The 144179-nt window shown below is 42.5% G+C and overlaps 2 protein-coding genes across 2 annotated transcripts; both read right to left on the bottom strand.

Annotated features, from left to right (window-relative positions):
- Positions 1-34605: 34605 nt before the first annotated feature.
- On the bottom strand, positions 34606-66922 carry LOC124802947. The gene is made up of 4 exons (XM_047264035.1): positions 66814-66922; positions 40162-40248; positions 39197-39255; positions 34606-34823 (listed from the first exon to the last, which is right to left on the bottom strand). The coding sequence occupies exons 1-4, from the start codon at positions 66857-66859 to the stop codon at positions 34701-34703; spliced, it is 315 nt and encodes a 104-aa protein (XP_047119991.1). The 5' UTR covers positions 66860-66922; the 3' UTR covers positions 34606-34700.
- A 40747-nt stretch (positions 66923-107669) lies between these two features.
- LOC124803080 lies at positions 107670-132455 on the bottom strand. The gene is made up of 4 exons (XM_047264211.1): positions 132357-132455; positions 113728-113814; positions 112764-112822; positions 107670-107890 (listed from the first exon to the last, which is right to left on the bottom strand). The coding sequence occupies exons 1-4, from the start codon at positions 132400-132402 to the stop codon at positions 107768-107770; spliced, it is 315 nt and encodes a 104-aa protein (XP_047120167.1). The 5' UTR covers positions 132403-132455; the 3' UTR covers positions 107670-107767.
- Positions 132456-144179: the final 11724 nt, after the last annotated feature.

The following is a 144179-nucleotide window of genomic DNA, read 5'->3' as shown; positions in this document are numbered from 1 at the left end:
GTATGGTGTTTAACTATTGAATTGATTGTAATTTATCAGAGAAATGCACCAGCGGTATCTTCTGCCTTGTAGCCGTTAACATTCCAGTTACCTGCCCTGGTCGTTAGCGTAGTTTTCCGGCAGTGTGTATTACTCGCCGTGTTGATGCTGTTCGGCACGGCGTGTAGTTCGACAGCGTTGGTGTTGTTCCTTTTTTTTTTAGTGGTTATTGTGCCTTGTCTGTATTTAGACGCCAATTGTCAAGACCTAGTGCTGCTGATGTCTTTCTCCTCACTGATATTTTCGGTTGTCATGCTGTTGGTCAGGTGGAAGGGAATTGATTAGGTTGTTGGTTGATTCTTCAGCCATCCCTAGGCTGTGTTGCCATCTGATTATTTAGTATTACGCTTGGCTGCCTGTCTCACCTAAACTTATATTAGAGTTTCCTCCACAGGCCGACACTTGGAACACTTCTGAGCACCACTGCTCTGTTGTTTTGGATTGTGATTTTTTTTAAGTCTCAAGTAGTGCTCGAGGCCTTCAGCTGTGTGTTAATTTAGTTTGTTTTAATGTTCAGTATGTGGGCTTCTGCCGAACTTCTATGTGAAATATTTTAAGATAAGGCCTTCAGCCAAATTAAATTAAAATTCGAAAAATCACTTGAAAATTTGAGCATTTTCCTTTCTATCTTAAGTTTGATATCCAAACCTTAAGCCTTGAGTTGTTCTATAATCAGTATATGTCCTTCAGCCGAACCTTATGTGAAATATTTTAAGATAAGGCCTTCAGCCATCTTAAATTAAAATTTGAAAAATTATTTGAAAATTTGAAAATTTTCCTTTCTATCTTAATTTTTGTTGCCCAGGGCTTAAGCCTTGAGTTGTTCTAGGTTCAGTATATGGCCTTCAGCCAAACCTTATGTGAAATATTTTAAGATAAGGCCTTCAGCTCCTTCAGCTGTCTTAAATTAAAATTTGAAAGGTCATTGGTTTAAAACCTTTTAAAATTTTCTTACTGAAATTCTTGTTATCCAGGCCTTAAGCCCTTAGTTTTCTATTTTGTAACTAAGGCCTTCAGCCGTGTGTATTCCTTAAGGCAATTTTAATAACTTGTGTTCTGACTTTCAGCCGTATTATATCTGAATTATTTTAAGGGCATGTGTGATTCAGTGTTTTAGCAAAATAATGTTTGTATGTTTGTGCAACTTACAGCAACTGATTGGGCCCCTTCCCACAACCTGATCCGCTCTATCCTGTGAACCCAGATTTCATGAACATACTCTTGAATCATTGGTCTACACTATTATAGGTGTTGATACATTGTGAAATTTCTAATAGGTCTCGTACCATTAACCCATTAATTGTTACACTATGGGGAGGCCGAAGGGAATTAATTATCACACACTAGGGCATAACCTTTCCATGCGTCGACAGGCTGAAGTACACAGCCAATAATTACGCAAAATGCCGCTATTATACAAACTAAAGCGAAGGCGCATCGCGCAGAGCTGGGAACTTACCCTCAGAGATGTCTGAGCACACAATAATCAACTGCGCTCGTGAGATGAGCCAAAGAAGGGGCGTTGGTTCGCGAATTTCTTCTGTGATGATACTGCATTTTACTACAGCTTTCCACCCGTCAAACGGAGCACCTCCACACTGCCTCCTCTCCTCAGCACATCCCGGCTACACGCCCACAGATGACTCTACCGACCGACCACCACAGCCGTTGTTCGAACTGCCACGTTTCTATTGGCTGAGGGCCAACATCAGCCCTCTATGCTCCTCAGAACAGATCTTTCAGAAGTCTCTCAAGCAGTCCCAGTATTTAGCTTCCCTATTTTCTTTTTCGGGAAGCCTACTGGATGTAATGACAATCTTTGAAACAGACCTGCGCCTTTCTAAGACCATCAGATTCACACAATATGCCCTCATACATACTGCAAATGTACAGAGAGAATGAGGAAGTGTGACATCGATATCACACGAAAAGTCTGTGAGGCAAATTCAAGCAAAACCTTTTTTGATGTGTGTGTATATACACACATATGTGTACATAAGATTGTACAGAGTCCCACTCGCATTTGGCAAGTTTTTATTCGTGTGAAATGGTTACTTCGAAGGAACTTTTGCTTCCATTCTGCTGCTCTCTGAACATTTTCTTTCCCAGAACGAGTCACATTTGCCAACGAGCAGAAAAACGTAAGAACTCTGTTCGAAATTTGTTGTGAAATGGGTCCACAGTCTTCACGGCACTATGAAACATTACATTCACCGCTCACTGCTCTCAAAAATATTTATTTATAGTGATTGCAATATCGAGAGCTCTCATTTTCAGGCAAAGGCCGCTGTGCGCTGTGTGCATATTTGTCTTTGGGTTCATTTGTTTGAATACGAGGAATATTCTAAGTTGTCATTGCAATAAATAAAAAATTTTTGATAGCCGTTAACAAGAATACAGCGTTTATTTTTCTTAAGTTTTAAGCAGTTCCAGTCATACGAATATGTTACGTCAAATGATGTAAAACATTGGTAACAACCTGTCCATTCTGTTACTCGATGAAGCTTTTATCATCGATCACAGCACAGTGCGACACAGCTTCCAGCTTACCAGCAATAGAACATTTCGAAGCACGGGGTTGGAAATGAGATAGACTGTAATTATGTCATCAATGGCACATAACTGACGGGAATCGTGTCGTTCAAATGCCTTGCGCTAATGATGCGGAACAATATGCGAGAGGCGGACACACAAATCCAATACAGGAACATACAAAGGCCGGTTAGGAGAGAGAACGTGAGGTAGTTGTAACAGACCTTCGAAACACATCGACAAATCGGTTGCTTGCAGCTCGTTATGACAGAATCTGTTTTCCACATTTGTTGTACCAATAAGCTGCATGCTGGAAACACGTCACAAGTCTACGAAAGCCGTTCAAACTCTCAGTTACAACTGACAGTGAATGTTCTACAAACTATTAAAAACCCCTGGTACGAACGTAACTTTAAGTACCAAAGCTAAGAATCTATCTCTTCTGAAAGAAAAAAAAAACAATACCTGCCACGTGATGTGAAAGAAGGAAATAAATTCAGGAAGTTAAGAATTAACAAATAATATGTCACTGGTAAGCGCTGTGAGTGTCTGTCGTGCAACCACATCTTTCCAGCTCTCCAACAGCGTGGGTGTGTGGATGGGATCATTTTTATGCAAGATGGCGCACCTCCGCACATTGCAAATCCAATTAAGCAGCTGCTGAAGCGTCATTTCGGTTCAAATGGTTCAAATGGCTCTGAGCGCTATGGGACTCAACAGCTGTGGTCATCAGTCCCCGAGAACTTAGAACTACTTAAACCTAACTAACCTAAGGACATCACACACATCCATGCCCGAGGCAGGATTCGAACCTGCGACCGTAGCAGTCGCACGGTTCCGGACTGCGCGCCTAGAAACGCGAGACCACCGCGGCCGGCCGCCATTTCGGAAATGCTAAAATTATCAACCGCCATTTCCCTACAGCCCGGCCGTCCTGATCACCTGATCTTAATCCGAGTGACTTCTGGCTGTGGGGATGTTGCGTTCAGTGTTCCAATTGCAAACTCAGCTGCATTGAAGGCACGCATTGCTCCATGTTTTGCGCCAGTCACATGGAAATTAATAATCCGATTTGGTTTTGATTGATGCTTTCTATGCGGTTTCGGCCACGGGACAATTAAAAACCGATGTCGGATGCTTTTTATGTGGTTTTTGGCCTCAGGACAATTAAAAATCGATTTTTCCATCTGATGTGATATGACCTTGCCGTAGTGGATGGGCGTATGTAACTGACAGTATCACACCTGTACACCCATGCACATTGAGTAGTACAGTTTGTTTAACATCAAACATACACCTTTGGCATTTTTGTATGATTCATTTGTCATTTGTAGTCGACAACTATTAAATTATGATGCTAACAGCGTCATCTAGTGCTACATTTTGTAACTTGTGTTTTTCTTCTAACATACATTTTTCCCCTTCTCCGATAATATTCCGTTGCAGTTTGACGTCATTTTGATCAGTGGTGCTAGTTCTACAGAGTTTTGAAAGTTTAACTTTAATTTTACTCATCCTGTACATTTCGATGCACTCTAATCAAAAAGCTCTTCCGTCTTATTTTAAACTTATTTTCCACACCACAACAACAGCAACGAACTGTGAACACAATAATATCCACAGTATGCGAGAGACTGGCAAGGACATTGTCAGTATTGATCACAGACGTAGCAGTATATTTAAAAAGTTTTTGACGTTCGTAGTATTATTGCGCAACCTCTCACTCTCATCCCTGAACGTTCAATATTACTGCGCATGATGAAATATTGTGCAATATCATTGACCTCTAGCGAGCGCTTATAGAGGACGGTAAGCTGCCAATAAAGCTGTTCAACGTCTGACTGTCAGAGCACTCCCTGGTCTCGCTGCCGCCACGGACTCCACATTAATCGTTCGGTGAGGCTACGCAAATTCAACATCCTGGAGGCCAGGTAGACATCCTGCTATCCTTGGGTTACTACGTAGTGGTCAGCAACCAGGATCACCACAAAGTGAAAGCATGGTAAATGTAACCCAGCCAGTATTGCAGAGTCATTCACATTAGGATCACTCTCTCCTGAAACGTACTCCTACATAATAAAAATTAACGCATGGGTTTTGTCACTGCAGCTGGTTACATTTAATAAAAAGATTTATTTTCCGTAAATGTCGCCTTAATATCTTAACTCTTACGTCCACTACCAGTTTCTGCCCATATGCCCATTCTCAAGATCAGGTCATTCAACTGCTACATGGTCCAAGTTTAAAACTATCCACTCACATGATCTTATCTGTAGTGACAGAGACTGTTTCCTTCTCTACACGTTTTACCGGGAGAGGTGGCACATTGGTTGACGCTCTGGGTTCGCATTCGGATGGATTTAAGTTAACATCCTCATCTGGCCAACCAGATTTATGTTTCCCATGGTTTCAGAAAATTATTTAAGATGAATGTCTCGATACTTCATTTTAAAAGGACATAACGGGTTTCTTTGCTCAGCCTACTCCTACGAATTTCTGCTATGTCGCAAATGACCTCGTCTTGGACGGGGCATTAAAGCATGTCCTTCCTTTCTTCCGCAGGTTTCATATGTTTCCAGTCTATACAATACTTTTATCCTTCTCACATCTATCACAGGTTCGTTGATGATATGCTACATTCAGTAAAAGTGAGCAAGAATTATATGACCAACTGAATGTAATGAACAGTCTAATGCGCACAAAATTTGGGCTGGGAGTACACCAAAGAAAGACGAAACTAATGAGGAGTAGCAGAAATCAGATTAACGGTAACTTCACGTTAAAACTGGGGACCATGTAGCTGAAAAATTTAGGGAAATGTGCTACCGTGAAGCAAAATAAAGCATAATAGACGAAGTAAGGAGGACGTATAGGGTTGCAAGTATAAACTATATGAAAAAAACGTAAATTAGTTAAAAAATACTGCGTACACACACTTTATTCAACATGTAAACCTTACTACAAATATTCGGATTCAGGTTGTGGCACGTTCGATATACCTTCATTATTGGCGATGATGTGGGGCTGACGAATAGCGAAATTATGTATGATCCGCTGAAGTTTCGGAACATCAATGCTGTCAATGACCTCCTGAATAGCTGTTTTCAGCTCAGCAATGATTTTGGGGCTATTGCTGTACACCTTGTCTTTAAAACAGCCCCACAAAACAGAGTTCCATGTGTTCAGAACCGGAGAATTTGGCGGCCAACCGAGGCCCATGCCAGTAGCCTCTGGGTACCACAGAGCCAAAATGCGGTCCCCAAAGTGCTCCTCCAGTACATCACTCTCCTGCTTCGATGGGCTCGAGCTCCGTCTTGCATGAAATCGGGATAGCTTTGGATAATGCGGATGAAATCATCTTACAAAACATTTACGTACCGTTCGCTAGCCACCGTTCCATTAAGCCATATCGCACCGATTATTCCGTGACTGGACATTGCACACCTCACAATTACCTGTTGCGAGTGAAGAGACTTCCCGATCGCGAAATGCGGTGTCTCAGTCCCCCAAATGCACCAATTTTGCTTATTGACGAACCCATCACTAAACCAAACCGTAAAGCGCATACTAATTCCCATCATGCCCCGCAGTCAGCCGTTCTGTTTGAATGTCCTAACGCAAACGGTTCAGAAGTTATGACGATTTTATTTCATACAGTTCAGTAATTGTCACCCTGTAAGAAGCAGATTAGCACAGACAAAGAGGACATTCCTGGCCAAAAGAAGTCAACACATGTATCAAATACTGCTTTTAATTTGAGAAAGAAATTTCTGAGAATGAAGTTAGTAGCAGGGACATGTATGGAAATGAATCAGGAACTAAGGAAAAATCGAAAGAGAACGAAATCTAAACGTCTCAAATGTGGCGTTGCAGATGGATGGTGAAAATTAATTGGACTGCTAAAATAAGAAAATACGGGGTTCTCCACAGAATCGGTGAGGAAACGAAAACTGACTGAAGGAAGGTTCAAATGGCTCTGAGCACTATGGGACTCAACTGTTGTGGTCATTAGTCCCCTAGAACTTAGAACTACTTAAACCTAACTAACCTAAGGACATTACACACACCCATACCCGAGGCAGGATTCGAACCTGCGACCGTAGCAGCAGCGCGGCTCCGGACTGGAGCGCCTAGAACCGCACGGCCACCGCAGCCGGCGACTGAAGGAAGGGGCAGCACGACATGACATGTATGAAGAGCATAGGAATGCATTCCATGGTACTAGAGTGAGCTGTGGAGGGAAAAACCATCGGGTAAGATGGAGATTTAACACACCTAACAAATAATTGAAGACGTATAGTGCAAGTGCTACTCCGAACAAAGACGTTGGCACAGGAGAGGAAGTCGTTGGGGGCCGCATTAAACCAATCAGAAGACTGATGAGGAAAAACAAAACAAATAAGTTTTTAAACTACCTTTAATTGCTTTACCTGTGGGAATCAAACTCAACAAGTTCAAGTCAGCAGTCAACTACGCTAATCACCAGGCTCATATTTGGCAATGGCGTTACGAACCGTGTTTTTGGCCTCTCTGGAACCATCTTCATTTATCGCCATCCATATGTGTTAGTGGAGCTGCAAGTGAATGTGCAAAGCGGCATGCGGAAATTTATCTCAAAGTATCAGCAGCTCCAGTCTACGAGACGGGTGTTTGTTTATAGTACTGTAGAGTGCTACCCGCATTCCGTCCCGACCCATCGGCAGTCTTACCCTAGGCCAATGGAGTCGACTGCAGATCAGAGACCAACCTGCAAGTGTGACACTGATGAGGCACGCTTCGCTTACATCAACACCGACGAGCGGTGGCAATAACGCGGCCGCCGGCACATCGGAAACCTCGCAGCAGTGGGAGGGAGAATGAAAACATACACTCGGCAACAGTGGGTCCAAACAAACAGCCTCTGCAGCGACAGCGGACGAGATATCGTCTGCAGCTCAGTGGAATGGGAGGCAGTACAGTGTTTATCCAGCAGGCCAGAACCATGCAGTTAACCGCTGTTGCATTCAGCGCCCTGTGTATATATGCTGCCGTGTGCTAGAAGAAATCTGGGCCGAACGAACAAAGCGGCCAGAACGAGGCTGTTATGGAGGTGTAATCCACTAAATTACAGGCCCATATCGTTAACGTCGATATGCAGCATGATTTTAGAACACGTTCTGTGTTCCAACATTATGAATTTCCTCGGAAGAAACGGTCTATTGACACTCAGTCAACATTGGTTTAGAAAACATCGTTCCTGTGAAACATAACTAGCTCTTTATTCATATGAAGTGCTGAGTGCTATTGACAAGGGATTTCAGATCGATTCCGTATTCCTGGATTTCCGGAAGGCTTTTGACACTCTGCCACACAAGCGACTCGTAGTAAAATTGCGTGCATATGGTATATAGTCTCAGTTATATGACTGGATTTGTGATTTCCTGTCAAAGAGGTCACAGTTCGTAGTAATTGACGGAAAGTCATCGTGTAAAACAGAAGTGATTTCTGGCGTTCCACTTTGCTGTTCCTTATCTATATAAACGATTTGGGAGACAATCTGAGCAGCCGTCTTTGGTTGTTTGCAGATGACGCTGTCATTTATCGACTAATAAAGTCATCAGAAGATCAAAACAAATTGCAAAACGATCTAGAAAAAATATCTGAATGGTGCGAAAAGTGGCAGTTGACCCTAAATAACGAAAAGTGTGAGGTCATCCACATGAGTACTAAAAGGAACTCGTTAAACTTCGGTTACACGATAAATCGGTCTAATCTAAAAGCCGTAAATTCAACTAAATACCTAGGTATTACAATTACGAACAACTTAAATTGGAAACAACACATAGAAAATGTTGTGGGGGAGGCTAACCAAAGTCTGCGTTTTATTGGCAGGACACTTAGGAAATGTAACAGACCTACTAAGGAGACTGCCTACACTAGCCTGTCCGTCCTCTTTTAGAATATGTAAGTAGGCTGTTTATGTTATCTTTATGTAAGTAGGCTGTTGAGGTTCTTATGTAAGTAGGCTGTTTAGGATTTCTTATTGGTAACGCCACCTCTGTATGAAAATCACTGGCTGTGCTGTGTGCAGTCTGTGGCTGCTTTGCATTGTTGTAATACTCGCCATTGTAGTGTTAGGCAGCTGGCTGTGAACAGCGCGTAGCGTTGCGCAGTTGGAGGTGAGCCGCCAGCAGTGGTGGATGTGGGGAGAGAGATGGCGGAGGTTTGTAATGTGTCATGAACTGATATATATATATTATGACTTGTGATGATATCAAGGTAAATACATTGTTCGTTCTCTATTAATATCTTTCATTTGCTAACTATCCCTATCAGTAGTTAGTGCCTTCCATAGTTTGAATCTTTTATTTAGCTGGCAGTAGTGGCGCTCGCTGTATTGCAGTAGCTTGAGCAGCGAAGATTTTTGTGAGGTAAGTGATTTGTGAAAGGTATAGTTTAATGTTAGTCAGGGCCATTCTTTTGTAGGGAATTTTGAAAGTCAGATTGCGTTGCGCTAACAAAATATTGTGTGTCAGTTTAAGGACAGTCGTGTAAGAATTGTTCAAAAGGGGACGTTTCATATGTCGACCCTTAGCCGAGGATACCTCACTGGAATCTTCTGATTTTTTCTTGTAGTTTGTGTAATTGGTGTAGCTATTGTTTATTGGTAGCGCGTAATCATAGAGAGAATTTCCTTTGTAGTTGTAGTTTTTCATTGTTGTACAGTAAAACAGTTGTGGCATGCATGTAGATTTGCACCAAGTATTTCGCAGCTGCGCTTGCAATTAACTAGATATTATTTTCAGTGCTATGTTAATGTGTTCTCTTATTTTTGATCTTCAAATTGTGTTTTTCTGTGTTGTCGTGTGAAATACTGTGACAATAATGGCGTGTGAAAAACGTAATACTAGGCTCCAAAGTAAACTGAGAAATGACAGTGAAAATGAAAGCAGTGTGTTAGCGCCACCGAGTAATGAATTAGCTGATGTTCAAAGTAGTAATTTGGTAACTGTTCATAGGGAAATGGAGCAGGCGGCAAACAATGGCGTGGACAGTGAAACAATTAGTGAAGAGGGACGCATTATCGATCGATCGGTCGGCAACAGCTTGCCTCAGGAATCGGGAATGTCAGGACACAATTTTGCAAATACTGTAGATTCAGGTTTTGCGTCCTCACCGTTTTCTCAAATGAGTCAAGACACATTTTCCGCTTGTCAAAATGTGAATGTTGCCGGTGCAAATTCACTGCCGAAAAGCACTGAGGAACATGTTTCAGACACCAGTGCATTGTTATTACAGTTAATGCAACAAATGGGACAAAAGCTTGAAAAGTTAGACACAATGGAACAAAATCTTCAAAAGTTAGACACTACACTTGAACAAACACGTGTAGATTTAACCACTGAGTTACATAACATCGAATCGAAATGTCAAAAGGTCTGTAATGACGTAAAAACTCAAATTTGTGAGCATTTTCAACCTATTTTTTCGCGGCATGAAAATGCATTACGGAATCACGAAGCAGCCATAAAAGAACTGCAAACTATTGTTCATGAAAATCATGAGACCTTGCAAGCTAAATTTGACTCAGTTGCATCTACCGATTCGGTTACGCAACTTGCAAAAACTCAGGAAAACTTAAAGGACACAGTAGATACTCTGAAACTTGGTTCAGAAAAACACACTGAGGAAATAAGTACACTATCGGATAAAGTAGCCGAACTTTCAGATCAGTTCACTAACTTATCTACAAAGGTAGATGATGATCTGAATGATACAACACCTGTAGCCTTCACTGACACAGAAGAGTATGAACAAATTAGGAAATTCAAACAAAATCAGAATCAAATTAATACGCAACACCAAAGAGAAATCCGGGAAGTACAAGATCAGCTGACACAGGTAATACAAGAATTACGTATTTCAGAGGACACTCGCGCCCCAACACGGGAAGAGGGACTTAGAAATACGGAAAAGACGCAAAATAATAACACAGGGCATTTCGGAAGTTATGAAAGAAACTGGCAATGTGCACCGAATTTCGAGATGGAACGGCCGACACGACCTAACAATGACCGATATGCGACTCGCCGACATGATGATTTTGACTATAAGCTGTTCATTACTACACGTAAATTCAAAACATTTAAGAATTCTGGCAACGACATTCATCCACAAGCATGGCTCCATCAATTCTCTCATTGTTTTCCTCCCAACTGGTCATTGGAGCACAGATTAGAATTTATGTGTGGCTACTTAGAGAATGAACCAGCTGTAAGAATGCGATCGGTCATTCACGATTGCCACAGTGAAGGAGAATTTTACCATGCCTTCCTCTCAGCATATTGGTCTCAAGCCACACAAGACCGCGTAAAACATGGCATCATAATGATGAAACATTTCGAACAATCTGAATTTTCCAGTCTTGTGAAATATTTTGAAGACATGTTGCACAAGAATCAGTACCTGTCAAACCCATACAGCCCCTCAGAACTCATCCGCATTTGCTTAATCAAATTACCTGAACATTTACGACACATTATTTTGGCAGGGCGTTGCAAAGACGACATTGAAGCATTTCAGGGACTGTTACAAGAATTAGAAATTGACACTGACAATCGCGGAACGCGAAACCAGGAACACAACAATTACAGGTCACATCCGTCGCAATTCCGCGATGAAAGAAGTAATAACTTGACACGACAAGGCTATTCTCACAACACAAATCGTGACCAAACCAGACACCACCCGTATGACAACCGTTGGCAGAGTAGTAATAACTACAGGGAAAGATCACCTCTCCGTGGTAATGACTATCACAGAGACAATAAGAGAAACAGACAATATGGGAACCAAAATAAATACTATCAAGGGAGGCAGAATAACTTCAGACGCAACAGTTCGGCGCACAGTCACGATTCAGGGAGAAATTCTCCACCACGTGACGGACAAGGAAGAAACTACGGAATCTACCGACATGATGGCAGACGATATATTCGTAACGACAGACCTGAATTTCATCAGAACTGGCGGGACTCTAACAGAGCTGGGCCCTCTCGGCAAGGCGAATTTGTAGAAGTTAGGTCTCCTAATCCCGATAACGACGCGCGCCAACAAAGAGACAGACAATGACTCGCACAGCAGGCAGCCGCGTGCGCCCGCTGGCTCCAAGAAAAATAACATAAGACGCTAGCCTTGAGAAAAATTTTAGCATTCTTTACCGATGTATACCGCATGATAATTGCGTTGAAGTTGAAACTCTGCGTACTAGGAAGAGTAAAGGTTTACACCACATTTCTCATGTAAAACCATTTATTGACAGATAATCTGCTTTTTAACTTTGTCATTGCCATAAAACTTTTCGCTTCACATTACTAATATGCTTTGTCAGATTTAGAATCTGTTAACATGTAACAATGTTTGAAGTTAAATATCCAGTCTAGAACCTAGGGAACATTTTTAAACAGAAATTACGAATGCATTGTTATAGTGAACAGACGACACAGTGCTGTATTTGTACATTCTTGCTTGTTAGTTGCACGATTACGTAACGACTATCAGGCTTACATACTTAGGACACATACTATATTGGTACTGCTAATGAGATTTTAATGCAACATTTTGGTTTACTTGAAAATACATTCTGGGTTTAAAGTACTTTCTGTGAGATACCAGACGACAGAGTGATTAGTTTATGTGACAGCTACACGATTTTTATCACGACGCTACTAATGAGTGACAATTTACAATGTTGATTTTGCGGTGTTTCTGTTTTATATCTGCACAGTTTTTCTGTATTATTCCGGAAAGTAAAACATGTTTTAGTAGTAACTTTTATGGTGTAGCTACAAGGAGACAGCCTTTTCTGTAGCACAACAATACGTTACAGCACAGTACTTTCTTCATCACAACAATAAGCGTAATAATTACGATATCTATACACAAAGCATTTTACTTTTGTTTATCATGAGGTAAGTACACTGACTTTAGCAGAACTTTGCTTACAGAGGACGATAACTACGACAGTTCCACAGAATTATCTTACAGCAAGACGCGCATTTAGCGCTACAGGACACGCATTTGAGTGATCAATTTTATACTTAAAACATTTATTTTTAAAGATTTTTGAATTACAAAGAAAGTTTTCCGTGATACATTTCATTCCATTGTTGTAATCTGTAACACCTGAGGGTATAATTACATTAATCCTCAGGGGGGTACACGCCTACTTTGTGTACCATGTGTTTGGCAAGCACAAGGAACCCTAGCTAATATGGTATTTGCTTATACAACTTTACACATCGGTACCATATTTCTCTAACACACAAATTACACAGCTATCTGATCATTTAACTGAGAGAGACAAACATTTATTTTTACTATATCAGTGACACATGTTTACGCAATTACACAGTTGGATAACTTCACACTTATGAAACTGTATTTTGTCTGTACTTTGTAAACTGTTCATATTTTTTCGGAATCACTGTGATACTATGAGAGCTTTGAATGATATATTGGGTATGAGATCATGATTTTTAAAGTATGTTTGAGGTAGATGACACTATTTAAATGAGCAGAGAATTCTTTTTAGGCTTAGAAATTATTGGAGGAAGCTACGACGATTTTGAGATTTGACTGAGGTGTTATGATGTTATTATTACGACGACGATGTGTATTATGTTGTTGAGGAATGTTTATTATGCTACGTATTTCTTATGATGAAATACTGAAGAAGTGTCGACGAATAAGGTAAGGAATAATGAGTAGTGTTTAGGGACTCTGATTTGTGGAAAAGGTTGTTGGAAACCAAGAATCGTACTTTAAGAGTTATGAAATGTGTGTGTATATTCGTGAATGTATTACAATGCAGACGAAAATTTTTTTGGACACTGTTAATGTGGTGTCACCGCCAGACACCACACTTGCTAGGTGGTAGCTTAAATCGGCCGCGGTCCATGTAGTACATGTCGGACCCGCGTGTCGCCACTGTGATCGCAGACCTAGCGCCACCACCAAGGCAGGTCTCGTGATACGAAAGAGGACTCGACCCCAGTTGTACGCGAACCTAGCTATCGCCCAGTTGTACGAGAACCTAGCTACCGCCCAGTTGTACGAGAACCTAGCTACCGACCAGATGTACGAAGCCTTTCTCTCTCATTAGCCGAGAGACAGAATAGCCATCAGCTAAGTTAATGGCTACGAACTAGCAAGGCGCCATTTGTATCAGTGCCTATAGCTTACGAGTATTCAAGAGAGATGTATTCCAAGGACTATTAAAAAGATAAGTAAGAAGCATCTACATACTTTTCTTCTTATTCATTTATAAGTTTTCATGTTCCAGATTTCACGCCCGTCTGCTTTAGCCTTGCGTGCCCTATCGGCCACAGCGTTAGTCTAGCATTCATTTTCAGCCATCAACTTCACGGTGTCGGCCCAGCTACCGACACAACATTTATATCAATAGCATTTTGTTTCTACAGATTTGCAACGCTAATTCTTGACCTGTGAAATATTTCTATGTGAGACGGTAGCAGAAACTGCTGTCGTAAATATTTCCGTACGAAAGTTAAGTGACCACCTGCACGTAATGCGTCGCGGGCACCCAGCTGTGTCAGACGCCTGGAGAACAAGCCATTAGTGTGAGTGCCTCGTCAGAAGCACAGGTAGAAAAAAAAAAAAGAAAGGGAAGGCCATTGTCCGCACTACTGACATCTCCTTGTTGAAAGCATACTGTGGAGCTCGTAATTTATGATATTTTACTGAAATGCCTAATGAAACGATGAGAAACATTTCACAGCTATTGTCTTGCTAGTTAAGAAAAATGCCATATGGCTTGCTTTATGTATTTATTTACACATTTTGTTTAATATCAAGTTTCTAGCTGCACTGCAGCATTGGTTAAAATAAAATTTAATATATGTACTAATATAGTTATTTTATGCCTACAGATCCAGTCAATAAGAAATTTATGATCTACTTACAAGAAAACGAGGGCACATAAATAGACATTTCCCTTCACAGGAATTGCATAAATAATTTCTTTACGATTTGGTAACTTATCTGCTAGTGTAAGTTCTCGTGATGCATCACTCTAGTGTTAAGATGTGACATAGGTTTTAGACATGGCCATTTTAGTGTAATATTTTTTCTGCTTGAGCTATGTCATGTCTAGGTATAAGTTGCTGCTGTTTGCCAGGCGTAGTGCTACTGAATTTTAATTTGTGTTACTCTGCTAAGCCAGGTTTAATGCTGCTTGCTTTGCAAATTTGAATTTTTTTCGTCATTGATGTTTGTGTTAATTGTTTTGTGCTGCTGCATTGCCTCGTCCCTTAGTTTAGCATCTGAGCTCAGTAGATTTAAGTTAGCTTAAGAGGGGGTAGACTATAGAAGAGAATGAGTTGCGATGAATTGGAAGAAATGCATTGAGAATCTATACGAAAAACGTACAGAAAGCAGGTATAGGTAGGATTTTCTAGGAAATAAATGATGAGGTAAGATAATGGAAAATAAAAATGAGGTAAGAAATGTGTGAACATATAAATACAGAAAGCATGCTTAGATCGAATTTTTTTGGTGGAAACAAAGGATGAAATAAGAAGAACGATATATGAAGTTTTGGGTTGGACTGCAGTACCAAATGTTACACTGAAAACGTACCCTGTCCTTTCCTATTGGTGTTATCCCACTATGTGTGTGTGTACTCTTGTGTATTTGTTTTCTTCCTGTCTCTGTGTAGTTTCATAGAATTTTTTCTTCTATTAATATTAAGCTACATTCACTATGATGAGGAATACTGTTATCCTCAAATATAATTGGCATTAATAATATGTTATTTACTTTGTAAAGATATTAGACATTATTCATTCTGTTTAAATGCTCATGTGTGAAGTTGATGTTTCAAAAGTTATTGTGATCTTTTATGTATGTACTCATGTCATAATTCCACTGATGTATATGTTAGTTCGATTCTTTTGTAAAGCCTGTACTACAAATGTTATCTGTATTATTATGTTTTTAATGATGTGTTTTGTACCTTTGTTATTGTATTCTTATGTTATAAAATTGTAATTGTCACCAGTTCATGATATTATTAACTTGTTAGTTACATTTCACTGCACACGTTTCTGTTGGTCATAGTATATGGACAATATGTGAGAAGTAGGGACTGTCAGTGTTTGCAAGTGTATTAATAATTCAGCAAGGGACCGGATAACAGCATTGCTGGTTCTAAGGACAATTCCAGAAACTTTGTGAGTGCACAAGTGGTGGTTTATGGACTTGCTACATTATCCGCAAGACTCTTCAGTGGTGATTGTGCACCTGCACAGTCACAACAGATGGCTGCTGGCCATCTCTTCAAGGACTACAGTGGGTCTACATCTTTGATGATCCATCAATACCATTATTTCTACAAGGACTGCAGTGGGTCTGCACCTCTGGTGGCCCACCAGTATCGTAATCTCTACCAGGACTACGGTGGGTCTGCTCTGTGATGACCTACCTCCAATGTTCTTCAAAACGTCGAATGACTCTGCTGTGGGTTTGCTATATTGTGGCCCATTACCTGTCAGCATGTCAAGAGTCAGCACTGTCTTTCCGTTGGAAGGACAACACTGCTTCTTCAAGACTCCATGGAAATCCACTACTTCCGTGTGCATTTTCTTTTACTGCTCAGACTTTGAGAAAAACACTGAAATTTTACAGTGATGAACAATCTGGACTGTCTTTATGGACTGTGACAAAAATTTTAGCTTTTGACCAGCATTGTATAAATAAGTGTGTGCATTTGATATCTTTGTTATTGTAATTATGAAAAATTTTTTCAAATCGTTATTGGCCACTGCCCAAAAAAAATTTGTAAAATTTTTGTGGGGAGCATGGGGGCTATGTAAGTAGGCTGTTTATGTTATCTTTATGTAAGTAGGCTGTTGAGGTTCTTATGTAAGTAGGCTGTTTAGGATTTCTTATTGGTAACGCCACCTCTGTATGAAAATCACTGGCTGTGCTGTGTGCAGTCTGTGGCTGCTTTGCATTGTTGTAATACTCGCCATTGTAGTGTTAGGCAGCTGGCTGTGAACAGCGCGTAGCGTTGCGCAGTTGGAGGTGAGCCGCCAGCAGTGGTGGATGTGGGGAGAGAGATGGCGGAGGTTTGTAATGTGTCATGAACTGATATATATATTATGACTTGTGATGATATCAAGGTAAATACATTGTTCGTTCTCTATTAATATCTTTCATTTGCTAACTATCCCTATCAGTAGTTAGTGCCTTCCATAGTTTGAATCTTTTATTTAGCTGGCAGTAGTGGCGCTCGCTGTATTGCAGTAGCTTGAGCAGCGAAGATTTTTGTGAGGTAAGTGATTTGTGAAAGGTATAGTTTAATGTTAGTCAGGGCCATTCTTTTGTAGGGAATTTTGAAAGTCAGATTGCGTTGCGCTAACAAAATATTGTGTGTCAGTTTAAGGACAGTCGTGTAAGAATTGTTCAAAAGGGGACGTTTCAAATACTGCTGCATGGTGTGCGATCCTTACCAGATAGGACTGACGAAGTACATAGTAAAAGTTCAAAGAAAGGCAGCACGTTTTGTATTATCGCGAAATAAGGGAGAGAGTGTCACAAAAATGATACAGGGTTTGGGTTGGAAATCATTAAGAGAAAGGCGTTTTTCGTTGCGACGGAATCTTCTCACGAAATTCCAATCACCAACTTTCTCCTCCGAATGCGAAAATATTTTGTTGACACCGACCTACATAGGGCTGAACGATCACCACGATAAAATAAGGGAAAGATATAGGTGTCCATTCTTTCCGCGCGCTATACAAGATTGGAATAACAGAGAAATGTGAAGGTGGTTCGATTAACCCTCTGCCAGGCCTTTTTTAAATGTGATTTGCAGAGTACCCATGTAGATGTAGATGTAGATGGCAGTAATGTCACCTAAACACCCAAGTCAGCGGGAAGAAGAAGAGAGTAATAAAGAACTTAATTCTTCAGATAACTTACGGGAATGCAGCCGGGTGACGTCATCGACAACCGCTGGTATTTCGATGGATGCACAACCGCCATTTCCAAGGCCACAGTGCAGCATGTATGCGCTGGGCAAGGGACTACAAAACCTCGGTTTGCAGAGAAATTCCGGAAATATAAAATTAAACTAAAATCACCACCTCTGTTTTTAAGTTTATTTTTAAAATTTGATTTCGAGTGCTTCCTTAATAACACAATTTCTGTAATTGGAAGTGCATGCCAGAATCTCCGTGCTGTTATATTCCATAGGATGGCCGGTGTCAAGACAAGGTTCTGCAATGACGGATTAGCTCGGCTGCTGTAAGCGTTTGTGCCGCTTATGCCCAGTACACCAGTCCTCCACAGTCCTAATGTTGTTGTTGTGGTCTTCAGTCCAGAGACTGATTTGATGCTGCTCTCCATGCTACTCTATCCTGTGCAAGCTTCTTCATCTCCGAGAAATTACTGGAACCTACATCCTTCTGAATCTGCTAGTGTATTCATCTACGATTTTTAACCCTCCACATTTCCCTCAAATACTAAGTTGGTGATCCCTTGATGCCTCAGAATGTGTCCTGCCAACCGATCCCTTCTTCTAGCCAAGTTCTGCCAGAAATTCCTCTTCTCCCCTATTCTATTCAGTACTTCCTCATTAGTTACGTGATCTACCGACATAATCTTCAGTCCTGATAGTCTGACCAATATATTACATGCTACAACTGCAACAAATATAGTAGACATCGGCCTTATGTAAACCGAGATTATACTTTAGGGAAGTTAAAAGGACACTGATCTTAGATGGTGGACGAAAATCATACCATTCATGATGTTATAACGCCTCGGAATGGACTTATAAATTTCTCTACAAAATCATAGTTTAAGAGTACTGCATTGGACACTGATAATTATTAGTTTTTTTATTTCTCGCAACCATGAACTGCAATTCTATCAAAATCGAAGTAAGGATGTAATTAATCTAGTATCATTGAACTCCGTAATAACGTTGATGGACTATAAAAAGCGGCTACCGAATATCATTCTCTTCCCTTATCTTGAGCCAAGCATGTAACTCCATTAGTGTAATTTCATCAGTTGAATAATAATTAACTCAAATAGTAACTTTTTTTATTTCAAGGAGTTTGACGCTGTATCCTATAGATAAATGTTAACAGGACTCTCCTTGTAGCTCGGCAAAATTTGGTACCATTACCTCGACTACTCGTACATTCGATCAGACGCCAACTGCCACAGATCGAATCTTCTTGTTCTAATGGTAAATCTACTTTTTGTGCAGCAGATTATAATCAAATCTTTTCTAAGTCAGTGTTCATTCAGCGCGGCGGTTTAAATTACCCGTGCGTAGTCAATAATTGACTTACTGCTAACGATGTATTTTACGCCCGAGCAAGAAGAGCTAGATAAAAATCATACAGAGTTTTCATTCTAACTTTCAGTGAAAAATATCAGTTGAGGAATTATTTCAAATTTTAGCAGTTCTGTGTCTAACTGAAGCCCCATCAGGTACTTTGAACTTACGTAACGGGACTGCTAACCATATAACGTTTTGCCCTCTACGTCTTACATACAAATTGAAACTTTAATCAGAGCAAATCTTGTTTCCCCACTCTCCTATTTACGGAAACGTTAAAAGTGGTGCCCAAACGCATAGCTCAATGCTCGTAGCTAATTTTAAGTAATTATGTACGTACTAATACATTGCCCAATTTTTCATGCTCTGCGAATACTACATGGTAACAGCTTCATGCTGGCCTTACCCAACAGCAAGAAAATAAAAGAACCATATCCCTTTCAGGATCTTAAGAGATATTGCCCAAATATAGTGTTAAGCAATCGAGGCTACTTAGTCTTATGTATTATAACTGTATTTTTTCAGTGATTTACTTTATTCCATGTGAACAGTTTACCTAATCTAGTAAGGAATGGTGTAGCACACATATGCCTTAACATGTAAATATTCTTTCTAGACTAGATATTTTTTATTATGTATATAATAGAAGTCTCTTTAGTTTTAAGATTTGTTTGTAACAGTACACCAAGGATCAGGGGAATCGTGGCCCTCACTGGACCTTGCATTTAGTAATTTTAAGAAGAAGTCATAGATTTGACTGTAATTTAAACTACCTACGTCGTAGAAATCAATGTTCCATGAAAAGTAGAAAATAAAAGGTTGTTGTGTATGCTTGGACTAGACTCTTGAGTATTCAGTAGAGGATACGCACTTGAGAGACTTAGAGAAAGAGCGCTATAATATTACAGAGATGTAGTTGTAGATACCTTGAAAATGTATATATGACTAAAGTAACGTGAGGTAGATGAAGAGATGTGTCTTGTTCCGAAGAACTGCTCCAAAGTGCTGTGTGCAGAGGTCTGCAGTTATTTCCCATAATTGAAACTGATAGACGCGCAGCAATATGGGCACGGTCCATGCTTAGCATAATTGTGATGAGAAGAATTACTTTATGTCGTAGTTCCTTGGTCCGTGGTAGACAGCTCATGTTTGTAAGTAAACACCTGAGGGTAAAAGGGTCACAAGCGAATGCGTGTACACTCTTGGGGATATCAGGATGAAGTTATTCTTGTCTTTCGCCAGCGAAGACCATGATTATTACCGTATAAATTAAATGTAAACCTGGCGTAAAATATACCGATTAAAGTGATGAGTTTGATGATCGTTAATGACCTCTGTGAAGCAAATGTAACAGAGAAATATGAATAACAACTGATCGCCGTGTACAGCGCGAAATCGTATGTAAATGTTGTAAATATTGTTCATATGTAGGATTTTGCTTACTGCTTGGCCACATATATATAGACAGTGAACTAGAAAGATACTAAACAGTAAACGATCTGGACCACTGTATGAGTGTGAGTGAAGCGGGACACTGTAAACGCGCTAAACAGACAGTAATAGGTGAGTAGTGAACACGCCCTGTTAGTCCGACACGGGATAAAATTATTAGTGTGGATGTGAGAATTCCGTTCCGATATATCAATGACTGTGTTATTTATAGTGGTGATTGTGGTTAGCTACACTTCTGACGCGGCCTGTGATGGATGTGTGCAGACGGTGGCGAAGCGCAGTGAGGTTAAAGTGATTATTGGCAAATTGTTTTCGGAGAGCGCCAGCAACAATAACTCAAATTTCCCGGCCAGCCCTTGGGAGGCCGAATAACAACATACCGCATAACCTGATCTACGTACGTGTCCTCATGAGCATGCATGTTAACATGAAACGAACTATTCGTAACGCATAATTACAGGGTGACATTTATTGAACTATATGAAAAAAAACATAAATTAGTTACAAATTGCGGCTGCACACACTTTATTCGACATCTAAACGTTACTACAGATATTGGGATTTCGCTTATGGCATGTTCGATATGGCTGCCATCATTGGCGATGATGTGGCGCAAACGAGTAGAGAAATTCTGCGCGACTGGTTGAAGTGACGGAAGATCGATGCTGTCGATGACCTCCTGAAAGGCTGTTTTCAGCTCAGCAATGGTTTTGGAGCTATTGCTGTACACCTTGTCTTTAATATAGCCACAGAAAAAGGAGTCACATGTGTTCATATCCGCAGAATATGGCGGCCAATCGAGACCCATGCCAGTGGCCTCTGGGTACCCCAGAGCCAGAATGCGGTCCCCAAAGTGTTCCTCCAGAACATCAAACACCCTCCCGCTTCGACAGGGTCGACCTCGGTCTTGCATGAACCACGTCTTGTCGAAATCAGGGTCACTTTGGATAAAAGGGATGAAATCATCTTCCAAAACCTTCACGTACCGTTTGGTAGTCACCGAGCCATCAAGCAATATCGCACCAATTACCCAATGACTGAGCATTGTACACCAAACATTCACCCGTTGAGGACGAAGAAACCTCCCTATCGCGAAATGTGCATTCTAAGTCCCCCACATGGGCCAACCAATTTTGCTTGTTGACGAACCCATCCAACTGAAAGTGGGCTTCGTCGCTAAACCAAATCATGCATGCGCATAATAATTCCCATCATGCCCCGCGGCCAACCGTGCAGTTTGAACGTCCTAAAGCAGACTGTTCCAAAGTTATGACTATTTCATTTCATTTAGTACAGTAAGTGTCACGCTGCATATGTGTGACGCAATTTAAAATACAGACGACTAAAATCTTCACTCTAGCATAGACAGTGCCAGGAATTACATAAATTAATGATGTCATGTGCAGTGTCTACGTGACTTGGTGTGATAGCACATGTTCTTTTTCAGGCAATAATATATTGTAAAAATGCAGTATATTAATGAAAGCCCTTGTGTAATCTTATATGTACTACACGGCTGATGGCGAATGGTGACGGCAACTAGTCATAATCCGGCTAAATCTACTGAGACGAGATAAATTATCGGCAGTTCCAACAGCACACAGCTCTAATAGACCAACCACCTGCTCCATCCATTTACCTGAGAGGCCTTCCGTCAAATTCAACACATTTCATAAATGTAAACTTCATCTGCTAAAACTAATTATCACTGTATATACTGAAAGGTGGCTACACTGAGCCACTGCGCCAGAGATTGCGCCGAAGAGTATTATTCAGCCGCCTCCACTGGCAGTGCTTGGGGAGAACTCGTGGTAGTCAGTGCTTGTTGAGAACTCGTGGGAGTCAGTGCTTGTTGAGATGTGCTAGTGATGAATGCTTGTCGAGAGGTCGTGGTGGAGAGTTCTTGTTGAGCTGTGGTAGTAGAGAGTCGGTGTGGAGATATAGTGTAATGATTAGAGTGATTTTCGTCAATGTATGAAGGTAAAAGAAAAAAAAAAATTTTCCTTTTCTTTTTATTATCTCAATGTCTTAAATAATGTGTCATTACAGGTTCAGTCAACAAAGCATCTGGCGTGTGTTCTTGTATTAGAGTGTAATTCTGGGTTTCTTGCGCAATTATAGTATTTCTAATTTTTTTTATCACGTCAGTATAAATGGTATTTGAAATTTCTTGTCTTGTTGAAGAAGAACCGTGCCAGATGTGTACGTTGAGTCACACTCCCACACACAGAACAGTTATACTTGTGCTTTGGTTTCGTAGGTTTTATAGTTGCTGGGGACTTAATTAATTAATTGTGTTAACGGAAAATTTCATTTCATTCTTTGTTGTTGTTCCATGTAGTCAGATTGCGGACAAAAACTAGTCAGGGCCAACCGTTTACGAACCAGCGTAATCGGACCTACAGCTACTAAAAAAAAAATAAAAAAATTATTTTTATTATATATAAATAATTAAGCCCCCACGCACGTGGCGACCGCTGCTTCGGATCGTCCCTTGGAATTCTTCTGATTGTAAAAATAGTAGACAGTAGTATTGTTGTAGTAATTTGTAGTTTAGTAATTGTAGTCTATATTGCATGTGTAGATTTGGTAATTGGCATTTTTCTAATGGTATTTTTCAAAATTTATTTTTTTGTTGTCTTGTCTACGGGTTTGATAATTTAGTGCAATTATTTCAATTGTTCGTTAATCGTGTTTGAGGGAAGCATATCGTGTGAATGATATTGTTGATGATAAAGAGTCATTGTGTGTAATTTTCGTACAGTGACGAGTTTTGTATGATTTGTAAATGATTACGCTATCCATGAAAAAGGCAAAAATGATGAATAGCCAGAATAACGAAATTGTTGACATGGCGAACTCGCCAACACAGGAGAACAGTATGATGAATAATGAAGTGGAAAACAATGTAATAAGTCGGGAAAATAGTCCGGAACCATTTCAAAATTTTTCTCAATCAGAAAATTCACAGAATACGAGATTAACGATAGAAGATTCTGAAATAGTATCGAACACAGATAGCTTTATGGCTATGCAGAAAGAAGTTAGTTTTGCGGGAAATGTTAGGAGCGGAAAGAATTTCGAACCGGGTAATATGGAGCAGTTGATGGGTGCAATATTAAATTTGGGATCACGGTTAGACTCACTGGGATCACAGTTGCGATCTGAATTTAAAACAGAGATAGGAACAATTAAAACAGAGATAGAAACAATTAAAACAGAGATGGGAACTTTGGGATCTGAATTAAAAAATGATATGGGAACAATGGAAACACAGTTTAGATCTGAATTAAAAACACAGATGGGGACAATGGAAACACGGTTAGGATCTGAATTAAAAACAGTGGCTACGCATTTAGAAACAGAGATGGAAACAATGGAAACACGGTTAGACTCACGAATAGGGACATGTTTCAAAAACATGGAAGATGTGTTAAAGAAAGAGATCAGAGAAGAAGTACAACCGATTTTGAATTCTCACAATAATAGATTAATTGCAGTAGAGATTAGACAAAGGGAACAGGATAGAGAATAGGAAGAAAGAGATCGCGTGATAATACAGAAATTTTCAGAGTTAAATTTACAACGTGCAAAAGATAAGGAAGAAATATTTGAGAGAATCGAGGAATCCGTACCAAATGACAGATTAAATAACCTAACACAACAATATGAACAGTTAACTACCAAATGTGTCAATACTGTAACCCGAGTCACGACACTTACGGAAGACGTAAATAAACAGAAAGAACAAATAGGTGACTTATCGGAAAGAGTTGAGGAGATTTCAGACAAATTGACAAATCTTAGTTTTCATGGGGACAGAGATTCGGATGATACAGCTCCATTACCATTTGCAGAAACCGAAGAGTATCAGAACATAAATAAGCATGTTGAAAATCAGGGAAAATTTAATGAACGCGTGAAAAGGGAATTTGAGGCATTAAAAAAGCAAGTCAAACAAATTGAAGGCGAAATCGCAGGAAAAGACGGCAAAGGAAATTTAGAATCACAGATACCAGAGAGGTTTGAAGAAAATAATTTGTTTCATTTACGGGATGCAACAAGAGAGCGCCAGGCGCGCGAACTTTACAATAATCGACATTCGGACTGGGACAGACGCGGTAGGTCTTTGTCGCCACGAGGCGAAAACTTTGACTATAAACACTTTTTGACTGTTCGGAAATTTAAGATCTTCCGCAATTCTATGAATGACATACATCCATGTGCATGGTTAGATCAATTTATGTACGCACTTCCACCAAATTGGCCACTAAGTCACAAACTGGAATTTATGTGTGGATATTTAGAAAACGAACCGGCGACGCGGATGCGCGCACTCATTAGAGATTGTAATAATCTGAATGATTTTTATCATGCATTTCTATCGGCATATTGGTCCGAAAACACACAAGACAGAGTCAAACATAGTCTTATTATGCAGCGTAATTTCAGACAGTCTGAGTTCCGCACGCCAGCAGAATATTTTGAAGACATGATTCGAAAGAATCAGTTCCTTATAGCCCGACAGAATTAATTCGCATTTGTTTAACTAAGCTGCCACAATCCATAAGACAAATTGCTTTAGCCGGAAGATGTAAAGACGACATTGAGACTTTTAAGACTTTGTTGCAAGAACTTGAGTATGACAACGACGACGGGACTTCTTGTAACTTTTTCAGTAACAGTAATTACAATAGATTTTCAGAGAAAAGGGATAGTGATCGGAACGGGCGTTATATGGGTAACTTTGAGAATGACAGACGTAACAGACAGGACAATAGATACCAGCCTTATGACAATAACAGACGTTCTAACAGAAATTACACATACAATTATAATAACGGTAATTCCTACCGGAATGATCAATCATACGGAAACAGTAATCGGTATCATCAAGACAGAAATTATTCATACAGTAATAGAAATTCTTACTACAGAAGCAACCAGGGTAGTAGATACAACAATAATTTCAGAAGTGACAGTCGCAATTACACAAGAAGTAGTTATGCAGACAGACAGCAAAACAGAAATTTTAATAACAGACACAACCAAGAATTTGCATCTAACAGACAGGAGGGACCTAATTGGCATCCTCCACGTGACAGAACTTCAGAGAGACAACTGCAAATAGTAGAAATTGATCCGCGAAATGACGCGAATAATCAAAGACGTGACGCAAACAATCGACAATGACTTGCAGCTTCGGCTTCTGGCAGCAATATAGACGGTTCAGAAAGTAATGACACTACGACTTTACACTACGTGCGCCTGGAAGACATGAGAGACATTTTGTTAGACGAAAAGGAAAATAATGTAGACGCATTTTTACATCCTGTTATTGAAGTATGTGTGGGTAAGAATAAGTTCACTGCAGTTTTAGATTCAGGGAGCCCATTGAATGTCATTAGTGAATCAGTTTTTCGTATATGTGAAAGAACTATTGCCTGTCCTGTGTTACCTATTTCTAAAACTACAATTCGAGGAGCGATTTCTGGAAAAAGTGTGGAAGTTAAACAACAGACCAGCTTAAATTTCATTTGTCAAGGATACGAATTTTCTGCTAATTTTATTATTGTTCCATTACTCAGTACACAAATTATATTAGGTATGGAGTTTCTTAACGCACATAAGGCAATTTTGAACTTTAAAGAAGGAAGTGTGAATTTGACTGTTGTCGGAATGCCGAAATGTTTGAAATTTTTCGAGTGTTTAACAAGATCTGAATCAGATACAAAATGTTTAAGGTTTCTTACTTCTGATGTTTTCGTTGAGCATTATGACAACAGTGTGTTTATTCATGACAATGACAATAGATACAGAGACGCGATGGATGATATAATTAATAGCGAAGAATTAATTAATGAAAAGGTTAAGAAAGCTGAAGTGCCAGATGACGTTGCAAGAGAAGAGCTGCACCACATTTTGACTTCACATGCTACAGTGTTTAGTCATCACACAGGAACTATACAAGGCTTACAATATTTATTTAAAGTAAAAGAACACACACCATTTCGCGGGAAAACGTACGCTATTCCTTTGACTTACAGAGATAAGGTTAAGAGTGAACTTCAATACATGATAGATCAGGGCATTATTGAGCCTGCAGTCAGTCCTTATACTAGCCCATTACACGTTGTTCTTAAAAAGGATGGGTCAATTCGTTTGGTTCTGGATTCCAGACAGATAAATAATATCATCATTCCTGAAACTGACCGTCCACAAAATTTAGATGAACTTCAACATTTTCATGGAATTAAAGTTTTATCCACGATTGATATGCGCGCAAGTTTTTGGCAAATAGAACTCCACCCTGACTGTAGAAAATACACTGCCTTTTTAGCCTTTGGTAGCTGTTAACAATTTCGGAAATTACCGTTTGGACTTACTGTATCTTCATCAGCATTCATTCGTAGCTTAAACGAAATTTTACCTGTTTATCTTCGTAACAATATTACTTTATATGTTAACGATATTCTTATTGCTAAACTTTCTGGGAGTGAGCACAACAAAATTTTGGATTCATTATTACGTATTTTTGCAAGAGTTGGCATTACAGTGAACTTAGAAAAATCTGAATTTGGTCGTTCTCAGGTGAAATTTCTCGGTCACATTATATCTACAGAAGGTATTCTTCCTGATCCAGAGAAACTAGATGCTATTCAGTTCGCAATGACATTCTTTTTAAACGAAAATCGGTCGACAACTCTGTTTGGTTAGTTTGTATTCCTGATGAGTGGGTTAATAAGCTGATTTGGTATACGCATTTCAGTTATGCACACTTTGGTCCCAGAAAATGTTTTCATAAATTACGGGAAAATTGCTACTTCAGTAATATGAAGAAACGTATTCGATCTGTTCTTGCCAAATGCAAATTATGTCAAAAGGCTAAGCCGCCAACAATTTCTAACAGAGCACCGTTGTTTCCTATCATTCCAGCGAAATTAAAGGACATGGCTGCAGTCGATTTGTTCGGTCCAGTGGTTCGTTCTACTAATGGTTTTGCGTACATTTTCGTAGCAGTGGAGTTGACATCAAAATATGTGTGTCTTACACCTTTACGCAAAGCAACAGCTCGTTCAGTATCTAATGCTTTCATTTACCATTTTCTTAAAGAAGTTGGTCATGTTGATAAGGTTATATCAGATAATGGATCACAGTTTCGTTCTAAAATTTGGCTTCGTACTCTACGGCGTCGTAAAATTAAACCAATTTTCATTTCACTCGTTCACCCTCAATCTAACGCTTCAGAGAGATGGATGAAGGAAATCAATAAATTGTGTCGTCTGTATTGTCATCAGAATCACAGAACGTGGGATCAGTATCTTCATATTTTTCAAAACATTCTGAATGAACTTCCTAATGACTCAACTTCTTTACCGCCTATACTGATATTAAAAAACAGAACACCGACAAATCGCATATCTGAAATCGTTCCTTTTCCACCTACACGGAAACTGCGGCATTCTGAAGTTGTCAACCTGGCTCTACGAAATATTGCATCTGCGGCTGCTAGAAGAGAGAAATCAGCTAAACATCCTGGTCGTTTAAAAATTTTGTCAGTTGGTCAGAAGGTGTTAATTAAGTTTCATCGTTTGTCTCACAAAGGAAAAGGCTTGTGTCGCAACTTTTTTCCGCTTTATAACGGTCCATATAGAATTCGCAAAATTATACATGATAACACTGTTGAAGTAGAAACTCTTAAATCACGACGCTCTAAGGGAATACATCATATATCAAACGTTAAAATTTTTGTGGAATGACATACTTGTGAGAAACTAACAGCTACATGTAAACACGCAGAGAGTACAAGGATACCGCGCTGTGTTTTGGCGGCGGCATATACTCAAAGCAACAGTCAAGTCTGCGCGCCGCACAAGGCAGTCGTTGACCGCAAACAATTGCTTCCTACGTCACGCGCCTACAGCTGATCGAGCGCTCAGTGCGAATGCACTGACAGCCGTAAACAAATACACAGTCTAATTTCTCCGATTAAATTCAGTATAGAGCTATAGTGACTTGATGAATTATGTTATTAACGTTCAGTATTTTTCAGGATACGGTTGTATAAAATATTTAAGAACTTCAGGTAAATTCTGTGTGTCTCCGACGTTAAGAGGACTTGCTATCGAGAAAATTTCAGAAAGAATGTAATTTCCAAGAGGAAACTAATAAACTAAAAAGGTAACTATTAATTAAGTTTATTTTTCCAGGTAACATATTTCCACTTAGGTACGTACTTTAGACGTAATTTGCTGCTCGCAATTACGTGATTCATACTTTGTGCTAATTTCATGTTCTATGAATTTACTTGTGAAGCGATGTGCTTGCGTACATTTGCTGATTTTTGTCAATGATTATTAATGAACATAGTTGTTATTTGTATATATTATGCATCGCTTGGCTGCACTGCTTTTTCACTGATGTCATATTTTTTTAATTATGTGCCTGCTGTGCTTATTTATTTAAATTATAATTGTCACTTGATTAGTTGTGCTGATATGTATGTAAGTTATACTTTGTGATTTATCTGCTTGCGCCTTCATGTTTGCTCGTTGAGATGACATATGAACATTTATTTGCTTATGCTGATATGATGCTAATGACCTGTTTATTATGTTAGATAACATATTTGCTGCCTTGCTTATGGATTGCATATTTACACATTTCTGTTTTGTTGTCATAACTACTCTTTAATTTGGTATATAGAAATGCTGATATACTGTGTATGAACATAGAGTTTAGGTCACATTATTGTATTAATTATAGATTGTTCGCTTGGCAGAGCCTCGTTGTAGGAATTGTGCTGCATTCAATGGTTGACATTATGTTCTCCACTGGTATATTTACTCGCTATTGCTTGTTTTGCTTACGCTCAGTGCCTTATATTTTTAAGATAAGAAATTGAACTGCTATAATTCGACGAACAACATTAGTACAAGAAACTTCATAGAAGTCACATGAGCTGAGGTTTTATGGAAGCTGTATAAATGTATGCTAATAGGAAGGAAGCTAACGACATGACATACCAACACTAGGTTTAGACCATTTACAGTCATTACACTGCATTTTTCGTGAGCAATTGAAATAGTAAGTGACACTTGACACAAGAAATACTCCACATGTTTGCTTCTGTTTGCCATAATTCTTGAAGTGGTGTACACACTGTGAAATATTATGATCATTCACACTCTGTAATCGTACTTAATTACTGAGAGTTATTCGAACTAAGTCTGTTAGAGGTCATGTATGCATTTCTTTTGTTTATAATTCATAATGAGTAGAAGATTTGGGTCAGATGGATTACACAGAGGTTGTGTGTTGACAGTGTGTCTTCGGATTGTATAGGATGATGAGGTTTGCATTAGGATTTTATCTGTACTTGTTCGGGGAGACTGATTAGAGGAAAGAGTTGTTATGGAAGTGAAATGATATTGGTAATAAGGTTTATATGTGTCGACGTATTGAAGATGTATTATTGAGGTATTGAGATTATGTGAAGTTGATGATTATTGGAGTTTTAGCGGACAAGAGGTAAGGTAAATGATATTGATGATAAGATTTATATGTATCGACGTAAGAGGTATTATTGAAGTATTGAGATTATGTGATGCTGATGATTATTGGAGTTTTGGTGGATAAGAGGTAAAGTAAGTGAGGAGCATATTTTTTTTGTTGGTCTATATGGAACAAGGAGGATGAAGATAGCAGACTAGAACACTAAAGTGGAAGGAAGATTGTCTACACACACTTTGTTAAATCAATAAGCAGTACATACTTTTTTTGAAGAGAGGAAGTAATTGCATATCTTGGCTCACTGACAGTTGTTCAGCAACCGTACATTTTGATCTGGCTTGGCAAACATTGGTCTTGACATGATGACTATGACGTTGACTAACTATTATTGACTGTAATACATTGCTGCCACTACTACTTGATACACATGATGAACATCAAATTTTGACAGAATTGCATTTACACAGTTAACACTATTCAATTACACAGTAGTACTTAATGTGGATGAAAGATGAGTGAGTGTGTTTTGTGTGTTTTCCTTTCCTAATCCTACCCACCTATCTCCTAAATATTATTTTACTTGCTTGTAGTGGCTTGCGCTGACACCCATAAATATTATAGGTTTACTGATATTTGAGTATGTGTAATAGTTAATATGACAATTATCTGACATCATTTGTGTGTTTGTTATGATTTGTATGTTTAGTGTAAAAGCATTTGTATGTGAATTCAAACTATTGTTCATGCCTGAACTGACTGATTAGTGATAGTGAATATTATGAACTGTTACCTGCACTTGTTCAACATTGATGTGTGACACTTGGAAATGTTTAATTTCTGCTGGTGAACTGTGTGATTAGTGATGGTGAATATTATGAACTGTTACCTGCACTTTTTCAACATAATGGGTGCCACATAGAAATGTTTAATTTCTACTGATGAACTGTGTGATCAGTGATAGTAAATATTATGGACTGTTACTTGTACTTTTTCTACATGATTGGTGCCACTAGGACATGTTTAATTTCTGCTTATAAACTCTGATGAGCAGTGTGATCAGTGATAGTGAATATTATGGACTGTTACTTGTACTTTTTCTACATGATTGGTGCCACTAGGACATGTTTAATTTCTGCTTATAAACTCTGATGAACAGTGTGATCAGTGATAGGGAATATTATGGACTGCTCTCTGCACCTGCTCAACATTACCGGGTGCCACTGATGGACTGCTTGTACTGAAATAATGTCACTTGTTGGTTTCTGCACCTGTTCAACATTGCTGGGTGCCACTAATGGAACTACTTCTACTGACTTAATGTCACTTGTTGGTGTCTGCACCTGTTCAACATTACTGGGTGCCACTGATGAACTGCTTCTACTGACATAATGTCACTTGTTGGTGTCTGCACCTGCTCAACATTGCTAGGTGTCACTATTGGACTGATTCTACTGAAATAATGTCACTTGTTGCTGTCTGCACCTGTTCAACATTGCTGGGTGCCACTGATGGAACTGCTTCTACTGAAATAATGTCACTTGTTGGTGGCTGCGCCTGTTCAACATTGCTGAGTGCCACTGATGGAACTGCTTCTACTAAAATAATGTCACTTGTTGGTGTCTGCACCTGTCAACATTACTGGGTGCCACTGATGAACTGCTTCTACTGAAATAATGTCACTTGTTGGTGTCTGCACCTGCTCAACATTGCTGGGTGCCACTGATGGACTGCTTCTATTGAAATGATGTCACTTGTTGGTGTCTGCACCTGTTCAACATTGTTGGGTGCCACAGATGGAACTGCTTCTACTGAATAATGTCACTTGTTGGTGTCTGCACTTGTTCAACATTGCTGGGTGCCACTGTTGGAACTGTTTCTACTGAAATGATGTCACTTCTTGCTGTCTGCACCTACTCATCATTGCTGGGTGCCACTGATGGTTTGCTTCTACTGAAATAAGTCACTTGTTGGTGTCTGCACCTGTTCAACAATGCTGGGTGCCACTGATGGACTGCTTCTACTGAAAAGATGTCACCTGTTGGTGTCTGTACTTGCTCAACATTGCTGAGTGCCACTAATGGAACTGCTTCTACTAAAATGATGTCACTTGTTGGTATTTGCATCTGTTGACCATTGCTGGGTGCTACTGCTGGAACTATCAACTACTTGTTTTTTTTTAATCATTGAAAGCATTTTATGTGAACATTTGTATAAACTGATTTTTTGTGTATTGTGTAAACTATTATGTAAAGTCACATGTATGAAAGAATTTGTATTACTTACTGTAATTCATATATTAGGTTATTGGAAGGTCAGTGCAAAGCCAAAATTTTAACTAATTATGTGATATTTAGGTATTAATATTATCTTTTATTTTTGTCTGTATTTTGTGGACGAATTTGGTGGTATTTTCACCACCAATGCTGGCAAAAATACCATCAAATTTGGCCCGTGGAGGAGGGTCATATGAAAGGTGGCTACACTGAGCCACTGCGCCAGAGATTGCGCCAAAGAGTATTATTCAGCCGCCTCCACTGGCAGTGCTTGGGGAGAACTCGTGGTAGTCAGTGCTTGTTGAGAACTCGTGGGAGTCAGTGCTTGTTGAGATGTGCTAGTGAAGAGTGCTTGTCGAGAGGTCGTGGTGGAGAGTTCTTGTTGAGATGTGGTAGTAGAGAGTCGGTGTGGAGATATATTGTAATGATTAGTGTGATTTTCGTCAATATATGAAGGTAAAAGAAAAAAAAAATTCCTTTTCTTTTTATTATCTCAATGTCTTAAATAATGTGCCATTACAGGTTCAGTCAACAAAGCATATGGCGTGTGTTCTTGTATTAGAGTGTAATTCTGGGTTTCTTGCGCAATTATAGTATTTCTAATTTTTTTTTATCACGTCAGTATAAATGGTATTTGAAATTTCTTGTCTTGTTGAAGAAGAACCGTGCCAGATGTGTACGTTGAGTCACACTCCCACACACAGAACAGTTATACTTGTGCTTTGGTTTCGTAGGTTTTATAGTTGCTGGGGACTTAATTAATTAATTGTGTTAACAGAAAATTTCATTTCATTCTTTGTTGTTGTTCCATGTAGTCAGATTGCGGACACAAACTAGTCAGGGCCAACCGTTTACGAAACAGCGTAATCGGACCTACAGCTACTAAAAAAAAAATAAAAGAATTATTTTTATTATATATAAATAATTAAGCCCCCATGCAATACTTCAACAGAACATGTTAGAGGATCGTTAAAATCACACAGATCTTAGCGAAAACCTTCTGAACACTTCACTGAAACATAAATTTGATCTGTTTGCTGAGCGAAAATTGTAAACATCTGTGTTAAATGTGGTCTTACATAACCATGTTATTAAAGCAAATTACTTAACGTTGAATTTCAGAAAGTTCTAATCAACACAGACCAATGAGGCGAATTAACATGACTTTGTTTTTAGCAAGGTAAACTGATGAATGTGTAACGAATGATATTATTACTATCATAACTGGAAGAAACGTCATCGCCCTGTAAAAAAATCTGTAAATCTACATGCCTTCGTCGGTGAAAGTCGAAACTGTATAATATTCCTACAGTGTACAAGCATAGTTATTGTGTGAAACTGGGTCAAAATTCTCTGATTTCTGTATGTTGCCTTTATTATAAATGCACTAACTTGCCCTGTGTAATCTAACAATTGGTGACGCATTGTTGCGACTCAGAGATATCTTTTTTTTTGTCTCATATCGACTGATTTATTAATTTTTTGATACTTTTATTTTCGTGATTTACGATCGAACACTATTGTGGTACATGTACTTCGCTTTTGTAGAAGCGAAATAATTTCTTCCTGCTTCACATATTACAGCCATAGTGATAAACAGAAGTTATTTTCGCAGCACTTTTTATATACCTGCTACAGAGTACTAGCACGAGATGTCGGACGCTTCCAGAGCTGATAAACATACCCCATGAACGTTTTAAAAAAAGTTGTTCAAATGGCTCTGAGCACTATGGGACTCAACTGCTGAGGTTATTAGTCCCCTAGAACTTAGAACTAGTTAAACCTAACTAACCTAAGGACATCACAAACATCCATGCCCGAGGCAGGATTCGAACCTGCGACCGTAGCAGTCTTGCGGTTCCAGACTGCAGCGCCTTTAACCGCACGGCCACTTCGGCCGGCCATGAACGTTTTAAAACCACTACGTTGATGGCAGGTATGCTTCAGAAAGTCCAAATAAGAAACATTAATTTTATGGTGTCCCATAGACAAACTACATTGGTTATAAGCAAATTCCCAATATGTCTTTAAAACAACGTGTTTTTGCCCCAGATGCTATATTTCACAACAATCAGAAATTACAGCTGGTGCCACAGTCTACTAGCAGTTGTCAGGAGCTTACAGAAGTGGTGCAGCCTACTCCCATGAACGCCGTAAATAAATTCAGTCACTAGTAAGTATACTTTCCAGTCCGTGAAAGGGTACATTAATAGCAGATAACTAGTGTTGTTGTTATAAAAAAACTTTCTCTGTCCATTGTGACTGAACTTGCGTCAAATCGGCGATATTTTGCTGTTGAAGAAATGGTACTTGTTACGGCTAATGTGGCTGTAAATAAATATGTGAAAGGAGGAGCTCCTTCAGTGAAATTGCTTTTCTGAAACCAAATAGTGTAAATCAAGACATGGTGAGGAAAGGAAATTGTTAATTTACAAGTAATTTGTGGAAGTTCTTTAATTGTTGTGCAGATTATTTCTGTATATGGTGCTGATATTACTCAAGGTATAGAAACATCATACAAGCCACTTCTGCCTCTAGTGGTGATTACTGCGGCGGTGCAGAGGAGCATGTCTGGAACGATGTGCGGCCAATTTACGCGAGTGGGATCGCGCGTTGATGCGAGCCGATCCGCCTTCCTCTGTTGAAGCAGACGTAGACTGGAGAGCAGGAGAAGAAATAACTGTTTGGTTACGTTGTTTCAATGAAATTTGGTACCAACATCATATTTCACGATTAACATCACACTACTGCTAATGTGCCATACAAATTGTAGATAATAAACCACCTTGAATTCATGCTGTTACGATATGTTTGTGACAATGTGCGATTTGTGCTTTTACCAGGGGGGGGGGGGGGGGATATGTCTTACGGGGTTAGTATAATTATGTATGTTACTAGCTTCGACCGTGGCGTTACCCATGGTTAAACAGTTATTTATAAATAGATGTCAATGCCGAAACTCACTGTTTACGCGTATGCAGTATCAGAAAAGCCATCCCTTGTTGTATCTTTAAAAGTACATTATAGGTGAAGCTTATTTACAAAATCATCTACATACAGGTATACGAGGAGAATTCAAAAAGTAAAGGCACATTTGTGAAAAGCTGTACTTATTCTGATGACAGAAAACTGAAACATGCGTTATTTTTCTACGTAACCTACCTGGACTTCAATGGCAGTTTTCTCGACGTTTTACAAGTTTTTTTATTTCATCAGAAAATACGTCTATCGGTTGCATGTGTAACCAATTTTGCACCGCAGCAATGACGTCTTCATCACTTTCAAATCTTCTTGCCTGTAGTGCTTCCGTTAAGGGTCCAAACATGTGAAAATCGCTTGGAGCCAGGTCTGGACTGTTTGCTGGGTGTTCAACCACCTCGAATCTCAACTCCTTTATTGCGCCGGCTGTCCGTTTGGCAGAATGTGGGTGAGCGTTATCTTGCTGCAGGATGACACCTCTTCACAGTTTTCCACGACGTTTGGATCTGATTGCGGGTTTTAGTTTCGTACGCAACACATCACATTCCTCATACAATACAGACCTGGCTGTAAACCTCGTTTACGCTGGGGCGACGTCTTGCAACATTGTGGCATGCTATGGAAATGTGGCGTACATTGTCCTGCCATTTAGTTCAAAATGTTTTGAAATGATTAACTACTGCACAACACTTTTTCAAAATTAATAAGCAAACACATTAATAGTAAACTTTCAGTGTTCGGCTCCACAAATTTAAATTATATGTAAAGTCTTACTCCAGTGCGTGGGAAATAAACATCCCAGGTTGGGATGCATAAACTAAAACCAGAGCAGGGGATGGTCTGATGCAGAGTGGGGGAAATCCCCCCCCATCCCCCCCCCCCTCTGCAAATCGCACACTGGTTTGCGACGTCGACAGAGAGTACGTTGTCAGATTTGACAGTTGCTGTGCATACCTGTCACCGCCTATGTTCGACGGCAACGTGCAGTTACCACTCACAGATAGCAGGTGGCAGCACGAGTGGGGGTATATAAAGCATGTCGGAGGGACGCGGAATACAGTGCAGTCGTTGTCATAATGCGGAAACGGAGCGATTTATCAGACGTCCAAACGGTCATACTCATTGGCTTTCTAAGAGCGGAAGCGTATCAGAAATGGCTAAGTTTGCAAACTGTTCACGTGCCTTGGGTAAAGTACACCGTGCATAGGAAAAGTGCACTATCCAAATGACGCGCCGAGGCAACTGTGGTACACCACAGGACATAGATGACAGGATTGGAGATATGTATGGGCGAATACGCGTGCAAACTGTTGAGCACCTGATCGTCCGGATGAACCATTGGGTTAATAGCAGTGTCTTCTCCATGACTATTCAGTGAATGTTGCTGGTAGCACGCATGGACTGCCGGATGGAAGGCCTGTGGTCACGACGGTGCACGACCTTGTCGTAAAGAGGATCAGCAAGCTTTAAGATGAGTGCATTTCAATCCAAGTAGAGCGGAGTCAGTCACCCGTGTGGGCCTTGTATTACGTATGTGATGTTGTGACAGATTATCATATCACCGTCATGTGCAGTTTAGTGGATCTGCATACCGCTTAGTACTTGAAGACCCAACTGTGTTAAAAGCACTCGGCTCAGTGATTAGACGGTGTGGTTGCACAACTGTCAATTAATAAAGCAGTGAAGAGATTTGTTTCATTCTGCCAACCATCGTCAGAGTTGCCACAGTGAGTTCATTGTGTATTTGTGTACCTACCAAATTTGATGTCAGTCTTTTGGTTCAAGACAACACGTTAAATAAGAGTAGCTTGTTGCACATGAATAACGTTTACTGCTCCCCCAAAAAAGTTAAGAAACTGGCAAGAACTCTTCTTGGTTCATGTCAAGACACATTAATAATATAGTAGTCCTAATTACGGACAAAATATTGAATGGTCCAAACCATAAATTAAGACACAGTTCACCTAGAGATAGCTGAAATACTAAAAATCATGAGAAATGACGAGACCAGCCCAGACAGGGGCAGCTGACATTGCTTTCAAGGAAACAAAATACGATTCTCTTATCAAACGTTTGGCGTACATGTTGTCGTGTCGCGTCGACATTATTACGGATTAGCCGGCCGCTATGACCGAGTGGTTCTAGGCGCTTCAGTCCGGAACTGCGCTGCTGCTATGGTCGCAGGTGCGAATCCTGCCTCGAGGATGGCTGTGTGTGATGTCCTTAGGATAGTTTAAGTAGTTCTAAGTCTAGGGGACTGATGACATCAGATGTTAAGTCCCATAGTGCTTAGAGCCACTTCAACCGTTTGAATTACCGATTAGCACGCGGAAACTGATTTCTGACCATACTGTATTGTGTTGCGGGATCAATGGCCGGTACCGATGTACCTAGCATGCACATTTGTGCATAATGGCGGCAACTCACTCGCGGACGATGGTCGTGAACTTGCACTTAATAAGAACTGGCTTCTACTGGCTTGTCGTGAGAGCCTCCTGTCACTTCCGTGTCCCAAGACCCAACGACAGTGTCTGCCTCCGCCGACAGGAAGAGGATCTCCGTGACCATCTAACAGCTCGTTAGACACCCTGAAGGCGGTATCGGCACCCTCACAGTTGGGACACCTGAAATAGCGGGTCCTCCCCAAAAACGACGGAGAGGTCTGTGTTCCTCCGCCGCCGATGACACAGACCTGGTGAACACCAGAGTGTAACAGTTCGTTGGTCACTGTGGTGAAAACTACTGCTCAAATTGTTGCTGTAGATGCAGTACGATGTCCCAGAGCCATACGCTGAACATTCTATCAGCAGTCGTTTACAGTGGCTACATTCCTGCCAAGTCTTTCTGCAATGTAACTGAAGCACATCTCGTAGCCCTGTTGCATGGCCTCATTAAAATTCGGTGAGGTGTTAACAAGGGTGTCTTTGTCGCCCGAAGGGCATTCCTAACTAACATCAATTCGCCACGTCCAATCTCAAAGGTAACCAACTCTCACGACCACTGCAGCGTGTATTTAAAGCAAACCTGATTTGCATCGTCATAGTGGCACTACTGTTATGCAACTGGTGAGTAGTTTCAACAGACGTCATCTTTCAAATGTAGAAACACGCCTACAACCTTTAGTTCGTGTCGCGCAACTCGTTCTTGGTGTTTCGATTCTTTTTTCCGCCAGTTTACTATCGTTTGGTGTTTGAACTGCACAGTTCAGACACTGTGCTCTAAGGTCAAGTACTAATATTGGAAAGAGCACATTTATTTTGACCGATTGTTTCTTTGTGAATGGAATTTGTATTGACTGATTTGATTCAGTGTGAAACAGTTAAGCAAATTTTGTGTAATAATTATTATACGTTATTATGCTGTTCAAGAACTTTACCTGTGACGAAACTTTTTTTTAACTTAAATTTTTATCTCATTCGTCAGTTTGGCTGCGAGTTTGAATTTTATATTATAAGGGGTTTGTAACATATATTACAAAACGTTGTGCATGTAATCCACCCAGTCCTACCACTCTCGTGCTGCTCCACAACAAAGATTTGTTAAGTCTTTGTTGATCCATTATGGAATGTGGGACAACGGCTGGCATGTATTTCTTGATGCAATCATTTATCAACAGCCTGCCCACTAAGAGCTGTTGCATAACGATTTGATTCACGGATCCAGTTATATGGCTCCTTCCGTGTATAGCGATTTTACAACTATGACGTGTGGGGCCTCAAGATGGCATCAATGTAATGCCGAAACTGGTAGCACATAAGAGGTTCATAAAAAGCCGGCCGGTGTGGCCGTGCGGTTCTAGGCGCTTCAGTCTGGAACCGCGTGACCGCTACGGTCGCAGGTTCGAATGCTGCCTCTGGCATGGATGTGTGCGATGTCCTTAGATTAGTTAGGTTTAAGTAGTTGTAAGTTCTAGGGGACTGACGACCACAGATGTTAAGTCCAATAGTGCTCAGAGCCATTTGAACCATTTGAACCAACTTCTACAATACATACGGCTGTTGGTATTTTATTGCATGAAGAAAGATTTATTTCGTTCGTTTCTTAATCTTACCTGATACAGCAGGCAATGGTCTTCGCAGCCAGCCTTCGTATATTCAGCAACTATGTAATCTGTCCAAGAAAAACAAAACGTTTTACAAGATATTTGGCTGACGCCAGTTATATGGTACGTAGGTAAGAATACTAAAAGTAATTCCAGACGTAAAGTATAATTAATCCAACAAAAGCAAGTATGGCAGTGAGAAGTGGCTAAAATATTCCGTCCAGCTATCTAGTGCCGAGTGCCCCACATGTTCAAATATTAAAATACAAAATTGTTTCTATTAATTCCTACTGCAAACAATACTACCCACGAGGGCATCAAAAGCTGCCTACCATCGCAGTCTAAATGACATAACGCAGTGAAACATCGGACACTGAAATGACAGTGAGTGTTCATTACATGTTGATACTTCATCATGGAGATTGGTTTTAAAGTTTCATGACCACATTAAATGACTGGAATACATGTGTAGATGTATGTTGTTGCGCTTATTTTATTTTCATTAAATTTTTCCTGTCGATACCCGAAGTTCTTAAATATTCCTTTCGTACGAGTCAATACTTTCCCCTTTTGCAAAATGTGTATCTCATCAATTTATAAGAATACTTTCAAGGGCATTTATTGCGTTTTAGTAATTGTGAATGTGTTCTTTAATTAATAGTATTCCAAGTGTGCAGACTTACATAACCATCAATCAAAAATAGAATATAAACTTAAAATAAAGTAAATATTTATACTTTTTCATTCTAAGAATGGTAAATCAAAAGCACTTTTAAAGCCTAACGCTAAATTTTTGATACTTTTGTAAGAATCAACAAATTCAGATGCCCTTAATGACAGATGCATGAGTGATCAAGAAGTGAAAAGATTATGGCCATCAAAAATCGTGAAACTTTTAGAACGCTATTATTCTCAATTGACTGAAAACATTTCGCTCATCAAGTGTTCAGATAAATGTAAGAGTATATACAAACCACACGTAAGGGGGTCTTGTTCAGAATTAGCCTGTTTTGCCAGCTCTAGGCACTCATCAGAACATGTCACTTCTGCAGAGCTGGCACCTGCAAAAAGATGCAATGTTATAGTGCAAATGTGAGTTATATATGTATTCTCTAGGTTATTAATGTTACACGAGAGAGCCGCGCGGGGTAGCTGCGCGGTGCAAGGCGCCTTGCCACGGTTCGCGCGGCTCCCCCCTGTCGGAGCTTCGAGTCCTCCCTCGAGCATGAGTGTGTCTGTTGTCCTTAGCGTAAGTTAATTTAAGTTAGATTAAGTAGCGTGTAGGCTTAGGGACCGATGACCTCAGCAGTTTGGTCCCACAACAACTTACGACAAATTTCCAAATTTACACCACAGAAAAAGAGACTTGGCTTGTCTGAAAGACCTAAAGGATAGTACAGTTTTTACTGTCCGATTGAAAAAGTTCACATGCGACAACTCGGTGACGTGCCTGTACTTACCATTATCATTTGACCCTCCAGCTAAGTGAGTATAGTTCCGTCAGCTGCAAAAACTTAGCGCATTAACATCGTACCTATAGAAATTACATTCACTCGCGTGTAATACGAGTACATCGTTGTAAATGTGACACACTTTGTACACAACAAGAAGATTATTCAGTTTCACCAACACGAGCGTTCTTCCATTACACCCCACACACCTCACTGCATACCGTCACATTCTTATAGATGTAAATACGCTAGAGGAGAGAAGCAGTGTGTGACATATCGGTAAAACTTGAGCTCCAGACTTCTAATTGGACGTCGTAACATCCATGGTCCATTCCTCCCAGCCCTCAGAGCTCAAATTTCGTCACACAGCTTGTAGGAACGTTAATCATGTTAACCGTCTCTCTCTAAAATAAAGTCCCCAATAACCGAGTGGTGTCAAATAATCTGTGAATCAACAATGGAGGCAAAATTCAGAAACTTGTTGCTAAGCTCAGTTTGCTCAACAACAACATATTCCTACACGAACAGCGCAAAATGCAGAATTACGTGAAACATTGAACGACAGGTATGTCAAGTCAAACACGGTCAGTGAACGCTACGAAGAATTCAGAAACCTGTTGAAACTGGGAAGGGCAATACGTCTGCAATGCCTAAATGAGGCATGCTCATTCGACTGTATTCAACGATACGAGACCCGAAGTTCTGTAGCTCGGGTTCTAACAACCCTACCACAACAAAGATCATAAATTAAATGTGATTGTAGTGTTGCTCACGCTGCTAAATATTGCATTTCCGGGCAACAACCAAGTTATATTATGTGGCAGGTGTCATTAGAGCACAGTCAATAAAGTCATTTCTTGAAATAATGGATAAACTAGGCACTCATCTTTTCGTGTTTCACACGCTGGTCTCATTGTGAACTCATGGCCCAATCGTCGAAAATCTAGGTAGTGATGATTCCAAGCTCGGATGCAAAGAGGCCTAGGTGTTATTCCGCAATATTCAAAAGTTTTATAGATGTGTATCATAAACCATTCTTGAAGGTTAAACTTTTGCAAAGTTATGACAATGGTGATGTAAAAAAGTAATCAGCACTCCGAATTTAAGTTACACTTCTTTTTTATTACTTTTGTTGCAATATCACGTAACTCGTTCCAAAACATCACTTCACAATATAAAACATACTCGAAAATATCTTCCTCGCTGTTAAAGTTCACATTTCATAAACTGACTACAATTTGCGTCTTTTTAACACGACGACCAAAGTTTGACTCTCCAATAAACCCTTACGCGCCCAAAAATCAGAGTTACAAGAACGTCAATGATCATACTGACAAAAGAAAGAATACACATAAGAATGATATCATTGCAATATATACATATCGATGTATCGAAGTACCTCTACATTAATGAAATCAAATCTGAATGTTGTCACAGAAATATGTTAACTATTTTACAGAAACACAGTAGAATATTGCTGGTATCGAGAGGTTGAGGTGAGGTGCCGTATTGGTTACGTAATTCAAGTACCATTACAGAATCAGATGACGACGAGAATGAATTTTTTTCAGCTCTAGTCAGCCCCCATGCTGAGGAGAATCATCACCTGCAAGAAGTCCAAGATTGAATAATTCTCATACAAGGCCTGTAAGGAAAGTAAGGTCCGATCGGTCGCGAAATGAAAACCACGGTGAAAATAAAAAAAAATTGTAATCGCAGCAGTTAGCCACACCTTCCAGCTACCTCTCTAAATAGTCGCCGCTCCGACTTAGACATTTGTCGTGACGTTGTACAAACTTTCCAGTAACCTTGTCACGGGAAGCAGCCGCCTGTGTTTTCCGCCAATTCTCTAAGCTAGTCTTCCTTTCGTTGTTTATGCCAAAATATCTTCGTAGCCAGCGGTTCATATGTGCAAAGATGACGAACGCAAGGAGCCTATTAAGGCCTGTATTATGGGTGATCAAACACTTCCGAACTAAAATGCTTCAGGGGCGTCTTCATTGCCCCTGCAGAATGCGGCTGAAAATTGTCTTGAAGAAAGAAACGCATGACATTTATATTATGTGGGCTCCATAGCTTCAGATCCACATACTTGGCGGGAGGCATTGCTACGTGATCACTTTGCGCTCTGAACTGAAAAGGGTGACGTGAAGCGATCAACAGTTACACTAGAGACAGTGCCAAACACATCTGTTCAAAGCTCCATCGGATACTAAAATGTAGACTTTCACGGGCGGAAATGTCCTGTCCATTATAATTTCCGGGTTGTTATGCCGTGGTCGGTTGATGAATTCTGTGTCAATTCCCAACGTTTCGTCCCCGTCTGCGGGAGACATCTTCAAGGGGATCTGTAGCTCGATGGAAGGTCCAACACACCCGCTGGCTCGCTATTGACTGCCGCTAAATTCCGTGTCCGCGCGCTCCCGCGCCGCAGCGTGACGTCACGTGTTTTGAAAACGTCAGTGCAATTGGCCGCAGTCCGTTAGCTTACTTTCCGAATACGCCTCGTATTACCACATAGCTACGTTACAATAAACACAATAAGGAAAACAATAATGATAATCTCTTCTGAAGAGATGGGCAACAACGGTATTAGCATTATCACAGCCACGAACGTCCCTGATGGCAACCTTGATAAACATGTTTCATATTTCTCTCGTGGATGGGGTGCACCCTGTGGCACCACCAGAGTTCGCAGTGCCATACCAAAGTCGGCAACGCGAATCGATACCACAGACACAGACCGCAGAGGGCTCGCTGCCATCCGCAACAACCAATGGAAGGCAGTCCAAAGACATGCCTTCCCTCTCAGTACAGTAGCGCCCTTGCGCTGTCTTTTATTGTATCGACCATACAAGAGCTCTGTCCCAGTTTGAGGCCTACGCTGCAGCAGTCAGTATACGTATACGACAGCGACATTTCTAATGAAATGCACTTTCGTAAATGTTGCATTTTGAGCTGCAAGGCAACAGTTTGTTAATCCGTGCATCAAGTGATTCTTTCATAGTCAGTGACCGTTGTAAATTTCAAGCCATTCTGTGGCAGAGAACTGTGTCAAGGTTAAATAAGTCTTTTATTCATTTACGTAATAAAGTGAACTAATGTTTCATGTGTTTTAGTCTTATAAGCCTTTCTGCCAGAGCAATCACAGAATCCACCAATTATGGCTGGACAAAAGTGGTTTCGTCCGGTCACAACATATCCCTTTCAATAGAAAAGGAGTATAGTCCGACATATTCATAAAAATCGATAACCCACAATCATCTAGTCATAAACCGATCACCTGCTGTACCCAAAATATTCCGTTTGCGTAGATGAGCTGCCAGCGCCGCTGATTCTTATGCAGGAGACCCGCGTTCCATCTCCTGTCAGGTCGGAGATTTTATCCGCCCAGGTAATGGGTGCTGTATTGTCCTAGCCATCACTTCACCAACATTGACACGCAACTCACCGAAGTGGCGTCAAACAAAACGTTTTGCTCTAGGTGGCCGAACAACCCCAGAGAGGGCCAGCCGCCCAAAAATGCCACACGATCATTTCGTTTTACGCAAATTCAGCACTTATCTTAAAGATGAGTGCGGTTTTCGTAAAAACCGTAGCACAAAATCTGCGCAAATTCAGGTAGCTGATGAGCTAAATTAAGTCACACTTAACTGCGCGGGCACAGTGTTCACACTATCAAACATCATTAATGCATTTGATACCATCAAAATTGGTATATTGCCGAGGCAGTTAAAATATTCATATAATGTGCTTGTGAATTACAAGGTACCTGAGAACCAGAGAGCAGCGTGCGGTCTGAGAGGGCGAAAAGTCTTGCAAGAAACATTCATTGATCAGCTAGAACATTATGACCACCGAACTACCATCGATATAAACCCGTCCACGTGGTAGCAGCGTCACCTGGCGAGGAATGGCTACTAGTCAGATACGCCCACGGTGCACATAGTATCAGAGTGCGTGCTGTCCCTGTGTACAATGGAGAAGGCGCGCGATCTATCTGAGTTTGATCAAGGGTAGATTGTTGCGGTAGAGCATTGCATGGTCTGACAAATCCCGCTATCTTCTTCATTATGCGGATGGGAGGGCGCGAATCGGTCGACTTCCAGGGAAACAGCTCCTTGACACCTGTACTGTGAGACGGAGACAAGCTGGCGGTGGCTCCATTATGCTATAAGGAATATTCACGTGGGCATCCATGGATCCAGTGCAGTTCGTGCAAGGCACCGTGGTGGCCAAAGAGTATCGTACTCTGGTAGCAGACCACATACGCCCCTCCATGGCGATGATGTTTCCCGACGGTAATGGCATTTTTCATCAAGATAATGCGTCTTGTCACAAGACCAGGAGTGTGATGGAGTGGTTCGAGGAACACAGTGGCGAGTTCCAGTTGTTGTGCTGGCACCCAACTCGCCAGATCTGAATCCGATCGAACACATCCGGGATTTGATTGATCGTGGCGTCAGAGGTCATCACCCGGAATTTAAGGGGTGACTTGTGTGTGCAGATGTGATGCCAACTCCCTCCAGCGACTGATCAAGACCTCATTGCTTCCATGCCACGCCGCGTCGCTGCCAAATCCGTGACAAAGGCGGACATACCGGCTGTTAGGTAGGTGACCATAATGTTCTGGCTGATCAGTGTATTTTCGCAGAAGTGCCCCATGGTTCAGTCTTCGTTTCACTTTTTTTCTCTTTGTGTGTCACCGCATTTTCGTAGATTCTGCCCTGTAATTTTCGTTGCTATGATGACTAGCCCCAGCTTTACTCAAGTGTCTCACTGTTGTGTACACAGTTCCGCGTAGTCTGCGCGTACACAACTTTCGTACTAGAGCGCGGCCCGCTAAGCACAACAGCGCAGGCGCAGCGCTCGTCCGTCTCCGCACTACGAGATTGCGCTGCCATAGAGACGGACCAAATTCTGCTTCCGCCGATCCGCGTATTAATATGTAACGCAGCCAATGAGATTGCTGCTAACGTAGAACCTTTTCTCCTCGCGGATCACACTCGCGCAGTGATACATGAACGCGCGAGGTATTATAACGAGTGTACAGACCTCCGATTAGTCAGTCTGCATTTGTCCGCACCAGTCTGTACCAGTCTGCATTATTCTGTACCAGTCTATAGTCAAGTTTCAGTCTGCACCTAATAAGATTATTATATTCCTGTACATAGCCATGAAGATAAATGAATAGACACTTTGTCAAGTATCAGAGATGTATGTGAGAATAAGATTAACGTACCAATACAAAAGGAACTTCAGATTGTCAATTGTAAATAGCATCCAGAACCAAGTTAAGTAACTTTATGCTTATTATTTTAATAAATGTGTGTGAAAATTAATCAACTTCTGTTTAAAGTTGGTCACAGTCAATCTGCTACACTAAGCATGCAAGTGGCATTTCTATCGTCTGACCTAACGGCAGAAGATAAACACGCCACGATAAAACCACGGGACATATTGCTGACACTCGCCTACTTCGTTAGAGCGACAAGTCAAATAATCTGATGGTGTGTGTACTGAAGGTCTTACAGTACGCACACCACACTCACCAAGAGCCGTTGTCCAAGCGCATAACCTAGAACTTAAACTAAATATGATGACGTACTGACTGTCTTCAGTATCCCAGCAGAAATTTACTAGTTCTAAATTTCACGTGCAATTCCTTTTCGTTCGTCTTAACGGTGTCCAACAGCATGTCAGTAAACGACCAAGTTCAAGGGTGAGACTTCGGATGAGTAACTCAAGTGGGCACTAAACACTGTTGCAACATGTAGGAATACTGACACTTGCCTTTACACCTTCTAGAAGTTTTGAAATTTATTTGCACACGATGTGAAACGAAAGTTTGTGCAGTCACACGTTCTGCCGAACCTGCAGTATGGCGATGAAATACGACCGACAAGAGTAGCAAGAGCGATAGACGGTTGCAGCAAACCGTGAATAACTATGCGCGTTACATCTGCAACATCCGGCAGTACCCATACCATTGCCTTGTACTCTGGAATAGCACTATTATGGCTAGACAAGTCATGAGAATACCGAAACTTATGCCTACATCATCAACTCTTCAAAGCGGATGAATCCCAGTTTTTCTTAGCATCAAAGGTCACATCCTGTCATCTCGTCATACCCATAATTCAAGGAATCACTTATCGACAATAAAATAATTTTGCAAGATACATAGCGACTAACTGCTGCAAATCCTTCCACAGTAATAATGAGATTAACAATAACAAAACAGGAAGAAGACATCTCTTCCTAATTATTTGCTTCTCTTCGTCCCTGAAACTGATCCATTTGTGAAAGTAATGTACGCCTTCAACAAGACGGCTACTACACTACTGGCCATTAAAATTGCTACAGCACGAAGATGACGTGCTACAGACGCGAAATTTAACTGACAGGAAGAAGATGCTGTGATATGCAAATGATTAGCTTTTCAGAGCATTCACACAAGGATGGTGCCGGTAGCGACACCTATAAAGTGCTGACATGAGGGAAGTTTCCAACCGATTTCTCATACACAGCAGCAGTTGACCGGCGTTGCCTGGTGAAACGTTGTTGTGATGCCTCGTGTAAGGAGGAGAAATGCGTATCATCACGTTTCAGACTTTGATAAGGGTCGGATTCTAGCCTATCGCGACTGCGGTTTCTCGTATCGCGACATTGCTGCTCGCGTTGGTCGAGATCCAATGACTCTTAGCAGAATATGGAATCGGTGCGTTCAGTAGGGTAATACGGAACGCCGTGCTCGATCCCAAAGGCTTCGTTTATCACTAGCAGTCGAGATGACAGGCATCTTATCCGCATGGCTGTAACGGATCGTGCAGCCAAGTCTCGATCCCTGAGTCAAGAGGTGGGGACGTTTGCAAGACAGTAACCATCCGCACGAACAGTTCGACGACGTTTGCAGCAGCATGGACTATCAGCTCGGAGACCATGGCTGCGGTTACCCTCGACGCTGCATCACAGACAGGAGCACCTGCGATGGTGTACTCAACGACGAACCTGGGTGCACGAATGGCAAAACGTCATTTTTTCGGATGAATCCAGGTTCTGTTTACAGCATCATGATGGTCGCATCCGTGTTTGGCGACATCGCGGTGAACGCACATTGGAAGTGTGTATTCGTCATCGCCAAAGTGGCGTATCACCCGGTGTGACGGTATGGCGTGCCATTGGTTACGCGTCTCGGCCACCTCTTGTTCGCACTGACGGCACTTTGAGTAGCGGACGTTACTTTTCAGATGTGTTACGACTCGTGCTCTACCCTTCATTCGATCCCTGCGAAACCATACATTTCAGCAGGATAATGCACGACCGCATGTACGGGCCTTTCTGGATACAGAAAATGTTCGACTGCTGTCCTCGCCAGCACATTGTCCAGATCTCTCACCAACTGAATACGTCTGGTCTATAGTGGCCGAGCATTTGGCTCGTCACGATACCCCAGTCACTACCCTCGATGAACTGTGGTATCGTGTTGAAGCTGCATGGGCAGCTGTACCTACACACGCCATCAAAGCTCTGTTTTGAGTCTTTTGTGGCGGCGTTCGTAGCGACAAGCAATTCGCTGTAGAAACGGCTTACGAAGTCACCGCCACACTTTCAATAGCGGGCCGACCGGTCCGCTGGAACAGTGAACAGAAAGATGAAAACCCAAACACTCTGATTAAATAAAAGTCGGTACTTATCTTTATTAACGAAGATACAGGAACACAGTAGTGAACTCCGTGTCTACAGAGATCTGTCTAGTTCGAGTCGGAGCGGCTAGGTCAGCGTCGGCTGACGACAAACAACAACTCTGCTGCGATGAACACACAACTGACTAGCAAGTACACAATTCGGTGGCGAGTATACAACTGAGCGGCGAATACAGAACTGTCCTAGCGCTCGCGACTCCAGCGCTTAAGAAACCAGAAGCCAGCGGTGGCGCGCGCCGACTTGCGGCGATTTCCTGTCTCGCTGGTGCTGCTTATGCGGACGGCGTCCGGACTTTGATGCTGCCAACCTTTTGGCAGCGGGCTCGGGTGGCATTACTGGCTAGGATATAACACTCCTCCCCCCCCAAATCGCCGCACCGTCGTTGAGTAATGACGTGGCGAGCGTCGACGGCGGGGGAGGGGTCTGGCCGCAGGCGTAGCAGAAGAGACCGGGGCGGAGACTGTTGTCGGTGGCAGTCCCCGGTCCGCACCCCAGCATTGGCTGCGCGGGGCCTCGGGAAACACCGACTGAAAACCGAGGTCAGGGTGCACGCCTGTGACCACGGGCGCAGCTTCTGGTACTGGACGCGACGCGGCGTCGGGACCCACGAAGAGAGGCAGCGTCTCCGGACGCTGCGTCGACGGCTGCTGAGTGGGCGCCGGACAAGGCGCTGCGGGGTCAGACTCCTTGGGGGTGCCTAAGGAAAGCGGCTGCAGGACAGGCTGCACAGCCACCGCTTGGGAAGGCGGCCCGGCTGAGGGGTCGACGTCCATCAGCTCCGAAGGCGGTGGCGACTGAAGAGGGACCGCAGGCGCCGGAGCGACCACCTGGGGCGCTCCCGGATGAAGCTGCGCGGGAGGCATCAACGGGACGGGCTGTCGGCGTGGTAGCGGCGACGGCTGCTGCTGCTGCCCTGGGGGCGGCAGCGAAGTCGGAAGGCGCGGCTGGAACCCGCCGCGGACCAAATCTGTGGACAAAGAACGAGCGGCAGAATCCGTGCGGCCAGCGTGGCGCAACTGGTTCTGATGCCTCCTGTGCACCCCAGTAGCACCTTGAACAGTATAAAAACAGCGACCCTGGACACTTATCACGGTACCACGTTCCCAACGTCGGCGACCGTGATAAACTCTGAAAAAAACGGCGTCGTTGCGCTGAAAACGCGTGCGATGCTCAGAAGCGGCGGGTCGATCCGGGGGGTGCAACAACCGTAGTAGGGTGCGATGACGACGGCCGTGGAGAAGCTCCGCAGGCGATGGGCCGTCGCGGGGCGTGGTCCGGTACGACGACAGGAACGTGATGAGGGCCTGCTGACGAGAGTGCGTAGCACAAAGGCGGTCCATATGATCCTTGAATGTGCGTACAAAACGTTCCGCTGCACCATTCGATTGAGGGTGGAACGGCGGAGTAAGAACATGGCGGATGCCATTGGCAGAACAAAAACTTTCAAATTCAGCAGAGGTAAATTGTGGACCATTGTCAGACACTAAAACTTCTGGAAGACCCTCAATACAAAAAATTGAAGTCAACGCCTGTATAGTTTGTGCAGACGTTGTAGACTGCATGGGCACAACAAACGGAAAATTACTAAATGCATATATCACGATGAGCCAACGAGAATTCCAATATGGACCAGCGAAATCAATATGTACTCGCTGCCAGGGACCGGCAGGGCGTGCCCACTCAAAATAGCGTGGAGGCGGAGCAGCTTGGTGTTCGGCACACGTCGAACAATCTGTAGACATCTGCGTAATCTGCTTATCAATGCCGATCCATGTACAATGACGGCGGGCAAGCTGCTTGGTGCGGACCACTCCCCAATGACCTTGATGCAACAAGTCGAGGACCTTGGATTGGAGCACTTGGGGAACCACTACACGAAGCTGGTCATTCTCAGTGCGTAACAGCAAAACTCCGTGCGAAACAGACAACAGATGGCGTTGCGGATAATAGCGACGAACCACAGGATCCGATATGTCCTTTGCCTTGGACGGCCAACCACGTTGAACAAAACGTAATAGTAAACTCAGATGAGGATCCGTAGCTGTCTGACGTGCCACCTGACGATAATCAATCGGAAAATCCCGGAGGGATTGATGCTCATCGGCGTCAATCTGATGGCAAGAGTCGTCAGAGGAATCGAAGACATCATCCGCAGCAATCGGCAATCTAGAAAGCGCGTCAGCGTTTGCATGCTGAGCTGTAGGGCGATACAGTATCTCATACTGGTATTGTGATAACAAAAGAGCCCAACGTTGTAGTTTCTGAGCTGTCCGCTGAGGAACTGGTTTAGACGGATGAAACAGTGACGTCAGGGGCTTGTGATCTGTTACTAAATAGAATGGTCTACCATAGAGGTAGTGATGGAATTTTGTGACACCGAACACAATAGCCAATGCTTCCTTGTCCAATTGGCTATAATTACACTGAGCTTTGTTTAGCAATTTAGATGCGAACGCAATAGGACGTTCGGTGTTACCGACTCGGTGAGACAACACAGCACCGAGGCTGAAAGAAGAGGCATCACAAGCTAACACCAGAGGCTTGTTAGGGTCGTAATGGACCAGACAACGATCATTCAATAAAGCCTCTTTAAGCTGCTGAAAGGCTGATTGGCAATCAGCTGACCACACAAACGGAACATTCTTACGGCGGAGACGATGCAACGGTGCAGCAATCTGTGATGCATTAGGTATAAACCTAATATAATACGTCAATTTGCCAAGAACTGCTTGCAATTCATGCAGATTGCAAGGGGCGGGCAAATCACGAACAGCTGCTAAATGTGACTGGGAGGGATGAATGCCTTGAGCATTAATAACATGTCCCAGATACTCCATCTCCGTAAGGAAAAATGAACATTTATCGATGTTGCAACGTAGGCCTGCCTGAGACAACACATTAAACAAACACTCCAAATTACGGAAATGTTCAGCAGGCGTCCGACCGGACACAACAATATCGTCTAAATAGTTGCAACACGATGGCACATTAGCCAGAAGTTGTGACAAAAAACGCTGAAAAACAGCTGGAGCTGACGCACAACCAAAAGGCAAACGCAGAAAACGGAACAACCCCAACGACGTGTTTATGACAAAATACTGTTGTGATTGCTCGTCGAGGGGCAATTGCAAATATGCTTCACGGAGATCAATTTTGGAAAAGAAACGAGCTTCCCCTAACTTATCCATCAGCTCGTCCGGTCCAGGCAAAGGAAAAGAATCAATGACAGTCTGAGGATTAACTGTCGACTTAAAATCAGCACACAAACGTAACTTGCCAGACGGTTTCTTTATAATAACTAAGGGAGAAGCCCACTGGCTCGCTGAAACGGGTTGAATAACACCGTTGTTTTGCCAACGACGAAGTTCATCTGCTACAGGTGCCCGGAGGGCGTGAGGCACTGGACGAGCACGAAAAAATCGAGGCTGAGCATTATCTTTTAACGTAATATGAGCGGCAAAGTTCGCAGCACAACCTAGTTCGTCTTTAAATATGTCACTGTATTGTTTACACAAATCGGTTATGCGGTCTTGAGGAACAACAACAGAATTCATTTGCAACACATTGTCTTGGATAGACAGGCCAAACAAGTCAAAACAGTCTAATCCGAAAATGTTTACACTGTCTGTAGCGCGGAGCACTGTGAATGAAACTGTTTTTGTATTGCCACGGAATGTGGCTGGCACGCTACATACACCTAACACAGGAATTTGTTCTCCACTATAAGTAGCCAAAGAATGTTTTGCCGCTGAAAGTTTAGGGCGGCCGATAGCCGCATACGTAGCACTATTTATGAGAGTCACAGACACACCAGTGTCTAATTGAAATTTGAAGGTCTTATCCTGGATGGGTAGCTTCACAAATAGTTTATTACACTGTCTCTGGATCGGTGCAGTGGAGGCGGAAGACACAAAATCAGCGCGTTTAGCGCGTGTTCGCTGCTTACGACAACTCGTGGGTTGGCGGGTGGAACAACAACTCCCGTTTCACTTGCAGTCTGTACATTACTTTTTACAGCGTTTGAATTACGCTTGGGTCGCATAGCAGAGGGCTGGGTGGGTGGCTTATTGCGAACAAGTTTATTACCCACACGAACCGTGGAAGAGTCTTTAAACGCGACCTTCTGGGCGGGCTGGCTTTGAAGAACATGAATATCCATGGGCTGGGCAGCACTAGAATCGTTCTTACGTTTACGCAAACAAACAGTCTGGATGTGTCCTTTCCTTTGACAAAAGGATGACGATGAGCAAGAACACACTTAGGGCAAGACTTAACTCTATCATTTTGCACACGCGGCTGACGAACGTGTTTAACATGACGCGGCTTGCTAGTGTTTACAGTCTGACTCTGCCGGTGGGGCCGCGGGCGTGACATAACTTGCTTAGCACAGGCAATTTGAGAAATACAAGGCTGATCTAACTCACACTCAGCATAGTCAAAAGTATCTTGGGCTTCAATGATGTTCATCACAGTCTCTAATGACGGGTCAGGCAACTTTAAGATAGCAGCACGAATACGAGAATCTGCAATGTTTTGAGTAATAGCGTCTCGTAACATGACATCACTGTAGGAAGCTCCACAAACACAATTAAATCGGCACTGACGGGTGAGGCCCCGTAAATCTGTTAACCACTGTTTATTAGATTGATGTGGCAGTTTCTTTAATCTGAAGAACTTGAATCTGGCTGCTGCCACATGAACTCGCGACTCGAAATACTCAGCAAGCTTGTTAACAACAACGTCATAGTCTGAAGCTTCTGGCTGGGATTCCGGGAACAACTTACAAAGTAGTCGATAGACTTCCACGCCTGCAGTGGAAATTAAATAAAGCTGCCGCTCAGCACCCGTGATTTTGTAGACTGTCATGTGCGCCTGCAACTGTGCGAAATATTCTCGCTATTCTTCTCTTGATGCATCAAAAGCACGGAAAGGTGGTGCTGCCTGTGCTTGTTCCTTTTGTGTTGGAGGATTAGCCGCTTGTTTGGCGATTGCTTCCACCAGACTTTGTATTTGCTGACTCTGTAACAAGATCAACTGTTGTATTTCGGCAGACTTAGTGAACACAAATTAAACCAGCCCCCAAAATTTTATCGCTATAATTAGTATAACCAGAAACAAGTTGAACCAGCCCTGCACACGAGTTCGGAAGTCCTCGTCGCCAGTTTTGTGGCGGCGTTCGTAGCGACAAGCAATTCGCTGTAGAAACGGCTTACGAAGTCACCGCCACACTTTCAATAGCGGGCCGACCGGTCCGCTGGAACAGTGAACAGAAAGATGAAAACCCAAACACTCTGATTAAATAAAAGTCGGTACTTATCTTTATTAACGAAGATACAGGAACACAGTAGTGAACTCCGTGTCTACAGAGATCTGTCTAGTTCGAGTCGGAGCGGCTAGGTCAGCGTCGGCTGACGACAAACAACAACTCTGCTGCGATGAACACACAACTGACTAGCAAGTACACAATTCGGTGGCGAGTATACAACTGAGCGGCGAATACAGAACTGTCCTAGCGCTCGCGACTCCAGCGCTTAAGAAACCAGAAGCCAGCGGTGGCGCGCGCCGACTTGCGGCGATTTCCTGTCTCGCTGGCGCTGCTTATGCGGACGGCGTCCGGACTTTGATGCTGCCAACCTTTTGGCAGCGGGCTCGGGTGGCATTACTGGCTAGGATATAACAGAGTCAATGCGCAGCCGTATAACGGCCGTTATTACGCCCAGAGGTGGTTGTTGTGGGTACTGATTTCTCAGGATCTATGCACCCAAATTGCGTGAAAATGTAATCACCTGTCAGTTCTAGTATAATATATTAGTCCAATGGATACCCGTTTATCACCTGAATTTCTTCTTGGTGTAGCAATTTTAATGTCCAGTATCTTAACAATCATCTGGCCAATGGCTACATCGAAACGATACGTAATGTAAGAACCAAGTATAATTTAGAGAGGTGGAAAAATACGTGAGTACATCATAGGTCAAGCAATAATGCACGAGTGGCATTCAGTAAGTAATGCAACACTTTTTTTTCTCGGCCAATTTCGATTGAAAAAATCCGAGGACATCGTGGAATACTCCTGCTTAAGACCCTATAGTTTCATGAAGTCTCAATAGGTGGCGGCCCTATATGTAGCCTTCAGAATGGTGTCTGTAACGGAGGTGCATTCAAACCAGAGAGCTGTCACCGAGTTTCTTTTGGTAGAAAACCGGAGCACCGCAGGTATTCATACGCGCTTGCAGATTGTCTATGGACGCCTGCAAGTGAGCAAAAGCACGTTGAGTCGTTGAGCTAGGCGTCTGTCAGCATCGCAACAGGATCCCGCAAACCTGTCCCATCTCCCGCGTGCTGGCCGGCCGCATGCAGCTGCGACTCGTGCACTGCTGGAACGGGCGTATTCATGGTCAAGAAAAGGCAAACAAACTTGTCCTTCTCCATGACAACGCAAGGTCTCACACAAGTCCGCGCATCCGAGAGGACCTCACAAAACCTCGTTGGACTGTTCTCCCTCATCCACCCTACAGCGCTGATCTCACATAAGCCGACTTTTATCTGTTTGGCACGATGAAGGATGCACTCCGCGATAAGCAGTACGCGGATAATGGGGGGGGGCGGGGGTGGCGGGGGGGTTACTGACGCAGAAAGACGTTGGCTCTGACGTCGACCAGTAGAGTGGTACCACATGGCCATACAGGCCCTCTCACAAAGGAACCTCGACATCGCATCCCCCTCAGATTTAGTTATAAGTTGGCTCAGTGGATAGGCCTTGAAAAACTGAACACAGATCAATCGAGAAAACAGGAAGAAGTTGTGTGGAACCGTGAAAAAAATTAGTAAAATATAGAATCTGAGTAGTCCATGTGCAAGATAGGCAACATCAAGGCACCTCTGAGCTCAGGACCGCCGTGGTCCCTTGGTTAGCGTGAGTAGCTAGAGATCGAGAGGCCCTTGGTTCAAGTCCTCCCTCAACTGAAAATTTTATTTTCGCAAAGTTATGATCTGTCCGTTCGTAAATTGACGCCTCTGTTCACTGCAATAAGTTTAGTGACTGTGTTTTGCGACCGCACCGCAAAACCGTGCGATTAGTAGACGAAAGGACGTGCCTCTCCAATGGGAACCGAAAACATTTGATCGCAAGGTCATAGGTCAACCGATTCCTCCACGGGAAAACACGTCTGATATATTCCATACGACACTGGTGACAGCATGTGCGTCACATGACAGGAATATGTTGTCGACCCACCTAACTTGTACACTTGGCGAATGGGTAAAAAGATTCTTCTACCTTGCCCGATTTAGGTTTTCTTGTGGATGTGATAATCACTCCCAAAAAAGTAATGAAAACATTAGAGTTTGTCACATAAACTGAAAATAAAAAATTGAAGTTTTCACTTGAGGGAAGGCTTGAACCAAGGATCTCTCGTTCCACAGCTGATCACGCTAACCCCGGGACTACTGCGCTCCTAGGATCACATTGTCCTTAATGTTGCTTATCTTGCACATGGACTACTCAGTTTGTATATTTTGCTTATTTTTTCATAGTTCCACACAACTTCTTCCTGTTTTCTCGATTGATCAGTGTTCAGTTTTTCAAGGCCTATCCACTGAGCCAACGTATAACTAAATCTGAGGGGGGCGCGATGGGGAGGTTCCCTTGTCAGTAAGGTAGCGTAAGGCCGTCAGATTGAACAGAAATTATGTTGAAAAATAGGGTTTAGTAGCTAAAAGGCTGGGGAATAATATGGTGTGTTGAAATACTGAACAAACCCACCTACCTTCATACAAATTTTGTATCGCATTACTTATTGAGCGTCTTTAATTTTGTATCGCATTACTTATTGAGCGTCTTTCGCAGAATCCCAGCTGTGTACACCCATAAAACAAAATCATTCTTAAACTCATTCGCTGTTGTTGTTGTTTGCCTCTTCAATAAGCTGCGCCACACAGGGGGCACAGTTCATTGACCTCTTGTTTTTCCGAAAATCCGAATCAGTTCCTTCAGCACACCCAATAACATTATCTTAAAAAATTTACAAATACATCCAATTTCTTGCTGTGAGTCAATAAGCTAATGTTGCCATCTTCTTCCACTTACGTTTTCTTTTTTTTCCGTTTGTTAAGCAATCACACAACATTCTCCCGTCCCCTCTCTAACATTAGCCTGTATCACGTTTAGCCAGGCACTTCATTAATATCCAATGTATAAATTGAAAGTTTTTTTTAAAAATTAGTATGTATATACAGAACGAGATTTTCACTCTGCAGCGGAATGGGCGCTGATACGAAACTTCCTAGCAGGTTAAAACTGTGTGCCGGACCGAGACTCGAACTCGTGACCTTTGCCTCTCGCAGGCAAGTTCTCTACCATGTGAGCTACTGAAGCACGACTCACGGCCTATCCTCTCAGTTTTACTTCTGCCAGTACTTCGTCTCCTACCTTCCAAACTTCACAGAAGCTCTGCTGCGAACCTTGCAGAACTAGCACCCCTGAACTAACACTCAGTCTGGAAACATTCCCAAGCTGTGGCTAAGCCATGTCTCTGCAACATTATTTCTTTCTGGAGTGCTAGTTCTGCAAGATTAGCAGGAGAGCTTCTGTAAAGTTTGGAAGGTAGGAGGCGAGATACTGGCAGAAGTAAAGCTGTGAGGACGGGGCGTGAGTCGTGCTTGGGTAGCTCAGATGATAGAGCACTTGCCCACGAAAGGAAAAGTTCCCCAGTTGGAGTCTCGGTCTGGCACACAGTTTTAATCTGCCAAGAAGTTTCAGTATGTGTATACTTTTCTTTACGTTAAAATTAATTTGTAAAATTCATTACAAAATTAAACTATATATATATATATATATATATATATATATATATATATATATATAATTTATTATAAAATCAAACAAATTAATTTCGAAAGTAAAATTACGTGTAATGTTTTTGTGCTCTGCTTTACATTAACAAATACTGCTGTAGTCTTCAGTCCGAAGACCGGTTTGAAACATCTCTCTGAGCTAGTCTATCATCTGCCAGTCGCTTCATCTCCATTTCAAGTCAGCCTGATCTATCCACGGCCAGGTCTCTGTCTGCAATTTTAAACGCCCCAACACTTCCCTCCATTACCAAATTAAATATTCTCTGATGCTTCAGTACGTGTCCTATTGATTTATCCCACGTTTTAGTCGAGCTGTGTTTCCCTTCGATGCAGCTACCATACACTGCGGGAAGAAAGTTAGCGCACCTGGAAAGATGCTGTTGACTTTCCTCCGATGACGGAGCATGCCACCTGGGTGAAGGCAGATGTACTGATAATGGATTCAACGTCGTCTGGCAACAGATAGTGGAGTCGCATAGCTACCATAGAGCGACCTGTGTCTGCGCTTTTGTAGGGAATGCTCACAGCCAGAAGGTTCAGTGTGGTGCAAACGTGTGAAGCAAGAAGGCAACCGTAACACGGAGGCGCATTCGTGCTTCCCATAGCCAACTGTTCGAGTTTGAAAGGCGTCAAATTGTGGCCTTCCGAGTGGCTTCATGGTTATTTCGGAGAATTGCTACACAAGTTAGACGTGCTGCGTCATCTGTGCAACGACGCTGGTATCAGTGCTCAAGTGGACAGTCTCACGCGCGTAGAAGAGGTTCTAGACTTCCATGCTCAGACGCGCGCCAGAATCGTCGTATTGTAAGGGTAGCAGTGGCAGATCGTACAGCTACCACAGCACAGATAAGAGGGCTTGTAAGCCAGACGTGCAGACAAAAACTGGGACTAGGGCCACGCCGTCAGTGAATCACTTGGAAGATGAAACGGAGAGCCATGGTCTTCTGAGATGAAAGAAGATTCTGCCTGCACTCAAATGATGGTCGTTTGGATGTTGACGTAGACCTGGTGAGCGCTGTTTCGTAGAGTTCATTCGTCCAAGACACACTGGCTCCAGTCCAGGCCTTATGGTCTGGGGTGCGATAAGTTACAACTCTCGTTGACCTTTTGTGTTCCTGGAGGAGACGCTAACCAGCGCCCGGTACATGCTGAACGTTGTTAGACCCATTCTTTCACCGTCCTTGCAATAAAAAGGAAGCAGAATGCGAGCGGGCCTTATCGAGGAGTACCATCACTTCACGCAGTGTTCTAAGCGTTGTTCTTGGATTGTGTCTTTAAGACGTCTCAGTTGTTGACAATGAATGCCAGCAGTGATAGTTACACCTCGGAAAAGTAATTCGTAGTACATCACACCGTCGCTGCTCCACCAGATGCACGACATTATCTTTTGTGGATGTCTTTGTACGGTGAGTTGCTCATTTGTTTGGGCTGAAACATTCCTTTCATGATTACGCGTAAAGAAATCAGTTCTCGCCACCAGTAACAAAACACGATAGGAACGGTCGGTGTTCTTCTTGAGCAAATTGATGACAAGCAAGCAGAGGTGCACATTTTGCCGCCCGCTGATTTTTGCGATTTTGGCTTAGAGCATGCGATACCCGTACATCAGAGTTTTGAACCTTCCCCATCGCAAGCAAATGTCGGACGATGGTGGAATGACCACAGTTCATAAATTTGCCATTTCTCGAGTATACTGACCAGGATTGTTGTGGATTAAAGCTTTTACACGATCTTCATCAAACACCGAAGGTCTTCCTGAACGCGGAGAGTCACTAATGTCAAAACGATTCTCCTGAAACGAGAAAACCAGTTTTTCCGTGCCTTGTCGAATGACGTTACCCCTTACACGGCGAAAATGTTTCTGACTGCCTCTGTTGCTGGCACCTCTCTGCTGAACTCCAAATGTCGGAAATGTTCCGATTTCTCCACTTGGCACTCCACTTTCTAGCGTCCACAGCTCCATTAAGTACCTCTAAATAAAAAAATGACAATGTGTAAACTCGAATAGCAGCAGTGAACTACAAATAAAAAACGAGAACCGATAAACAAACCCACAGCAACCGAAATACCAACATATAAACGAAAACGCTACGAATTTATGCGCAATGTTAAAATGTCCTCCACACGGAATACAGCAGTGGTTGGGAAGGGAATGAGACATGGTTGTAGCCTATCCCCGATGTTATTCAATCTGTATATTGAGCAAGCAGTGAAGGAAACAAAGGAAAAGTTCGGAGGAGGAATTAAAATCCATGGAGAAGAAATAAAAACTTTGACGTTCGCCGATGACATTGTAACTCTGTCAGAGACAGCAAAGGACCTGGAAGAGCAGCTGTACGGAATGGACAGTGTCTTGAAAGGAGGATATAAGATGAACATCAACAAAAGCAAAACGAAGATAATGGAATGTAATCTAATTAAATCGAATGATGCTGCGGGAATTAGATTAGTAAATGAGACACTTAAAGTAGTAAATGAGTTTTGCTATTTGGGGAGCAAAATAACTGATGATGGTCGAAGTAGAGAGGATATAAAATGTAGACTGGCAATGGCAAGGAAAGCGTTTCAGAAGAAGAAAAATTTGTTAACATAGAGTATAGATTTAAGTGTCAGGAAGTCGTTTCTGAAAGTATTTGTATGGAGTGTAGCCTTGATTGGAAGTGAAACGTGGACGATAAATAGTTTAGACAAGAAGAGAATAGAAGCTTTCGAGATTTGGTGTTACAGAAGAATGCTGAAGATTACATGGGTAGATCACATAACTAATGAGGAGGTACTGAATAGAATTGGAGGGAAGAGGAGTTTGTGGTACAACTTGACTAGAAGAAGGGATTGGTTGGTAGCGCATATTCTGAGACATCAAGGGATCACCAATTTAGTATTGGAGGGAAGCGCGGAGGGTAAAAATCGTAGGGGGAGACCAAGGGATGAATACACTAAACAGATTCAGAAGGATGTAGGTTGCAGTAGGTACTGGGAGATGAAGAAGCTTGCTCAGAATAGAGTAGCATGGAGAGCTGCATCAAACCAGTCTCTGGGCTGAAGACCACAACAACAACAACGCAATACTGTGCGATGGTACGTTTGTACGATCCTCCTGCGTGAACCATTCCTTAAATGCGATATTTACAACCTCGGTCTGCTTTTTTCTGTGCTCAGCTGCCAGACCAGATACAAACAATCATTGTATTTTAACTGTTTCTCTACTGTAAGCAGCACACGTGCTGTAAAATGTTCCTATATCCTTCCGTTTTTAGCGTTTTCCGAAGCGCAATATGTGGACCACATTCTAACCACGAAATACACCCGATTACATAACACCACCTATTCTGCACTTCCACTTTGGCACAACGCATGGTGGCAGGTAAAGTTCTCCAGGGTTTGCGAGGCCCGAATCCTCCCTTCGGATTTTATATTGTGTAGCGTGATTCTTCTCTCCTAATCGCTCCTTTCCTGTCATAAGCTGTAGAATGACTCGTTCCTTACACCACCTCAAACGTTGTTAAGCATCGACTGCAGACATGTGTGGGTTACAACGAACTGCTTGACCATTGTACCCATTCTTTTTAATTCCCTGCGCTGGCCTGAAAGCCGGTAGCACTTTGGAGCTCACGAATTTTTCCTTCCGCTGATATCATGCGATTTTTTACAGTCGCCCTCTGCAGTGCTCGACTGTCGCTGTCGATCAGTACACAAGGACGGCTTGGTGTTGGTTTAGCTGTGGCTGTTCCTTCGAGTTTCTGCTTCACAGTCACATCACCAATAATCGACTTTGGCAGCTTTAAAAGAGTTAAAATGCCCATGATGGATCTGTTACTTAGGTGAAGTCCAGTGAGAAATCTGCACTGGAAACCAGTGAGCTCTGCTGACCAACCTATTGTGCTGTTACTGCTTCTCTGCTGGAAACTAAATACTTGTCAGAATTTATACTGGCGAGCCTGCGTCTCGTGACATCTAGTGGTCAATTCGGCAGTAGACCTATATAGGGATGCCCGTATACTTTTGTTCAGATACTGTATCATTAACGTTATTTGTGAAATATCATATCTTTTAGTTCTTGTAAAAGTGGTGTATATTTGTTACTCTTATCGTATCCCCTGCTTGAAATCAGTACCAAAGATAAACTGTAGAGTAGAGTGGGGTAGGATTGCGCGTCGGGTAAGACTGTGCAAGGCTTGTATCTCAGTTTTAGTAATGCAGCAGTTGGCTACTCTGCAGGGCACGAAATAACCTCTGTGGCTGACCCTTTATTACCGTAGTTTGACTGTTGTCCTGGTGTTAACGGCTGCGCAATGCTGTAAGAACTGTTTTACGTTACTTTCATATAACATTTCATGTTCCAGAAATAAGCTATAAATCAGGCAATAATGGGATTATCAATTTTAACTTTATTCCATTGTGTACTACGACGCATTGTCAGTCTTGTGATATATTAACACAACTATATTCCTACACAGCGTTTCCATGTGCAGTCACAAGCCGCAGTGTCGTAGTGCGGGGCAAGTTTACGCGTTGCAGGTGGGGCAAAACTGCGCAGTGCGTAATCTTACCCCATGCGTTATAATTATCAGCTTTTTCATAGACCTAGAAATACTTATGAACGTTGAGGTGGATATTATACATCGACAGTAGTCCTCCAAGAATCCTTTTTTATATTTTTGCGTCTATAAAAGGAAAACCGAACGGAAACAATGCACTACAGAAATGCAGGAAGCTGCAAAAGAGGGCTTGAAAAATGGCAAGTCTAAACGACAAATAGCGAGGGAACTTGGAATAAGTGAAGCTGCCCTCAGAAATCGCCTTAAAGAGGTACGAGGCCCTTGCAAGTATACTTTTATCTCTATATTTCTTATTTTGGAAACTTTTGCCTACGTAGGGATAAGCTTAAAATTAATACTCCGACCCCCACTTTTTTCAGGGTTTGGGCTAAACAACCTGGGGAGATTCGGAAGAACTTTTAATGATGAACAGGAACTGGAACTCGCCGAATACTGCAGATCTTTGGACAAATGTTATTATGGTATGACTCTGAAAGTGTTCAGAAGATTAGTTCATGACTACTCTGAGAGGAATAACATTAAAACAAAATTTGACATAAACAATAAGATAGCGGAAAAGGTCTGGGCACACGATTTCCTACAGAGACGAAATCTTAGCCTTCGGATCCCACAGAAAACTAATCTCGGACGTGTGATGGGGTTCAATAAACAGCAAACGAGCATCTTATTTGATAATCTTTCATCGCTGATCGAGAGATATAAATTTGAACCTCATCGCATATTTAACATGGACGAGTCAGGAATTTCAACTGTACCTAACAAAGTTCCGAAAGTGATTGCAACATGGGGCAAGAAGCACATAGGCAAAATAGCATCTGCAGAAAGAGGTCAGCTGAAAACGGTTGTACGTTGTATGGGAGCTGGGGGGAGTTACATCCCTCCAGGAATAATATTTCCTCGGAAAAGGATGAAGGAGAGTTTGAAGAAAGGTGCCCCTCCTGGGTCACTAATGATGTTTTCGGACACTGGATACATCAACTCAGATTTGTATCTCACATGGCTACAACATTTTGAAAAACATACACAGCCAACAGAAGATAATCCAGTCTTATTAATTTAGAACAATCACTCGTCACATTTGCGTCTGAACGCCGTTCTTTACTGCAGGGACCATAACATTCACGTGCTTACCATTCCTCCACACAGCAGCCACGAAATGCAGCCACTGGATCGCTGCTTTTTCAAGCCACTGTTGTTGTTGTTGTTGTTGTTGTGATCTTCAGTCCTGAGACTGGTTTGATGCAGCTCTCCATGCTACTCCATCCTGTGCAAGTTTCTTCATCTCCCAGTACCTACTGCAGCCTACATCCTTCTGAATCTGCTTAGTGTATTCATCTCTTGGTCTCCATCTACGATTTTTACCCTCCACGCTGCCCTCCAATACTAAACTGGTGATCCCTCGATGTCTCAGAACATGTCCTACCAACCGATCCCTTCTTCTAGTCAAGTTGTGCCACAAGCTCCTCTTCTCCCCAATTCTATTCAATACCTCCTCATTAGTTATGTGATCTATCCATCTAATCTCCAGCATTCTTCTGTAGCACCACATTTCGAAAGCTTCTATTCTCTTCTTGTCTAAACTATTTATTGACCACGTTTCACTTCCATACATGGCTACACTCCATACAAATACTTTCGGAAACGACTTCCTGACATTTAAATCTATACTCTATGTTAACAAATTTTTCTTCTTCTGAAACGCTTTCCTTGCCATTGCCAGTCTACATTTTATATCCTCTCTACTTCGACCATCATCAGTTATTTTGCTCCCCAAATAGCAAAACTCCTTTACTACTTTAAGTGCCTCATTTCCTAATCTAATTCCCTCTGCATCACCCGACTTAATTCGACTACATTCCATTATCCTCGTTTTGCTTTTGTTGATATTCATTTTATACCCTCCTTTCAAGACACTGTCCATTCCGTTCAACTGCTCTTCCAAGTCCTTTGCTGTCTCTGACAGAATTACAATGTCATCGGCGAACCTCAAAGTTTTTATTTCTTCTCCATGGATTTTAATACCTACTCCGAACTTTTCCTTTGTTTCCTTTATTGCTTGCTCAATATACAGATTGAATGACATCGGGGATAGGCTACAACCCTGTCTCACTCCCTTTCCAACCACTGCTTCCCTTTCATACCCCTCGACTCTTATAACTGCCATCTGCTTTCTATACAAATTGTAAATAGCCTTTCGCTCCCTGTATTTTACCCCTGCCACCTTCGGAATTTGAAAGAGAGTATTCCAATTTTCAAATCTGTCAACACCTGCTTTCTTTGGGATTGGAATTATTATATTCTTCTTGAAGTCTGAGGGTATTTCGCCTGTCTCATATATCTTGCTCACCAGATGGTAGAGTCTTGTCAGGACTGGCTCTCCCAAGGCTGTCAGTAGCTCTAATGGAATGTTGTCTACTCTGGGGGCCTTGTTTCAACTCAGGTCTTTCAGTGCTCTGTCAAATTCTTCACGCAGTATCATATCTCCCATTTGATCTTCATCTACATCCTCTTCCATTTCCATAATATTGTCCTCAAGTACATCGCCCTTGTATAGACTCTCTATATACTCCTTCCACCTTTCTGCTTTCCCTTCTTTGCTTAGAACTGGGTTTCCATCAAAGCTCTTGATATTCATGCAAGTGGTTCTCTTTTCTCCAAAGGTCTCTCTAATTTTCCTGTAGGCAGTATCTATCTTACCCCTAGTGAGATAAGCCACTACACCCTTACTTTTGTCCTCTAGCCATCCCTGCTTCGCCATTTTGCACTTCCTGTCGATCTCATTTTTGAGACGTTTGTATTCCTTTTTGCGTGGTTCATTTACTGCATTTTTATATTTTCTCCTTTCATCAATTAAATTCAATATTTCTTCTGTTACCCAAGGGTTTCTACTTGCCCTCGTCTTTTTATCTATTTGATCCTCTGCTGTCTTTACTATTGCATCCCTCAAAGCTACCCATTCTTCTTCTACTGTATTTCTCTCCCCCATTCCTGTCAATTGTTCCCTTATGCTCTCCCTGAAACTCTGTACAACCTCTGGTTTATTCAGTTTATCCAGGTCCCATCTCCTTAAATTCCCACCTTTTTGGAGTTTCTTTGAAGGACTTTTATTCAGAGGAATGCGACCAGTGGCTCATTAACCACCCTAGATATGTAATTACGCAAGAAAGCGTCGCTGAATTGTTTGGAAACGCTTATCAAAGGACGGCCACAGTGACGAAGGCAACAAAGGCGTTCAAGATATGTGGCATTTATCCAATAGATCGTCAGATATTCACCGAGGAAGATTTCCTGCCTTCGACTGTTACAGACCAAAGTGACAAATTTAATGATGCATCCACAGTTGAAACTGGATCTCTCCAGAGACAAAGTTCAGAGACATCTACAAATGAACCATAACCAGGACCAAGTACCTACGTCTCCCCAAAAGAAATACTTCCTTAGCCAAGAAGAAAAGATTGCCATAAAAGACAGAAGAAAGGAAAGAAGTCAGAAATAGTATCTGGGACCCCATTCAAGAAGCAACTGGAACCCCAATCAACAAAACAAGAAATAAAGAAACCAAAGAGGAAACTGTTTGATTCTGATCAAGCAAACAAAAAGAAAGCAAAACAAAACTTAAATACGTCTAGCGAAAATTCATAAACTTTTCAGTGTCCAGGCTGTACTGCAACATACAATAATCCACCAACAGAAGAATGGATTCAATGTCTCAAGTGCGAGGAGTGGTGGCATGAATCCTGCTCTTGTTATAAAGGTTCTGGACACTTCATTTGTGATCTCTGTTAAAAATATTTTCGTCCGACAGGAATATTTTTGCATGTTCTTGATGACAGGCCCAGATTTCTTCATAAGGTCAAATATTGTATCAACAGTAACTGTTATATGCTGAGAAACAAGGTATATTACGTTTATGTACGCTATAAATTAAATAAAAGACGAAGAACTAAATGACACATATGTTTTTCTCATTGGATAATAATGCGCAAATTTACCCCACTAGAAACGCACTCTTACCCCACGGTCGGGTAAGACTGCGCATTTGCATTACTTTTTTTACTAAGTACGAATTGCAGTTTAAATTGTTTCTATGACTTTCGGACTCTGTCATATAACAGGTAAAATTCAGATGAAATGCCAGTAAAAATATGATTGTAATTTGTGACGTTTCCTTCAGTATATCGCTATTTAAACCTCAAGTGCGCAATCTTGCCCCACTTTACTATCGCCTAGTTATTTTAAGGAAAGACGTCATTTCCACCTACTTCTCACCGATCACAGCTGTAGATGAAATGAACTACAGTAAAATACTGAGATTGTTCTTTAAAACCCTTCAAGAAATCGTCCGTCAGGTTTTCTCCATAAGAACTAAGTCCTCAGCCTTCTGACTGGTTTCAAGTGGCGAGCCACGAGTTCCTCTCCTTTGCCAACCTCGTCATCTCAGAATAGCACTTGCAACTTACGTCCTCAGTTATTTGTTGCACTTAATTCCAGATGGTTCCCTGTCTTATAATGCTGAAGTAACTGACTAATAATCTCTTTTTCCCGCCTGCTTTCCTAAGTAATGATGTGTGTGTTATCTTCGTTTGGCATAACTTTAAAGTGATCCATCTCTCATTCTCCTTTTAGTCGCCTCCTTACTTTACGATTAATAAAATTTGCCCTACGGTGCCGCAGACAGAATTTTTCTTTTATCCCAAATGAGGAAAGGGCAAAACTCGTGTCACAATAATGTCTGTTCCGACAGAGAGCAAAAACCGAGGAACAGACAACTCTAGAGATGAAATCACGCAGAGTAGCCGCAAAACTGGGTTGCTGCATGTTAAGCGTGAATGTAAATTAATGTAATGGAGAAAAAATTTAACTGAAGTGTTTATCATCATACAGTTGATTCCCACTTCATCACTCAATCGATATTTAGTTAAGGATAATTTATCATTCTTGAATTTTTTCCTCACATTTAAAGAACAAGGATGTGTGTACAACTCTAGTGTAAAGGGAGGTGGGTTCACCTCACACAAGACGTTACTACGTGCTGTTGGAACTGCTCGCTTACCGACACAGGCGGCGATCACGACGACAGCGATGAGTACCTTCTGCATGGCGACTGATAGTCACAAGTCTGCAACTAGCGTCGCCAACGTTACCCTTTATGTACGAGTACGCGCCCACTGTTTCGGAATGCAAATTTAAGCGGAAAAAAATATCAGCTGTAGCGATAACAACTGCAGGCTGCATTTCCATCAAGTTTCTTGTAGCTTGCTTCTTATTATCAGTAGCACGTTTAAATGAGAGTTAATAACTGTCCAACGAGGAAAAGGAAGCGAAATCCTTTGACGTTATCATAAGCGCGTAGCGTGGACACGCACATAAGCCTGATAACGAATGCGGTGTACAAATTGTAGTTTCAGACAGTTTTTTCTAAACGTTAAGTTTTTACCTGCACGAGTACTGCGATACGGGCTGACAAACGTGCCTTGGACACTATCCACGTAACTCGTAAGTATTTACTGGGAAGGAGTGCAAGGTCACAAAAGGCCGAGGATGTTTATGGCATTCGACGCCCCACATACTCTGATCAGCCAGAATATTATGACCACCGACCTGCTATTGACGTAAACCCGTCCACGCGATAGCAGCGTCATCTTCCAAGGAATGACTCCTAGTCAGACTCGCGCACGTTGCATGTAGTATCAGTAAGCAAGCTGCCCGTGTGTAGAATGGGGAAGGCGCGAGATGTATCTTGAGTCTGACTGAACGCAGATTATGCTGGCCCAGAGACTAAGCGCGAGCATTTCGGAAACTGCCGACTTGTCGTGTGTTCGAGCAGTGCTGTGGGGAGTATCTAGAACACGTGGCAAAATCAAGATGAAACAACGTCCAGACGTCGTGGGGTTAGGTGACCACCCCTCATTACAGATGTCGGACACCATGGGCTGGGTAGACTGTTAGAACACGAAGCGAAATTTGGCGCAACTTACCGGGTGATCAAAAAGTCAGTATAAATTTGAAAACTTAATAAACCACGAAATAATGTAGATAGAGAGGTAAAAATTGACACACGTGCTTGGAATGAATTGGGGTTTTATTAGAAACAAAAAAAATGAAAGTTCACAAAATGTCCGACAGATGGCGCTGGACAGCAAAACGTCAGTGACTGCGCATGACAATCGTGTATAAAAGGAGCTGTAATGAGAGAGAGAATCAGATGCGCCAACAGTCGCAGCATGTTGACGTTACCTGAAAAGGCGCTTTTAGTGAAGCTGTATTATCAGAATGGGGAATGTGCTAGTTCAGCGTTACGATCGCCATAGGAAGGGGATTCGAACGGGTAAAGGTCCGTTGACAAATGCAGCTGTGGCGAGAATGATTTCAAAGTTCGAAGCCACGGGTTGTTTAGACGATAGACCCCGTAGTTGCCGACCGAGCGCAAGGCGTAATGCTGCTAAGACAGTTCAGGAAGAAATGGAGACTGTAGCGGGTTCGTCTATGCACGGGGAAGGCAGCGCTCGTGCAGTCGCACGTCGCACCGGCATTCCATACATTACTGTTTGGTTCGCACTTAGGCGTACCCTCCGATGCTATCCGTACAAAATCCATCGGCAGCATGAACTGTTACCTGACGATTTAGTGAAGCGGAGGGCATTTGCGGTGTCTGCGTTTCAAAAGATGGCGGAAGATGACGATTGGTTGAGTAACGGGTTGTGGACCGACGAAGCTCATTTCACGCTCCGAGGGTCTGTCAACGCCCACAAATGCAGAATTTGGGCTACCGAAAATCCTAGAACTGTCGTGAAACTCCACTGCACGACGAGAAAGTCACGGTATGGATTGCATTTACCACATCTACCGTTATCGGGCCTTTTTTCTTCGAGGAAATGAGTGATTCTGGTTTTGTAACTGCTACCGTGACGGATGAGAGGTACGCTGATATTTTACGGAATCGCATTATCCTCAGCCTGGCTGATAAACACCTGCTGGAACGTACGATGTTTATGCAGGATGGCGCTCCACCCCATACTGCTAGACGCGCGAAAGATCTCTTGCGCGCGTCGTTTGGTGATGATCGTGTGCTCAGCCGCCACTTTCGTCATGCTTGGCCTCCCAGGTCCCCAGACTCAGTCCGTGCGATTATTGGCTTTGGGGTTACCTGAAGTCGCAAGTGTATCGTGATCGACCGACATCTCTAGGGATGCTGAAAGACAACAGCCGACGCCAATGCCTCACCATAACTCCGGACATGCTTTACAGTGCTGTTCACAACATTATTCCTCGACTACAGCTATTGTTGAGGAATGATGGTGGACCTATTGAGCATTTCCTGTAAAGAACATCATCTTTGCTTTTTCTTACTTTGTTATGATAATTATTGCTATTCGGATCAGATGAAGCACCATCTGTCGGACACTTTTTGAACTTTTGTATTTTTTTGTTCTAATAAAACACCATGTCATTTCAAGCATGGGTGTCAATTTATATCTCTCTTTCTACATTATTCCGTGATTTATCCAGTTTTCAAATTTATACTGACTTTTTGATCACCCGGTACATCAGACTTTAATGCTTGGCAGAGTACAAGTGTGCCTGAACACACAATGCACCGAACACTTCTAACGATATTCCTGCGCAGCCGATGACCTACGCATGTGCCAATGTTAGCACCACGACATCGGCAACTGCGACTTAAATGGACACGTGACCATCGGCGCTGGACGTTGTCGCAGTGGCAGAGAACAGCATGGTCTGATGAGTGCCGGTACCTTCTTCGTCGTGCCGATGGGAAGGTGCCAGTCTGTCCTCTTCCAGGGGAACAGCTCGTTGACACCTGTACTGCGCGACGGACACAAGTCGATGGCGACTCCGTGACAGCCAAGGAATGTCGTACACCGGTTGCAGATCACGTACACCCCTTGAAACGCCCACTAAATCACGCAGGGCTAACAGGTAATTACGATTTTGGAATGGGCCAAGGGCTTTGCGGTCGGATTCATTTCACAATTGTAATTTATTATCTTTTAGTTCACAAATACACTTCTGAAACAATTAAATGTGCTTCGCGGCTGAAGGCTTCCAAACAGATGCTTTAGAATAAGTTCAATTTTGAAAAAACATGACACACAGTTAAATTTACGAATAAGATAAATCATATACATGTATGAGATCAGCATGCAGAGCGGCTGATGACCGCCGGATTAAATCTTCAAAATTCCAAATATACTATGATGATTACTGAAGGCAGAAGGCCACAATGTTTTAAGATGCTGACAGGGCTGATGGTCCACAAGGTGCACAGAAAGAGATAAACAAGCGCAATAAGATGGCTGAAGGCCGCAAAGTTAAATTCTGCAAATTGAAGAAATACGAAACTTCCTTACAGATTAAAAGTGTGTGCCGGACAGAGACTCGAACTCGGGGCCTTTGCCTTTCGAGGGCAAGTGCTCTACCAACTGAGCTACCCAAGCACGACTGACGCCCCGTCCTCACAGCTTTACTTCTGCCAGTACCTCGTCTCCTACCTTCCAAACTTTACAGAAGCTCTCCTGCAAAGCTCTGCCAGCACCTCGTCTCCTACCTTCCAAACTTTACAGAAGCTCTCTGCAAAGCTCTGCCAGTACCTCGTCTCCTACCTTCCAAACTTTACAGAAGCTCTCCTGTAAAGTTTGGAAGGTAGGAGACGAGGTACTGGCAGAGCTTTACAGGAGAGCTTCTGTAAAGTTTGGAAGGTAGGAGACGAGGTACTGGCAGAAGTAAAGCTGTGAGGACGGGGCGTGAGTCGTGCTTGGGTAGCTCAGTTGGTAGAGCACTTGCCCGCGAAAGGCAAAGGTCCCGAGTTCGAGTCTCGGTCCGGCACACAGTTTTAATCTGCCAGGAAGTTTCATATCAGCGCACACTCCGCTGTAGAGTGAAAATTTCATTCTTGAAGAAATATATATTGCAGCAATCGGTAAAACAATACCTTAAGTTTAAAAACCTCCTTTTTGCAACACCAACGGCGGAAGGCCCACAGTAACTTGTAAAATCCTTCAGAGAAAATTACAATAACCTTTCAAGAGCAGAAGGCGATACCGTTTTGGAGTTGAAGGAAACTCTGAGATCATGTTTCCAGGGCTGAAGCCCACAACTAACCTTGCCAAATTAAAAATATAAAATACAGTTTATTACAACAACATTAAGACTGCCAAAAGGATAATTAAGAGAACGGCACTCATGAGTCTCCAGTGTATCGGTCTGCCCTCGTTCACTTAGGCAAGACAGGTGATGAATCCAACTACACTCAATTCGTGCGAACCCAACCAAGGGACAGTCGCAGACCTATCTACCAAGCACTTGCTTGCCACGATGGAGTACACGAGAATTCAAGCACCCCCCCCCCCCCCCCAAAAAAAAAAATAAGCATCACTATCCCCAACCAATGAGTATGTGAACTGCGCTGCCAAAGCTACACACCATGTTGGACAGCAACAACAGGTGAGGAAATGACACTGCTAAAAGCTATGTTAGCAGTCAGGGCAGGTAACCAGAACACTAAAGGGCCACAAGGTAGAAAATTCCGCTGGTGCACTTGACTATGTTAAATTAATTTGATCACTTCCACCTGACGGAGGCTATCTCGAACACTTCACCCGTTGTTGCTGACAGGAAAATCTCCACAACAGCAACGCCGGGTACCAACAATGTAACGCTCAAAACCACTCAACCTTCACGTCCTGTGTCGGCGGGCGACGATGCTCGTACTGATTGGACAGCTCCGGACAGACTCCGACACGGCGCAGAGACCGCCAGCTGGCCCAGTCGACCGCGCCGCACGGAGATGTCCTCGAATCAACCGACCGACCAACAATCCACCAAAACTCAGGCCCAGGTTCAGTGATGCGTGGCGGCAATGGTCGGGCGGGCGATGTCCACGCAGGGCTCACTGCTGCTGCAAGCCGGCGACTGGCTGGCCCGGGCTGCGCTCCAGACGCGCTGCAACTGAGAGCCAGGGCCCAACTCTCGACCCGAACTGCCGCCGTGAACTCTCCTCCTCGCACGTTCCGACTGACTCCACGACAGATGACAGCCAGGAAGTAATAGCCGAGCAAAGATCCCTATCAGAGGGGATATATCGATACGCGCTACTAGCGCCGATGACGGTCAGGCAAAACAGCAACTCAGTAACGCCAGTAATTTAAATCAACGTGGTGAGATGGAAAAACGCTAAAACAGGGTGTAAAATACCAAATGGTGGGACGCGAGCCATGCACGGCTCGCCTCTTCATGACGATGATGTTTCTCGACGTCCGTGGCATTTTTAAGCAAGTGATGCACCATGTCAGATGACCAGGAGTGTGGTGAAACTGTGTAGGAACACAGTGATGAGTTCCAATTTATGTGCTGGCCTCCCAGCTTGCCAGATCTGAACCCGATCGAACACATCTGGGACGTGATTGAACGTAGAGGCAGAGTTCATCGCACTTCTGCCTGAAACATATAGGAATTAGGTGACGGGTGTGCAGACGTGGTGCCAACTTCCTTGAGTGATCTACCAGGGCTTCATTGCTTCCAAGCCACGACGCGTCGCCGCTATTATCCGTGCCTAAGTTGGCCGTACTGGCTACTAGGTAAGTGGTCATAATGTTCTGGCTGATCAGTGTATTGTCAGTCATGCAAACACAATATTGGCTGCTAATGGCAACAGGGGGCGGGACTGGATGTATGCAGTGGTCAGCATAGCACGAGGATACGGAGCGTAGTTGAACTGCTTAGATACAAAGTAGAGCAATGGAAAACTACGCATTATATCTGCAATAACAGTTGCCGAAGCTTTCATTTCGTCAGACAGGAACACAAGGAATGTCCCAGAATGAGAAAGAAGTGACAAATGAAATATTAGCCAAAAAAATGGCTCAAATGGCTCTGAGCACTATGGGACTTAACATCTGCGGTCATCAGTCCCCTAGAACTTAGAACTACTTAAACCTAACTAACCTAAGGACATCACACACATCCACGCCCGAGGCAGAATTCGAACCTGCGACCGTAGCGGTCGCGCGGTTCCAGACTGAAGCGCCTAGAACCGCTCGGCCTCCCCGGCCGGCCAAATATTAGCATTTCTGCAAGTTGAGTCCATGAAATGTGTGGTGACGTATGCGCTCGGCTGTGCGGACAATGTACATGAGGAGTACAATGATAACGATAGGTACTTAACAAGTGAAAGTGATAATGAAACATGTGTCAGTCAATTGAGTTCATTATCCTTGTCCGACAGGGAGCCCGCAAATCCCGTCTCAAGTGAAACATAGGAAGGACAAGCGTTGTCCAATGAGCGGGATAATCCGCAACATACTAGTGTAACAATTATGTAAAGATTCGAATAAGTTCGCAGAAATATGACAGTGTATTGCATACGAAAAACTAAGGATATTCAATGGAAGGCAAAACGCACTTGTTACAGAAACTGGTCCTTACGTGTTTCAAGGATCCTCGATACAACGTACAGGTCGTCATTTTTATCTGTTTTCTGTCTTTTCCTTTAGTTGCTCTAAATTCGTGGAGGTATGTATCGTCTACGCAAATGAAGGCAGTTTGTTTGTTGCCATACGCGTTTCGCTTCGTTTAATTGGAAAGCCTCATCAGTGCCCTGAAATACGTGTTTCTCTTTATACATACAATAAAGCACTATGTGAGAGATGTAATATACTGATATATTACATTTTGTCGTGTTTTTCCCTTGCTTTTTAGGTTAGAAACATCTTTTGTAGCACAAGTTCCGTATTGTAAATGTATCGTTCGGTGTTACTTACGATTTCGAGCGCTGTTAACACATATGTGTGTTCCTGGAGATTTATTTGTTCGTCTTCATACTCCAGCTGGCCGATTTCTGGTTTTGTTTATAGATATTTGTCACATCGCATGTTTCACTTTCACTTTCCTTTGGTGATCAACATGTGTGTGTTTTCGGTGTTGTATGTTTGTATGTCTTTTGTTTCTGTTGTGTTTGATGTTATTCATTTGTTGTGTGTGTGTGTGTGTGTGTGTGTGTGTGTGTGTGTGTGTGTGTGTTTCGCAGTGTGCAAATGGTTCTTTTTTTTTTAATATGCGTACGTGTGTCTGTATATGTGTGTTTGGGGGGGGGGGGGAGGAGAGAGAAAGAGAGAGTAGAGGGGAAGGAGATTCATTAATTACATATCCTGGTTACATTTCGGTTTGTTATTGTTTTGGTGTCTAGCAAGATCAGCGAGTTATTGTTTATATGGATTTGGTCATTAAGTACCTTCTTTTCCATTGCAATGGCCCTTTGTATTCGAAAGTTTTCTTGCAATGTAACGAGCTTTTTGTTGAGATTATTCACTCTGATAACTGTCGTGTCACAGTCCATGTTGGATGGTTCATGTCCATGTTTTATCAGGCGTTCGGCGAAGGTAGATTGCCTGCTTTCATATTTCCAACTTCTTATATGTTCTTTACAGCTAGTTTTAAAGTTCTTGCTTGTCATCCCCAGATATACTGATTTACATTCAAGGCACTCTAGCTATTAAATACCTGCTCCTTGGTACTTGTCTGGTTTTTCTGTTGTTCGTAAATGTGACTGGAGTGTGTTTCTTGTTCTGTAAGCTATTTGTAATCTCTGTTTCTTTAGTATATTTGCTAACTTGTGTGTTGCTTTGTGTTTGTATGTAAGAGTGTACCATTTTCTTCTGTTATTCATGTCATGAGTGTTATTGTTTTGTGTTTCCATGTGTGCTGTAGTGTCTCTGGGGTTCTGTTCTTTCTGCTGAGTTATCAGCGTTTATTAACAACCCAACAGTGTTGATCAAGATAATACAAGAAAACTGAACTCGTCACAGCAAGAACATTGCAACACACACACAACGAACACAAACGAAAAATTAGAACACTCACTAACAAAAATAACCATAAAGAACAGCATGACAATGTGCAACACATCCATCACCACAAATTTCATTCAAAATTAATAAACATCCTGACAGAGGAAGAGAAAAAAGAAAATAACACTATAAATATTGGGCTAACACGAGAACTAATGAAGAAATAAATAAATAACATAACCACCACGTCAGAGAAAGAGCAAAATAATAAACTTCAAACAGAAAAAACACAACTATGAAGTTAAAAGCAAAACTACAAGCTAATAACATCATAGTCACAAGAGCTGATAAAGGGGGCAGCACAGTACTGATCAATAAAGGATAATATACAGAAAAAACTAAAGATTTCATCTCTTCTAACAATATCACAAAACTAAAATCTGATCCAACAGCAAGCTTCCAGACACACATAAAAAAAACCTCAAAGATATCAGACACATATGAACAGAGAAACAAAAACAACACATCACACAGAAGAACCCAAAAGCACCAACAGTCAGAAGCCAACCCAGGGTCCACAAACCACACATTCCATTGAGACCTGTTATTAATTTCATGAATGCACCATCATACCATGTGGCAAAACACATGAACAAAATCATAATGCAACATTATGAAACGAAAGGCAGCAGAACAGTGAAAAACACAAATGAACTCATAAGACAAATAAAAGACTTACGCATCCCAGAAACAGCATCACTCAAATCTTTTGACATAGAGAACGTGTAAACATCACTACCCACTGCAGACACAATGAAACTAATTGAAGAAAACTTACTGACAGACAAAAAACTACCTGCAAACAATATTAATAAAATAACAAAATTCCTCAAAGCAATCACATCCCAGAATTACTTCCAATTTGAAAAGGAATTTTACTTACAAGAAGATGGGCTCCCAGTGGGATTCCCAATTTCAGGAACACTGGTAAACATATTCATCAACCACATAGAAAACACAATCTTTGATACAGTCATCACAAAGAAAGGATACAAAATTTTTTACTGGTTACAGGTATGTGGACGAAATAATCTGTATGGTAGATGAACCAAGAGAAAAAAATTGAAAAACTTCATACAGATATAAACAACATACATAAAAAATAATCAAATTATCAAGGAAAAAGAAACACAAAAGCATATACATTTCTTGGATATAACAATAAAGAGAGAGAACAATAAACACATATTTGACACCTTCAGAAAGCCAACAGCCACAGAAATAATCACACATACTTCATCCAAACAGCCACAAAATCAAAAATTAGCGGCCCTACTACACATGTTACACAGGCTAAATAACATCCCACTCAGCAAAGAAAATTATAAAAAAGAGTTACAAACAATACAACTCATAGCCACTAACAATGGATACAGCACCCATATAGTGGAAAAACTCAATCAAACAATTAAAACACAACTAAAGAAAAATCAAAACAAACAGAGAGCACGAAACCCCACAGACACTACAGCACACACGAAAACACTAAGCAATAACACTCATGACATGAATAACAGAAGAAAATGGTACACTCTTACATACAAACACAAAGCAACACACAAGATAGCAAATATACTAAAGAAACAGGGATTACAAATACCTTACAGAACACGAAACACACACCAATCACATTTACTTTACAACAGAAAAACCAGATAAATACCAAGGAGCAGGTATATACCAGCTAGAGTGCCCAAGAATGTAAATCAGTATATCTGGGGATGACAAGCAGGAACTTTAAAACTAAATATAAAGAACATATAAGAAGTTGGAAATATGAAAACAGTCATTCTACCTTCGCTGAACACATGATAAAATATGGACATGAACCATCCAACATGGATTGTGACATGACAGTTATCGGAGTGAATAATCACAACAAAAAGCTCCTGACATTGCAAGAAAACTTTCACATACAAGGAGCCATTGAAATGGAAAAGAAGGTACTTAATGACCAAATCCATATAAACAATAACTCCCTGATCATGCTAGCAACCAAAACAATAACAAACCGAAATGTAACCAGGATAAATAATGAACGAATCTCCTTCCCCTCTTCTCTCTCTCTCGCCTTCTCCCCCCCCCCCCCCCTCCCACACACACACACGCACAGACACATGAACTCACATTTCTTTTTTTTAAAAAAAAAATGAACCATTTGCACACAGCAAAACACCCTCCCTTCCATACACACACAAACTAATATTTATTTTAAAAAATTAACGCACACGCACACACACATAAACTCATATTTATTTTTAAAAAAAGCAGAATACACGCACGAGCGTGTCCGAGCGTGTGCACAAACAAACACACACACACTAGTGATGGGGAGCTCGTGAATGAGTCGTTCAAATGAACGCTTCACTCCAGTGAAGTGTGAACTAACCACTCAAGTTCAGTGAACTGGTACTTCAAACTCTCCACAGATAGCACACTCCAGACTTTTTTTCTAGTTCGTTCACTCACTCTCTTCCCCTCTCCCTCTCCCACTACATTGGCGCTACGTCACTCATTCTCCCTTCACTTCAGTCCTCCCTCTACTGCCTGTCGACGAATCGCGCGGTGAAATACACTGACAACAACAGTTGCACTTTGCTTTCCCATCACCTGAATCAGCAAAGAAACCCAAAATTTCACTACTTCTACGCGATCGCGAGTTGCTAGCCATTGTATAAGCGTGAACAGACACAAAAATTGCTTTCCGAATAAAATAAAGAGGGATTTTACCTGAAATCGTACCAATGACTACAGGTGACAGTTTACGTTTTGAATTTAGAGGGTTATTATTCTCAACAATAATAAAATCCACAGGAAAACTTCTGAATAATTACTTAACGTAGGTATATAGACTTTGTGACAGTGGTAAACATACTCATTCTATTTTGGATTAAATTTTAAAAGGAACATAAAATTGGACTGAATTTCGTTAGTAGCCCTAGTCCATAAATACAACAAATAAGATTTCACTTGGCAGATGAAGACTCTTTTTGGCGCTTCATGAGAAAATGTCGAGCAAGGTTAAACGTAATACCTTCTTTATATGTGACAGGTTTCTCTATTTATCTTTCCTTTGTCCTCTTCGACCATGCTGTATTTAAGTTAACTCAGACGCTGTAAGACGCAAAACGTTGCGTGGACGTTACTTCATAGTTCGGCCATCTGTTGGTAAAATTATGAGGTATTACGAAACTTTATTGTACGAGCGAGGCGAAGCGAGCGTAGCCGCGGCTGAGCGGCGAACTGGACAACTTCGCCAGGCTTCCGTACTTCATGAATGAACTACTTCATTTGAACACTTCACGGCAAAGAGTGAAATGAATGAAGTACTTCACGGGAATGAACGAGTTCGACCCATCTCTAACACACACACACACACACACACAACAAATGAAAAACATCAAACACAACTGAAACAAAAGACAGACAAACACACAACAACACCAAATCACACATATTTTGATCACCAAAGGAAAGTGAAAGTGAAACATGCGATGTGAAAAATGTCTATAAACAATGCCAGAAATCGGCCAGCTGGAGTATGAAGACCAACAAATACATCTCCAGGAACACACAATGAGTTAACAGCGCTGGAAATCGTAAGTAACACAATATGGAACTTGTGCTATGGAAATTGCATCTAACCTAAAAAACAAGAGAAAAACACGACAAAATGTAATATTTGAGCATATTATATTTATCACATAATATGTTTATTGTATGTATAAAAAGAAACGTGTATTTCAGGCCACTGATGATGTTTCCCAAATAAATGAAGCGAAACGCGTACGGCAACAAAGTGCCTTGATTGAGTTGCACAACGGTACACACCTCCACGAACAATGTACAGAATGTGCATGATAGTGACCTGCTACGTTATGCCCTAGAAATTTCGCGTGATTTCAAAAGAAGCAGTGGATGGTTGCATAGCGTCGAACAGTGCTACAGAATTGGAAGACATAAGATAACAAAATTTCAAACAAAGCGTCAACTTGATGGTGCACAGCAAACTGTGGAATCGGCCCGAAAATTTGCACATGAGATAAGATAACTTATCCCACCGTTTAGTAAGAATTTACTTTCAACTCCGTCCAATTTGGATTTGAAGAGGAAATGCATATGAAAAGAACCGTGGAGATTAGAGGTACTGAGGGAGTTGTATCAAGATCAGCCACCAACAGTGGCTTACCGCATTAGTAAACGAGGGTGAGTCAAATGAAAACCTTAAATATTTTTTTAAAATATTATTTATTGTGCATAAGTGGTACAAAGCTGTATCACTTTTCAACATAATCTCCCTCACGCTCAATGCAAGTCCTCCAGCGCTTACAAAGTGCATAAATTCCTTTAGAAAAAAATTCTTTTGGTAGTCCGCGCAACCACTCATGCACCGCGTGGCGTAGCTCTTCATCAGAACGGAACTTCTTTCCTCCCATTGCGTCTTTTAGTGGTTCAAACATATGGAAATCACTTGGGGCAAGGACTCATGAGTATGGTGGATGAGGAAGACACTCAAAATGCAAGTCTGTGATTGTTGCAATTGTTGTGCGGGTGGTGTGGGACCTTGAATTGTCATATTGCAAAAGGACACCTGCTGACAGCAATCCACGTCGCTTTCATTTAATTGCACGCCGCAGATGATTTTTTAGGAGATTTGTGTATGATGCACTGGTGCCAGTGGTTCCTCTAGCATGTAATGCTCCAAAATGACGCCTTTTTCGTCCCAATAGAGAGTCAGCATAACCTTCCCTGCTGATGGTTCTGTTCGAAACTTCTTTGGTTTTGGTGGTGAGGAATGGCGCCATTCCTTGCACGCTCTCTTCGTTTCTGGTTGGTGGAAGTGAACCTAGGTTCCGTCCCCAGTAACGATTCTTGTAAGGAAGCCATCACCTTCTCGTTCAAACCGCCGAAGAAGATCTTTACAAGCATCAACACGTCGTTCTCTCATTTCAGGAGTCAGCTGCCATGGCACCCATCTTGCAGATCCTTTGTGAAACTGGAGCACATCATGCACAATGTGGTGTGCTGACCCATGACTAATCTGTAAACATGCTGCAATGTCATTCAGTGTCACTCGGCGGTTTACCTTCACTATGGCTTCAACTGCTGCAATGTTCTGTGGAGTCACAACTCGTTGTGCCTGACCTGGGCGAGGAGCATTTTCCACTGAAGTCACACCATCTGCGAACTTCGTACTCCATTCGTAGACTTGTTACTGTGAAAAACATGCATCACCGTACTCAACCTTCATTCGTAGATGAATTTCAATAGGTTTCACACCTTCATTACGCAAAAACCGAATAACAGAACGCTGTTCTTCCCTGTTGCAAGTCGCAAGTGGGGCGGCCATATTTATACTGGTACTGCGACGGTATGAGTGCATCTGCACTATGCTGCCACCTACTGCCCATTCTGCACGCTGTTTGTAGCACGCTTACCAGCTGACAGGATAACGGCGGGAAATTTCCATTTGTTATTACAAATTTAAGGTTTTCATTTGACTCACCCTCGTACAATTATGCAGACAGTTAATCTTGTGGTAAATTGGCTGGAAAGTTAATTATTGTGCTGCGAGAAGTAGGACGTGCTCTGCCTCCTACGATTCTTTGTTTCAAATGGCTCTGAGCGCTATGGGACTTAACATCTGAGGTCATCAGTCCCCTAGACTTAGAATTACTTAAACGTAACTAACCTAAGGATTATATTAGGAAATGAGAGGCTTAAAGTAGTAAAGGAGTTTTGCTATTTGGGGAGCAAAATAACTGATGATGGTCGAAGTAGAGAGGATATAAAATGTAGACTGGCAATGGCAAGGAAAGCATTTCTGAAGAAGAGAAATTTAACATCGAATATAGATGTAAGTGTCAGGAAGTCGTTTCTGAAAGTATTTGTATGGAGCGTAGCCATGTATGGAAGTGAAACATGGACGGTAACTAGTTTGAACAATAAGAGAATAGAAGCTTTCGAAATGTGGTGCTACAGAAGAATGTTGAAGATTAGATGGGTAGATCATATAACTAATGAGGAGGTATTGAATAGCATTAGGGAGAAGAGAAGTTTGTGGCACAACTTGACTAGAAGAAGGGATCGGTTGGTAGGACCTATTCTGAGGCATCAAGGGATCGCAAATTTAGTACTAGAGGGCAGCATGTAGGGTAAAAATCGTAGAGGGAGACCAAGAGATGAATACACTAAACAGATTCAGAAGGATGTAGGTTGCAGTAGGTACTGGGAGATGAAGAAGCTTGCACAGGATAGATTAGCATGGAAAGCTGCATCAAACCAGTCTCGGGACTAAAGACCACAACAACAACAACCTAAGGACATCACACACATCCGTCCCCGAGGCAGGATTCGAACCTCTGACCATAGCAGCAGAACGGTTCTGGACTGAAGCGCATAGAATCGCTCGACCACAGCAGCCGGCTACGATTCTCTCTCGTAGGGGTGGTATTGAAAGGGCAGTTGGGAATTTTTACCTCACAGCAGGCAAAAGTTGCAAAATGGACGTAAGAGAACTGCAACACTGCTTTTGGCCAATTGCTGGTGAAAAGATTTGCTTTTGCTTTATTTCTCGTCCGCATATAAGAATCGTACTTCCTTAGAGCAAACTATCCCTCCTGAAATTTGTGTGACACTACAGTTCATACCACCTGGAACCACTGGCGAATTCAGCCTATAGACGTTTGGTTTTTCCGTGCCTGTAAGACATATTATCTCACTAACTGCAGCTACGCCTTAAAGGACAGCCAGTTTCACGATAAGTTTCCACGGTCACGGCATGCTGTTTCGCATTCGGTTACATGCCGTCACATTCCATCAGTTCTCATCACCCCGTTTCACCAATACGATTCTATATGCATTCGTTAAGAGTGAGTACCTAGCCGAAAGTCCTATACAGTTTGTAACTCCCAAGGAGTTCGCTTTCAGTCTTGATGGTGCGAACTTTTGTGATCACTACGGCGCGCCGGTTTTCGTTCGGTGTTCACGGTGCATGTTAATGGTTTGTTTTGAACATTTCTTAAACGTCGGCTTTGTCCATCTTGTGGAGCGTAATACATATATCCCATAGAAGGCTGATCTCCGCGCCTTCCAGACAATCATTTTCTGTTTCCTTCCTGATACACCAGGTAAATCAGTAGCAGTTAATATTTTTCCTGTCATAATTGCTAACGCAACACATTCAAATGCGCTTTGCTGAAGATTGAACTTGTGACCTTGCACTCGAGGGGTTCCAAAGCTTGAAACGTATACGTCAGTCGTAGAATTTCTTTAGTTTCTTTCCTCGTTATAAACGACATGAACAAGTATATTATGAGCAAGACTAGGCATCTTGTTTGTTACAAAACTTCATTCTTTGCAAGTCATTCCATAGACTTCTCTATTTGTAAATAGTGGTCATCACAGATAGTGTGCCAGATCATGTTCATACCAAAAAGTACTCCAAACGTAGCCATATTAGCCGGCCGGAGTGGCCGAACGGTTCTAGGCGCTACAGTCTGGAACCGTGCGACCGCTGCGGTCGCAGGTTCGAATCCTGCCTCGGGCACTGATGTGTGTGATGTCCTTAGGTTAGTTAGGTTTAAGTAGTTCCAAGTTCTAGGTGACTGATGACCTCAGCAGTTAAGTCCCATAGTGCTGAGAGCCATTTGAACCATTTTCGTAGCCATATTAACGAAACGAATCGTAATCATTAGAATTTCAACATAAGCCTGTCGATGTAAGAAGACTACCGTGTTCCTTCTCTACGTGATTTTGGTTCACAGCGTGCACCACCGTCTATGATGGAAACGTTTTATTGTCCAAGCCGAATGAACATAAAATACTACTATACTTCTAACATTTTGTGTGTAGGGGGCGGCAGTCATACTTTAACTTTTTTCCTACCTGGAAACACTGACAAGAAGCTGAGATGCGAACATTAACATGGATATTATTCAACATTATTCATCGCCCTAAATGTGTTTTTAACTTCCTATACGTTTTTGACTCCTTGTATAATTCAAAATTTCTGATTTAAAATATTTAGACAAACCTTATAGTTTTCAGAGAAACTACGCAGCTCCTAAGCAGTTAAACATATTCCGTAATATATGTTTTTAGGATTCCGTGCCTCAGTCTGTAAAAACCAAACCCTGTGTGTGTGTGTGTGTGTGTGTGTGTGTGTGTGTGTGTGTGTGTGAGAGAGAGAGAGAGAGAGAGAGAGAGAGGGGGGAGAAGGGGGGGAGAGAGAGAGAGAGAGAGAGAGAGAGAGAGTCCGACTGTTAAAATTGATACTCGAAAACTCACTCATCAAAACCCGTAGGATACTTCCCGTTGACCTAGAATCATGAAGCAAGGTTTCACTCTACAAGTAAAGGAAAAAATTCGAAAATTGTTAGCTTGTAATTACATCACACGAAAAAAAAAATTGTTTGTCCTTTTTTATCCGTCTGTCTGTCTGTTGGGTCTGTTAAGACCCATTTTTTCTCTGGAACCGGTCGGCGTATCAAGTTGAAAGTTATTTCACATGCTAAACCCTACAGCCCCCTGGCGGTGTAAAAAACTTAATCTTCTAAGTCAATACAATTAAGAGATTGGACCATTTGTCACATACGAGGGTTGCCCAGAAAGTAATGCACAGCATTCGTCGATTATTTATCCGTCCCATTCTATGTATGGTCTTCCTCCAGCGCGAAACAAGGGCGTGTATACCCTGTCCGTGCCAATTCTTGTCCTGATGGCGGAGCCAGTGCTTCACTGCGTGGATCAGCTCCTCATCGTCCTCGAAATGTCTTCCACGAAATGTTCAAATGTGTGGGAAATCTTATTGGACTTAACTGCTAAGGTCATCAGTCCCTAAGCTTATACACTACTGAACCTAAATTATCCTAAGGACAAACACACACACCCATGCCCGAGGGAGGACTCGAACCTTCGCCGGGACCAGCCGCACAGTCCATGACTGCAGCGCCTAGACCGCTCGGCTAATGTCTTCCACGAGTCGCATCCTTTAATGGCTGTCCTCGCGAATGACAGCATCAGCTCGCTTCAACTTGTCGGGAGTGACAGCCATGGATGGTCTCCCCGACCGCTGCACGTGGAGCTCTGACGAACCACCTTCTGATGACATCTGCTTCCGTGCCCAGCGACTAACTGTACTTCTGTCGATAGCAGATGATCCATAGACTTCGCACAGGCGTTTGTATGTATTCCCCACAGTTTCTTTCTCTGCAGTGAGAAATTCGATGACAGCGCGTTGCTTGTAACGTACATCACCTACAGACACCATTTTGCAACTGTCCTGCAGCTATGCTGTCGGATGTGACGGAAACTTGGCGCGCTCACTCAGACTTCAAGTAATATATAAGTAACGTTTCGCCTTCGTAGCATTGTTTTCGGCTGAGAAAAAAAATGCGGTGCATTACTTTCCGGACAACACTCGTATTTCGAAACTCGCATACTCACTCATCAAAACCTGTAGCATACTTCCCGTTGACCTAGAGTCAAGAAAATCGTCAAGAAGGAAGGTTTACCATTTCAAGTAAGATAAAAATTTGGCACTTATTAAATTGTAATTATATCACATAAAACATATCGTTCTGCCATTTCAACGTACATTGCATTCGTCATCCGTCAAAAGCATAATAGACGAACATTACTGCACGTAAACACAGAATGTAAGCAGTAGTCCTTTTTAGTAAGTAAATACAAAATATTTCATTAAATCTTCTCTGTCTACATAAACGTAGTAAGTCCCCTGTTCGCTTCTTTTTGTATGTCCGAGCTAGTAAGAGGAGATTTTAATAAGGTCTTGGTATTACCGGGACCAATATCCTGCCAGAATCTATATCATAGCAGCAAATCGATGAGATTCTCGATTCCCAGGATGGATGAACTATATATATATATATATATATATATATATATATATATATATATATATATATATATATAAATAAAAACTACTTACGTGTTTGGGGTAAATCTTTCTTATTTTTCGACATAGTCTTCTTTTATACTTATACACTTCGTCCAACGCTGTTCTAATTTGTTGATCCCTTCCAATTAATAGGAATTGTCCAAGTCTGCAAAATAGCTATTAGTTGCTGCAATCACGTCCTTGTTTGAATATAATCTTTGTCCCGCCAGCCACTTCTTCAAATTGGGGAACAAATAGCAGTCTGAGCGAGCCAAGTCTGGAGAACAGGTGGGGCGTGAAACGAGTTGGATCCTGTTTCCATTAATTTTGCGACCACATCTTCCGAGGTGTGTGCTGGTGCATTGTCGTGATGGAAAAGAACTGTTTTGCGGTCCAATCGCTGGCGTTTTTCTTGAACCTCGGTTTTCAAACGGTCCAATAACGGTAAATAATATGCACCTGTAATAGTTTTACCCTTTTCCAGATAGTCGATGAAGATTATCCCTTGCGAATCCCAAAAGACAGTCGCCATAAACTTTCCGGCCGAAGGAATGGTCTTCGCTATTTTTGGTGCGGATTCTCCCTTGGTAAGCCATTGTTTAGATTGTTGTTTGTTCTCAGGAATATACTAATGTATCCATGTTTCATCCACAGTTACGCTTTAAGTCCTGCGGATTCTTCCTGAACAGCTGCAAACCATCCTTGCAACACTTCACACGATTACGTTTTTAGTCAAGCGTGAGCAGTCGTGGAACCCATCTTGCGGATAGCTTTCTCATGTCCAACTGTTGATGCAAAATATTATGTACCCGTCATTCGAAATGCCCACAGCACTAGCAATCTCACGCACCTTAGCTCTTCTGTCATCCATCACCATATCATTGATTTTATCAATCATTTCTGGAGTCGTAACCTCCACAGGGCGTACAGAACGTTCAGCAACACTTGTCCCCATATGGCAACTCCGAAAATTTTGAAACCACTTATAAACTGTTCTAATCGAAGGTATATAGTCACCATAATATTTATCAAGCTTCTCTTTAGTCTCCTGAGGCGTTTTTCCTTTCGTAAAGTAATGTTTGATCAACACATGAAATTCTTTTTCGTCCATTTTTTGACAATCACTCGACTCCCTTGATTCACAGGAATGCCGAACAAAAATAAATAGACCAATATGGCTGAAACTTGGTGTGAGTTCTTGCCAAAGATGCTACTAACTAAACATGACCTCGATACGCGCCGGTGGTGCCATCTCTCGGACTTTGCACGGACTTTTCAAACACCCCATATATATATACATAAAGTTTGTATGGGAGCCTCAGTGCGCTAGTCCTACCCACACTTGGCCAATTTTTTTTCTATTACAGTAGTGTCTGGAGGGAGCTACTAGCCCTGCGTCGTAACACAATGACTGTCCCCGAATGACAGCTCACTAAAAATAACTCTGTGAATCTGTACGCAAGATGTGCCTACAGAGTAAATTCAGAAAACTTTTCAGCATATAGATTGTCAGTTTTTACAAGATCATTTACTTCCAGCGGAGACATGAACATTCTTACAGGTACTTCCACTCTTCAACCAGTCCTAGGATAACACGTGGTTGCTATTCTGAACACAGTTATGCCGTTGTGCAAAACTTCACCCACACCACGAGAGATTCTCTGGCACACAGGTCGATACACGATATTCTGCACAGAAATTCAGTCCTTACCGCAATTTTCTCTATTCTGATTATGATTTTCCATCGCTTGCGCTCGGTATATGCAGAGAAAGAAGTGTATCTCAGGGCAACCGGTGCTGGACTGCAACTTGCCCGGAAATCGACCGAAGACCTATGCCTGCCCTCTATGGCAGAAGAGCAGCGTCCATGTTGTTCCCGCATCTGCCCTTACAGTAAACAATAACATCATCCAAAATAAAATTTCGTCTGATAACTTACCGTTAAGACGGTTCATTCTGAAAGGTTTCGAAAAACTATGTAATGAAGGTTATTATCTCAGGTTATAATATAATTTATGTGTCCATGAATTCACTGTCAGAGAACACTATCAGGAAAAATAATAACAGCATGCTTATTAATAGAACCCATGGCAAAACGTATTTTAAACTTTAAACAAATCACATTAATAAATGTTTTGATCAAGATGAAATAAAGATCGACTTTTGCAGTCATGAAGTCACAACATAAATTTGACACTTGTTGCATATTGGATATGGATGGAAAAGCTGCATAGGAAACCTGCGTTTGTAGGCGATATCTTAGCATGGCCTTTACTGTGGAGATATAATGGATGTGCGTCCTTCGTCAGTCGGATATTGTCCTCCATCTCAATTGTCCTACTCGGTGACGGGACGTAAAACATTCATTCCCCTATAATCAGTCCCAGTCTTGTGTTTACCTTTCCTGACACTCGTTTAAGTGTTTGTCGGAGTTGTGAGTTATCCTTAATGTTACTAGTCTTGTTATTGAGCTTAACCGTATTTTTGTGCGTGCTTGCCTATGCACCTTGCTTGCTCGTTCCGTGTTCAACCACTAGTTTGGCAATCTATTCTTATCTATTGTTCTACCCTACTCCATCCTGTGGTTGAGTGTGCGTGAGATTTTCGTCATGTGATTACTAACAACAACCCTAATTTCTAATTGTCGACAAAACATTAGTGCATGCAACAGATGACACAACACGTACACAAAACCAACTCAATCAGTAAGTGGTGCGGTAACCGCCAGCATTATTCACGCCTACTTTCATATTCCTACATCTACATAGGTACTCCGCAAGCCACTGTAAGGTGTATGGCGGAGGGTACGCTGTACCGCTACTTGTCATTCCCCTCCTGTTCCACTCGCAAATAGAGCGAGGGGGAAACGACTGTCTGTACGTCTCCGTAAGAGCCCTAATTTCTCGTATCCTATCTTCGTGGTCCTTACGCGCGGTGTATGTTGGCGGCAGTAGTCTCGTTCAGCAGTCAGCTTCAAATGGCGGTTCTCTAAATTCTCTCAATAGTGTTTCGCGAAAAAAACGTCGCCTTCCCTCCAGGGATTTCCATTTGAGTCCGCGAAGCACCTCTGTAACACTTACGTTTTGTTCGAAGCTACCAGTAACAAATCCAGCAGCCATCCTCTGTATTGCTTCGACATCTTCCTTCAATCCGACCTGGTACGGATCCCAAACACTCGAGCAGTACTCGAGACTCGATCGCCCAAGCGTCGTATATCTGGTCTCCTTTACAGGTGAACCACTCTTTCCTAAAATTCTCCCAAAAACCGAAACCGACCTTTTGCCTTCCCTACAACAGTTTTCACATGTTCTTTTCACATCACCAAGAACAGGGAATGGCTAGCTGATTTGTCATTATTTAATAAAGTAATAAAAGGGTTCTTACCCTTTTATAATCATGCGTTTAAGCTTGATAATAATCATTTTGGATAGGGAAGGTAACTGTCTGCAACTCCAACACTGATATTACGTGACTTAAATTTTATTATTTCCCTTTACGGGAAGGCCAGGAGATCAGGTCTACGTCCATAATTTTTCCGGGAGGTAGGTGCGTGTCGGAAATCTTAGTAAATTTACTCCCTGTTTCTTGGGGTATTTTAGGCCCGATGAATCTGCTGGTTAAGGATAACCACACCGGTAAGCAGTACCAGATCCACCTTAGCCAAGTTAAATTTGGTTAGTCCTATTGTTGAGTCGCCCCCCCCCCCCCCCCGGGTTGGTGTTTGATGGGGGAGGTTAAGCGGTGGCCGGCTCGCGTAGATGCTGTTTCTTCTTTGGCATTTTCTCAATATTGGGTGGCGTCTTATTGCTCGCTGAGTTACTACCATAATAAGTTGCTGACTTGCCTCAGTCAGTGGCAGCAGCAGCACTTTTAGATACTAGTACTGCTGTACCATCTTTGGTCTGACCGCTATTTCCGTGTGGTGGCGTGTGTGAGGCATTCGGTCGGTTGCAACAGAGCAGTGAGGAAGTCTCCACGGCGTGAGGTCAGGCTGGGACCGCTGGCGTCGTGCACGCGCGGTCGGATTTGTGAGGCACTAGCTGCGAGAGCTGCGAAGTTCGTCGCCCATCAAACCTGGATACTGGAGTTGAGTAATCAGTTAACCTGTTATGAAACCTCGACTGCTGTGACATCTCTTCATTCACTGGCGGTTGTTGCTTCCTGGGCCATTCCCGCAAGCAGAAACATATGGTGTGCTGGAGTCGGCAAAATTTTGCAGCCGTCTTCCTGTATGGTGTTTACCTATTGAATTGATTGTAATTTATCAGAGAAATGCACCAGCGGTATCTTCTGCCTTGTAGCCGTTAACATTCCAGTTACCTGCCTTCGTCGTTAGCGTAGTTTTCCGGCAGTGTGTTTTCCTCGCCGTGTTGATGCTGTCCGGCACGGCGTGTAGTTCGACAGTGCTGATGTTGTTCATTTTTTTTAGTGGTTATTGTGCCTTGTCTGTATTTAGACGCCATTTGTCAAGACATAGTGCTGCTGATGTCTTTATCCTCACTGATATTTTCGGTTGTCATGCTGTTGGTCAGGTGGAAGGGTTTTGTTGATTGATTCTTCAGCCATCCCTAGGCTGTGTTGCCATCTGATTATTTAGTATTACGCTTGGCTGCCTGTCTCACCTAAACTTATGTTAGAGTTTCCTCCCCAGGCCGACCCTTGGAACACTTCTGAGCACCACTGCTCTGTTGTTTTTCATTGTGATTTTTTTAAGTCTCAAGTAGTGCTCGAGGCCTTCAGCTGTGTATTAATTTAGTTTGTTTTAATGTTCAGTATGTGGCCTTCAGCCCAACTTCTATGTGAAATATTTTAAGATAAGGCCTTCAGCCAAATTAAATTAAAATTCGAAAAATCACTTGAAAATTTGAGCATTTTCCTTTCTATCCTAAGTTTGTTATCCAAACCTTAAGCCTTGAGTTGTTCTATAATCAGTATATGTCCTTCAGCCGAACCTTATGTGAAATACTTTAAGATAAGGCCTTCAGCCATCTTAAATTAAAATTTGAAAAATTATTTGAAAATTTTCCTTTCTATCTTAATTTTTGTTGCCCAGGGCTTAAGCCTTGAGTTGTTCTAGGTTCAGTATATGGCCTTCAGCCAAACCTTATGTGAAATATTTTAAGATAAGGCCTTCAGCTCCTTCAGCTGTCTTAAATTAAAATCTGAAAGGTCATTGGTTTAAAACCTTTTAAAATTTTCTTACTGAAATTCTTGTTATCCTGGCCTTAAGCCGTTAGTTTTCTATTTTGTAACTAAGGTCTTCAGCTGCGTGTATACCTTAAGGCAATTTTAATAACTTGTGTTCTGACCTTCAGCCGTATTGTTTCTGAATTCTTTTAAGGGCATGTGTGATTCAGTGTTTTAGCAAAATAAAGTTTGTATGTTTGTGCAACTAACAGCAACTGACTTGGGTCCCTTTCCACAACCTGATCCGCTCTATCCTGTGAACCCAGATTTCATGAACATACTCTTGTATCATTGGTCTACACTATTATAGGTGTTGATACATTCTGAAATTTCTAATAGGTCTCGTCCCATTAACCCATTAATTGTCACACTATGGGGAGGCCGAAGGGAATTAATTATCACACACTAGGGCATAACCTTTCCATGCGCCGACAGGCTGAAGTACACAGCCAATAATTACGCAAAATGCCGCTATTATACAAACTAAAGACTAAAGCGAAGGCGCATCGCGCTGGAAACTTACCCTCAGAGATGTCTGAGCACACAATAATCAACTGCGCTCGTGAGATGAACCAAAGAAGGGACGATGGTTCGCGAATTTCTTCTGTGATGATACTGCATTTTACTACAGCTTACCAGCTGTCACACGGAGCACCTCCCGGCCACCACAGCCGTTGTTCGAACTGCCACGTTTCTATTGGCTGCTGGCCATCATCAGCCCTCTATGCTCCTCAGAACAGATCTTTCAGAAGTCTCTCAAGCAGTCCCAGTATTTAGCTTCCCTATTTTCTTTTTCGGGAAGCCTACTGGATGTAATGACAATCTTTGAAACAGACCTGCGCCTTTCTAAGACCATCAGATTCACACAACATGCCCTCATACATACTGGAAATGTACAGAGAGAATGAGGAAGTGTGACATCGATATCACACGAAAAGTCTGTGAGGCAAATTCAAGCAAAACCTTCTTTGATGTGTGTGTATATACACACATATGTGTACGTACATAAGATTGTACAGAGTCCTACTCGCATTTGGCAAGTTTTTATTCGTGTGAAATGGTTACTTCGAAGGAACTTTTGTCTCCATTCTGCTGGTCTCTGAACATTTTGTTTCCCAGAACGAGTCACATTTGCCAACGAGCAGAAAAACGTAAGAACTCTGTTCGAAATTTGTTGTGAAATGGGTCCACAGTCTTCACGGAACTATGAAACATTACATTCACCGCTTACTGCTCTCAAAAATATTTATTTATAGTGATTGCAATATCGAGAGCTCTCATTTTCAGGCAAAGGCAGCAATACATACATGGCTGTGTGCATATTTGTCTTTGGGTTCATTTGTTTGAATACGAGGAATATTCTAAGTTGTCATTGCAATAAATAAAAAATTTTTGATAGCCGTTAACAAGAATACAGCGTTTATTTTTCTTAAGTTTTAAGCAGTTTCAGTCATACGAATATGTTACGTCAAATGATGTAAAACATTGGTAACAACCTGTCCACTCTGTTACTCGATGAAGCTTTTATCATCGATCACAGCACAGTGCGACACAGTTTCCAGCTTACCAGCAATAGAACATTTCGAAGCACGGGGTTGGAAATGAGATAGACTGTAATTATGTCATCAATGGCACTTAATTGACGGGAATCGTGTCGTTCAAATGCCTTGCGCTAATGATGCGGAACAATATGCGAGCGACGGACACACAAATCCAGTACAGGGACACACAAAGGGCGGTCTGGAGAGAGAACGTGAGGTAGTTGTAACAGACCTTCGAAGCTGATCGACAAATCGGTTGCTTGCAGCTCGTTGTGACGTAATCTGTTTTCCACATTCGTTGTACCAATAAGCTGCATGCTGGAAACACGTCACAAGTCTACGAAAGCCGTTCAAACTTTCAGTTAACTGTTCGCCGTTACAACTGACAGTGAATGTTCTACAAACTATTAAGAACCCCTGGTACAAACGTAACTTTAAGTACCAAAGCAAAGAATCTATCTCTTCTAAAAGAAAAAAAAACAATACCTGCCACGTGATATGAAAGAAGGAAATAAATTCAGGAAGTTTAGAATTAACAAATAATCCAATTAAGCAGCTGCTGAAGCGCCATTTCGGTTCAAATGGTTCAAATGGCTCTGAGCACTATGGGACTTAACAGCTGTGGTCATCAGTCCCCGAGAACTTAGAACTACTTAAACATAAATAACCTAAGGACATCACACACATCCATGCCCAAGGCAGGATTCGAACCTGCGACCGTAGCAGACGCACGGTTTCGGACTACGCGCCTAGAAACGCGAGACCACCGCGGCCGGCCGCCATTTCGGAAATGCTAAAACTATCAACCGCCATTTCCCTACAGCCCGGCCGTCCTGATCACCTGATCTTAATCCGAGTGACTTCTGGCTGTGGGGATGTTGCGTTCAGTGTTCCGATTGCAAACTCAGCTGCATTGAAGGCACGCATTGCTCCATGTTTTGCGCCAGTCACATGGAAATTAATAATCCGATTTGGTTTTGATTGATGCTTTTTATGCGGTTTCGGCCACGGGACAATTAAAAACCGATGTGACTGATGGTTTTTATGCGGATTTTGGCCTCAGGACAATTAAAAACCGATGTGGGATGCTTTTTATGTGGTTTTTGGCCTCAGGACAATTAAAAATCCATTTTTCCCATCCGATGTGATATGACCTTGCCGTGGTGGATGGGCTTATGTAACTAACAGTATCCACCTGTACACCCATGCACACTGAGTAGTACAGTTTGTTTAATGTCAAACGTACACCTTAGGCATTTTTGTATGATTCATTTGTCATTTGTAGTCGACAACTACTAAATTATGATGCTTACAGCGCCATCTATTGCTATGTTTTGTAACTTGTGTTTTTCTTCTAACATACATTTTTCCCCTTCTCCGATCATATTCCGTTGCAATTTGACGTCATTTTGATCAGTGGTGCTATTTCTACAGAGTTTTGAAAGTTTAACTTTAATTTTACTCATCCTGTACATTTCGATGCACTCTAATCATAAAGCTCTTCCGTCTTATTTTAAACTTATTTTCCACACCACAACAACAGCAACGAACTGTGAACACAATAATATCCACAGTATGCGAGAGACTGGCAAGGACATTGTCAGTATTGATCACAGACGTAGCAATATTTCCGGACAACGCAGTATATTTAAAAAGTTTTTGACTTTCGTACCATTATTGCGCAACCTCTCACTCTCATCCCTAAACGTTCAATATTACTGCGCATGATGAAATATTGTGCAAATTATTGACCTCTAGCGGGCGCTTACAGAGGACGGTAAGCTGCCAATAAAGCTGTTCAACATCTGACTGTGAGAGCACTCCCTGGCCTCGCTGCCGCCACGGACTCCACATTAATCGTTCGCTGAGGCTACGCAAATTCAACATCCTGGCGGCCAGGTAGACATCCTGCTATCCTTGGGTTACTACGTAGTGGTCAGCAACCAGGATCACCACAAAGTGAAAGCATGGTAAATGTAACCCAGACAGTATTGCAGAGTCATTCACATTAGGATCACTCTCTCCAGAAACGTACTCCTACATAATAATAATTAACGCATGGGTTTTGTCATTGCAGCTGCTTGTATTCAATAAAGAGATTTATTTTCCATAAATGTCGCCTCTGTATCTTAACCTTTACTTCCACGACCAGATTTTGCCCATATGCCCATTCTCAAGATCAGTTCATTCAACTGCTACATGGTCCAAGTTTAAAACTATCCACTCACATGATCTTACCTGTAGTGACAGAGACTGTTTCCTTCTCTACACGTTTTACCAGGAGAGGTGGCACATTGGTTGACGCTCTGGGTTCGCATTCGGATGGATTTAAGTTAACATCCTCATCTGGCCATCCAGATTTATGTTTCCCATGGTTTCAGAAAATTATTTAAGATGAGTGTCTCGATGCTTCATTTTAAAAGGACATAAAGGGTTTCTTTGCTCAGCCTATTCCTACGAATTTCTGCTATGTCGCAAATGACCTCGTCTTGGACTGGGCATTAAAGCTTGTCCTTCCTTTCTTCCGCAGGTTTCATATGTTTCCAGTCTGTACAATACTTTTATCCTTCTCACATCTATCACAGGTTCGTTGATGATATGCTACATTCAGTAAAAGTGGGCAAGAATTATATGACCAACTGAATGTAATGAACAGTCTAATGCGCACAAAATTTGGGCTGGGAGTACACCAAAGAAAGACGAAACTAATGAGGAGTAGCAGAAATCAGATTAACGGTAACTTCACGTTAAAACTGGGGACCATGTAGCTGAAAAATTTAGGGAATTGTGCTACCGTGAAGCAAAATAAAGCATAATCGACGAAGTAAGGAGGACGTATAGGGTGGCAAGTATGAACTATATGAAAAAAAAGTAAATTAGTCAAAAAATACTGCGTGCACACACTTTATTCAACGTGTAAACGTCACTACAAATATTCGGATTTAGGTTATGACATGTTCGATATACCTTCATCATTGGCGATGATGTGGGGCTGACGAATAGCGAAATTATGTATGATCCGCTGAAGTTTCGGAACATCAATGCTGTCAATGACCTCCTGAATAGCTAGCTGTTTTCAGCTCAGCAATGGTTTTGGGGTTATTGCTGTACACCTTGTCTTTAATACAGCCCCACAAAACAGAGTTCCATGTGTTCAGAACCGGAGAATTTGGCGGCCAATCGAGGCCCATGCCAGTAGCCTCTGGGTACCACAGAGCCAAAAGGCGGTCCCCAAACTGCTCCTCCAGTACTTCACTCTCCTGCTTCGATGGGCTCGAGCTCCGTCTTGCATGAAATCGGGATAGCTTTGGATAATGCGGATGCAATCATCTTCCAAGACATTTACGTACCGTTCGCTAGCCACCGTTCCATTAAGCCATATCGACCGATTATTCCGTGGCTGGACATTGCACACCTCACAATCACCTGTTGCGATTGAAGAGACTTCCCGATCGCGAAATGTGGAGTCTCAGTCCCCCAAATGCACCAATTTTGCTTACTGACGAACCCATCGCTAAACCAAACCGTACAGTGCATACTAATTCCCATCATGCCCCGCGGCCAGCCGTTCTGTTTGAATGTCCTGACGCAAACGGTTCAGGAGTTATGACGATTCTATTTCATACAGTTCAGTAATTGTCACCCTGTAAGAAGCAGATTAGCACAGACAAAGAGGACATTCCTGGCCAAAAGAAGTCAACACATGTATCAAATACTGCTTTTAAATTGAGAAAGAAATTTCTGAGCATGAAGTTAGTAGCACGGACATGTATGGAAATGAATCAGGAACTAAGGAAAAATCGAAAGAGAACGAAATCTAAACGTCTCAAATGTGGCGTTGCAGATGGATGGTGAAAATTAATTGGACTGATAAAATAAGAAAATACGGGGTTCTCCGCAGAATCGGTGAGGAAACGAAAACTGACTGAAGGAAGGTTCAAATAGCTCTGAGCACTATGGGATTCAACTGCTGTGGTCATCAGTCCCCTAGAACTTAGAACTACTTAAACCTAACTAACCTAAGGACATCACACACACCCATGCCTGAGGTAGGATTCGAACCTGCGACCGTAGCAGCAGCGCGGCTCCGAACTGGAGCGCCTAGAACCGCACGACCACCGCGGCCGGCGACTGAAGGAAGGGGCAGCACGACATGACATGTATGAAGAGCATAGGAATGCATTCCATGGTACTAGAGTGTGCTGTGGAGGGAAAAACCATCGGGTAAGATGGAGTATTAACACACCTAACAAATAATTGTATGGTGCAAGTGCTACTCTGAACAAAGACGTTTTTGCCAGCCGATGTGGCCGAGCGGTTCTAGGCGCTTCACTCTGGAACCGAGTGACCACTACGGTCGCAGATTCGAATCCTGCCTCGGCCATGGATGTGTGTGATGTCCTTAGGTTAGTTATGTTTAAGTGGTTCTAAGTTCTAGGGGACTGATGACCTCAGATGTTAGGTCCCATAGTGCTCAGAGCCATTTTTTTGAACAAAGAAGTTGTCACAGAAGAGGAAGTCGTTGGGGGCCGCATTAAACCAATCAGAAGACTGATGAGGAAAAACAAAACAAATAAGTTTTTAAACTACCTTTAATTGCTTTACCTGTGGGAATCAAACTCAACAAGTTCAAGTCAGCAGTCAACTACGCTAATCACCAGGCTCATATTTGGCAATGGCGTTATGAACCGTGTTTTTGGCCTCTCTGGAACCATCTTCATTTCGCCATCTATGTGTGTTACTGGAGCTGCAAGTGAACGTACAAAACGGCATGTGGAAAATTATCTCAAAGTATCAGCAGCTCCAGTCTACGAGACGGGTGTTTGTTTATAGTACTGTAGAGTGCTACCCGCATTCCGTCCCGACCCATCGGCAGTCTTACCCTAGGCCAATAGAGTCGACTGCAGATCAGAGACCAACCTGCAAGTGTGACACTGATGAGGCACGCTTCGCTTACATCAGCACCGACGAGCGGTGGCAATAACGCGGCCGCCGGCACATCGGAAACCTCGCAGCAGTGGGAGGGAGAATGAAAACATACACTCGGCAACAGTGGGTCCAAACAAATAGCCTCTGCAGCGACAGCGGACGAGATATCGTCTGCAGCTCAGTGGAATGGGAGGCAGTACAGTGTTTATCCAGCAGGCCAGAACCATCCAGTTAACTGCTGTTGCATTCAGCGCCCTGTGTATATATGCTGCCGTGTGCTAGAAGAAATCTGGGCCGAACGAACAAAGCGGCCAGAACTAGGCTGTTATGGAGGAGTAATCCACTAAATTACAGGCCCATATCGTTAACGTCGATATGCAGCAGGATTTTAGAACACGTACTGTGTTCCAACATTATGAATTTCCTCGGAAGAAACGGTCTATTGACACACAGTCAACATTGGTTTAGAAAACATCGTTCCTGTGAAACACAACTAGCTCTTTATTCATATGAAGTGCTGAGTGCTATTCACAAGGGATTTCAGATCGATTCCGTATTCCTGGATATCCGGAAGGCTTTTGACACTCTGCCACACAAGCGGCTCGTAGTAAAATTGCGTGCATATGGAATATTGCGTCAGTTATGTGACTGAATTTGTGATTTCCTGTCAGAGAGGTCACAGTTCGTAGTAATTGACGGAAAGTCATCGTGTAAAACAGAAGTGATTTCTGGCGTTCCACTCTGCTGTTCCTTATCTATATAAACGATTTGGGAGACAATCTGAGCAGCCGTCTTCGGTTGTTTGCAGATGACGCTGTCGTTTATCGACTGGTAAAGTCATCAGAAGATCAAAACAAACTGCAAAACGATTTAGAAAAAATATCTGAATGGTGCGAAAAGTGGTGGTTGACCCTAAATAACGAAAAGTGTGAGGTCATCCACATGAGTACTAAAAGGAACTCGTTAAACTTCGGTTACACGATAAATCAGTCTAATCTAAAAGCCGTAAATTCAACTAAATACCTAGGTATTACAATTACGAACAACTTAAATTGGAAACAACACATAGAAAATGTTGTGGGGGAGGCTAACCAAAGTCGGCGTTTTATTGGCAGGACACTTAGGAAATGTAACAGACCTACTAAGGAGACTGCCTACACTACGCCTGTCCGTCCTCTTTTAGAATACTACTGCACGATGTGGGATTCTTACCAGATAGGACTGACGGAGTACATCGTAAAAGTTCAAAGAAATGCAGCACGTTTTGTATTATCGCGAAATATGGGAGAGAGTGTCACAGAAATGATACAGGATTTGGGTTGGAAATCATTAAGAGAAAGGCGTTTTTCGTTGCGACGGAATCTTCTCACGAAATTCCAATCACCAACTTTCTCCTCTGAATGCGAAAATATTTTGTTGACACCGACCTACATAGGGCTGAACGATCAACACGATAAAATAAGGGAAAGATATAGATGTCCATTCTTTCCGCGCGCTATACGAGATTGGAATAACAGAGAAATGTGATGGTGGTTCGATTAACCCTCTGCCAGGCACTTTTTAAATGTGATTTGCAGAGTACCCATGTAGATGTAGATGTAGATGGCAGTAATAACGGTCACCTAAACACCCAAGTCAGCGGGAAGAAGAAGAGAGTAATAAAGAACTTAATTCTTCAAATAACTTACGGGAATGCAGCCGGTTGACGTCGTCGACAACCGCTGGTATTTCGATGGATGCACAACCGCCATTTCCAAGGCCACAGTGCAGCAAGTATGCGCTGGGCAAGGGACTACTAAACCTCGGTTTGCAGAGAAATTCCGGTAATATAAAATTAAACTAAAATCACCACCTCTATTTTTAAGTTTATTTTTAAAATTTGATTTCGAGTGCTTCCTTAATAACACAATTTCTGTAATTGGAAGTGCATGCCAGAATCTCCGTGTTGTTATATTCCATAGGATGGCCGGTGTCAAGACAAGGTTCTGCAATGACGGATTAGCTCGGCTGTTGTAAACGTGTGTGCCCCTTATGCCCAGTACACCAGTCCTCCACAGTCCTAATGTTGTTGTTGTTGTGGTCTTCAGTACAGAGACTGGTTTGATGCTGCTCTCCATGCTACTCTATCCTGTGCAAGCTTCTCCATCTCCGAGAAACTACTGCAACCTACATCCTTCTGAATCTGCTAGTGTATTCATCTACGATTTTTAACCCTCCACACTTCCCTCAAATACTAAGTTGGTGATCCCTTGATGCCTCAGAATGTGTCCTGCCAACCGATCCCTTCTTCTAGTCAAGTTGTGCCAGAAATTCCTCTTTTCCCCTATTCTATTCAGTACTTCCTCATTAGTTACGTGATCTACCCATCTAATCTTCAGTCCTGATAGTCTGACCAATATATGACATGCTACAACTGCAACAAATATAGTAGACATCGGCCGTATGTAAACGAAGATTATCCTTTAGGGAAGTTAAAAGGACGCTGATCTTAGATGGTGGAAGAAAAACATACCATTCATGATGTTATAACGCCTCAGAATGGACTTATAAATTTCTCTACAAAATCATAGTTTATGAGTACTGCATTGGACACTGATAATTATTAGTTTTATTATTTCTCGCAACCATGAACTGCAATCCTATCAAAATCGAAGTAAGGATGTAATTAATCTAGTATCAGTGAACTCCATAATAACTTTGATGGACTATAAAAAGCGGCTACCGAATATTATCCTCTTCCCTTATCTTGAGCCAAGCATGTAGCTCCATTAGTGTAATTTCATCAGTTGAATAATAATTAATTCAAATAGTAACTTTTTTATTTCAAGGAGTTTGACGCTGTATCCTATAGATAAATCTTAACAGGACTCTCCCTGTAGCTCGGCAAAATTTGGTACCATTACCTCGACTACTCGTACATTCGATCAGACCCCAACTGCCACAGATCGAATCTTCTTGTTCTAATGGTAAATCTACTTTTTGTGCAGCAAATTATAATCAAATCTTTTCTAAGTCAGTGTTCATTCAGCGCGGCAGTTTAAATTACCCGTTCGTAGTCAATAATTGACTTACTGCTAACAATGTATTTTACGCCCAAGCAAGAAGAGCTAGATAAAAATTATACAGAGTTTTCATTCTAAATTTCAGTGAAATATATCAGTTGAGGAATTATTTCAAATTTTAGCAGTTCTGTGTCTAACTGAAGCCCCATCAGGTACTTTGAACTTACGTAACGGGACTGCTAACCATATAACGTTTTGCCCTCTATGTCTTAAATACAAATTGAAACTTTAATCAAAGCAAATCTTGTTTCCCCACTCTCCTATTTACGGAAACGTTATAAGTGGTGCCCAAACGCATAGCTCAATGCTCGTAGCTAATTTTAAGTAATTATGTACGTACTAATACTTCGTCCAATTTTTCATGCTCTGCGAATACTACATGGTAACAGCTTCATGCTGGCCTTACCCAACAGCAAGAAAATAAAAGAACCATATCCCTTTCAGGATCTTAAGAGATATTGCCCAAATATAGTGTTAAGCAATCGAGGCTACTTAGTCTTATGTATTATAAGTGTATTTTTTCAGTGATTTACTTTATTCAAATGTGAACAGTTTACCTAATCTAGTAAGGAATGGTGTAGCACACATATGCCTTAATATGTAAATATTCTTTGTAGACTAGATATTTTTTATTATGTATATAATAGAAGTCTCTTTAGTTTTAAGATTTGTTTGTAGCAGTACACCAAGGATCAGGGAAACCATGGCCCTCACTGGACGCTGCATTTAGTAATTTTAAGAAGAACTCATAGATTTGACTGTAAGTTAAACTACCTACGTCGTAGAAATCAATGTTCCATGAAAAGTAGAAAATAAAAGGTTGTTGTGTATGCTTGGACTTGACTCTTGAGTATTCAGTAGAGGATACACACTTGAGTGCGCTATAATATTACAGAGATGTAGTTGTAGATACCTTGAAAATGTATATATGACTAAAGTAACGTGAGGTAGATGAAGAGATGTGTCTTGTTCCAAAGAACTGCTCCAAATTGCTGTGTGCAGAGGTCTGCAATATGGGCACGGTCCATGCTTAGCATAATTGTGATGAGAAGAATTACTTTATGTCGTAGTTCCTTGGTCCGTGGTAGACAGTTCATGTTTGTAAGTAAACACCTGAGGGTAAAAGTGTCACAAGCGAATGCGTGTGCACTCTTGGGGATATCAGGATGAAGTTATTCTTGTCTTTCGCCAGCGAAGACCATGATTATTACCGTATAAATTAAATGTTAACCTGGCGTAAAATATACCGATTAAAGTGATGAGTTTGATGATCGTTAATGTCCTCTGTGAAGCAAATGTAACAGAGAAATATGAATAACAACTGATCGCCGTGTACAGCGCGAAATTGTATGTAAATGTTGTAAATACTGTTCATATGTAGGATTTTGCTTACTGCTTGGCCACATATATATAGACAGTGTACTAGAAAGATACTAAACAGTAAACGATCTGGACCACTGTATGAGGGTGAGTGAAGCGGGACACTGTAAACGCGCTAAACAGACAGTAATATGTGAGTAGTGAACACGCCCTGTTAGTCCGACACGGGATAAAATTATTAGTGTGGATGTGAGAATTTCGTCCTGATATACCAGCGAATGTGCTATTTATAGTGGTGATTGTGGTGAGCTACACTTCTGACGCGGCCTGTGATGGATGTGTGCAGACGGTGGCGAAGCGCAGTGAGGTTAAAGTGGTTATTGGCAAATTGTTTTCGGAAAGCGCCAGCAGTAATAACTCAAATTTCACGGCCAGCCCTTGGGAGCCCGAATCGCAATATACCACATAGCCTGCCCTATGTACGTGTCCTGAAGAGCATGCATGTTAGCATCAAATGAACTTTTCGTAACTCATAAATACAGGTTGACAGTTATTGAACTATAGGGAAAAAAACATAAATTACTTAAAAATTACGGCTGCACACACTTTATTCGACATGAAAACGTTACTACAGATATTGGGATTTACGTTATGGCATGTTCGATAAGGCTGCCATCATTGGCTATTATGTGGCGCAAACGAGTAGCGAAATTCTGCGTGACCCCTTGAAGTCTAGGAAGATCAATGCTGTCGATGACCTCCTGAATGGCTGTTTTCAGCTCAGCAACGGTTTTGGAGTTATTGCCGGACACCTTGTCTTTAATATAGCCTCGCAAAAAGGAGTCCCATGTGTACATGTCCGGAGAATATGGCGGCCAATCGAGACCCATGCCAGTGGCCTCTGGGTACCCCAGAGCCAGAATGCGGCCCCCAAAGTGTTCCTCCGGACCATCAAACACCCTCCCGCTTCGATAGGGTCGACCTCGGTCTTGCATGAACCACATCTTGTCGAAATCAGGGTCACTTCGGATAAAGGGGATGAAATCATCTTCCAAAACCTTCACGTACCGTTCAGTAGTCACCGAGCCATCAAGCAATATCGCACCAATTATCCCATGACTGGACATTGTACACCAAACAGTCACCCGTTGAGGACGAAGAAACCTCCTGATTGCGAAATGTGCATTTAAGTCCCCCACATGCGCCAACAAATTTTGCTTGTTGACGAACCCATCCAACTGAAAGTGGGCTTCGTCGCTAAACCAAATCATGCATGCGCATAATAATTCCCATCATGCCCCGCGGCCAACCGTGCAGTTTGAACGTCCTAAAGCAGACCGTTCCGAAGTTATGACTATTTAATTTCATTTAGTACAGTAAGTGTCACGCTGCATAAAATACAGACGACTAAAATCTTCACTCTAGCATAGACAGTGCCAGGAATTACATAAATTAATGATGTCATGTGCAGTGTCTACGTGACTTGGTGTGATAGCACATGTTCTTATTCAGGCAATAATATGTTGTAAAAATGCAGTATATTTATGAAAGCCCTTGTGTAATCTTATATGTACTCTACGGCTGATGGCGAATGGTGACGGCAACTAGTCATAATCTGGCTAAATCTACTGAGACGAGACAAATTATCGGCAGTTCCAACAGCACACAGCTCTAATAGACCAACCACCTGCTCCATCCATTTACCTGAGAGACCTTCCGTCAAATTCAACACATTTCATAAATGTAAACTTAATCTGTTAAAATTAATTATCACTGTATACTTCAACAGAAACTGCTAGAGGATCGTTAAAATCACACAAATCTTAGCGAAAACCTTCTGAACACTTCACTGAAACATAAATTTGATCTATTTGCTGAGCGAAAATTGTAAACATCTGTGTTAAATGAGGTCTTGCATAACCATGTTATTAAAGCAGATTACTTAATGTTGAATTTCAGAAAGTTCTAATCAACACAGACCAATGAGGTAAATTACCAAGACTTTGTTTTTAGCGAGGTAAACTGATGAATGTGTAACGAATGAAATTATTACTATCATAACTGGAAGAAACGTCATCGCTCTGTAAAAAAAAAACTGTAAATCTACAAATCTTCGTCGGTAGAAGTCCAAACTGTGAAATATTCCTGCAATGTACAAGCATAGTTATTGTGTAAAACCGGGTCAAAATTCTCTGATTTCTGTATGTTGTCTTTATTATAAATGCACTAACTTGCCCTGTGTAATCTAACAATTGGTGACGCACTGTAGCGACTCAGAGGTATCTTTTTTTTGTCTCATATCGACTGATATATTAATTTTTTGATAATTTTATTTTCGTGATTTAGGATGGAACACTATTGTGGTACATGTACTTCGCTTTTGTAGAAGCGAAATAATTTCTTCCTGCTTCACATGTTACAGCCATAGTGACAAACAGAAGTTATTTTCGCAGCACTTTTTATATACCTGCTACAGAGTACTGGCACGAGATGTCAGACGCTTCCAGAGCTGATAAACATACCCCATGAACTTTGTGATTTATATGCTTGCGCCTTCATGTTTACTTATTAAGAGTACATATGAACATTTATTTGCTCATGCTGATATGATGCTAATGACCTATTTATTATGTAAGATATGTACTTGCTGCATTGCGTATGGATTGCATATTTACACATTTCTGTTTTGTTGTCATAACTACTCTTTAATTTAGTATAGAGAAATGCTTATATACTGTGCACGAACATTGAGTTTGGGTTACACTGTGGTATTAATTACAGATTGCTCGCTTGGCAGAGCCTCGTTGTAGGGATTGTGCTGCATCCACTTGTTGACATTCTGTTCTCTACTGGTATATTTACTCGCTATTGCATGTTTTGCTTATGCTCAGTGCTTTACATTTTAGGATACGAAAATGAACTGCTACAATTCTACGAACTACATGGGTACATGAAACTTCATTGAAGTCACATGAACTGGAGGTTCTATGGAAGCCGTATTAATTCATTATAATAGAAAGGAAGCTGATGACATGAAATACCAACACTAGCTTTAGACCATTGACAGTTATTACACTGCATTCTTCGTGAGCAATTGAAATAGCAAGTGACACTGAACACAAAAAATACTCCACATGTTTGCTTCTGTTTTGCCATGATTCTTAAAGTGGTGTACACACTGTGAAATACTACGATTTATTCATTCAAATCCTTATGTGATCATTAATACGGTGTACTCGCACTTACTTACTGAAAGTTATTCAAACTGAAGGCTGTTAGAGGTCATGTATGCATTTCTTTTATTTTATGATATACAAGGAAACCAAAATGTATTTTATCATTCATAATGAGTAGAAGATTTGGCTCAGGTGGATTACACAGAGGTTGTGTGTGGACACTGTGTCTTTGGATTGTATGGGATGATGAATTGAAGTTTGCACTAGGATTTTATCTGTACTTGTTCGAGGAGACTGACTAGAGGAAAGATTTGTTGTGGAAGTGAAATGATGTTGGTAATAAGGTTTATATGTGTCGACGTATTGAAGAGGTATTATTGAAGTATTGATATTACGTGATGCTGATGATTATTGGAGTTTTGGTGGATAAGAGGTAAAGTAAGTGAGGAGCATTTTTTTTTTTTGTTTATATGGAACAAGAAGGATAGAGATGGGAGACTAGAACACTGCAGTGGAAGGAAGATTGTCTACACACACACGCTTTGTTAAATTAATAAGCAGTATATACTTTTTTTTGGAGAGAGGAAGTATTTGCTTATCTTGGCACACTGACAGTTGTTCAGCAACTGTACATTTTGATTTGGCTTGGCAAACATTAGTCTTGACATGATGACTATGACGTTGACTAGCTATTATTGACTATTATACACTGCTGCTACTACTATTTGATACACATGTTGAAGCCGGCCGAAGTGGCCGTGCGGTTAAAGGCGCTGCAGTCTGGAACCGCAAGACCGCTACGGTCGCAGGTTCGAATCCTGCCTCGGGCATGGATGTTTGTGATGTCCTTAGGTTAGTTAGGTTTAACTAGTTCTAAGTTCTAGGGGACTAATGACCTCAGCAGTTGAGTCCCATAGTGCTCAGAGCCAACACATGTTGAAAATCAAATTTTGACAGAATTGCATTTACACAGTTAACACTATTCAATTACACAATAGTACTTAATATGTGGATGAAAGATGAGTGAGTGTGTTTTGTGTGTTTTCCTTTCCTAATCCCAAATAATTGGTACCGACCTACCTCCTAAATATTATTTTACTTGTTTGTTGTGGCTTGCACTGGCACCCATAAATATTATAGGTTTGCTGATATTTGTATATTTGTAATAGTTAATGACAATTATCTGATATCATTTGTGTGTTTATTATAATTTGTCTATTTAGTGTAAGAGCATTGATAATAATTTTGTAAAAGCAATTGTGTGTGCATTCAAACTGTTGTTTGTGCTTACACCTATTATCATTGATGGGTGCCATTGGAAATGTTTAATTTCTGCTGCTGAATTCTGATGAACTGTTTAATTATTGCTGCTGAATATTATGGACTGTTATCTGCACTTGTTCAACATTATTTGGTGCCACTGTTGGAACTGCTCAACCACTGATGAGATGTCACTTGTTGGTGTTTGCACCTGCTCGCCATTGCTGGGTGCCAATGTTGGAACTACTACTATTGATGTGCTGACACTCATTCCTGCCTGCACCTGCTCGCCATTGCTGGATGCCACTGTTGGAACTGCTGCTACTGAAATGATGTCACTTGTTGCTGTCTCCACCTGCTCGCCATTGCTGGTTGCCACTGTTGAAACTCCTGCTATTGATGTGATGACCGTCATTCCTGCCTGCACCTGCTCGCCATTACTGGGTGCCACTGCTGGAACTGCTGCTACTGAGATAATGTCACTTGTTGCTGTCTGCAACTGTTCAACATTGCTGGGTGCCACTGTTGGAACTGCTCAACGACTGATGAGATGTCACTTATTGCTGTCTGCACCTGCTCGCCATTGCTGGGTGCCACTGTTGGAGCTGTTCAAATACTGCTGATGAAATGTAATGGGACTGCTATTTGCACCTGTTGACCATTGCTGGGTGCCACTGTTGGAACTGTCATCTACTCTGAGGAGTGCTACTTGTTTATTGAACTATTGAAAAGATTTTATATGTGTAAACTGATTTATTGTGTATTTACTGTTTATGAAATGTTATGGGTCTGCTATTTGCATCTGTTGACCATTGCTGGGTGCTACTGTTGGAGCTGTCAACTACTCTGAGGAGTGCTACTTCTTTATTGAACTATTGAAAAGATTTTATGTGAATATTTGTGTAAACTGATTTATTGTGTATATACAGTTTATGAAATGTTATGAGACTCTTATCTGCACCTATTCGTCATTGCTGGTGCCATTGATTGAACTGTTTCACTAATCTGAGAAAATATACTTGCGTAAACTATTATGTAAAATTACCTGTATGCAAGCATTTGTATTCCTTTCTGTATTTTTATATATTAGTTTATTGAAGGGTCAGTGCAAAGCCAAAATTTATTTAGTTATGTGACATTTACTTATTAGTATCATTTGTGCTTTTTGGACGATTTTGGTGGTATTTTCACCACCAATGCTGACAAAAATGCTATCAAATTCTAGCCCATGGAGGAGGGGCATATGAAAGGTGGCTACACTGAGTCTCAGTGCCAGAGATTGCGCCAAAGATTATTATTCCGCCGCCTCCACTGGTGCAGTAGTAGTTCAGAGGATGTCGAGTGCAGTTGTTGTTCTGTTGGGCGAGAGAGTAGATGCTGTTCGCTTGATGTAGTGTATAGATGGAAGATGTTGCAATTATCACAGTGTATTTGAGAAAGGAGATGGGCTTTGATTTATGATGCTGGTGTCATGGAATATTTTCGTCAGTATATAATGAGGTAAAAAGGTATTACAGATTTCTTTAATGACAATGCCTCTTGGTCACAGGTACAGTCAACAATGCATCTGGCTCGTGTTCATGTATTAGATTTGTAATTCTGGCTTCTATATGCAATTGTAGTATTTCTGGTTTTTCAATTAGTTCATTGTAAATGCTGTTTAAAATATTTTGTCGTTTTGAGAAAGAACCGAGCCAGATACATGTACGTTGTGTCACACCACGACACACAGAACAGTTACACTTGTGCTTTGTTGTTTCGTAGTTTTTATAGTTGCAGGGGACTTAATTAATCAATTGTGTTAATGGAAATTCCGTGTCATTGTTTATTTTTATTTTATGCAGTCAGATTGCGTGCTAATACTAGTCAGGGCCAACCGGTTACGAGACTTCGTAACCGGTCACACAGCTACTAAAATTATTGCATCTTATTGATTTAATTAAGCCCCCATGCAATATATTAATTTTTTGATAATTTTGTTTTTGGGATTTAGGATCGAGCACTATTGTGGTACATGTACTTCGCTTTTGTAGAAACGAAACAATTTCTTCCTGCTTCACATGTTACAGCCATAGTGACAAACAGAACTTATTTTCGCAGTACTTTTTATATACCTGCTACAGAGTACTAGCACGAGATGTTATACGCTTCCAGAGCTGATAAACATATCACTATGAACGTTTTAAAACCACTAAGTTGGTGGCAGGTATGCTTCCGAAAGTCCAAATAAGAAACATTAATTTTATGGTGTCTCATAGAGAAACTACATTCGTCATAAGCATATTCCCAAAACGTCTTTAAAACAACGTGTTTTTGTCCCAGATGCTACATTTCACAACAAACAAATTACAGCTGGTGCCACAGTGTACTAGCAGTTGTCAGGAGCTTACAGAAGTGGTGCAGCCTACTCCCATGAACGCCGTAAATAAATTCAGTCACTGGTAAGTATACTACCCAGTCCGTGAAAGGGTACATTAATAGCAGATAACTAGTGTTGTTGTTATAGAAAAACTTTCTCTGTCCATTGTGACTGAACTTGCGTCAAAACGGCTAATGTGGCTGTAAATAAATATGTGAAAGGAGCAGCTCCTTCAGTGAAATTGCTTTTCTGAAACCAAGTAGTGTAAATCAAGACATCGTGAGGAACGGAAATAGTTAATTTACAAGTAATTTGTGGTAGTTCTTTAATTGTTGTGCAGATTATTTCTGTATATGGTGCTGATATTACTCAAGGTATAGAAACATCATACAAGCCACTTCTGCCTCTAGTGGTGATTACTGCGGTGGTGCAGAGGAGCATGTCTGGAAAGATGTGCAGCCAATTTACGCGAGTGGGATCGCGCGTTGATGCGATCCGATCCGCCTTCCTCTGTTGAAGCAGATCTAGGCTGGAGAGCAGCAGAAGAAATAACTGTTTGGTTACGTTGTTTCAATGAAATTTGGTACCAACATCATATTTCACGATTAACATCACACTACTGCTAATGTACCGTACAAATTGTAGATAATAAACCACCTTGAATTCATGCTGTTACGATATGTTTGTGACAGTGTGCGATTTGTGCTTTTACCAGGGGGGGGGGGGGGAGGGGATATGTCTTACGGGGCTAGTATAATTATATATGTTACTAGCTTCGACCGTGGCGTTACCCATGGTTAAACAGTTATTTATAAATAGATGTCAATGCCGAAACTCACTATTCACGCGTATGCACTATCAGAAAAGCCATCCCTTGTTGTATCTTTAAAAGTACGTTATAGGTAAAGCTTATTTACAAAATCATCTACGTACAGGTATACGAGGGGAATTCAAACAGTAAAGGCACATTTGTGAAAAGCTGTACTTATTCTGATGATAGAAAACTGAAACATGCGTTATTTTTCTACGTAACCTACCTGGACTTTAATGCAGTTTTCCCGACGTTTTACAAGTTTTTTTATTTCATCAGAAAATACGTTTATCGGTTGCATCTGTAACCAATTTTGCACCACAGCAATGACGTCTTCATCATTTTCAAATCTTCTTCCCTGTAGTGCTTCCGCTAAGGGTCCAAACATGTGAAAATCGCTTGCGGCCAGGCCTGGACTGTTTGGTAGATGTTCAAGCACCTCGAATCTCAACTCCTGTATTGCGCAGGCTCTCCGTTTGGCAGAATGTGGGTGAGCGTTATCTTGCTGCGGGATGACACCTCTTCATAGTTTTCCACGACGTTTGGATCTGATTGCAGGTTTTAGTTTCGTACGCAACACATCACATCCACCATACAATACAGACCTGGCTGTAAACCTCGTTTACGCTGGGGCGACGTCTTGCAACATTGAGGCATGCTATGGAAATGTGGCGTACATTGTCCTGCCATTTAGTTCTAAATGTTTTGAAATGATTAACTACTACATAACACTTTTTCAAAATTAAAAAGCAAACATATTAATAGTAAACTTTCAGTGTTCAGCTCCACAAATTTAAATTATATGTAAAGTCTTACTCCAGTGCGTGGGAAATAAACATCTCACGTTGGGATGCATAAACTAAAACCAGAGGAGGGGTCTGATGCGGAGGGGGGGGGGGGGCAATCCCCCCCCCCCCTGCAAATCGCACACTGGTTTGCGACGTCGACAGAGAGTACGTTGTCAGATTTGACAGTTGCTGTACATACCTGTCACAGGGTCTAGTCACATTAATGTGACCACCGCCTATGTTCGACGCCAACGTGCAGTTACCACTCACAGATGGCAGGTGGCAGCACGAGTGGAGGGTATATAAAGCACGTCGGAGGGACGCGGAATACAGTGCAGTCGTTGTCATAATGCGGAAACGGATCGATTTATCAGACGTCCAAAAGGGCATACTCGTTGGCTTTCTGACTAAGAGCGGAAGCGTATCAGAAATGGCTAAGTTTGCAAACTGTTCACGTGCCTTATGCCTTGATTAAAGTGCCCCTTGCATGGGAAAACTGCACTATCCAAATGACGCGCCGAGGCAACTGTGGTACACCACAGGACATAGATGACAGGATTGGAGATATTTATGGGCGAACAGGCGTGCAAACTGTTGAGCAACTGACCGTCCAGATGAACCATTGGGTTAATAGCAGTGTCTTCTCCATGACTATCCAGTGAACGTTGCTGCATATTTGCCTTCCCAGTGGGCACTTTGTTCATGCACCCATGCTGACAGCTGTTCATAGGCGACGAAGGCTAGAACTTGCGCGGCAATACCACAGCTAGACGTCACACTGAGAGGCGACAGGTGGCGTTTTAAGACGAATCGCGTTTTATGCTCCATCAGATAGTGAGCCGCGCTGCGGCTCTCGTTGGTGCTGCTTGTAGCTTTCCGCCCTCTGTTGGAGGCCAGACCGTATCGTTTAGTTGGCATGGTTGCTGTTGTTTGTCCTCTTCTTGACTGGCGCCACTCGTTTCGCAAGCGTTGCCTGTCCACTAGTGGCAGCAGCGGAGGTTATCGATATGTAATAACAGTTGCCCTATCTTCAGGGCGACGTCGTTGTTTTTCCGGGTCGTGTGAGTGCACCAGTTCAGTTGGGGGCACTCATGAGGATCCAGGTCCGTGCAGTGCGAGAACACGCCGGGACCGCTGGCGGGACGCATGGACTGCCGGATGGAAGGCCTGTGGTCACGAGGGTGCACGACCTTGTCGTAAACGGGATCAGTAAGCTTTAAGATGAGTGCATTTCAATCCAAGTAGAGCGGAGTCAGTCACCCGTGTGGGCCCCGTAGTACGTATTTGATGTTGTGACAGATTATCGTATCACCGTCATGTGCAGTTTAGTGGATCTGCATTCCGCTTAGTACTTGAAGACCCAACTGTGTTAAAAGCACTCGCCTCAGTGATTAGACGGTGTGGTTGCACAACTGTGAATTAATAAAGCAGTGAAGAGATTTGTTTCATTCTGCCAACCATCGTCAGAGTTGCCACAGTGAGTTCATTGTGTATTTGTGTACCTACTAAATTTGATGTCACTCTTTTGGTTCAACACAACACGTTAAATAAGAGTAGCTTGTTGCACATGAATAACGTTTACTGCTCCCCCAAAAAAGTTAAGAACCTGGCAAGAACTATTCTTGGTTCATGTCAAGACACATTAATAATATAGTAGTCCTAATTACGGACAAAATATTGAATGGTCCAAACCATAAATTAGGACACAGTGCACCAAGAGATAGCTGAAATACTAAAAATCACGAGAAATGACGAGACCAGCCCAGACAGGGGGAGCTGAAATTGCTTTTAAGGAAACAAAATACTATTCTCTTACCAAACTTTTGGTATACATGTTGTCGTGTCGCGTCGACATTATTACCGATTAGCCGGCCGCTGTGACCGAGTGGTTTTAGGCGCTTCAGTCCGGAACTGCGCAGCTGCTATGGTCGCAGGTGCGAATCCTGCATCGAGGATGGCTGTGTTTGATGTCTTTAGGTTAGTTTAAGTAGTTCTAAGTCTAGGGGACTGATGACATTAGATGTTAAGCCCCATAGTGCTTAGAGCCACTTCAACCGTTTGAATTACCGATTAGCACGCGGAAACTGATTTCTGACCATACTGTATTGTGTTGCGGGATCAATGGCCGGTACCGATGTAGCTAGCATGCACATTTGTGCATAATGGCGGCAACTCACTCGCGGACGATGGTCGTGAACTTGCACTTAATAAGAACTGGCTTCTACTGGCTTTTCGTGAGAGCCTCCTGTCACTTCCGTGTCCCAAGACCCAACGACAGTGTCTGCCTCCGCTGACAGGAAGAGGATCTCCGTGACCATCTAACAGCTCGTTAGACACCCTGAAGGCGGTGTCGGCACCCTCACAGTTGGGACACCTGAAATAGCGGGTCCTCCCCAAAAACGACGGAGAGGTCTGTGTTCCTCCGCCGCCGATGATACAGAATTGGTGAACACCAGGGTGTAACAGTTCGTTGTGTCACTGTGGTGAAAACTGCTGCTCAAATTGTTGCTGTAGATGCAGTACGATGTCCCAGAGCCATACGCCGAACATTCTATCAGCAGTCGTTTACAGTGGCTACATTCCTGCCAAGTGTTTCTGCAGTATAACTGAAGCAACATCTCGTAGCCCTGTTGCATGGCCTCATTAAAATTCGGTGAGGTGCTAACAAGGGTGTCTTTGTTGCCTGAAGGGCATTCCTAACTAACATCAATTCGCCACGTCCAATCTCAAAGGTAACCAACTCTCACGACCACTGCAGCGTGTATTTAAAGCAAACCTGATTTGCATCGTCATAGTGGCACTACTGTTATGCAATTGGTGAGAAGTTTCAACAGACGTCATCTTTCAAATGTAGAAACACGCCTACAACCTTTAGTTCGTGTCGCGCAACTCGTTCTTGGTGTTTCGATTCTTTTTTCCGCCAGTGTACTATCGTTTGATGTTTGAACTGCACAGTTCAGACACTGTGCTCTAAGGTCAAGTGCTAATATTGGAAAGAGCACATTTATTTTGACCGATTGTTTCTTTGTGAATGGAATTTGTATTGACTGATTTGATTCAGTGTGAAGCAGTTAAGTAAATTTTGTGTAATAATTATTATACGTTATTATGCTGTTCAAGAACTTTACCTGTGACGAAACTTTTTTTTAACTTAAATTTTTATCTCATTCGTCAGTTTGGCTGCGAGTTTGAATTTTATATTATAAGGGGTTTGTAACATATATTACAAAACGTTGTGCATGTAATCTACCCAGTCCTACCACTCTCGTGCTGCTCCATAACAAAGATTACTTTCGTCTTTGTTGATCCATTATGGAATGTGGGACAACGGCTGGCATGTATTTCTTGATGCAATCATTTATCAACAGCCTGCCCACTAAGAGCTGTTGCATAACGATTTGATTCACGGATCCAGTTATATGGCTCCTTCCGTGTATAGCGATTTTACGACTATGACGTGTGGGGCCTCAAGATGGCATCAATGTAATGCCGAAACTGGTAGCACATGAGAAGTTCACAAAAAGCCGGCCGGTGTAGCCGTGCGGTTCTAGGCGCTTCAGTCAGGAACCGCGTGACCTCTACGGTCGCAGGTTCGAATCCTGCCTCGGGCATGGATGTGTGCGATGTCCTTAGGTTAGTTAGGTTTAAGTAGTTCTAAGTTTTAGGGGACTGATGACCACTGATGTTAAGTCCCATAGTGCTCAGAGCCATTTGAACCATTTGAACCAACTTCTACAATACATACGGCTATTGGTAAATTATTTCATCAAGAAATATTTATTTCGTCCGTTTCTTAATCTTACCTGGTACAGCAGGCATCGGTCGTCGCACCCAGCTTTCCTATATTCAGTAACTATGGGACCTGTCCAAGAAAAACAAAACGTTTTAGAAGATATTTGGCTGAGGCCAGTTATATGGTACGTGGGTAAGAATACTAAAAGTTATTTCAGACGTAAAGTGTAATTAATCCAACAAAAGCAAGTATAGCAGTGAGAAGTGGCTACAATATTCCATCCAGCTATCTACTGCCGAGTGCCCCACATGTTCAAATATTAAAATACAAAATTGTTTCTATTAATTCCTACTGCAAACAATACTACCCACGAGGGCATCAAAAGCTTCCTACCATCGCAGTCTAAATGACATAACGCAGTGAAACATCGGACACTGAAATGACAGTGAGTGTTCATAACATGTTGATACTTCATCATGGAGATTGGTTTTAAAGTTTCTTGACCACATTAAATGACTGGAATACATGTGTAGATATATGTTGTTGCGCTTATTTTATTTTCATTAAATTTTTTCCTGTCGATAGCCGAAGTTCTTAAATATTCCTTTCGTGCGAGTCAATACTTTCCTCTTTCGCAAAATATTATCAATTTATAAGAATACTTTCTAGGGCATTTATTGCGTTTCAGTAATTGTGAATGTGTTCTTTAATTAACTATAGTAATCCAAGTGTGCAAACTTACATAACCATCAATCAAACATAGAATCGAAACTTAAAATAAAGTAAACATTTATACTTTTTCATTCTAAGTATGGTAAATCAAAAGTACTTTCAAAGCCTAACACTAAATTTTTGATTCTTTTGTAAGAATCAACAAATTCAGATGCTCTTAATGATAGATGCATGAGTGATCAAGAAGTGAAAAGATTATGGCCATCAAAAATCGTGAAACTTTTAAAATGCTGTTATTCACAATTAACTAAAAACATTCCACTCATCAGCTGTTCAGATAAATGTAAGAGTAATATACAAACCACACGTAAGGGGATCTGGTTCATAATTAGTCTGTTTTGCCAGTTCTATGCACCGATCAGAACATGTCAACTTTGGAGGGCGGGCTCCTGCAAAAAGATACAATGTTACAGTGTAAACGTGAGTTATATATGTATTCTATATGTTATTCATCTTACACGAGAGGCGCCTTGCCACGGTTCACGCGGCTTCCGCAGTCGGAGCTTCGAATCCTCCCTCGGGCATGAGTGTGTCTTCAGCCCTGAGCGTAACTCAGTTTAAGTTAGATTAAGTAGTGTGTAAGCCTAGGGACCGATGGCCTCAGCAGTTTGGTCCCACAAGAACTTAAGACAAATTTCCAAATTTACACCACAGGAAAAGAGACTTGGCTTGTCTGAAAGACCCAAAGGATAGTACAGTTTTTACTGTCAGATTGAAAAGGTTCACATGCGACAACTCGGTGACGTGCCTGTACTTACCATTATCATATGACCTTCCAGCTAAGTGAGTATAGTTCCGTCAGCTGCAAAAACTTAGCGCATTAACATCGTATCTATAGAAATTACATTCACTCGCGTGTAATACGAGTACATCGTTGTAAATGTGACACACTTTGTACACAACTAGAAGATTATTCAGTTTCATCAACACGAGCGTTCTTCCACTACACCCCACACACCTCACTGCATACCGTCACATTCTTATAGATGTAAATACGCTAGAGAAGTGAAGCAGTGTGTGAGATATCGGTAAAACGTGAGCTCCAGACTTCTCACTGGACGCCGCAACATCCATGGTCCATACCTCCCAGCGCTCAGAGCTCAAATTGCGTCACACAACTTGTAGGAACGTTAATCATGTTAACCGTCTCTCTCTAAAATAAAGTCCCCAATAACCGAGTGGTGTCAAATAATCTGTGAATCAACAATGGAGGCAAAATTCAGAAACTTGTTGATTAGCTCAGTTTGCTCAACAACAACATATTCCTACACGAACAGCGCAAAATGCAGAATTACGTGAAACGTTGAGCAACAGGTATGTCAAGTCAAACACGCTCACTGAACGCTACGAAGAATTCAGAAACCTGTTGAAACTGGGAAGGGCATTTCGGCTGCAATGCCTAAATGAGGCATGCTCATTCGACTGTATTCAACGATGCGAGATCCGGCTCGGCTTCTAACAACCCTACCACAACAAAGGTCAAAAATTAATTGTGATTGTAGTGTTGCTCACGATGCTAAATACTGCATTTTCGGGCAACAACAAAGTTATACACTCCTGGAAATGGAAAAAAGAACACATTGACACCGGTGTGTCAGACCCACCATACTTGCTCCGGACACTGCGAGAGGGCTGTACAAGCAATGATCACACGCACGGCACAGCGGACACACCAGGAACCGCGGTGTTGGCCGTCGAATGGCGCTAGCTGCGCAGCATTTGTGCACCGCCGCCGTCAGTGTCAGCCAGTTTGCCGTGGCATACGGAGCTCCATCGCAGTCTTTAACACTGGTAGCATGCCGCGACAGCGTGGACGTGAACCGTATGTGCAGTTGACGGACTTTGAGCGAGGGCATATAGTGGGCATACGGGAGGCCGGGTGGACGTACCGCCGAATTGCTCAACACGTGGGGCGTGAGGTCTCCACAGTACATCGATGTTGTCGCCAGTGGTCGACCTTGGACCGGACCGCAGCGACGCACGGATGCACGCCAAGTCCGTAGGATCCTACGCAGTGCCGTAGGGGACCGCACCGCCACTTCCCAGCAAATTAGGGACACTGTTGCTCCTGGGGTATCGGCGAGGACCATTCGCAACCGTCTCCATGAAGCTGGGCTACGGTCCCGCACACCGTTAGGCCGTCTTCCGCTCACGCCCCAACATCGTGCAGCCCGCCTCCAGTGGTGTCGCGACAGGCGTGAATGGAGGGACGAATGGAGACGTGTCGTCTTCAGCGATGAGAGTCGCTTCTGCCGTGGTGCCAATGATGGTCGTATGCGCGTTTGGCGCCGTGCAGGTGAGCGCCACAATCAGGACTGCATACGACCGAGGCACACAGGGCCAACACCCGGCATCATGGTGTGGGGAGCGATCTCCTACACTGGCCGTACACCACTGGTGATCGTCGAGGGGACACTGAATAGTGCACGGTACATCCAAACCGTCATCGAACCCATCGTTCTACCATTCCTAGACCGGCAAGGGAACTTGCTGTTCCAAAAGGACAATGCACGTCCGCATGTATCCCGTGCCACCCAACGTGCTCTAGAAGGTGTAAGTCAACTACCCTGGCCAGCAAGATCTCCGGATCTGTCCCCCATTGAGCATGTTTGGGACAGGATGAAGCGTCGTCTCACGCGGTCTGCACGTCCAGCACGATCGCTGGTCCAACTGAGGCGCCAGGTGGAAATGGCATGGCAAGCCGTTCCACAGGACTACATCCAGCATCTCTACGATCGTCTCCATGGGAGAATAGCAGCCTGCATTGCTGCGAAAGGTGGATATACACTGTACTAGTGCCGACATTGTGCATGCTCTGTTGCCTGTGTCTATGTGCCTGTGGTTCTGTCAGTGTGATCATGTGATGTATCTGACCCCAGGAATGTGTCAATAAAGTTTTTCCTTCCTGGGACAATGAATTCACGGTGTTCTTATTTCAATTTCCAGGAGTGTATTATGTGGCAGGTGTCATTAGAGCACAGTTAATAAAGTCATTTCTTGAAATAATGGATAAACTAGGCACTCATCTTTTCGTGTTTCACACGCTGGTCTCATTGTGAACTCATGGCTCAATCGCCGAAAATCTAGGTAGTGATGATTCGAAGCTCGAATGCAAGGAGGCCTAGGTGTTATTCTGCGATATTCAAAAGTCTTATAGATATGTTTCATAAACCATTCTTGAAGGTCAAACTTTTGCAAAGTTATGACAATGGTGATGTAAAAAAATGATCAGCGCTCCGAATTTAAGTTACATTTCTTTTTTATTACTTTTGTTGCAATATCACGTAACTCGTTCCGAAAATCACTTCACAATATAAAACATACTCGAAAATATCTTCCTCGCTGTTAAAGTTCACATTTCATAAACTGGCTACAATTTGCGTCTTTTTAACACGACGACCAAAGCTTGACTCTCCAATAAACGCTTACGCGCCCAAAAATCAGAGTTACAAGTACGTCAATGATCATAGTTACAAAAGGAAGAATACACATAAGAATGATATCATTGCAATATATACATAGCGATGTATCGAAGTACCTCTACATTAATGAAATCAAATCTGAATGTTGTCACAGAAATGGTTCAAATGGCTCTGAGCACTATGGGACTTAACATCTGTGGTCATCAGTCCCCCAGAACTTAGAACTACTTAAACCTAACTAACCTAAGGACATCACACACATCCATGCCCGAGGCAGGATTCGAACCTGCGACCGTAGCAGTCGCGCGGTTCTGGACTGCGCGCCTAGAACCGCGAGACCACCGCGGCCGGCGTGTCACAGAAATATGTTAACTATTTTACAGAAACACAGTAGAATATTGCTGGTATCGGGAGGTTGAGGTGAGGTGCCGTAATGGTTACGTAATTCAAGTACCATTACAGGGTGAAGGAAAAACGGAATCAGATGACGAAGAGAATGAATTTTTTTCAGCTCTAGTCAGCCCCCATGCTGACGAGAATCATCACCTGCAAGAAGTCCCAGATTGAATAATTCTGATACAAGGCCTGTAAGGAAAGTAAGGTCCGATCGGTCGCGAAACGAAAACCACGGTGAAAATAAAAAAAAAAATTGTAATCGCAGCAGTTAGCCACACCTTCCAGCTACCTCTCTAAATAGTCGCCGCTCCGACTTACACATTTGTCGTGACGTTGTACAAACTTTCCAGTAGCCTCGTCACGGGAAGCAGCCGCCAATTCTCTAAGCTAGTCTGGCTTTCGTTTTTTATGCCAAAATATCTTCGTAGCCAGCGGTTCGTATATGCAGAGATGACGAACGGAAGGTTCCAATTAAGGGCTGTATTGTGGGTGATCAAACACTTCCGACCGAAAATGCTTCAGGGGCGTCTTCATTGCCCCTGCAGAATGCGGCTGAAAATTGTCTTGAAGAAAGAAACGCATGACATTTATATTATGTGGGCTGCATAGCTTCAGACGAAATCTCTCACCAGATCCACGTGCTTGGCGGGAGACGCTGTTGTTTCAGGCATTTCTGCGTGATCACTTTGTGCCCTGAACTGAAAAGGGTGACGTGAAGCGATCGACAGGTACACTAGAGACAGTGCCAAACACATCTGTGCAAAGTTCCATCGGATACTAAAATTTAGACTTTCACGGGCGGAAATGTCATGTCCATTATAATTTCCGGGCTGTTATGCCGTGGTCGGTTGATGAATTCTGTGTCAATTCCAACGTTTCGACCCCGTCTGCGGGAGACATCTTCAAGGGGGTCTGTAGCTCAATGGAAGGTCCAACACACCCGCTGGCTCGCTACTGACTGTCGCTAAATTCCGTGTCCGCGCGCTCCCGCGCCGCGGCGTGACGTCACGTGTTTTGAAAACGTCAGTGCAATTGGCCGCTGTCCGTTGCCGTCGATCGCCGTTGCCATCACCCAGTAGTGGACCGGTGGTACACATCTTCTTTAACACCGTTTAATTTCACGCCGGCCTCCTTACGATTGGAAACGTTTGGAAGAGCACAAGGGCAATTGTAGAAGAGGAGAAACGTGTAAGTAGGCTGTTTACGTTTTCTTATTGGCAACGTTACGTAGCGCTCTGTATGAAAATCACTGGCTGTGCTGTGTTCAGTCTGTGGCTAGTTTGCATTGTTGTCTGCCATTGTAGTGTTGGGCAGCTCGATGTGAACAGCGCGTAGCGTTGCGCAGTTGGAGGTGAGCCGCCAGCAGTGGTGGATGTGGGGAGGGAAATGGCGGAATTTTGAAATTTGTAAGACTGGATGTCATGAACTGCTATGTATATTATGATTTTTCAACACTATTAAGGTAAATACATTGTTTGTTCTCTATTAAAATCTTTCAAAAAATGGTTCAAATGGCTCTGAGCACTATGGGACTTAACTGCTGTGGTCATCAGTCCCCTAAACCTAACTAACCTAAGGACATCACACACATCCATGCCCGAGGCAGGATTCGAACCTGCGACCGTAGCGGTCACGCGGCTCCAGACTGTAGCGCCCAGAACCGCACGGCCACTCCCAAAATCTTTCATTTGCTAACTATGCCTATCAGTAGTTAGTGCCTTCCGTAGTTTGAATCTTTTATTTAGGTGGCAGTAGTGGCGCTCGCTGTATTGCAGTAGTTCGAGTAACAAAGATTTTTGTGAGGTAAGTGATTTGTGAAAGGCATAGGTTAATGTTAGTCAGGGCCATTCTTTTGTAGGGATTTTTGAAAATCAGAATGCGTTGCGCTAAAAAATATTGTGTGTCAGTTTAGTGTTGATCAGAATAAGTAAAGAGAGTGAATGTTTGAGTACGTTCAGTTTTGCTCAGCTGTTTGAAAAGCCAATAATGTAAGAGGTTTATCAGCACAGTAATTCAGAAATTTTTCTAAGGGGACGTTTCAAACGGAACGATCAGCTGTTGCGGAGCATGCTTTCCAGCCAGGGAACCACGATTTCCGTTTCGAGGAGACGCAAGTACTAGCGGCCACAAGCGGATATTACGAAAGGCTCTACAGGATGGCAATCGAAATCGCTAAACACCCTAATAATTTCAATCGTAGGGAGCAGGGCGTAAAATTAAACGGTATATGGATGCCGGTGTTAAAGAAGATGTGTACCACCCGTCCACTACTGGGTGATGGCAACGACGATCGACGGCAACGGACAGCGGCCAATTGCACTGACGTTTTCAAAACACGTGACGTCACGCCGCTGCGCGGGAGCGCGCGGACACGGAATTTAGCGACAGTCAGTAGCGACCTTCCATTGAGCTACAGACCCTCTTCAAGATGTCTCCCGCAGACGGGGACGAAACGCTGGGAATTGACACAGAATTCATCAACCGACCACGGCATAACAGCCCGCGTAATTATAATGGACAAAGCTCCATCGGATTTTCATAGTGGCTTCCATTTTGCAGCCTAATCAGACCTTACTTTCCGAATATGCCTCGTATTACCACATAGCTACGTTACAGTAAACACAATAAGGAAAACAATAATGATAATCTCTTCTGAAGAGATGGGCAACAACGGTATTAGCATTATCACATCCACGAACGTCCCTGATGGCAACCTTGATAAGCATGTTTCATATTTCTCTCGTGGATGGGATGCACCCTGTGGCACCGCGGAAGTTCGCAGTGCCATACCAAAGCCGTCAACGCGAATCGCTACCACAGACACAGACCGCAGAGGGCTCTCTGCCATCCGCAACAACCAATGGAAGGCAGTCCAAAGACATGCCCTCCCTCTCAGCCCTCTCAGTACAGTAGCGCCCTTGCGCTGTCTTTTATAGTATCGACCATACAAGAGCTCTGTCCCAGTTTGAGGCCTACGCTGCAGCAGTCAGTATACGTATACGACAGCGACATTTCTAATGAAATGCACTTTCGTAAATGTTGCATTTTGAACTGCAAGGCAACAGTTTGTTAATCCGTGCATCAAGGGATTCTTTCACAGTCAGTGACCGTTGTAAATTTCAAGCAATTCTGTGGCAGAGAACTGTGTCAAGGTTAAATAAATCTTTTATTCATTTACGTAATAAAGTGAACTAGTGTTTCATATATTTTAGTCTTATAAGCCTTTCTGCCACAGCAATTACAGAATCCACAATCGGACAAAAGTAGTTTCGTCAGGTCACAACTTATCCCTTTCAGTAAAAAAAAGGAGTATAGTCCGACATATTCATAAAAATCGATAACCCACAATCATCTAGTCATAAACCGATCACCTGCTGTGCCCAAATTATTCCGCCTGCGTAGACGAGCTGCCAGCGCCGCTGATTCTTATGCAGGAGACCCGCGTTCCATCTCCTGTCAGGTCGGAGATCTTATCCGCTCAGGGACTTGGTGCTGTGTTGTCCTAACCATCACTTTACCATCATTGACACGCAACTCACCGAAGTGGCGTCAAATAAAATGGCTTGCTCTAGGCGGCCGAACAACCCCAGAGAAGGCCACCTGCCCAAAACTGGCATACGATCATTTCGTTTTACGCAAATTCAACACTTATCTTAAAGATCAGTCGGGTTTTCGTAAAAAGTACAAAATTTCAGCAAATTGAGGCAACTGATGAGCTGAATTAAGTCGCACATAACTGCGCGGGCACAGTGTTCACACTATTAAACACCAGCAATGCATTTGATACCATCAAAATTGGTATATTGCCGAGGCAGTTAAAATATTCATATAATGTGCTTGTGAATTAAAAGGTACCTGAGAACCAGAGAGCAGCGTGTGGTCTGCGGGGGTTGAAAAGCCTTGATGGAAACATTCATTGATCAGCTAAAACATTATGACCACCGAACTACCATCGATATAAACCCGTCCACGTGGTAGCAGCGTCACCTGCCGAGGAATGACTACTAGTCAGATACGCTCACGGTGCACATAGTATCAGAGCGCGTGCTGTCCCTGTGTACAATGGAGAAGGCGCGCGATCTATCTGAGTTTGATCAAGGGTGGACTGTGGTGGCAGAGCCTTGCATGGTGTGACGAATCCCGCTATCTTCTTCATCATGCGGATGGGAGGGCGCGAATCCGTCAACTTCCAGGGAAACAGCCCCTTGACACCTGTACTGTGAGACGGAGACAAGCTGGCGGTGGCTCCATTAAGCTATGAGGAATATTCACGTGGGCATCCGTAGGTGCAGCGGAGCTCGTGCAGGGCACCGTGATGGCCAAAGGGTATCGTACTCTGGTTGCAGACCACGTACACACCTCCATGGCGATGATGTTTCCCGACGGTAATGGCATTTTTCAACAAGATAATGCGTCTTGTCATAAGGCCCACAGTGTTTTGGTGTGGTTCGAGGAACACAGTGGCGAGGACCAATTGTTGTGCTGGCACCCAACTCGCCAGATCTGAACCCGATTGAACACACCCGGGATTTGATTGAACGTGGCGTCAGAGGTCATCGCTCCCCTCCCCGGAATTTAAGGGAATTGGGTGACGTGTGTGTAGGTGTGATGCCAACTCCCTCCAGCGACCTACCAAGGCCTTACTGCTTCCATGCCACGTCGCGTCGCCGCTGTTATCCGCGCCAAAGGTGGACATACCGGCTGTTACGTGGGTGGTCGTAATGTTCTAGCTGATCAGTGTATTTTCGCAGAAGTGCCCCAGGGTTCAGTCCTTGGTTCACTTTTCTTCCCTTTGTGCGTCACCGCATTTTTGTTGATTCTGCCCTGTAAATGTGCGGTAGTGGATAAATGGTGTAGTGGATGTGTGTAAGATGAGCAGGATTCCTGGTAAAAATAATATTGAAGCGGAATTTGTGCAAATAGATTCGATTAGAGCGTGGACGCAGCTGTACCAGCGCATAAGGGATGAGAGTTTAAACAATGATTACACACTCATTGAAGCAAAGAAAGCAGAAAACAAGAACCTTAACAGTTATAGAGATGGCAGTCCATATGATCATAGCTGAGTTGTTCTCACAAAGGGATCCTGCAACAGTATAAATGCAATTGAGTATTGCTCATCAGTGTGGGATCCGTACCAGGTCGGGCTGACAAGGAAATAGAGAAGATCCAAAGAAGAGCGGCGCGTTTCGTCACAAGGCTATATGGTAAGCATGATAGCGTTACGGAGAAGTTTAGCAAACTCAAGTGGCAGACTCTGCAAGAGAGGCGCTCTGCATCGCGGTATAGCTTGCTGTCCAGGTTTCGAGAGGGTGCGTTTCTGGATGAGGTATCGAATATGTTGCTTCCCCCTACTTATACCTCCGGAGGAGATCACGAATGTAAAATTAGAGAAATTCGAGCGCTCTTGGAGGCTTACCGGCAGTCGTTCTTCCCGCGAACCATACGCGACTGGAACAGGACAGGGAGGTAATGACAGTGGCACGTAAAGTGCCTTCCGCCACACACCGTTGGGTGGCTTGCGGAGTATTGTTGTAGATGTAGGTGTAGATGTAAATTTCGTTCCTATGATGACGAGCCCCAGCTTTACTCAGGTGCCTCACCAAGAGCCATTGTCCAAGCGAATAACCTAGAACTTTATCTAAGTATGATGACGTCCTGAGTATCTTCTGTATCCCAGCAGAAATTAACTAGTTCTAGATTTCATGTGCAATGCCCTTTCGTTCTTCTTAACGGTGTCCAACAGCATATCAGTAAACGATCAACGTCACGGGTGAGATTTCGGATGAGTAACTCAAGTGGGCAGTAAACACTGTTGCAACCTGTAGGAATACTGACTCTTGCCTTTACACCTTTTAGAAGTTTCGAAATGTATTTGCATATGATATGAAACGGAAGTCTGTGCAGTCACACGTTCTGCCGAACCTGCAGTATGGCGATGAAATCCAACCGACAATAGTAGCGAGAGCTCTAGGCGGTTACAACAAACCGTAAATAACTGTGTGCGCTGCATCTGCAACATTCGGCAGTACCCATATCATTGCCTCGTACTCTCGAATAGGACTATTATGGCTGGACAAGTCACGTGACTACCGAAAGCTATGCCTACATCATCGACTCTTCAAAGCAGATGTATCCCACTATTTCTTAGCATCAAAGGTCACATCCTGTCATCTCGTCACGCCCATGATACAAGGACTCACTTATGGAGAATAAAATAATCTTCACAAGATACATAGCGACTGACTGCCGCAAATCCTTCCACACTAACAAAACAGGAAGAAGACATCTGTTCCTAATTATTTGCTTCTCTTCGTCCCTGAAACTGATCCTATTGTGATTGTAACGGACGCCTTCAACAAGAAGGCTAATACACTACTGGCCATTAAAATTGCTACACCACGAACATGACGTGCTACAGACGCGAAATTTAACCGACGGGAAGAAGATGCTGTGATATGCAAATGATTAGCTTTTCAGAGCATTCACACAAGGTTGGCGCCGGTGGCGACACCTACAACGTGCTGACATGAGGAAAGTTTCCAACCGATTTCTCATACACAAACAGCAATTGACCGGCGTTGCCTGGTGAAACGTTGTTGTGATGCCTCGTGTAAGGAGGAGAAATGCGTACCAGCACGTTTCCGACTTTGATAAAGGTCGGATTGCAGCCTATCGCGATTGCGGTTTATCGTATCGCGACATTGCTGCTTGCGTTGGTCGAGATCCAATGACTCTTAGCAGAATAAGGAATCGGTGGGTTCAGGAGGGTAATACGGAACGCCGTGCTGGATCCCAACGTCCTCGTATCACTAGCAGTCCAAATGACAGGCATCCGCATGGCTGTAACGGATCGTGCAGCCATGTCTCGATCCCTGAGTCAACAGATGGGGACGTTTGCAAGAGAACAACCAACTGCACGAACAGTTCGACGACGTTTGCAGCAGCATGGACTATCAGATCGGAGACCAAGGATGCGGTTACCCTTGACGCTGGATCACAGACAGGAGCGCCTGCGATGGTGTACTCGACGATGAAAGTGGGTGCACGAAAGGCACAACGTCATTTTTTCGGATGAATCCAGGTTCTGTTTACAGCATCATGATGGTCGCATCCGTGTTTGGCAACATCGCGGTGAAAGCACATTGGAATCATGTATTCGTCATCGCCATACTGGCGTATCACCCGGCGTGATGGTATGGGGTGCCATTGGTTACACGTCTCGGTCACCTCTTGTTCGCATTGACGGCACTTTGAACAGTGGACGTTACATTTCAGATGTGTTACGACCCGTGGCTCTACCCTTCATTCGAACGCTGCGAAACCCTACATTTCAGCAGGATAATGCACGACCGCATGTTGTAGGTCCTGTACGAGCCTTTCTGGATACAGAAAATGTTCGAATGCTGCCCTGGCCAGCACATTCTCCAGATCTCTCACCAACTGAAAACGTCTGGTCAATGGTGGCCGAGCAACTGGCTAGTCACAATACCCCAGTCACTACTCTTGATGAACTGTGGTATCGTGTTGAAGCTGCATGGGCAGCTGTACCTGTACACGCCATCCAAGCTCTGTTTGACTCAATGCCCAGGCGTATCAAGGCCGTTATTGCGGCCAGAGGTGGTTGTTCTGGGTACTCATTTCTCAGGATCTATGCACCCAAACTGCGTGAAAATGTAATCACATGTCAGTTCTAGTATAATACATTTGTCCAAAGAATACCCGTTTATCATCTGCATTTCTTCTCGGTGTAGGAATTTTAGTGGCCAGTAGTGTAGTTACAGCATCTTAACAATCATCTGGCCAATGACTACATGAAAGCGATACGTATTGTGAGAACCAAGTATAAGTTAGAGAGATGGAAAAAAAGTGCGTGCATCATAGGTCAAGCATTAATGTACGACTGGCGTTGAATAAGTAATGCAGAACATTTTCTTTCTCAGCTAATTTCGACTGAAAAAATGCGGGGACATCGTGAAATACTCGTGCTTAAGACCTTACAGTTTCATGAAGTCCCGATAGCCTTCAAAATGGTCTATGTAACGGAGATGCGTTCAAACCAGAGAGCTGTCATTGAGTTTCTTTTGGTAGAAAACCGGAGCAGCGCAGGTGTTCACACGCGCTTGCAGATTGTCTATGGAGGCCTGGAAGTGAGCAAAAGCACGGTGAGTCGTTGGGCGAGGCGTCTGTCAGCATCGCAACAAGATCGCGCAAACCTGTCCCATCTCCCCCGTGCCTCCCGGCTGCATGCAGCTGCGACTCCTGCAGTGTTGGAACGGGCGTATTCACGGCCAAGAAAAGGCAAATAAACTTCTCCTTCTCCATGACAACGCAAGGTCTCACACAAGTCCGCGCACCCGAGAGGACCTCACAAAACCTCACTGGACTGTTCTCCCTCATCCACCCTACAGCGCTGATCTCACATAACCGACTTTTATCTGTTTGGCACGATGAAGGATGCACTCCGCGATAAGCAGTACGCGGATAATGGGGGGGGGGGGGGGGGATTATTGACGCAGGAAGACGTTGGCTCTGACGTCGATCATTAGAGTGGTACCACGTGGGCATACAAGTCCCCTCAGCAAGGTGGCGTGATGCCGTCACACTGAACAAAAATTATGTTGAAAGATAGGGTTTTGTAGCCAAGAGAGTGGGAAATAATATGGTGTGTTGAAATACTGAACAAACCAACCTACCTTCATAAAATTTTTTGTCGCATTACTTATTGAGCGTCTGTCGCAGAATCCCAGCTGTGTACACCCATAAAAGAAAATCAGACGTAAACTCATTCTCTGTTGTTGTTGTCCGCCTCTTCAATAAGCTGCGCAACACACGGGGCACAGTTCAGTGGCCTCTTGTCTTTACGAAACAGCCGAATCAGTTCCTTCAGCGTACCTAATAACATTATCGTAAAAAATTAACAAATACATCAAATTTCTTGCTGTGAATCAATAAGCAATTGTTGCCATCTTCTCCCAGTTATGTTTCCTTTTTTTCCGTTTGTTAATCAATCGCACAACACTTCCCAAATATCTCACGAAATAAGCGTCAAACGAAAAAACTACAAAGAACGAAACTTGTCTAGCTTGAAGGGGGAAACCAGATGGCGCTACGGTTGGCCCGCTAGATGGCGTTGCCACATGTGAAACGGATATCAACTGCGTTTTTTTTAAATAGGAACCCCCATTTTTATTACATATTCATGTTGCACGTAAAGAAGTATGAATGTGTCAGCTGGACCACTTTTTTCGCTTTGTGGTAGATGGCCCTGTAATAGTCACAAACATATGGCTCACAATTTTAGACGAACAGTTGGTAACAGGTAAGTTTTTTAAATTAAAATACAGAACGTAGGTACGTTTGAACATTTTATTTCGGTTGTTCGGTTGTTCCAATGTGATACATGTACCTTTGTGAACTTATCGTTTCTGAGAACGCATGCTATTACAGCGTGATTACCTGTAAATACCACATTAATGCAATAAATGCTCAAAATGATGTCCGTCAACCTCAATGCATTTGGCAATGCGTGTAACGACATTCCTCTCAACAGCGAGTAGTTCGCCTTCCGTAATGTTTGCACATGCACTGACAATGCGCTGACGCATGTTGTCAGGCGTCTTCGGTGGATCACGATAGCAAATATCCTTCAAATTTCCCCACAGAAAGAAATCCGGGGACGTCAGATCCGGTGAACGTGCGGGCCATGGTATGGTGCTTCGACGACCAATTCACCTATCATGAAATATGTTATTCAATACCGCTTCAACCGCACGCGAGCTATGTGCCGGACACCCACCATGTTGGAATTCCGTTATTGCAGTGAAACATCTTGTAGTAACATCGGTAAAACACTACGTAGGAAATCAGCATACTTTGCACCATTTAGTTGCCATCGATAAAATGGGGGCCAATTATCCTTCCTCCCATAATGCCGCACCATACATTAACCCGCCAAGATCGCTGATGTTCCACTTGTCGCAGCCATCGTGGATTTTCCGTTGTCCAGTATCGCATATGATGCCGGTTTATGTTACCGCTGTTGGTGAATGACGCTTTGTCGCTAAATAGAACGCGTGCAAAAAATCTGTGATCGTCCCGTAATTTCTCTTGTGCCCAGTGGCAGAACTGTACATGACGTTCAAAGTCGTCGCAATGCAATTCCTGGTGCATAGAAATATCGTACGGGTGCAATCGAAGTTGATGTAGCATTCTCAACACCGATGTTTTTGAGATTCCCGATTTTCACGCAGTTTGTCTGCTACTGATGTGTGGATTAGCCGCGACAGCAACTAAAACACCTAGTTGGGCATCATCATTTGTTGCAGGTCGTCGTTGACGTTTCACATGTGGCTGAACACTTCCTGTTTTCTTAAATAGCGTAACTATCCGGCGAACGGTCCGGACACTTGGATGATGTCGTCTAGGATACCGAGCAGCATACATAGCACACGCCCGTTGGGCATTTTGATCACAATAGCCATACATCCATACATCAACACGATATCGACCTTTGCCGCAATTGGTAAACGGTCCATTTTAACACGGGTAATGTATCACGAAGCAAATACCGTCCGCACTGGCGGAATGTTACGTGATACCACGTACTTATATGTTTGTGACTATTACAGTGCCATCTGTCACAAAGCGAAAAAAGTGGCCCAACTAAAACATTCATATTTCTTTACGTACTACACGAATATGTAATAAAAAATGGGGGTTCCTATTTTAAAAAAACGCAGTTCATATCCGTTTGACCTATGGCAACGCCATCTAGCGGGCCAACCATAGCACCATCTGGTTTCCCCCTTCAAGCTAGACGACTTTCGTTCTTTGTAGTTTTTTCGTTTGATGGTTATTTCGTGAAATATTTGGCCTGGTCACTATCAATGGACCACCCTATATACATACGCCCATTACTCCCGATTCTCGAAAGTAAAATTACTTTTAATGTTTTTGTACTGTGCTCATTAACAAATACTGCTCATTAACAATACTGCTCGCGTTGGTCGAGATCCGATGACTGTTAGCAGAATATGGAATCGGTGGTTTCGGGAGGGTAACACGGAACGCCGTGCTGGATCCCAACGGCCTCGTATCACTAGCAGTTGAGATGTCAACAGATGGGGGCGTTTGCAAGAGAACAAACATTTGCACGAACAGTTCGACGACGTTTGCAGCAGTATGGACTACCAGCTCGAAGACCATAGCTGCGGCTACCCTTGACGCTGCATCACTGACAGGAGCGCCTGCGATGGTGTACTCAACGACAAACCTGGGTGCACGAATGGCAAAGCGTCATTTTTTTGGATGAATCCATGTTCTGTTTACAGCATCATGATGGTCGCATCCGTGTTTGAGGACAGCGCGGTGAACGCACATTGGAAGCGTGTATTCGTCATCGCCATACTGGCGTATCACCCGGCGTGATGGTATGGGGGGTGCCATTGGTTACACGTCTCGGGCACCTCTCGTTCTTATTGACGGCACTTTGAACAGTGGACGTTACATTTCAGATGTGTTACGACCCTTGGCTCTACCCTTGATTCGTTCCTTGGGAAACCCTACATTTCAGCAGGATAATGCACGACCGCGTGTTGCAGGTCCTGTACGGGCCTTTCTGGATACAGAAAATGTTCGACTGCTGCCCTGGCCAGCACATTCTCCAGATCTCTCACCAATTGAAAACGTCTGCTCCATGGTGGCCGAGCAACTGGCTCGTCACAATACGCCGGTCACTACTCTTGATGAACTGTGGTATCGTGTTGAAGCAGTATGGTCAGCTGTACCTGTACACGCTCTGTTTGACTCAATGCCCAGGCGTATCAAGGCCGTTATTACGGCCAGAGGTGGTTGTTCTGAGTACTGACTTCTCAGGATCTTTGCACCCAAATTGCGTGAAAATGTAATCATTTGTCAGTTCAAGTATAATATATTTGTCCAATGTATACCCGTTTATCATCTGCATTTCTTCTTGGTGTAGCAATTTTGATGGCCAGTAGTGTAGTCTGAGGTGCGATAAGCTACAACTCTCGTTCACTTTTTGTGTTCCTGGAGGGGACGCTAACCAGCTCTCGGTACATGCTGAATGTTGTTAGACCCATTCTTTCACCGTCCTTGCAATGAAAAGGAAGCAGAATGCAGGTGGGCCTTATCGAGGAGTACCATCACTTCACGCAGTGTTCTAAGCGTTGTTCTTGGACTGCGTCTGCAAGTCGTCTCAGTTATTGACAATAAATGTCAGCAGTGATATTTACACCTCGGAAAAGTAATTCGTAGTACATCACACCGTCGCTGTTCCACCAGATGCATGACATTATCTTTTGCGGATGTCTTTGTACGGCGAGATGCTCATTTGTTTGGGATGAAACATTCCTTTCATTTCCTTTTGTCAGCGTAAAGAAATCCGTCCTCGTCACCAGTAACAATACGGGATAGGAACGGTCGGTGTTCTTCTTGAGCAAATTGATGACAAGCAAGCAGAGATGCACATTTTGCCGCCCGCTGATATTTGTGATTTTGGCTTAGAGAATGCGATACCCGTACACTAGAGTTTTGAACCTTCCCCATCGCATGCCAATGTCGGACGATGGTGGAACGACCACAGTTCATAAATAAGCCATTTCTCGAGTACACTGACGGGGATTTTTGTGGATTAAAGCATTTACACGATCCTCATCTAACACCGAAGGTCTTCCTGAACTCGGAGAGTCACTAATGTCAAAACGATTCTGCTCAAACGAGAAAATCAGTTTTTTGCTGCCACCTCTCTACTGAACAACAAATGTCGGAAATGTCACGATTTCTCCACTTGGCACTCCATTTTCTAGCGACCACAGCTCCATTCACTACCTCTAAATGAAAAAATGACATTGTGTAAACTCGAATAGCAGCAGTGAACTACAAATAAAAAACGAGAACCGATAAACGAACCCACAGCAACCGAAATACCAACATACAAACGAAAACGCTACGAATTCATGGGCAATGTTAATATGTCCATACAGAATACTGTGCGATGCTATGTTTGTACGATTCTCCTGCGTGAACCATTCCTTAAATGCGATACTTACAACTTCGGTCTCCCTTTTTCTGTGCTCAGCTACCAGACCAGATACAAACAATCATCGTATTTTAATTGTTTCTCTACTATACGCAGACGTGGTGTGAAATGTGACTATATCCTTCCGCTTTTACCGTTTTCCGAAGCGCAATATGTGGACGACATTCTAATCAGGAAATACACCCAGATTACATAACACCACCTACTCTGCACTTCAACGTTAGTATAATACATGGTGGTGGGTAAAGTTCCCGAGGGTTTGCGAGGCCCAAATCCTCCCTTCGGATTTTTATATCGTGTAGCGTGATTCTTCACTCCTAACCTCTCCTTTGCTGTCATCAGCTGTACAATGACGTCGTTCCTTACACCATCTCAAACGTTGTTTATCATCGACTGCACACATGTGTACCCGGCCGCTGTGGCCGAGCGGTTCTAGGCGCTTCAGTCCGGAACCGCGCTGCTGCTACAGTCGCAGGTTCGAATCCTGCCTCGGGCATGGATGTGTGTGATGTCCTTAGGTTAGTTAGGTTTAAGTAGTACTAAGTTCTAGCGGACTGATGACCTCATATGTTAAGTCCCGTAGTGCTCAGAGCCATTTGAACCAGCAAACATGTATAGGTTATAAGGAGCTGCTTGACCATTCTACCCCATTCACTTTTAATTCCCTACGCTGGCCTGAAAGCCGGTAGCACTTTGGAGCTCACGAATTATTCCTCCCGCTGATACCATGCGATTTTTAACAGTCGTCCTCTGCAGTCCTCTACTGTTGCTGTCAATCAGTACACAAGGACTGCTTGCTCTTGCTTCAGCTGTGGCTGTTTCTTCGAGCTTCTGCTTCACAGTCACATCACCAATAATCGACTTGGGCAGCTTTAAAAGAGTTAAAATGCCCATGATGGATCTGTTACTTAGGTGGAGTCCAGTGACAATTCTGAGAAGGAAACCACTGAGCTCTGGAGGCCAACTTATTGTTTTGTTACTGCTTCTCTACTGAAAACCAAATACTTGTCTTCTTTTATACTGGCGAGCCTGCGTCTCGTGACATCTAGTGGTCAATTCGGCAGTAGACCTATATGGGGATGCCTGTATACTTTTGTTCAGACACTGTATCACTAACGTTACTTGTATAATATCAAATCTTTTAGTTCTTGTAAAAGTGGTATAAAATATTTGTTGCTGTTATCATATCTCCTGCCTAAAATAAGTACCAAAGGTAAACAGTACTATCGCCTAGTTATTTTAAGGATAGACATCATTTTCATCTCCTTCTCACCGAACACAGCTGTAGATGAAATGAACTACAGTAAAATACTGAGATTGTTCTTTAAAACCGTTTAAGAAATCGTCCGTCAGGTTTTCGCAATAAGAACTAAGTCCTCAGCCTTCTGACTGGTTTCAAGTGGCGAGCCACGAATTCTTCTCCTTTGCCAACCTCATCATCTCAGAATAGCACTTGCACCTTACGTCCTCAATTATTTGTTCCACTTAACTCCAGATGGTTCCCTGTCTTATAATGCTGAAGTAACTGACTAGTAATCTCTTTTTCCCGCCTGCTTTCCTGAGTAATGATGTGTTTGTTATCTTCGTTTGGCATAAGTGATCCTTCTCTTATTCTCCTTTTAGTCTCCTCCTTACTTTACGATTAATAAAATTTACCCTGTGGTGCCACAGACGGAAGTTTTCTTTCATCCCAAATGATGAAAGGGCAAAACTCGTGTCACAGTAATGTCTGTTTCTACAGAAAGTAAAAACCGAGGAACAGACAACTCTAGAGATGAAATCACGCAGAGTAGCCGCAAAAAGGGTTGCTGCGTGTCAAGCGTGAACGGAAATTAATGTAATGGAGAAAAAATTTAACTGAAGTGTTTATCATTCATACAGTTGATTCCCATTTCATCACTCAAACAATATTTAGTTAAGGATAATTTATGATTCTTGAATTTTTCCCTGAAATTTAAAGAACAAGGATGTGTGTACAACTCTAGCGTAAAGGGAGGTGGGTTCACCTCACACAAGACGTTATTACGTGCTGTTGGAACTGCTCGCTTACCGACACAGGCGGCGATCACGACGACAGCAATGAGTACCTTCTGCATGGCGACTGATAGTCACAAGTCAGCAACGGGTGTCGCCAACGTTACCCTTTATGTACGAGTACGCGCCCACTGTTTCGGAACGCAAATTTAAGCGGAAAGAATATCAGCTGTAGCGATAACAACTGCAACCTGCATTTCCATCAAGTTTCTTGTAGTTTGCTTCTAACTATCAGTAGCACGTTTAAATGATATTTAATAACTGTCCAAAGAAGAAAAGGAAGTGAAATTCTTTGACGTTATCATAAGCGAGTAGCGTGGACACGAAAGTAAGCCTGATAACGAATGCGGTGTACAAATTATAGTTTCAGACAGTTTTTTCTAAACGTTAAGTTTTTACCTGCACGAATACTGCGATAAGGGCTGACAAACGTGCCTTGGATACTATCCACGTAACTCGTAAGTAGTCTCTGGGAAGGAGTGCAAGGTCACAAAAGGCCGAAGATGTTTATGGCATTCGACGCCCCACATACTCTGATCAGCCAGAATATTATGACCTCCGACCTGCTATTGACGTAAACCCGTCCACGCGATAGCAGCGTCATCTTTCAAGGAATGACTCCTAGTCAGACACGCGCACGTTGCATGTAGTATCAGTAAGCATGCTGCCCGTGTGTAGAATGGGGAAGGCGCGCGATGTATCTTGAGTCTGACTGAACGCAGATTGTGCTGGCCCAGAGACTAAGCACGAGCATTTCGGAAACTGCCGACTTGTCGTGTGTTCGAGCAGTGCTGTGGGGAGTATCTAGAACATTTGGCAAAATCAAGGTGAAACAACGTCCAGACGTCGTGGGGTTGGGTGACCATCCCTCATTACAGATGTCGGACACCATAGGCTGGGTAGACTGTTAAAACAGAACACGAAGCGAACTATGGCCAACTTACATCAGACTTTAATATGAGTACGAAGTCTTTCGCGACGGAGTCCTTGCATGAAAAGTTCTCGGTTTACCTGCCGCTTCAAATTTGGATAAAATCCCAAGCTTTCGATGACTACCTCCGTCATCTTCGTCAGGGGTAAAACTGACTGTCGTGGACCGGTGAGGCTTCAGCTTTTATAAGCGGCGGACGGCTTCTCATTGGCTGAATGACGTCACGGTGAAAACGGCGCGTACAGAGATGGCGGCCTTTATGTCCATAGATTTTGTTTGCGCGCTTTATCCAGCGTTGCTTGCAGCGCCATCCATCGCAACAGGCGGAGAACTCCGAGGAATGTAAGAAGTTCCCTCTGCGCTCTTTCTTTATCAATTGCGCGAAAATGGATATTCTGATCGTGATATCAGATCTACTCTGGCGAAGAAACCTAGGAAGTGCACTGTTCGAACAGATCAAGAGGACCAACACATCGCGCGGCTACCATTCTGCGGTGCAGCGACCAGCAAGATCGGCAGAGTCCTGAGCCGGCAGGGAATCAGACCAGTCTTCCGGCCACCTAGGAATATTAAGGAAATGTTGCGACATCTGAAAGATAATCTTGGCCTGAGAGTACCGGGAATTTACAGCATTCCTTGCGAGTGTGGCAAAAATTATGTGGGCCAGTCTATAAGAACCGTTGCCGATCGCTTTGTGGAACATCAGCGTCACCTGAAATACAGGTATCTAGAAAAACCAGCGGTGGCTGAGCACAGTTTGTTAAATAAACATAAGATTTTATTCGATGAAACCAGAATATTTGGTCACGCTTCAAACTATTGGGATTCTGTCATCAGGGAAGCAGTTGAAATTAGACTGTGTGACAATAATTTCAACAGAGACTCCGGATATGCACTCAGCAATGCATGGAAGCGCGCAGTTGATAAAGAAAGAGCGCAGAGGGAGACTTCTTACAAAAATGGCTCTGAGCACTATGGGACTTAACATCTTATGGTCATCAGTCCCCTAGAACTTAGAATTACTTAAACCTAACTAACCTAAGGACAGCACACAACACTCAGCCATCACGAGGCAGAGAAAATCCCTGACCCCGCCGGGAATCGAACCCGGGAACCCGGGCGTGGGAAGCGAGAACGCTACCGCACGACCACGAGATGCGAGCGAGACTTCTTACATTCCTCGCAGTTCTCCGCCTGTTGCGATGGATGGCGCTGCAAGCAACGCTGGATAAGGCGCGCAAACAAAATCCATGGACATAAAGGCCGCCACCTCTGTACGCGCCGTTTTCATCGTGACGTCATTCAGCCAATGAGAAGCCGTCCACCGCTTATAAAAGCGGAAGCCTCACCGGTCCACGACAGTCAGTTTTACCCCTGACGAAGATGACGGAGGTAGTCATCGAAAGCTTGGGATTTTATCCAAATTTGTCGTGGCAGGTAAACCGAGAACTTTTTATGCATCAGACTTTAATGTTTGGCAGAGTACAATTGTGCCTGAACACACAATGCACCGAACACTTCGACGATATGCCTGCGCAGTCGATGGCCTACGCATGTGCCAATGTTAACACCACGACATCGACGACTGCGACTGAAATGCACACGTGACCATCGGCGCTTGACGTTGTCGCAGTGGCAGAGCACAGCATGGTCTGATGAATCCCTATATGTCCTTCATGCCGGTAGTAGGGTGCGAATCCCTCTTCTTCCAGAGCAACAGCTCCTTGACACCCGCACCGCGCGACGGACACAAGCTGGTGGCGACTCCGTGACAGCCAAGGAATGTCGTTACACCGGTTGCAGATCACGTACATACCTTCACGACGATCATGTTTGTCGACGTCCGTGGCATTTTTAAGCAAGATGATGCGCCATGTCACATGACCAGGAGTGTGGTGAAACGATTGTAGGAACACAGTGATGAGTTCGAATTTATGTGCTGGCCTCCCATCTCACCAGATCTGAACACGATCGAACACATCTGGGATGTGATTAAACGTAGAGGCAGAGTTCATCGCCCTTCTGCCTGGAACAAATAGGAATTAGGTGACGTGTGTGCAGATGTGGTGCCAACTCCCTTGAGTGATCTACCAGGGCTTCATTGCTTCCAAGCCACGACTCGTCGCCGCTGTTATCCGTGCCTAAGTTGGCAGTACTGGCTACCAGGTAAGTGGTCGCAATGTTCTGGCTGATCAGTGTATTGTCTGTCATGTAAACACAATATTGGCTGCTAATGGCAACAGGGGTGGGACTGGATGTATCCAGTGGTCAGCATAGCGCGAGGATACTGAGCGTAGTTGAACTGCTTAGCCGATAAGTATCTCACAACACTGCACCAGTGGTAGTGGTGTTGATACAAAGTAGAGCAATGGAAAACTACGCATTATATCTACAATAACAGTTGCCGAAGCTTTCATTTCGTCTGACGGGAACACAAGGAATGTAGCAGATTGGTTCAAATGGCTCTGAGCACTGTGGGACTTAACAGCTATGGTCATCAGTGCCCTAGAACTTAGAACTACTTAAACCTAACCAACCTAAGGACATCACACAACACCCAGTCATCACCAGGCAGAGAAAATCCCTGACCCCGCCGGGAATCGAACCCGGGAACCCGGGCGCGGGAAGCGAGAACGCTACCGCACGACCACGAGCTGCGGACTGGATGTAGCAGAGTGAGAAAGAAGTGACAGATGAAGTATTAGCATTTGTGCAAGTTGAGGCCATGAAATGTGTGGTGACGTATGCGCTCGACTGTGCGGACATTGTACATGAGGAGTACAATGATGACGATAGGTACTTAACAAGTGAAAGTGATAATGAAACAGGTGTCAAATAATTGAGTTCATCAACCTTGTCGGTCAGGGAGCCCGCAAATCCCGTCTCCAGTGAAACGTAGTAAAGGACAAGCGTTGTCCAATGAGTGGGATAATCCGCAGCATACTAGTATAACAATTATGAACAGATTCGAATAAGTTCGCAGAAATATGACCGCGTATTGCATACGAAAAACTAAGGATATTCAAGGGAGGGCAAGGCACAATTGTTACAAAAACTGGTGCTTACGTGTTTCAAAAATGCTCGATACAACGTACAGGTCGTCATTTTTATTCGTTTTCCGTCTTTTCCTTTAGTTGCTCTAAATTCGTGGAGGTATGTATCGTCTATGCAACTAAATGAAGGCAGTTTGTTTATTGCCATACGCGTTTCGCTTCATTTATTTGGGAAGCCGCATCAGTGGCCTAAAATACTTATTTCTTTTTATAGATACAATAAAGTGTTATGTGAGAGATGTAATATACTCATATATTACATTTTGTCGTGTTTTTCTCTTACTTTTTAGGTAAGAAGCATCTTTTGTAGCACAAGTTCCGCATTGTAAACGTATCGTTCGGTGTTACTTACGATTTCCAGCGCTGTTAACACAAATGTGTGTTCCTGGAGATGTATTTGTTGGTCTTCATGCTCCAGTTGGCCCATTTCTGGTTTTGTTTATAGACATTTTTCACATCGCTTGTTTCACTTTCACTTTCCTTTGGTGATCGACATATGTGTGTTTTCGGTGTTGTTGTGTGTTTGTATGTCTTTTGTTTATGTTGTGTTTAATGTTTTCCATTTGTTGTGTGTGTGTGTTTGTTTGCTTGTGCACGCAGGCGTGTGTGGTTGTGTGTGTGTATTCTTTTTTTAAAAAATAAATATGAGTTTGTGTGTGTGTGTGTGTGTGTGTGTGTGTGTGTGTGTGTGTGTGTGTGATTTGCTGTGTGCTAATGTATTATTTTTTTAATAAATGTTAGTTTGTGTGTGTGTGTGTTCTGCTGTGTGCAAATGGTTCTTTTTTTAATAATTATGCGTTCATGCATCTGTGTATGTGTGTTTGGGGGGGGGGGGGGGAGGAAGGGAGAGAGAGAAGATGGGAAGGAGATTCATTAATTACTTATCCTGGTTAAATTTCGGTTTGTTATTGTTTTGGTGTCTAGCAGGGTCAGGGAGTTTTTGTTTATATGGATTTGGTCATTGAGTACCCTCTTTTCCATTGCGATGGCTCTTTGTAGGTGAAAGTTTTTTTGCAGTGTCAGGAGATTTTTGTTGTGATTATTCACTCGGATAACTGTCATGTCACAATCCATGTTGGATGGTTCATGTCCATGTTTTATCATGTGTTTGGCGAAGGTAGAATGACTGTTTTCATATTTCCAACTTCTTATATGTTCTTTATATCTAGTTTTAGTTCCTGCTTGTCATCCCCAGATATACTGATTTACATTCTTGGCACTCTAGCTGGTATATACCTGCTCCTTGATATTATCTGGTTTTTCTGTTGTTTGTAAATGTGATTGGAGTGTGTTTCTTGTTATGTAAGGTATTTGTAATCCCTGTTTCTTTAGTATATTTGCTATCTTGTGTGTTGTTTTGTGTTTGTATGTAAGAGTGTACCATTTTCCTCTGTTATTCATGTCATGAGTGTTATTGTTTTGTGTTTTCGTGTGTGCTGTAGTGTATGTGGGGTTCTGTGCTCTCTGCTAAAGTTATCAGCGTTTATTAACAACCCAACATTGTTGATCAACATAATACAAAAAAACTGAACACGTCACAGCAAGAACATTGCTACACACATACAACAAACACAAACGAAAAATCAGAACACTCACTAACAAAAATAACCATAAAGAACAGCATGACAATGTGCAACACACCCATCACCACAAATTTCACCCGAAATAAATACATCTCACAGATACACAATTAACAGAAAAAGGAACACACCTATTAGAGAAAGGGTTCAAACACAACATCAGCACAAAAATAGATAACCACTACATAGAAAACTTTATTGTAGAAACAGATAACATCCTGACAGAGGAAGAGAAAAAACAAAATAAGACTATAAATATTGGGCTAACACAAGAACTAGTGAAGAAAGAAATAAATAACATAATCACCATGTTAAAGAAAGAGCAAAACAGTAAACCTCATACATAGAAAACACTACTAAGAAATTAAAAGAAAAACTACAAGCTAACAACATTATAGTCACAAGAGCTGATAAAGGGAGCAGCACAGTACTGATCAATAAAGAACAATATACAGAAAAAACTAAAGATTTCATCTCTTCTAACAATATCACAAAACTAAAATCTGATCAACGAGCAAGCTTCCAGACACACACAAAAAAACCTCAAGGATATCAGACACATACTAACAGATAAACAAAAACAACATATCACACAGAAGAACCCAAAAGCACCAACAGTCAGAAGCCATCTCAGTGGAATTCCCAACTTCAGGAACACTGGTAAACATATTAATCAACCACATAGAAAACACAATCTGTGATACAGTCATCACAAAGAAAGGATATAAAAATTTTTACTGGTTACAAGTATGTCGACGAAATAAACTATATGGTAGATGAACCAACAGAAAAAATTGATAAACTTCATACAGATACAAACAACATACATAAAAATAACCACATTGCCAAGGAAAAAGAAACACAAAAGCATATACATTTCTTGGATATAACAATAAAGAGAGAGAACAATAAACACATAATGTTACTTAAAATCCGTCTTGATTGCAAATTTTTTATTCATATGACCCGTTTCGGTTCATTCAGAACCATCTTCAGATCTGATATTTCAGTTACAGGAGTAACCCGTCCAAATCCAGCAACTTTCACATGACATGTCACATCATCTGTGACGTAGCATGTGAAAGTTGGGTAGCTTTGAGGGATGAAATAGTGAAGGCAGCAGAGGATCAAATAGGTAAAAAGACGAGGGATAGTAGAAACACTTGGGTAACAGAAGAAATATTGAATTTTATTCATGAAAAGAGAAAATACAAAAATGCAGTAAATGAAGCAGGCAAAAAGGAATACAAACGTCTCAAAAATGATATTGACAGGAAGTGCAAAATGGCTAAGCAGGGATGGCTAGAGGACAAATGTAAGGATGTAGAGGCTTATCTCACTAGGGGTACGATAGATACTGCCTACAGGAAAATTAAAGAGACCTTTGGAGAAAAGAGAACCACTTGCATGAATATCAAGAGCTCAGATGGAAACCCATTTCTAATCAAAGAAGGGAAAGCAGAAAGGTGGAAGGAGTATATAGAGGGTCTATACAAGGGCGATGTACTTGAGGACAATATTATGGAAATGGAAGAGGATGTAGATGAAGATGAAATGGGAGATATGACATTGCGTGAAGAGTCTGACAGAGCACTGAAAGACCTGAGTCGAAACAAGGCCCTCGGAGTAGACAACATTCCATTAGAACTACTGACAGCCTTGGGAGAACCAGTCCTGACAAAACTCTACCGTCTGGTGAGCAAGATGTATGAAACAGGCGAAATACCCTCAGACTTCAAGAAGAATATAATTCCAATCCCAAAGAAAGTAGGTGTTGACAGATGTGAAAATTACCGAACTATCAGTTTAATAAGTCACAGCTGCAAAATACTAACACGAATTCTTTACAGACGAATGGAAAAACTGGTAGAAGCCGACCTCGGGGAAGATCAGTTAAGATTTCGTAGAAATGTTGGAACACGTGAGGCAATACTGACCCTACGACTTATCTTAGAAAATAGATTAAGGAAAGGCAAACCTACGTTTCTAGCATTTGTAGACTTAGAGAAATCATTTGACAATGTTGACTGGAGTGTCTTTTTCAAATTCTGAAGGTGGCAGGGGTGAAATACAGGGAGCGAAAGGCTATTTACAAATTGTACAGAAGCCAAATGGCAGTTATAATAGTCGAGGGGCTTGAAAGGGAAGCAGTGGTTGGGAAGGGAGTGAGACAGGGTTGTAGCCTATCCCCGATGTTATTCAATCTGTACATTGAGCAAGCAATAAAGGAAACAAAAGAAAAATTCGGAGTAGGTATTAAAATCCATGGAGAAGAAATAAAAACTTTGAGGTTCGTTGATGACATTGTAATTATGTCAGAGACAACAAGGGACTTGCAAGAGCAGTTGAACGGAATGGACAGTGTCTTGAAAGGGGGGTGTAAGATGAACATCAACAAAAGCAAAACGAGGATAATGGAATGTAGTCGTATTAAGTCGGGTGATGCTAGCCGGCCGGTGTGGCCGTGCGGTTCTAGGCGCTTCAGTTTGGAACCGCGTGACCGCTACGGTCGCAGGTTCGAATCCTGCCTCGGGCATGGAAGTGTGTGATGTCCTTAGGTTAGTTAGGTTTAAGTAGTTCTAAGTTCTAGGGGACTGATGACCACAGATGTTAAGTCACATAGTGCTCAGAGCCATTTGAACCTTTTTTTTCGGGTGATGCTGAGGGAATTAGATTAGGAAACGAGACACTTAAAGTAGTAAAGGAGTTTTACTATTTTGGGAGCAAAATAACTGATGATGGTCGAAGTAGAGAGGATATAAAATGCAAACTGGCAATGGCAAGGAAAATTTGATAACATCGAGTATAGATTTAAATGTCAGGAAGTTGTTTCTTAAAGTATTTGTATGGAGTATAGCCATCTATGGAAGTGAAACGTGGACGATAAATAGTTTAGACAAGAAGAGAACAGAAGCTTTCGAAATGTGATGCTACAAAAGAATGCTGAATATTAGATGGGTAGATCACATAACTAATGAGGAGGTATTGAACAGAATTGGGGGAAGAGGAGCTTGTGGCACAACTTAACTAGAAGAAGGGATCGGTTGGTAGGACATGTTCTGAGACATCGAGGGATCACCAATTTAGTATTGGAGGGCAGCGTGGAGGGTAAAAATCGTAGAAGGAGACCAAGAGATGAATACACTAAGCAGATTCAGAAGGATGTAGGCTGCAGTAGGTACTGGGAGATGAAGAAGCTTGCACAGGATAGAGTAGCATGGAGAGCTGCATCAAACCAGTCTCAGGACTGAAGACCACAACAACAACAACAATATATTCTTTTAAGATTCCGTGCCTCAGTCTGTAAAAACAGAACCCTGTCTGTGTGTGTGTGTGTGTGTGTGTGTGAGAGAGAGAGAGAGAGAGAGAGAGAGAGAGAGAGAGAGAGAGAGAGAGGGAGAGAGAGAGAGAGAGTCCGACTGTTAAAATTGATATTCGAAAACTCACTCATCAAAACCCGTACGATACTTCCCGTTGACTAGATTCATGAAATTTGTCAAGAAGCACGGTTTCACTCTACAAGTAAAGGAAAAAATTCGAAAATTGTTAGCTTGTAATTACATCACACGAAAAAAAATTTTGTCATTTTTTATCCGTCTGTCTGTCTGTTGGGTCTTTTAAGACCCCTTTTTTCTCTGGAACCGGTCGGCGTACCAAGTTGAAAGTTATTTCACATGCTAAACCCTACAGTCCCCTGACGGTGTAAAACATATAAGCTTCTAAGTCAAACCAAGAAAAGATTGGACCATTTGTCACATACGAAGGTGGCCCAGAAAGTAATGCACAGCATTTTTTTCTTCGCCGATTATTTATTGAACATAATGTGAATTACACACTCAAAAGGATAGTGTTTTATGTACACACCCTCTTTTTCCACATTATCTCCGTCCCATTCTATGTATGGTCTTCCTCCAGCGCAAAACAAGGGGGTGTATACCCTGCCCCTGCCTATCCTTGTGCTGATGGCGGAGCCAGTGCTTCACTTCGTGGATCAGCTTCTCATCGTTCTCAAAATGTCTTCCACGAAATGTTCAAATGTGTGTGAAATCTTATTGGACTTAACTGCTAAGGCCATCAGTCCCTAAGCTTATACACTACTGAACCTAAATTATCCTAAGGACAAACACACACATCCATGCCCGAGGGAGGACTCGAACCTTCGCTGGGACCAGCCACACAGTCCATGACTGCAGCGCCTAGACCGCTCGGCTAATGTCTTCCACGAGTCGCATCCTTTAATGGCTGTCCTCGCGAATGACAGCATCAGCTCGCTTCAACTTGTCAGGAATGACAGCCATGGATAGTCTCCCCGACCGCTGCACGTGGAGCTCTGCCGAACCGCCTTCTGAAGACATCTGCCTCCGTGCCCAGCGATTAACTGTACTTCTGTCGATAGCAGATGATCCATGGACTTCGCACAGGCGTTTGTGTATATTCCCCACAGTTTCTTTCTCTGCAGTGATAAATTCGATGACAGCGCATTGCTTGTACCGTACATCACCTACAGACACCATTTTGCCACTGTCCTGCAGCTATGCTGTCGGAGGTGACGGAAACTTGGCGCGCTCACTCAGACTTCAAATAATATATAAGTAACGTTTCGCCTTCGTAGCATTGCTTTCGGCTCAGAAAAAAAAATGCGGTGCATTACATTCTGGGCAACCCTCGTACTTCGAAACTCGCAAACTCACTCATCAAAACCTGTAGCATACTTCCCGTTGACCTAGAGTCAAGAAAATCGTCAAGAAGGAAGGTTTACCATTTCAAGTAAGATAAAAATTTGGAACTTATTAAATTGTAATTATATCACATAAAAAAATATCGTTCTGCCATTTCAACGTACAATGCATTTATCATCCATCAAAAGCATAATAGACGATCATTACTGCACGTAAACACAGAATGTAAGCAGTAGTCTTTCTTAGTAAGTAAATACAAAATATTTCATTAAATCTTCTCTGTCTACATAAACGTAGTAAATCCCCTGTTCGCTTCTTTTTGTGTGTCCGAGCTAGTAAGAGGAGATTCTGATACGGTCTTGCAATTTCCGGGACCAATATCCTGCCAGAATCTATATCAGTAAATCGATGACATTCTCGATTCCCAGGATGGATGCAAAAATAAAAACTACTTACGTGTTTGGGGTAAATCTTTTTTATTTATCAACATAGTCTCCTTTTAGACTTATACACCGTCCAACGCTGTTCTAATTTGTTGATCCCTTCCGAATAATAGGAATTGTCCAAGTCTGCAAAATAGCTATTAGTCGCTGCAATCACCTCCTCATTTGAATGAAATCTTTGTCCCGTCAGCCATTTCTTCACATTGGGGAACAAGTAGTAGTCCGTCTGGAGAAGAAGGGGGATGTGAAACGAGTTGGAATCCTATTTCCATTAATTTTGTGAACACAACTGCTGAAGTGTGTGTTGTTACATTGTCGTGATGGAAAAGGACTTTGTTGTGGTCCAATCGCCGGCCTTTTTCTTGCAGCTCGGTTTTCAAACGGTCCATAAACGAATAATTATATGCACCTGTAATAGTTTTACCCTTTTCCAGATAATCGATGAGGATTATCTCTTGCGAATCCCAAAAGACAGTCGCCATAAACTTTCCGGCCGAAGGAATGGTCTTCGCCTTTTTTGGTAACCCATTGTTTAGATTGTTGTTTGGTCTCAGGAGTATAGTAATGTATCCATGTTTCATCCACAGTGACGAAACGACGCTTAACTTCCTGCGGATTCTTCCTGAACAGCTGCAAACCATCCTTGCAACACTTCACACGATTCCGTTTTTGATCATGCGTGAGCAATCATGGAACCCATCTTGCGGATAGCTTTCTCATATCCAAATGCTTATGCAAAATATTATGTACCCGTTCATTCGAGATGCCCACAGCACTAGCAACCTCGCGCACCTTAACTCTTCTGTCATCCATCACCATATCATGGATTTTATCAATGATTTCTGGAGTCGTAACCTCCACAGGGTGTCCAGAACGTTCAGCATCACTTGTGCCCATATGGCAACTCCGAAAATTTTGAAACCACTTATAAACTGTTCTACTCGAAGGTGCAGAGGCACCGTAATATTTATCAAGCTTCTCTTTAGTCTCCTGAGGCGTTTTGCCTTTCATAAAGTAATGTTTAATCACCACACGAAATTCTTTTTCGTCCATTTTTTGACAATCACTCGACTTCCTTGATTCACACGAATGCCAAACACAAATAAATAGACCAATATGGCTGAAATTTGGTGTGCGTTTTTTCCAAAGATGC

The sequence above is a fragment of the Schistocerca piceifrons genome, chromosome 6, assembly GCF_021461385.2.
Source record: "Schistocerca piceifrons isolate TAMUIC-IGC-003096 chromosome 6, iqSchPice1.1, whole genome shotgun sequence".
NCBI lineage: Eukaryota > Metazoa > Arthropoda > Insecta > Orthoptera > Acrididae > Schistocerca > Schistocerca piceifrons.
This window is presented reverse-complemented; position numbering and strand designations above follow the sequence as displayed.

Bases quoted from the DNA above. Each gene is read 5' to 3' on its own strand.
- LOC124803080 (XM_047264211.1), bottom strand. From the start codon at position 132,402: ATGCAGAAGGTACTCATTGCTGTCGTCGTGATCGCCGCCTGTGTCG. The intron at 113,815-132,356 runs GTAAGCGAGCAG...ATCTTTTTGCAG, and splicing joins CGTGATCGCCGCCTGTGTCG to GAGCCCGCCCTCCAAAGTTG. The intron at 112,823-113,727 runs GTTTGTATATTA...TTTCTTGGACAG, and splicing joins ACCAGATCCCCTTACGTGTG to GTCCCATAGTTACTGAATAT.
- LOC124802947 (XM_047264035.1), bottom strand. From the start codon at position 66,859: ATGCAGAAGGTACTCATCGCTGTCGTCGTGATCGCCGCCTGTGTCG. The intron at 40,249-66,813 runs GTAAGCGAGCAG...ATCTTTTTGCAG, and splicing joins CGTGATCGCCGCCTGTGTCG to GTGCCAGCTCTGCAGAAGTG. The intron at 39,256-40,161 runs GTTTGTATATAC...TTTCTTGGACAG, and splicing joins ACAAGACCCCCTTACGTGTG to ATTACATAGTTGCTGAATAT.